Source organism: Gobio gobio, assembly GCF_949357685.1.
Source record: "Gobio gobio genome assembly, chromosome: 24".
NCBI lineage: Eukaryota > Metazoa > Chordata > Actinopteri > Cypriniformes > Gobionidae > Gobio > Gobio gobio.
The window spans coordinates 40,486,084-40,588,583 of NC_137120.1; the positions used below are offsets into that span (position 1 = coordinate 40,486,084).

Genomic DNA, 102,500 nt, shown 5'->3' on the forward strand with positions numbered 1-102,500 from the left:
CACACACACACACACAAACAAACAAACACACGCACGCGCACACACACACACACACAACCCCTAAACCTACACATCTCACACACACACACACACACACACACACCACACACACACACACACACACACACACACACACACACTACCCCTAAACCTACACATCTCTCACACACACACACACACACACACACACACACACAAACACATGCACGCGCACACACACTCACACACACACTACCCCTAAACCTACACATCTCACACACACACACACACACACACACACACACACACACACACACACACTACCCCTAAACCTACACATCTCTCACACACACACACACACACACACACACACAAACACACACACACAGACACACACACACACACACACACACACACACACACACACACACACACAGCCCCTGCCCCTAAACCTACCCCTCACACACACACACACACACACACACACACACACACACACACACACCAGCCACCATATCATTATATAAATACATATAAGAGTTAAAGCTGGGCACAAACCTTTAATGTTTTATTTTTACCTCTGATTAAGATCAGTAATCAATACATTTAATATAAATGGTAATTTATATATTTTTTATATAAACATATTTTCATTAATATACATTAATCCATATAGATATTATTTAATATATATTAAATAATTATATCAATGTTACACTTTTACACAAAAGAATAATCATGGTTATTTTTACATTCACAGCTTTTAAACATTGTATTTATAAAAAATAGACAATATAATGTTAAATGTGTTATAAATGCCTTAAATAATATAAATCTTAATTATAAAATACAATTTTTGTTTTATATAAAAACTGTGCCTTTTTAAAAGCTGTATAAGAGCTAAAATGTTTTTTCTATTTTACATTTTATGTTTACATTTTTATACATACCATATAATATTAAAATGCATCAAATGACTCAAATTATACATCTTCTTAATTGTAATATCTAATATATATTTATTATATCTATTATACTCATTATTTTTTATACTTTTAATAAAAACAGAATAATCTATAAATCAAAATAACCTATTTTTCATTATTGTAATGCATTCATTTTTTATATAAAAATGTTAAATGCCCTTTTTAAAAGCTGTGAATATAAAAATAACCATGATTATTATTTTTTGTAAAAGTGTAAACTTTATATAATTATTTAATATATATTAAATAGTATCTATATGAATTCATATATATTAATTGTATTATAAATGCCTTAAATAATATATATATACATATCTTAATTATAAAATAGTTTTTTGTTTTATATAAAAATTGCCTTTTTAAAAGCTGTAAATGAGCTAAAAGTTTTTTTTCTATTTTACCATTATTTAATTTTTAAACATACCATATAATATTAAAATGCATTTCAAATGACTCAAATTATTAATTTTCTTAATTAAAATATAATATATATTTATTATATTCATTACTTTTGACTAAAAACAGAATAATCTATTATCAAAATAACCTATTTTTTATTATTTTATCTATTTTAGTGCATTCATATTTAATGCCCTTTTTAAAATGCATTTGGAAAAAATATGATATTGTATTTTCATTTTTAAAATTTTATATAAAAAATTAATGCATTAAAATTAGGGCTGTCAAAAAATTAATCACGATTAATCGCATCCAAAATAAAAGTTTGTGTTTACATAATATATGTGTGTGTACTCTGTATAATTATTATTTATATATAAATACACACACATTCATGTATATATTTAAGAAAAAAATATGATTTTTATATATAAAACATTTATATTTATATATATTATAGATTATATAAATGTATATACATGCAAATATTTCTTAAATATATACATGCTTGTGTGTGTATTTATATATAAATAATAATTAACAGAGTACACACACATATATTATGTAAACACAAACTTTTATTTTGGATGCGATTAATCGCGATTAATCTTTTGACAGCCCTAATTAAAATAGATACATTTCGATTATAGATTATTCTGTTTTATTAAAAAGTAATTAATATAATACATATAATAAATATATATTATATTTTTTATAAAGAAAATTAATAATTTGAGATGCATTTTAATATTATATGGTATGATAAAAATTTTAAATGTAAAATAGAAAAATATTTTAGCTCTTATACAGCTTTTAAAAAAGGCACATTTTTACATAAAAACAACATTTGTATTTTATAATTAATATATGTATTATTTAAGACATGTATAACACATTTAACATTATATTGTGTTTAGAATAACTATTATTTAGAAAAATATGATATATTGTATATTTAAATTTATATCACATAAAAAAATACAATGCATTCAAATAATCTAAATAAAGTGTAATAAATCTAATGCACATTTAATAGAGAATTATGATGAAGAATATAATTTGAGTAATGCATGTGTCTCTCTCAGCCGTCAGTGTTAAAGGTGTTGTTGGCGGCTGAGCTTCCGGCTTTCACACACACACACAGTGTTGAAGAGGCACTCCAGCTTCTGACCCACCAACCAATCAACTGACCAGAACTGAGCCAATCAGCACCTCAATACCTCAAGCCTCTGGTGATTGGTCGCGTGAAATACTCAGCACACACCGTTGACCAATCAGCACTCAGGAAGAAAACTGTTGGGGAACAAAGTTACATCATGTGATGACCAAATGATGTTTTTGCACTTAAAATAGTGGTTTGAGAGACTTGATGTATTATGTATTATGACTTCAAATGTATAATATTGTGTGATTTTATGAATTCTCAACACTAGAAAGAATCACATCTTCAGTTCTTTTGGATAAAAAGCACAACAAATCAGGCGAGGCTCCAAAAACACGCCATTTTCCCTGATATTCTCTATCTAACGTCTTGCTCTGCAGTTCTTAGCACTTGCTGCATATTAATACGAATGTTTACTATGGGATGTACAGTAAGTTTAAATTGAATTTCTTGATGAAACTGAATCTCATTGGGACTCTTTTCTACTGACTCAGATGAAACATTAACACTGCACACACACACACACACATTAAACTGACATGATCTACTACGGCTGTGCTTGAAATATGTTCATTAATTATTTAAAAAATATATTTTATGTTCAAATTTTTATACATACAATATTCAAATATATTTTGATTTAAAGATCTATATTCAATAACTGTAGTATATATATATATATATATAATTTTACATATTTATAAACGTATATCAAATGTATAAAATATATGTATACAAAAGGTAAATATTATATGTAAAAATAAAAATGTTATACATGTATGATATATGTTGCATGTTGTACACACTTACATTTTAGGTTTAAGTTATAGTTTTATATATTAAACTATAACTTAAAATGTGTGTAAATGTGTGCATATATATCTCTCAACCTCACATACTGATGTATGTGTGTGTGTGTGTGTGTGTATATATATATAAATTATATAGACATAATTTTTACAGTTTGTATATGTACATAAATATATTTTATTATGTTTATAAAATTACAATTATATATATATATGACTATTTTAATTGTATTAAAAATATGTATGTGTAAAAGTAGGCTATACATACTACTATATTTTTTTATGTTTATATATATATATTGTACATGTATATAAAAATATTTTTTACACAAATATGTTTATGAATAATGTAAAATTAAATATGTATTATTAAATAATATTTTTATTACGAATAATAATTTATAATAAAAATAATAATGGTATAAAGCCATTATGTATACAAAATGTAAATATTATATGTAAAAATTATATATAACGTTACATTATTCATAAACCTATATAAAATGTATAAAACATTTATGTAAAAAAATATTTTTTATATACACATACAAAATTTATACATAATATATTAGGGCTGTCAAAAGATTAATCGCGATTAATCGCATCCAAAATAAAAGTTTGTGTTTACATAATATATGTGTGTGTGCTGTGTATAATTATTATTTATATATAAATACACACACAAGCATGTTTATATTTAAGAAAAATGTATTATATTTATATACAAAATATTTATATATAATATAAATGTATATACAGTATATACATGCAAATATTTCTTAAATATATACATGAATGTGTGTGTATTTATATATACATAATAATTATACAGAGTACACACACATATATTATGTAAACACAAACTTTTATTTTGGATGCGATTAATCGCGATTAATCTTTTGACAGCCCTGATATATATATATAAAATATATCAGAGTGGTGATCCTGTTCCTGGTGATCGATGTTCCTCCAAAGCTCCAGGTGAGTTGGATCTGAACCGGATCAGATTATTAAAGGGATAGTTCACCGAAAAATGAAAATGCTGTCATGAAATCCTCACCTTCGCCGCTGGACTGTATTTACTACGTCAACAGCGTCTAAGACTGACACAGACCAGAAGAGATTGTTGAATAAAGTAATTTTATTGCACAAAAAAAGTATTCTCGTCACTTCATTAAATTAAGATTGAACCACTGGAGTCACATGGACTATTTTAACGATGTCTTTACTCCCTTTCTGGACGTTCAAAGTGTTAATTAAATAGCTGTTAATGACATAGTTTGCATTTTTGGGTGAACTAACCCTTTAAGCATAGACTGTAGGATCACCCTCTTTCAAATGGAGGTCCATGCTACTGTTCAAACAGCAGAGGGCGATATTTTACTTCTATAGTTTACAGTAGATATTACAGGCCCAGTAAACAGGGAATGGTGCAGTTCTTCGGCTCAGGCTGGTTTGTGTTGTGCTGAAGCGGTGTAGTTATTGACATTACCAGCCAGAAGAGTGTATAAATCAGTTCATTCAAATAAACATATGCGTTTGGAGCGAGTGATTTCCATGTAAAGATGCGTTGACGCCATAGACTGTAATAAAATATGGGCGTAGTGTCCGTGACGTCACTCATAGGATCTGAAGAGCAGTTTTGAAGCGTAAAGTCGGGCCGTCGCCATCTTGTCGAGTCACTCCCGGATAACAGAAAATGGGCAAAGAGGCGGGACGTGGGCGGAGCTGAGGTGACAACTAACAGACAGCAGACAAACGGCAATCCACCTGTCACTCAAAGTGGCCACGCCCTTAATTATGCAGAACTTTAAGGCTTTATATAATGTAAACAAATTAGTTATAAATAAATCCCCCCCCTCACAGTCGTCATGAAGGGCAACATTAGCCGTATAGACCAAAATAGTTTATGCGGCTGGAGGTCCTGTGGCGCGATAGACGCGTTAAGCGCAGTACGATTAATGCGATTTTAACGCCTCATTCGTGCGTCCAGTTTGTGCGAAAGAGGCGAATCGAGTGTCTTGCGCGAGTGATTCATTTGGTGCTTTTTGTGCATTCACGCGTTTGAAGCGAATTTGCGTCTGACGCACGAGTTGAAAAATCTGAACTTTGCGTCTGTTCACGCCGCGTAAACCAATTATGAGCCTGCTCGTGATAAACGGAGTCACTCATTCAACATGGAGGATCGACTGATATAGGCAGTCATTCGGAGCTCGTCCAATACATTCTTTTCACATTTCCGCACATTTCTCAGGAGCGGAAGTCGTCATAGTTGGGTTAACTTTTATAGTTGTGAATGAGAGAATACATTAAAAAAAAATGTGTGTGTGCCCATTTGCTCAATTAGCAAAAGAAAAACTCCACAACAGTGATTTCACAACTTTCAAAAAGAGGGGGAAATAGATTGAGATTGATAACGGCAGTGAAAAGAGAGAAATATGCAAATTTTTACCGTCACTCCCATAGACGCTGTATTAGAAACACCCTCACAGCAGCGGTAACTTTTTAGTTTTAGTTTAATTTGACGCAAAAGTGATATAATACAAAGTATAAGTGTTATAAATGTACATACATTTAGTAAAAAATTAAAATACAAAAAACGTTGCAGGATTTACGAGATTGATGACCGTTAAAACCGTTATTCGCTTTGGACGCGCGAGTGGATTCAAAATGTTCAAACGTCATCCACCGCGGTATTATTTCAGTGCCTGGTATCGGTGTTTAATCAAACATGTGGTGTCGGTATGACAGGAATCACTCCCTAATTGTGACAATGAACATTTCTGACACTTTTAACGACCAAATACGTTCACAAACCATCGCATTCTGTACTTTGACAGTCTTTCCTTTAACGATTGGTTCTCTTCTCCGCCATTAAAACTGCCTCACCGCGTTACACACCTGTTGAAAAGTTAATAAACCGAGAACCAACACGGTTATTACAGTCTTACCTGAGTCTTACCTTGAGCAAACACATCTTCAGGTCAGGGAGTCCGCTCAACTGTCTTATAAACTTAATATTTATCATATTCAGTGGCGTCAAACAGCCTCTGCGACTGCGGGTTTGCTGTAATCACGAGGGCCGTGTTTGTTTCTCTGTAAAGGCTCATTAGGGTGTTAATAGTGGGGTCACGTCTTCACACGCGGACGCGAGCACGACGTGACCGCGGCTTTGCTCTGCTCGTCCCCGTGAGGTGAATCTCACTCTGGCTTCTCGAAAGGTTGCAAATTTGGAGGGTCAAATATATCAGGTCTGTGTGCTGAATCTGAAGCCGACCTGTGAACCTATTTCACACCAGGCTGAAGGATCACATGAGAGGAGCTGGAATTAATCATCTTATGTAGGGAATTATAGACGATTCTGAGCTAAAATGAGACACTTTTCCTAATTATAATCGGGGCCCATAATAATCAGAATATTAATGTTTTAATTTATTATAATATTGTAAGTGAATAGACTTGTTTTGGTTGTACACTGTAAAAAATATTGTTGGTTTAACCTAAAAAAGTAAGTAGGTTGCCTTAAAATTTTGAGTTCATTGAAATTAAATATTTGAGTTAATACAATGAAGGAAATTGGTTTAAACTTCAATGAATAGAATCTCAAAATATTATTGTATCTGAACCACATAAATAAAAAAAGCACAATTTGGCATGTTTCATAAAACACACAATTACGCAATATGCTTACAAAATCTATATGAATAATATTTTAATAAGTGTGACGTCGATTCTCAAATGTTAATTGTATTAACTCAAAATTTTAAGGCAACCAGGTTACTTACGTTTTTAATATTGTTTTACAGTGAGGAAATGTACAATATTCACTTTATAAATATTATAATTAAAACATTAAAAGTGTCAGAAATGTTCATTATCACAATTAGGGAGTGATTCACAATTTTCACTTTTTTTTTCTTTTGTCAAATCAATTTTGATAATGTGGTTCAGATAACATAATATATTGAGTTTCTATGTATTAACTAACTTTTTTAATTTCAGGGAAATTTTTAAGTTGAACCGACAATATTTTCTTTTTACAGTAATGCATTTTTCTTTTGTAAAATATACACATTTTTTAAACAAAATAAAAAAGCTCTATTAGTTTCAATACTTATATTTATAAGCCATTGTGTGTATTTTATTGTATTTTATTTATATATTAAGATTTACATGAGCGCTTTGTGTTTTCAATAAACCTAATGTCATAATGAAAAAATAAGGTTAATTAATTATATTCATTAGACAAAAATCAATTTAATATTTTATTTTAGATTTTATATGGTTACGAACAATATTCAAGCAATATTCATTTTGTAAAATAAATCATCCCCCAGCATATATTTACTTAAATTGTTTTTTTGTTGTTTTTTTGTGATATAATAAATATTTACAGATGATCATCAGGAAAACTAATATAGAAAAGCTTTATAGTTTTCTTATGTGAAGTTAAGCAAGGACAAACTGAAGAAAATATGGAAAAAAAATATTTAATTAAATAAATGCAAATGAAATGACATTTTATTTTATTGACTTATTATTATATTATAAGACTCTTTTTTTGTTTTCAAAGCCTACAGACAGACATAATTATTTTTTTAATTAAATTAATATTAGTAATAATTTTAACTGTATATAATTAGTACTATATATATATATATATATATATATATATATATATATATATATATATATATATATATATATATATATATATATATATATATATATATATATATATATATATATATATATAATGCTTAAAATGACACTCGCTATAACAATATTACTAAATACAAAATGTCCCTGATTAAATGATTAAAGGCTAATTTTATGTAAAACCAATAAACGACATTAAATAAAATGAAAATATTGTTTTCCATCAGTGTTTCAGTGACGCAAAGGCACCTGCCTCACCTTTAGCGCAACTGTCGTCACTGTCATGTGACGTCCAGCAGAGGGCGTCGCGTCTCAAGGGCGGGGATTCAACTTCCCCCTCTCTCCCTCTGATTGGCCTGTCGGAGTGGGGCGGGACCTTCGCGGGGTACCTCGTCCTCTGATTGGCCAGGCGGGTCTAGAGTGACTGGAGCGCAGCGGCGGCGGAGAATCACAGCAGCACAAACCCACTGCGCTCATGGCATCAAGGAGAATGGAGACCAAACCAGTCATAACCTGCCTCAAAACGCTCCTCATCGTCTATTCTTTCGTCTTCTGGGTGAGTGACCCTCATTCTTTCGCGTTTTGGAGCGTTTAATGCTCCTGCCGCGTGCTATGGGGCATTTTGAGTTGATTTATTACCATAATAAGACGTTTGTTGCATTATTGCGCCACTGGAAAACAAGTGCATCTCCATCATGGCAGGGCTGGACTCCTCCGAGGCCGAATATGATCTATATGATGCAAGAAAAATCTTATATTTTGATGCCAGTGATGAAAAATAATATATAATCATCTGTTTTTGAGACCAAAAAATGAGATGTGCATGATGATGGTGGACATTATTAATTATGAATGTTCAAATCTTGCAGAACATTATTCCAAAAAATGGACATGTACACAACATTATGCATTATTAATTGGCTAAGTTCAAATATGAGCATATCCTGGACATCATTAATTATAATATGTCCAAATATGGACATAGCAGAATATGATTGATCATGAATTGAATGTCCAAATATGAATTATGAATTATGTGAACAGCTTCTGGGTGTGTATCAGGTTTGTTGGTCAACTTCGTCTCTCTGTCATTAGAGGATGAAGCTAACCTCAGCATCCTCATCCTCATCCTCAGTGATGGACATGATGGTTTCTGTCTGTGAGTGGTTAACCGTGACACCGCCCCGCTATCGGTGTGTGTGTGTGTGTGTGTGTGTGTCATGACTGATCCAACCAACATTCAGTTTGATTCCAGTGTTATCATAACTTTATTAACAAACATTATTCCATAAAAGAGCATAGTTGTCTCGCATATTCCGCTTAATGTGGCCCAATTTGAAGCGACCGACCAAAGTTAGTTTATTTTTTTGTGCCAGGGCTGAAATACATTATTAAAAGTACAATAATAGACCAGATTTCACAGATTTAATATGGAAAATCCTGTGAAATGAGAACCGACTAGAAACTTTGATTCTTGTATACGTATTTGAATGTACATTAAAGCTGCACTATGTAAGTTTTCCGTCCGCTAGAGGTCGCCTGTTCAAAACAACTTTTCTTTTTTTTTTGTACATAATGTTTGCTAATAACTAATGCAAGATTTTTTAAAATGTTTTATAATAGTTTTGTGGGCGAGGAAAGGCAGTAGCCCGAAGAAATTATTCGTTAAGAAAGAGATAAATGTTCTTTTATCATTCATTATTTTTTTTTTAAATTGAGAAATTGGCCAAATAATTGAGCAGATGCTCTATTTGATGCAATTCACTAGTAAATGATGAATTGCGCAAAATCAACAACCAACTGGACCTTATATGTCAATATAAAAGTCATGTGATACAAGAAAAGAACCAAAATATGCAAGAAATGCAAATGTTTAGGGATTGCGTTCACATCAGATTTGCGCGAATAAATCGCGTGTAGTTGGACGCTTGAACATTTTGCGTTTACTCGCTTCATTGACACAACAGATGTGAAGTTGTGTCATGGGAGGGGCTTCTGCCAGCGGCTGAAATGTTTATGTGTATATATGGCCAGTGCTTGAAATGGAAAAAATAAAGGGGCGGTACTCACCAGAGGGGGCGGGGCTTAGTTGGGGGCGTGCTTATGGGGGGATTGTTTAGTCAATAATTCAAGAAGGTCCAACTAACATATAGTTCTTGTAATTGTTTAACTATAGCATTTGTTACAATAAAAGTTTATTGTACACCATTGACGGCTCCTCATTACCATGCAGGCCATTGTTCACTTTTGTCTTTCTTTTTTCTAATCAAATAGCTACACCGTTAGAAACTATAGCTACAACATGCCACAGGTTACACTGATTATCTATTATAAATTCTACAACTACTCAAAATTTACCACAATAAATACAATAGAATAGGAATGTTAACCGATGACCGTTTGACCGATGGTTGACCGTATCAACGTTAACCGATCAAAGTTGTCGGTTGTCGGTAAAAAAAAAGAAAAGTGATCTCTAAATTAGGCTATTATAGACAGTGGACTAAACGTTACTACAGTTAGCCATCTCCTTCCAAAATCTTTTTGTGTGAAGTGAACAAATCCCTCACACTCAATTTTGATAACTTCATAACTTTAAAAAAAATAACTTCATGAATCGGCGAGAATAGTTTTTGTGCGCAAAAAAACCCTAAATAACGACTTATATAGTGATGGCGATTTCAAAACACGGCCTCATGAAGCTTCGAAGTGTAATGAATCAGTGAGTCAAATCATGATTCGGATCGCGTGTCAAACTGCTGAAATTTGACGATCCAAACCGCTGAATCGACTCACTGATTCATAACGCTCTGAACCGCTGAATCGACTCACTGATTCATAACGCTTCGAAGCTTCATAATGCCGTGTTTTGAAATCGTCATCACTATATAAGTCGTTATTTAGGGTTTTTTTGCGCACAAAAACTATTCTCGCCGATTCATAAAGTTATTGTAGAGCCGCTGTAGTGAGATGGACTTTGTAACGACGTCTTTAGTGCCTTTTAAGGGTCTTGAGAGTGTAAAGTTGAGCCAATGGAGCCATCAGATTTACACTAAAATATCTTCATTTGTGTCTGAAGATGAACGGAGGTCTGACGGGTGTCCAACGACATGAGTAATTAATGTAATTAATGACAGAATTTTCATTTTTGGGTGAACTAACCCTTTAAGACACGAAACCATCGGTTTCTGCGAGAAACCCAACAGTATTTATGTTATTTTTTTACCTCTTATCAGACGAATGTCATCTAGTTTTCCCAGCGACATAACTTCCGGCGAATAAGGTCAAAATACCGGCGCGATCAAAGATATATATACGTAGATGCCTCATTCGACCGATCTGCGCAGGCACTAATGAGGAATCTATGTATATATCTATGATCGCGCCGGTATTTTGACCTTATTCGCCGGAAGTGATGGCGCAGCTGATGCAGAGCCATAGAAAAAACTGAAATACATTTTTAAATATGGATATTTTTCTTACACAAACGCGTTGATTCGCTTCAGAAGGCCTTTATTAACACCCCGGAGCCGTGTGGAGCAGTTATATGATGGACAGATGCATTTTTTATGGACTTCAAAAACAGAGCAACTGCTATTATAAAGCTTGGATTAGCCTGAACATTTTTAATATAACTTCGTCTGAAAGAAGAATGTCATACACACCTCTAGGATGACTTGAGGGAGAGTAAATCATGGGCTAATTTTCATTTTTGGGTGAACTAACCCTTTAATGCTTCATTCACATCTGGTGTGAACGCACCATAAGGGTTGAACACAAAAGAAGATATTTTGAAGAATGTGTCACCAGACGGTTGCCATTGACTGCCATAGTAGGAAAAAAAGTACAATGGCTACACTGCAAAAAATGCTTTTCTTACTTAGTATTTTTGTCTTGTTTTCAGTCCAAATATCTAAAACATCTTACATTAAGAAACATTTACTAGACAAGCAAAAGTTTTTGTCTTGTTTTGGGGAAAAATAACTTAACAAAACTCTTAACAAAATTAAGAGTTTTTGCTTAAAAAAAGCAAAATAATCTGCCAATGGGGTAAGCAAAATAATCTTGTTTTCTGTTTGAATTAAGATTATTTTGCTTACCCCATTGGCAGATTTTTTTGCTTATTTTAAGCAAAAACTCCCTTAATTTTGAGTTATTTTCCCCCAAAACAAGACAAAAACTTTTGCTTGTCTAGTAAATGCTTCTTAATGTAAGATTTTTTAGATATTTAGACTGAAAACAAGAAAAGCATTTTTTGCAGTGTACCGTCTGGTGACACATTCTTCAAAATATCTTCTTTTGGACATAGGGCCTAGTTGTAAAATCCTTTTTTCCGGGTCTTCGAATAACTCTTTTTAAAGCGGACTCTCATACACTCAGACGATAATGATGCATGATGGGAAATTCCAGTGAATGAACGCTTTAAATGGGCATATTACGCTGAAGCTGTTTCTTCAGATCTCATGTAGGTCAGCCCTGAGTGTGTGTTAGTAGGTAACCGTCTCCATCACATTTTCAGTAATGCCGTGTGGTACATTCGCCACTCTCTGTCCGCCTGTAATCCCGCTCGGCACACTGATCCAGTGCCTGACCCAAATCCAGGACATTTGGACCGTAAACGCAGTGTAATTCCACTGTAGAGCTCAGGGTGGGCGGCACATTTAATCAGGAATCAGCTAATAGGGGTGAATTCACATAACAATCTAGCACTTTGTCTTATTTACTCAATCCAGTTTATCTCTGTGGTAAACTGAAATGTTTTTAAAGCTGCACTGTGTAACTTTTTTAGTTTATTCTTAGCTAAAAACACTTTGTTCTTTCAAAAATATATGTGCTCATTAATGTATATTTACTTCTTTCAAGTAATAAAGTATTCTTGTAAGTTTATAATATGCCATTGTAAACACATACGGGTGAGGGTTCGAATGCGGGTCGCTATGTTGATCCTCCATCTTGAAAGTACATTAGCCAAAGAGGGACATACCCGTAAATTCAAGCTTCGCCTTTGGCGTTTTAACACTCGATGGCACCGTGACGAATGTGGACGAGGTCGAAGTGGAAGCCATGTTAATCTTGGACTAAATCAGCCACCGTAGGAGTTAAAACGAAATCGGAATTGAGAGAAACTAATATTCACTGGATGGTCATATACAAGTTCACCACTAGATGGGGGAAAATATCACACAGTGTAGCTTTAAGTAATTAGCTATGCACTTAAAATTGTAATATCGCATAAAAGATGTGCGAATAAAGCACCGTTTTGTATTTCAAGAGAACAAAATCCACACTTCCTGAGAAGATCGGCACAAAATATCTGTAATATAAATGAAACTGTGGCTCTTTTTTTTCTTACGTTATACATGACTATACATGACCAAACGCAATAAACGTCACGTTATCTTGCGTTCGGATGCCTGGTGTTTGGGAACGCTATAATGCGAGACGCTTCTGGGAGCGTTATACCAAACCATTTCGATGACAGACTTTGGCTCAGGCATTTCAGAGCGAACAAACCTACATTTGAGATGCTGTGCGATGTGATTGGCCCACTGATTAGTCCAGTTATCCAATCACAGTCACAGGACTCAGGAGATTTAGTTATTCGGTGTGTTTCCATCACGGTTTATGTACACGAATTCATATCGGATAAAAAAATGATCCGCCTCCCTCAATTGAGCACATACGTTATAAGCTGCATTTTTATAATTTATAATTTGCGCAATTTCCATTTTTTTAAATGCGATATCCCCAAATTTGCATGAAAATAGGTGGATGTAAGCAAAGCTACTGTCATTTTTAAATTTATATAACTGCACAATTTGTTTTTTGGTTTAAAAAAGACTTACATTTCCTAGTAATTATTGCAGCCGTAATATGGAATATATGTGTAATAAATCCAAATGCGTGCATTCAAGCACAACTAGGCTTTTAATGGAGCCAAAAATGTTATTTTTAAAGAGCACCTATTATGGCATTTAAAATGTTCCAAATATTGTTTTAGAAGTCCCCAACAACAGTTTTGCATGCATGCAATGACAAAAAAGACTTTAGTTTTCTTATAATATGCATTTATTTTGACCTGTTTTGACAGCGATTCTCAAATGATTCCTTTAGTGATTCACTTTTCAAAACCCCGCCTTTACGTGACGCTAATCTGCGGTGATTGGTCCGATGACCCAGTCAGTTGTGATTGGTTTAGTCTGTGCAGATATTTTCGGAAACGGAACGCCCATCAAAGTCTTATAGTGACAGTAATTTGTTAATATGTGTCAGGAGTTATGAATATGAAAACCGCGTCTGTACCGTTTGATTGTAATATGAGCCTCAGCTGATCTCATTCATAAAAAAACTCCTCTATTCTCCTCACGAAGACTCGCGACAAATCAACATCCCTCAGGGCTTTTAGTTCAAAAGTGTGCAGATGAGGAGACATTTTGATAGATTCTCATATGTCTGTGTCAAATTTCTAAACAGAGGAGTATTTTTTATTCAATACTTCCTCAAAATGCGCAGATGTAGCCTAATCATGAGCGATTGAGTCTCTTATGTGTTGTTTTCAGCTCATCCTGGCAGCCGGAGGGCGCTCTGTGCACATGTAGTCTATGTACAGACAGACGAAGAAGAACCATGTGCCATAATAGAAGTCCATAATAAAAGCTTCCTGAGATCGCGAAACATACATTTGACGACTAATAAACACACAATCGCGACGATGTATGGTTTGTCTTCAAGCCACTTAGTCTTCAAATGCTCATCCTTGGGCAGATGAGAAAAGTTTGCTTTTGAGTCGCACTTCAGAACACAGCGTCTCGTGGCCATGATGTTTTCTAGTTTTCACTGGCGTCTTGGAGCGCAATAAGTGGGAGTATCGTATTCAAATAACTTGACAAGTTGACGTCATCTAGTCAGAGAAAAAGCTTCGGTCATCTAACGATTCTTAAAAATGACTCAGAGTCGACTCTTACTTTTGAAAGAAAATAACTATATATACGGTGTACTGTCATATTTCAAACTATGCAGGATGTTTTTGTTCACTTAGATCTATGTTACACTAGGGCTGTCAAAATTGCTCAAAAATGACGTTCGAATATTCCCTCTAAAAAAGCACGAATATTCGAACTATTCGAACATCTGGTTGCGCATTTTATCAGTGACGCGCATTACGTCAATAACAGGACAAATGAATACAAAGACACATAACTACTTATATAGGTAGTCTATTTAAGTTTAAACATATTTGACAACGTATTACCTACACAAAAACAAGTAAATCAACTAATGGCTAAAGACCGCAGACCTCACTCTCTCTCGCCCTCGCGCTCTCTGCGCATAACGGATTAAATGAACACACACACATTTTGAGACTGATCAAAAGTTTTGTGCAAGCAATTTAAGGTCGCGACTCTTGTCCCAAATATAGCAGGCTTCATTCAGTGATTGAAACCAATATTAATATAAGTTGTACAGCATATTATTGAACGCTCCGAGCGAGCTGTGCTGTGGTGAACATGGAACTTTTCCTTGACATGAAACGGTAAATAATCAAACCAGTGGAAGCCGTGCATTATCCTTCATTCATGCAATATCTCTTCAGTCAGTACCTCGTTTCCATTGCTTGACAGAACTCCAGCCTCATCCACCACACTGATCGCTCTCATGTCCTTACAAATGAGCTAAATTAATTTCTCCGTTATGGCCTCGCGTGTTGCAGACAGAGAGCTTGTGGCGGGCGATGCAAAGTAAAGGCTGGTCAAGTTTGCACATACAAATTAGTTGCTTATATGTACAAAACGAGCCTACAAAAGCATAAAAAAGCTCGTTTAATAAAGAAAAGTTCACGAAACTAAGTGAAAACTCCCTAAAGTGTTTAGTGAAATTAGGAAACATTTAGATATCATAAATTGAGTTGTATAAGTTAACGTTACATTTCTACATACATTTTGTTCTCATGTCACAAGTAATATCAAGGTTTATTTTGATCTGTTTTACATGATTCTTCTGTAGTGTGGTTCTCGGTGAAGTGTACTAAAATAAATATCGTCACCTGTGTACATTAGCCCACTTCTTCTCAACGCTTTTCCTGATAGTTTATAGAACAATTACTCCGAGTCGCCCTCTGTCGTTTCAAAGAAAAGCACAACGGCGAGCGCGTCAAGTATAAACGCCTCGTCCGTTTGGGGAGGAGCGCGCGCAGTCAGTGGAGGCTTCAGGCACAGGCTTCAGGCGCGCTAGCACACACTCGCAAAGCAGACAGCCACGCCTCTACTACCGCGGGCGTTTTTTCCCCCACATTTTTTTATTTATTCGAATATTAATTTTCACCTTCGAAATTCGTTTTTTAAAAACTATTCGAATATATATTCGAATTTAGAATATTCGTTGACAGCCCTATGTTACACACTACATGAAAGGTACATTTCAAAATTCCATGATAGGTGCTCTTTAATATGATTTGTGTTCAAAATTATTATTTATTTGACATACTTTTATCCAAAGCAACTTGTAGTTCATTTAATATGTACATTTTATAAGCATTTGTTTTCATTCTTTCAAATAATATAAAAGGAACACGCCACTATTTTTGTAAATAGGCTCATTTTCCGACTCCTCTAGAGTTGAACAGTTGAGTTTGACCGTTTTCGAATCCGTTCAGCCGATCTCCGGATCTACACTGTTAGCATAGCTTAGCATAGATCATTGAATCTGATTAGACCGTTAGCATCTCGCTCAAAAATGACCAAAGAGTTTGGATATTTTTCCTATTTAAAACTCGAGTCTTCTGTAGTTCCATCGTGTACTAAGACAGACGGAAAATGAAAATAATATCGTAATATCATTGCAGGGGCGGCTCACAGCTCTTGATTATTACGCAGGAATGAGAATATAGTTCCTGCCATATCGGCCTAGAAAATCACAACTTCTCATTTTCCGTCGGTCTTAGTACACGATGGAACTACAGAAGAGTCGAGTTTTAATCAGGAAAAATATCAACACTCTTTGGTCATTTTTGAGCGAGATGCTAACGGTCTAATCCGATTCAATGATCTATGCTAAGCTATGCTAACAGTGCAGACCCGGAGATCGGCTGAAGGATTAGAAAACGGTAAAACTCAACTGTTTAACTCTAGGGTAGTCGGAAAATGAATAAAATAGTGGTTTTCCTTTAAAGTGGAGGAGTAGTTATGGACATTGTGCTATTTATAAGGACACAGTAAGTGGTTTCTGTGCTATCAGACTCCCCCTGAAACTGCCTCGTGACACGGCATCCTCAATAAACCCGTCTCCGGCGTGATGACTCCGATTGTTCGAATATTGCAATTTAATAATTGTTAAATCGATATGTCATCCTCAATAAACCCGTCTCCGGCGTGATGACTCCGATTGTTCGAATATTGCAATTTAATAATTGTTAAATCGATATGTCATCCTCAATAAACCCGTCTCCGGCGTGATGACTCCGATTGTTCGAATATTGCAATTTAATAATTGTTAAATCGATATGTCATCCTCAATAAACCCGTCTCCGGCGTGATGACTCCGATTGTTCGAATATTGCAATTTAATAATTGTTAAATCGATATGTCATCCTCAATAAACCCGTCTCCGGCGTAATGACTCCGATTGTTCGAATATTACAATTTAATAATTGTTAAATCGATATGTCATCCTCAATAAACCCGTCTCCGGCGTAATGACTCCGATTGTTCGAATATTACAATTTAATAATTGTTAAATCGATATTTGGTTTCCTTGCCGCTGTTGCCTCTGGCTTGGCTTGCTCAGTCGGGGATAGGGCTGCAACGACGCGTCGATGACGTCGACTACGAAAATACGTCGACGTGCGTGAAATGCGTCGACCCGTCGGCGGCTCATTATTTACGTTCTAGAATGGAACAGAAGATCTAGAATAATGGCAGCTTCTGCTCCCGGGCATAGTGAAAATTATAATTTATCATATAAAGCCAGAACGCGACATTCAAAAGTGTGGGAGTAATTTAAACAGAAGCCGAATAAAACTGTGCTTTGTTCGCTCTGTAACGCCGGTTCTTCTCCGACCCTAGTACGTCTTGTGCTTTTATTTATTATGGGCTGCATATATCTCCTGTTAATGCGACCCGGTTCCGCTCTGTCCCAAACACATATGCATAATAACATGCTGTATATAGGTAGTTTGCATGATTAAAGTAACATTAAAGTTAAGATGTGCCTCTAGCTTTAATCATTTAAATGTGTCTTTGAAGTTTGGGCAAAAACTTCTGGCAGCTTTAGTCGTTGTTTATGCACATGTATCTTCAAAATAGACGACTAGTTATACAGTAACACTATGCTGAAAGCTCCTGTATGTGAACCTTCAGATAAATACAAGTGCATTTTCGTTTACTATTGACACAAATCAATAAGTAAATCATACTCAACTACTATAGTAAACAACTTTTCCTAATTAGGCCTACTCTGTATACATTTTATGATGAATAGTATCATTATATATTATGTTTAAAAAGCTTCTTGTGTTCATATATTTCATTATAAAATGGCATACTATGTACACTACCCTTCCTGAAATACAATTAATATTGTCATCATTCATTGATTTCATGTTAAAATAATATACAAATTCACTACCCTCTTTGAAATACAATAATCAGTAAAAAAGAATAATAAGATTAATCTGGAAAATAATCGTTAGATTAGTCGACAGACAAAATAATCGTTAGTTGCAGCTCTAGTCGGGGACACTACATTTTTCTAAATTTTTCAACTAAATATCCAAATAAATCTGATTATTAAACTAAATTAACCATATAAACTTAATTACTGATCTAAAGCCCACACTGTCACTGTATGATAATTGAAATGAACTGATGACATCCCCGTTTTCTCCAGAACGGCTGAAATAAAATTATGTTGCATTGTTTTCCTGTTTAACACTGTAAAGCTGCTTTGAAACAATCTGCATTGTTAAAAGCGCTATATAAATAAAGTTGACTTGACTATTAAAGGTCCCATGGCATGAAATGTTCATTTTATGAGGTATTTCAACATTAATATGAGTTCCCCTAGCCTGAATATTGTCCCCAAGTGGATAGAAATGTTGATCGGTGTAAACCCGAGTTGTGGCTGTCTCTCTCTGCCTTTGAGAAAATGACAGGCCAGACGAGCCAATCCTGAAGTCTCCTGTTATGACATCAGAACAGGAACGGTTTCCTCCCTTTCCTCCACCCAGAGAATCTGGCACGCCCATGCAAACGCTCGAGAGATCATGGCTTGTGAACGAGTGAACGCTGGCAGTTTCTCAGTGTTTGGATGTACAAATGAAAACAGAAGTCTTTCTTCAGTTCCTTCTGATCTGTGATCAGTGATTTCTTATGTGTAGCTAATTATTTATTATTCGTGCACACACTGCGGCTTCTCTCTCTCCTGACAGAACGGTGTTTTCTATCTTGTGAGTCAGTGTTTTTGTACGTCCTCGTCGCGTCTATCTGTTCTTAAATGTGTATACAGTCATGAGTTTCTGCTCAACATCAGCAGACTCACATCTCTTTAGATATAAACCTCACACACGCCAAAGCTCGGCCTTCAGCATCCCCGACCCCCAGTACTGCATCTGGCCCACAGCGGAGGAGCCAAACGCGGCGTGAGATTAAGCAGAAGGAGGGTAAGCGTGAGCGTATCCGGCTAGGCTAGCCAGCTTTCCCCACAATAAACTGGATTACATTCGATTACTGCTGTTGTGTCTTTGTTTGCGCTGTGTACTCAACGCGCGTCACTGACGCTTTTATTTTATTTTAAAAATAATGCTATTATCAACACTTACTCGTAACTCGTTCATCTCGACAGCTGTAATGGTACATTGCATGTGTTACAAAGTTGGTAATAATGATGAAGACGGACTCGGCGTGACTGGGACTCGTGTTTATTCAGAACTCTCAGATACAAACACAATAAACTCGCGCTGACTGACAGCGCTCTCATAACTCAGTAGTTACTATAAATAACTTTGTTAGCAATCGCTGAGCTCAGTCTCTGATACATTAGTGATGTCCGGTTCGCGAACGATCTTTCTTTTGAACCAGTTCTTTTTAGTGAACCGAATCAGTTCACCAAATCAGACTGAATCGTTCTAAACGGTTCACGTCTCCAGTCAGCGCTGATTCATAATTTACTAAAGTTACTAACTTTCTGACATGAGTGACAGTCCCTCCGACTAGAAATAAACTAATAACCTGAAGTATATGCTGTAACTACAACAGTTCAGACATGCTGAGAACTGATGAGAAGTGAACTCAGGTCCATCCGTCTCTCTGGCAGCAGCTCGTAGACCTCGTTAAACCACGCCCCCTCCGCTCATTTCAAATGCAAAGATGTCAGCCAATCACAACAGTGGGCGTTTTTTACTGAAGTCTCACAGCAGACACGCCTCTTGAAACAGGGCATTCAGCCACAGGGCAAACAGCAGTATAGAAAAAATGCCTTTTATTTCTAAATTATGACATTTTATGATGTAAAAGTCATACTAACAATATAAGTACACCTCAGGAAACATTATAAAATAATAGAAAAATGCCATGCCATGGGACCTTTAACATCACCAAATTGTGAACTTTTTTATTAACAGCTATGCACACAAAATGAGCTTTGAAACTCACGGTGTGTTGAAAGAGCAAGTGAACGGAGGCGTATCTGAAGCGAGATGTGACGATAGAGGCAGAAATTAGATCGAGGGCAAATGCAAATGGAGTCCGTGTCATTTCTCCGCTCTTCCTGTCAGCTGTTCTGGGCCTGTTGGGGTCATTCTGTTCATCTGAACGCAGACAGACGGAGCTCTGTGTGTCCACACACACATTCACACTCTCTGTTCTCCCAGAGGCAGATGGGAACAGGCCTATAGGGCTGGGAAAGACAGATGACACAGCGCCTGTTGCTTTGAGCCAAACAACTAGTGCGTTTCACACGTTTCACATGTTAACATGCCGCTATTCGTGGAGATAATCTTACACCTTGAGCTAACCAGACGTGACGCAACACACCTCCAGTGACAAGTCATTTTTATGTCCTCGCTGAAAGCAAAAATGCTAGTGACACAGCTAATCATAACATGTTTGAGTACTAGCTTCCGACTTGTAAAAAACAATGTCAAACTCCTAATTACAAGTTGGTAAAAAAACATTTGTTGTTTCAACTTAAAAAAGTAAGTGTTCGTGCTGTCTTAAACTGTTAAGTTTAGTCAACTCAAATATCCAAGTTCTTGACATTTCAAGTTGACTAAACTTAACATTTTAAGGCAGCACTGCAAACCCAAATAAGTTGGCAAAACTTAAAAAAAATGAGGTAATCAGTTAAACAGATTAAGTTAGCAGAACTTGCAGATTTTTATTTTTTACATTTTAATTAAAATATTTGAGTAAGCTAATTCATACATTTAAGAAATATCATGTAATATGATTTACAAATATCATGTAATCTCAATTTATCCCAGCCCAGTTTCCGTTAAATTAAAGTTTGTCTAAATTAAACGAAACAAGTTCATAAACTGTTAAGTTTAGTCAACTCAAATATCCAAGTTATCCATTTCAAGTTGACTAAACTTAACTTTTAAGGCAGCACTGCAAACTCGAATAAGTTGGCAAAACTTTAAAAAAATTGAGTTAAACAGTTTAAGTTAGCAGAACTTGCCAATTTTTATTTTGTACTTTTATATTTGAATAAGCTAATTCATACATTTAACTTAGAAATATCATGTAATCTCAATTTAAATATTTTTAGTAGGGGAAACTTGGCTTTAACTAGCTAATTCAATAAATGCCACCTTGCTAATTGGTAACACAAACAAGTTAGCATATAGCATCAAATTTACAATTTTACAAAATTACAATCCATTTTGAGTGTCATGGCAAAGCATGCTGGGAAATATAAATCCCAGCCCAGTTTCCGTTAAATTTAAGTTTGTCTAAATTAAACGAAACCAGTTCTTAAACTGTTAAGTTTAGTCAACTCAAATATCCAAGTTGACTAAACTTAAAATTTTAAGGCAGCACTGCAAACCCGAATAAGTTGGCAAAACTCACAAAAATTGAGGGGATCAGTTAAACAGTTTAAGTTAGCAGAACTTGCAGATTTTAATTTTGTACTTAGACATTTTAATTAAAATATTTGAGTAAGCTAGTTCATACATTTAACTTAAAAATATCATGTAATCTCAATTTAGGGGAAACTTGGCTAGCTTGAACTAGCTAATTCAATAAATGCCACCTTGCTATTTGGTAACACAAACAAATTAGCATATAGCATCAAATTTACAATAGTTTATAACTAATTTTGGACATAATTTGACAAGATAACATGGAGGTTGTTGTTTTTTTGACGCTTTGCTCAAAAAGAAATAGTTTTTGTCCCTTGAACTGTTTCTAATCTTTGGTGTGAACCTCAGATGTCGGGACGTTCCCCATGAGAGAAATCTGCATCTCTAGAGCTGAAATTAGCATCAGGATTGCAGTACATCCGTTCGCTTCATATTTCAATGCAGTCGACATTATTAAAGCTTTGGTTGTAAGTCAACACCTAATGCCACCTCGTGTGCGTTCGCCTGGGAAAGACCGCGATGGGTCGATTTGATTGATTGAGCATGTAATGATCCGTAGATTTCATCAACTCAGGATGACAGTATGACTTTGCAGTGTGTGTGTGTGTGTGTAACTGATACACACCTAGAATGGCATGTGTCTATGTGTGATCCCAGAAGTCTCTGTGTCTTAAAATAGCTTTGCTAGAACATCACAGCGAGCGACGGGAATCCTGTTCATACTAAACTGTCTCCCGGGACCAGCGAAGGCAACAGGGACATTATTAGAATGGATGAAAATGAGTGGAATAGACGGACAAGTCATTTAAACACCGAAGAATCAAAGAAACAGCTCGGCTTGTTGTCAAAATCTAGATTTGATCTTCTGTTGTTGCATAATAGTCATCACTGGAGGATAAGAATATTTGCAATATTCACAATATGCTTGGAGATAAAATAATATAGCCTGACGTCGTCATACTCAATTCTAGTCAGAATATGAGTCTGATCTGCTCTGTTGGGCTGTGATTATGGGGTGTGTTTCAAAGACCTCAATTGGATTGACCTACAACCAATCAGAGCAACGGAGCGACGCATAACATTAGTTGTCAAATGTCAACAGAACTCAACTGACCTGTGTTGACAAGTCCGCGGGTTGAAGTGACCCCAATTATGTGATATACAGACCCAGGAATGGCAATTTTACTTTTATATTTGAATAAGCTAATTCATACATTTAACTTAGAAATATCATGTAATCTCAATTTAAATAATTTTAGTAGTGGAAACTTGGCTAGCTTTAACTAGCTAATTCAATAAATGCCACCTTGCTAATTGGTAACACAAACAAGTTAGCATATAGCATCAAATTTACAATTTTACAAACTTACAATCCATTTTGAGTGTCATGGCAAAGCATGCTGGGAAATATAAATCCCAGCCCAGTTTCCGTTAAATTTAAGTTTGTCTAAATTAAACGAAACAAGTTCATAAACTGTTAAGTTTAGTCAACTCAAATATCCAAGTTGACTAAACTTAAAATTTTAAGGCAGCACTGCAAACCCGAATAAGTTGGCAAAACTCCAAGAAATTGAGATAATCAGTTAAACAGTTTAAGTTAGCAGAACTTGCAGATTTTAATTTTGTATTTAGACATTTTAATTAAGATATTTGAGTAAGCTAATTCATACATTTAACTTAGAAATATCATGTAATGTCAATTTAAATATTTTTAGTAGTGACCCCAATTATGTGATATACAGACCCAGAAATGGCAATTTTAGCAGGAATCCCTGCCAAAATAACACATATTTTACCCCCCAAATGCCTTTTTTTCCGGGAGAACCCCCCCGGAAAGCTATTGGGCTTGTTTTTGGCTAGTTTTGAGTTGCAATTGGGCAGGTTTTGTTGTAAAAACTTGGCAACCCTAAAGCACGCTGGAATAAGTAACGCTAGAAGAAAAAGATGAGTGTAAACGATGTTTGCCGGTGTTGTAAAAAATGAATGTAAGGATACACAGAGTACTGACCAACACCATCATCATTTCTGATGGGCTCCTGATGTAAGGTGAGTGATCTGACAAGCGTTATTAACGTGGCTATAATTCTGGATGCTTGAACAAATTATGAATAATTATTCATAAGTGTGCAGTGTCATAACTACATCTCTGACGTTTATAACAAACCAAACCATTTGAAAATTGGTAGAAAATTGAGCAAGTTATGGTTATTTAAAAAGTACACGCACCATTACACAATGTTATGAGTGTGACAAGATGGCCGCCAGGTGCGGACGTCGACCTCCATTGGCCAGCAGCGCGGACGAGACATCTAGCCTTTATTATGTATATCTATGATAAATGACTGCCTCATTCCTGAACGAATCAGCCGTTTGAACGAATCAAGTCAATGATTCATTAAGACCTGCTGCCACCTACTGGCAGTTTAGTTTCATGTTTAAACATTCTTTCCAACATTTCTTATTTGTATTCCCAAAAATATTTGAAACAATCTCATAACATCATTTAATGCAATTGTATTTTTTTCGGTGTAAATTATTTAATGTGATTGTTAACAGCCCTATGCTGTCTTAAGAATATAAAAGGAAAGCTGAAGCATATTCTATATTTAATAAAATTAGGGGGAAAATGCCCTTTATAAAATGTAAAAATATCACAAATTATGCAGATTTGAATACTTCAAAGCTGATTGAACACTGGTGAGAATATTGCTTCAGAATAATGATATTTAACTCTGCAGATCACCGATAGATAACCAGAATTGTAAGTCAGAATGTAAACTGGGCCACAGATGGTAAGCACAATTAACCCAAAACTAACTTAGTTAAAATGCCACAACCCATACTATTTTTATTTTATTATTATTATTATTAGAATACAGACATTAAGAGAATAAATTGTTATGCAAGTACTTTTACTTTTAATACTTAACCCTCTGGGGTACTTCATTTATGGGTCACACTCAGGACCTTCGGGTCAAAAATGACCCCCATAGGAAATGAATGGAAAATTGGCAAAAATATGAAAATACAGAGTTTTTTTGTGCATACAATCTACAAATCAGCCAGGATGTCAGCCTATTTTGGTCAAATAGGTCCAATAGCACCCTTCGATTACCATAATACTTTAGTGCTGACAGGATAATGTCCTTTCTGACAGAATAAACACTTCTAACTAAAGGTGACGATATAGTTGGACCCAAATTTGTTCAAAAAAATTGAAAAAACCACAACAATTACTGTAAATCTTGAATCGGACTAGCCCTGTCCGTTAAATTGCTACGCAAAACAACATTAGGTTCAGTGGTGGAGGAAGTACTGAATCTCAGTACTTAAGTAAAAGTACAAATACCCAGAGAGATATTTACTTTAGTAAAAGTAGAAGTACCATAATGACAACCCTACTTAAGTAAAAAGTAAAAAGTACCTGATTTTAAATGTACTAAATGATTTCTCAACAGTGAAGGGGTGAATCTCTAAAACATCAAGAGTGCAAAACAGACAAAAAAACTCACAAACACACACACACACACACACACACACATGCACACACACTTATACACACAAAAACACACACACACACACACACAAATGAACGCGTGCCACTCCAAAAGCTAATTGTGTTTTTGTGTGTGTGTGAGTTTTTTTGTCTGTTTTGCACTCTTGATGTCCTTTTTTCTGCATTCTGGCTGATTTGTAGATTGTATGCACAAAAAAAGTACACAAATACTTTTCATATTTTTGCCAATTTCCCATTCATTTCCTATGGGGGTCATTTTTGACCCGACTGAGTGTGACTATTTTTTTACGACCACTTAGACTTTTCAAATCCTGTCCCCAATTTTTTTGGGTGTTCATATACCAAGTACCAATAAAGTCACCAAGTTTCGGACCATACGTTTTTTTTAATTTTTTTTTATAAAACGCTTCAGGTCATTTTTGACCCGAAGTACCCCAGAGGGTTAAAGTACATTTTAAATCAGGTACTTTTTACTTAAGTAGGGTTGTCATTATGTCAATATCTCTCTGGGTATTTGTACTTTTACTTAAGTGCTGAGATTCAGTACTTCCTCCACCACTGAACCTAATGTTGTTTTGCGTAGCAATTTAACGGACAGGGCTAGTCCGATCCAAGATTTACAGTAATTGTTGTGGTTTTTTCAATTAGTTTGAACAAATTTGGGTCCAACTATATCGTCACCTTTAGTTAGAAGTGTTTATTCTGTCAGAAAGGACATTATCCTGTCAGCACTAAAGTATTATGGTAATCGAAGGGTGCTATTGGACCTATTTGACCAACAAGTAAAATCGGTGCTTCTGTAATTGGTGCGATTTAGAGATTCTTGGGTCGCCCTTCTCTTGAGTTATTTTGCTCTTAGCTTGCGTTATTAGCATTGGCAGGCTTGTTCATTACAAACAGACAATTAAGAACTCGTCTGGTCCAGTTTTCCCAGTGGCCTTTGGTGTTATTATGGAAATGAAACTGCTGTTGAATACTGCAGTGCTGCTGATTTATTCTGTCCTTTCGTGTGTGGAGGCGTTGGCGCTTAAGCGCAGATTCTCTGTTTGTTTTTCCTTAAGCTTGTTAATATTTCGTCTTGTGTATTCTTCTCAGTGTTATCGCTCCCTCTGGAATGCAGAGGTGGGTGATCAAAACACTTTATTCACATTTATTCAGATAAATCTTCACTGTCAACAAACTTGTGTCAAGTGCTTAAAGTGCTTAAAGCAGAACAGTTTGGTCAGAAGAAAATGTTATGATTTTGACAAACATTGGGATTTCAACTCTGAATTGATAAACATGTAATACCTCATATTGTACCCAAATTATGTCATGTTCTTACCATGTTTTATTGACAGAGCAGACCAATCACAACAGACTGGGCCGTCTAGCCAATCAGAGCAGAGTCCTTTATTAGACCCTTGGAGGAAAGAGATGATTCTGCAATGTATATTGTAAGAAAATTAGTTTTTTTTTGTTGTAGGAGACCTCCAAAACAAAATTAGGAGCCTTGAAAAAGCACAATAAGGGCTCTTTAAATATTAATATTAATTATATTGGTATACATTTCTCATACAGCAGTATTATATTTCTGTTTTCATTTATTCATAAGTCCTGTAAAGTGATACGGCTCACTCAGTTAAATCTTCACAGCTCTGTAGCCCTTCTCTAAATGACTGGGCTGGGATTATCCAGGCTTAAATCCTATTAAAGGACGCTTAAGACACTCTTGACTCTTAGCTGACCAGGTGCTCATCCATGATACCTGCTTGACGGATGAGGACGCACTCGTATCAATGCTAGATATTTCTCTAATATTAACGAAGAAAGTCTCAAACCTGACAAAATAGAACTTAAGTGAGTTAATGAAAGTGTACTGACAAAAGTGTACACTTGTGTACTTAAGTGAGTTAATGAAAGTGTACTGACAAAGGTGTACACTTGTGTACTTAAGTGAGTTAATAAAAGTGCACTGACAAAGGTGTACACTTGTGTACTTAAGTGAGTTAATGAAAGTGTACTGACAAAGGGCACACTTGTGTACTTAAGTGAGTTAATAAAAGTGCACTGACAAAGGTGCACACTTGTGTACTTAAGTGAGTTAATGAAAGTGTACTGACAAAAGTGTACACTTGTGTACTTAAGTGAGTTAATGAAAGTGTACTGACAAAGGGCACACTTGTGTACTTAAGTGAGTTAATAAAAGTGCACTGACAAGAGAGTACACTTGTGTACTTAAGTGAGTTAATGAAAGTACACTGACAAAAGTGTAGACTTGTGTACTTAAGTGAGTTAATGAAAGTGTACTGACAAAGAGTACACTTGTGTACTTAAGTGAGTTAATGAAAGTGTACTGACAAAAGTGTAGACTTGTGTACTTAAGTGAGTTAATGAAAGTGTACTGACAAAGAGTACACTTGTGTACTTAAGTGAGTTAATGAAAGTGTACTGACAAAAGTGTAGACTTGTGTACTTAAGTGAGTTAATGAAAGTGTACTGACAAAAGTGTAGACTTGTGTACTTAAGTGAGTTAATGAAAGTACACTGACAAAAGTGTACACTTGTGTACTTAAGTGAGTTAATGAAAGTGTACTGACAAAAGTGTACACTTGTGTACTTAAGTGAGTTAATGAAAGTGTACTGACAAAGTGTACACTTGTGTACTTAAGTGAGTTAATAAAAGTGCACTGACAAAGTGTACACTTGTGTACTTAAGTGAGTTAATGAAAGTACACTGACAAAAGTGTAGACTTGTGTACTTAAGTGAGTTAATGAAAGTGTACTGACAAAGAGTACACTTGTGTACTTAAGTGAGTTAATGAAAGTGTACTGACAAAAGTGTACACTTGTGTACTTAGCGAGTTAATGAAAGTGCACTGACAAAAGTGTACACTTGTGTACTTAAGTGAGTTAATGAAAGTGCACTGACAAAATAGTAAGTGAGTTAATGAAAGTGTACTGACAAAAGAGTACACTTGTGTACTTAAGTGAGTTAATGAAAGTGTACTGACAAAAGTGTAGACTTGTGTACTTAAGTGAGTTAATGAAAGTGTACTGACAAAGAGTACACTTGTGTACTTAAGTGAGTTAATGAAAGTGTACTGACAAAAGTGTACACTTGTGTACTTAAGTGAGTTAATGAAAGTGTACAGACAAAAGTGTACACTTGTGTACTTAAGTGAGATAATGAAAGTGTACTGACAAAAGTGTACACTTGTGTACTTAAGTGAGATAATGAAAGTGTACTGACAAAAGTGTACACTTGTGCACTTAAGTGAGTTAATGAAAGTGTACTGACAAAAGTGTACACTTGTGTACTTAAGTGAGTTAATGAAAGTGTACTGACAAAAGTGTACACTTGTGTACTTAAGTGAGTTAATGAAAGTGTACTGACAAAAGTGTACACTTGTGTACTTAAGTGAGTTAATAAAAGTGTACTGACAAAAGTGTACACTTGTGTACTTAAGTGAGTTAATGAAAGTGTACTGACAAAAGTGTACACTTGTGTACTTAAGTGAGTTAATGAAAGTGTACTGACAAAAGTGTAGACTTGTGTACTTAAGTGAGTTAATGAAAGTGTACTGACAAAAGTGTACACTTGTGTACTTAAGTGAGTTAATGAAAGTGTACTGACAAAAGTGTACACTTGTGTACTTAAGTGAGTTAATGAAAGTGTACAGACAAAAGTGTACACTTGTGTACTTAAGTGAGATAATGAAAGTGTACTGACAAAAGTGTACACTTGTGTACTTAAGTGAGATAATGAAAGTGTACTGACAAAAGTGTACACTTGTGTACTTAATTGAGTTAATGAAAGTGTACTGACAAAAGTGTACACTTGTGTACTTAAGTGAGATAATGAAAGTGTACTGACAAAAGTGTACACTTGTGTACTTAAGTGAGTTAATGAAAGTGTACTGACAAAAGTGTACACTTGTGTACTTAAGTGAGTTAATGAAAGTGTACTGACAAAAGTGTACACTTGTGTACTTAAGTGAGTTAATGAAAGTGTACTGACAAAGTGTACACTTGTGTACTTAAGTGAGTTAATGAAAGTGTACTGACAAAAGTGTACACTTATGTACTTAAGTGAGTTAATGAAAGTGTACTGACAAAGTGTACACTTGTGTACTTAAGTGAGTTAATGAAAGTGTACTGACAAAAGTGTACACTTGTGTACTTAAGTGAGTTAATGAAAGTGTACTGACAAAAGTGTACACTTGTGTACTTAAGTGAGATAATGAAAGTGTACTGACAAAAGTGTACACTTGTGTACTTAAGTGAGTTAATGAAAGTGTACTGACAAAAGTGTACACTTGTGTACTTAAGTGAGTTAATGAAAGTGTACTGACAAAAGTGTACACTTGTGTACTTAAGTGAGTTAATGAAAGTGTACTGACAAAGTGTACACTTGTACTTAAGTGAGTTAATGAAAGTGTACTGACAAAAGTGTACACTTGTGTACTTAAGTGAGTTAATGAAAGTGTACTGACAAAAGTGTACACTTGTGTACTTAAGTGAGATAATGAAAGTGTACTGACAAAAGTGTACACTTGTGTACTTAAGTGAGTTAATGAAAGTGTACTGACAAAAGTGTACACTTGTGTACTTAAGTGAGTTAATGAAAGTGTACTGACAAAGTGTACACTTGTGTACTTAAGTGAGTTAATGAAAGTGTACTGACAAAAGTGTACACTTATGTACTTAAGTGAGTTAATGAAAGTGTACTGACAAGAGTACTTTAGTGAGTACACTTCCATTAACTCATTTAAGTGAGTTAAGAACCTCCTCTAAATGACTGTGTTGGTATAATCCAGGCTTGAATAATACGAGTGAGGAGCATCAGAGACGTGTTCGTATCAATGTAAATTTTTTCTCTAATATTAACAATGAAGAAAGTCTCAAACCCCAAAGTGCATTCAGCCCATTTCAGACTCCAGTTTGGTAAACATCCAGAACAGAAACACGTTTTTCCGCTGGGATTGGTCTTAAGTGCTAGGAAACACGATCTCTGCCTTTATTATCTGCATCCAACACTCGTTGTGGTTTTGTAAACAGTAAGGAAACAAAAGCTGTGTCTGATTATTGCAGTTATCAGACCCTCTTGAGGACGGCAGAAGAGAGGATTCAGCCTCAAATGGAAATGAAATTGAATTGGGGCCTGATTGGTTCTGAGTGACTTTGTTGGCAAGGGAATTGATTGAGGATTGCAAAGGCCAAATATCCCATTGATGAATCTGTGAGTTATATTCTGTGCGTTCAGATGTTGATTTATAACTGTGGTTAATCTTGCCTAAAGTCATTTAAAATTGTCCGTGTTCTTCGGTAACATCCTGTTTGGCGTCGTGCTGAGGGTGTTTAGTGGTGGATGAGGGATTTTATAGGGTAATCCTCGTCTGGATCTCCATTACTTGAGTAAAGTAAAAGTACTACTGGTCAAATATTGATCCATTACAAGTGAAAGTTGTAAAGATAGATTTTTACTTAAGTAAAAGTACAGAAGTACTTGCTTTTAAAAGTACTTAAGTATCAAAAGTAAAAGTAAACGCATTATTTTATTATTGTTGTATGAATGCACTGTTCCATCATGCTGGTTTTAGCCAGTCATGCTAGCATACCTCATTTAAATACTTGCTTAAAAGTTACAAAGCTCTTATCAAAGTCAAAATCATACTAGAAAAGAAAGGTTTCTACATTGTGTTTATTTGACAGGATTATGTAAAAACATATTTCTGAAAGGACTTCAGTTAACGTTATTAGCCCAACTACGCTTTTGCATGCTAACTAACATCATTGTTAGCTATGCGTTAGCGCTCTATCCACAAGGCTAAGGCAACTTAGCGGGTAAATCTATAAAAATCATTTGACGAAACCATACTTCATACCTGTGTTAATTTTGACAGCAAATTTTGATTTAGTTTTAGTCATAGTCTTTTGACTGTAACATTTTAGGCATCTGAATTGTTTTAGTTTTAATTGACTATAATAAGATTTTAGTAGAATTAGTAGAACTAAAATTCAGTTCTTGTGGTCTGGCGTCTGAGAGGCAGCTTTCTGTGTGCACTCTTTCAGACTTATCCTCGTCTGCTCTTCTGAATTTTAACTTTTAAGTATGATCATGCTGAGTCTGGAACTGCCGCCGTCTATTTTGCCATCAATTGATTCGTGTTCAAAAAATACTTGGAAATTATTGAGCTTCATGTGATCCGACAAGAGTGATTACTGATAGGCTGTCTGCACAAAAAACAAAACAATCATGTTTTAAAGAAGAAAACAAATCATTCACTGACTTTCAAAGCGGCTACGACTTTCTACTTCGAGGGCCTTGATAGAAATGTAATGGAGTAAAAAGTACGATATTTGTCTTTCAAATGTAGTGAAGTAAAAGTCATAAGTTTCCAGAAAAAATACTACTCAAGGAAAGTACAGATACTCAAAAAGTGTACTTAAGTACAGTACTCAAGTAAATGTACTTAGTTACTGGTCTGGAAGTCTGAACGTTATGTTCTGATTATGTGTGTGAAATGTGAATGGATGGGAAATCATAACTGTTAAATGTTGCCAACCAGTAAAAGAAAGCCAACCCAGCAAAGAATATTTAAATTCGTCAAAGAATCCTGGAAAGAAATCACGGTTCCCAAAAGCATTTCTTGAGCTGCAAATCGGCAGTTTCGGGTAATAAATAAAAGCATTATTTAAAAGTGTAGGAATTGAAATGTCTTTGACTAGCATAATTAAAGTCCCAATTCAACACTTTGAAAAGGTTAGCATTCCTAATTAGTTCCTGACTGTGGGATTTAAAGGAATTCCTGTCTTAAGGTCCTGTTATCCTGGAATGACCCCGTGAGCAGTTTTACACAGGCCTGGTAATGAACAAGATGCTATTATTAGCCACTAGCTTGAGTCGTGGTGCTAGATGCTTGTGTTTGCGATTAGCAGCTTTACGCTCACGGGGAAAGGCATGCTAAATGTTTGCTATGTGTGTTAGCAGCACATAGCATCAGGTTTACAGTAAGTAATAAGTAGTAATAATTTCAACTTATTTGTATTAGCTGTTATGTTGACTAACTTTGAGCATGCTAGGAACATCTGAGTTGTTGCCCAGCAGTTAAATGTGAGTGATATTAGCCTGTAAAAAACCATGCTAGTGGGTGTTTTTTAGAACATTATGCTATTGCTAAGTTGTGCTAAACAGTTTTAGTGCATTGCTAGTGGTTGATTATTGACCAAAGCCAAAAAGAAGCCACCCCGCCCCATTATTGTTGTTGTTTCAAGCTTAAATATAACACATTTAGATTTAAGACTGGCAGACACTTGATTGCATGTTATTTGCTATTAAATTAGATGAACTTTAGAGTGCTTTTTAGACATAATTAGGATGTAAGTAGATACATCTTTATATGTAATTTCATAATTACTTAACTATTTTCTTTGAAATATGGTTAATGTGTACTGACAAAAGAGTACTTAAGTGAGTTAATAAAAGTGCACTGACAAAAGAGTACACTTGTGTACTTAAGTGAGTTAATGAAAGTGTACTGACAAAAATGTACACTTGTGTACTTAAGTGAGTTAATGAAAGTGTACACTTGTGTACTTTAGTGTGTTAATGAAAGTGTAATTAAGTGAGTTAATGAAAGTGTACTGTCAAAGTGCACACTTCTGTACTTAAATTAGTTAATGAAAGTGTACACTTGTGTACTTAAGTGTGTTAATGAAAGTGTAATTAAGTGAGTTAATGAAAGTGTACTGACAAAGTGCACACTTGTGTACTTAAATGAGTTAATGAAAGTGTACACTAGTGTACATTAGTGTGTTAATGAAAGTGTACTGACAAAGTGCACACTTGTGTACTTAAGTGAGTTAATGAAAGTGTACTTAAGTGAGTTAATGAAAGTGTACACTTGTGTACTTAAGCGAGTTATTGAAAGTGTAATTAAGTTTGTTAATGAAAGTGTACTGAAAAAGTGCACACTTGTGTACATAAATGAGTTAATGAAAGTGTAGTTAAGCGAGTTAATGAAAGCGTAATTAAGTGTGTTAATGAAAGTGTCAGGATACTGAGAGTGAGGACCCAGATGCAGAATGAGCAGGGGGTGAAATTTATTAACAATATTTGACACAGGACAAGACTGGTGAGACAGGAACAAAGTCCAAACAATAGGGGCAGGACACAATGGGAGAAGTGGCTGGTCAGGGTAGAGACAGCAGGGATGGGATGGCCAATGATGGAGACGAGGCAGCAGCTCGAGGAACCAGGCTTGACAGTAGGTGATGTGACTTGCTGTGAAACCAGACTGGTTGCCAGGCCAGGAGAGTCCAGGGTGACCAGGGTGGAACAGGATGCAGGACGGGAAACACCACAAGACAACACACAAGACTCAAGACGAGACAACAAGAGAAACAAACATGAGCAAAAAGCAAAAACTAAGAATAGGAATAAATGCCAACAAAGTAACTAGAATCCAAAACAGAAAACAGAAGAAAGATTTCTCAAAAGAGAGAAAAGGCAAAATAAATAAAAACTAAAAATAAATAACTGGAACTAGAAACTAAATCTGTAATGTTGCAGGAAACTAGAGAGAGAAAATAAGGATAGGAAAAAAGTAACCAAAAACTATACTAGACGAGATAAACTACTATCACCAGGACAAGGTTAGCTAGACACGAGGCATACAACAAAAGCACACAACGAACCAGCAAGGACAAGAGGGAAATGAGCTCAATATAAAAGGGAAGAGCACATGAGGATCAGGTGAACACAATTAATCAAACAAGGACTAGAGAGGACTAAACAAGGGGGCGTGGTAAAGGGAAACAAGGAGGTGGGACGAGAGGAGCACATGGCCAACACAAACAAAGACAGAACCATGTGGTCAGACACAAGACAAACAAAGAAACATTGAACAGACACAAGACAGACAAGACTGACAGGGCAGGACCCTGACAGTACCCCTCCCCCAATGGACGCCTCCAGGCGTCCACACGAGGCAAAGGAGTCAAAGGGGGTAGCAACTGGGAGGGCAGGAGGGGTGTAAACATCGGCGTCCCATAACAGCCAGGAAACAGAGGGGGTGGAGCAGGGAGGGTAGGAGTCAATCCAGCGGTATGGTTAGGAACTGCCCATGGAGGTGCTGGCTTTGGAGGAACATGACGGCCAGGCAACACCAAAGACGGGATGGGAGGGACGGGAAACTGATTAGTGGCACTTCTAGAGATCGAGGGCCACTTCACTGGTGGGGACCTCCAGCAGGGTTTGGGGTCAGGAACAGATGCAGGGAAAGTCTCTTGATTAGGGGAATGCTTGGGAATGAATTCAGGAGCCATAACGGCACTGGCTGGTAATGACGACTGTTTTGACGACTCCCGGACAAACGTGATGTCAGGAACAGCTTCAAGGGCTTTATCAGATTTAGAAGAAATACACCCTGCTGAAGACTTTAGGGCTGAAGCAGACCTCTTGGCTGAGTCGAGAGTGGCAGAAACAGTCTCAGTGGGCATGACGAGACTGGCAGGAAGTCTTTCATTAGGCGAATCATTGCTGGTGAGCAGCTCAGAGGTGGCCTCCGTGGCTATAACGGGCAGAGAAAGATGCCCTGAAATGGCCTCCGTGACCAGGTCAGAAGCAGACTCAGGAGAAATAACAGGACTGACAGGGTCAGTCTCTGTGGGCATGATTTCACTGGATAATATCCCTGAGACGGTCCTTGTGACTTTAACAGGAAGACATGGATGCTCTGGAGAAGCCTCTGTGGCTGGAACAGGAACGGTTTCAAGGGACATGACATTACAAACAGGAATGGTCTCTGAGAACATTACATGACAGACATCAGTTTCTGAGGGCTCAAATGGGCTTGCTAGCTGTTCTGAGGTAGCCTCCATGGCCAGGTCAGGAACAGTTTCCGTTGAGGTAGCGGTGTTGATTTGAATGCCCAGCTTGGCCATGACAGGACTGGTAAGTGATTCAGGCTGCGCAGTCACAGGTTCCTTCAGCACAGGAATAGCTGGTGAAGTAGGTGGCTTAGAGTTTGGTTCAACCAGACTAAATGCCTCTGAAATCACTGGATACAGATCCAACAGGGTTGGGTCTTCCTGGGCCATTTGATTAGAGACCGCTGAAACCGGACCCTCCTGGACCAGTGGGTTTAGGATCTCCAAAAGGGCATTTGACTGCACAACATGCCCTCTCCTCTGGGGGCAGAACCGCGCATGACTGGCCGCTTCTGGTGTGACTGCAACCGTCTCAATCGACTGTGGGAGGACTTGAGTGAACTCCTGGGCAGGAGCTGACTTGACAGATTCTGGACTTGGCACAGGGGCTGGAGCCGACACTGGACTGGTCACTGGGGCTGGAGCCGACACTGGACTGGTCTCTGGGGCAGGAGCCGACACTGGACTGGTCTCTGGGGCTGGAGCCGACACTGGACTGGTCTCTGGGGCTGGAGCCGACACTGGACTGGTCTCTGGGGCTGGAGCCGACACTGGACTGGTCTCTGGGGCTGGAGCCGACACTGGACTGGTCTCTGGGGCTGGAGCCGACACTGGACTGGTCTCTGGGGCTGGAGCCGACACTGGACTGGTCTCTGGGGCTGGAGCCGACACTGGACTGGTCTCTGGGGCTGGAGCCGACACTGGACTGGTCTCTGGGGCTGGAGCCGACACTGGACTGGTCTCTGGGGCTGGAGCCGACACTGGACTGGTCTCTGGGGCTGGAGCCGACACTGGACTGGTCTCTGGGGCCGGAGCCTCTTGATTCAGACCCTCCTGGACCAACAGGTTAGGGGCCTCTAGAAGGGCATCTGACTTGCCAACATTGGCCTTCCTTCTCCTCCGCTTCTGAGGACTGGCAGGAGCGGACTCTGGACTGGCAGGAGCGGACTCTGGACTGGCAGGAGCGGACTCTGGACTGGCAGGAGCGGACTCTGGACTGGCAGGAGCGGACTCTGGACTGGCAGGAGCGGAGGACTCGACTGGCTCTGGACTGGCTGCAGCGTCAGACTCGACGGTCTCTGGACGGGCAGGAATGGCCGGAACTGACTTGGTGGAACAAGAGACAGATGCAGCAGTCCGAGCCGCCCTCTTCCTTCTCAACCGTCGCTGCTCAGTAGGACTCAGATGATGATCTGGGACTTGACTCGACGAGGGTGGGAGAGCGGGTTGGCCACTGTGATCAGACTCCGGGGGCGTAAGGATCTGCCAGTCTTTGCGGTGGTGCAGGTAATTAGCAAAATTCCAATAGTCCAGTACCGCTAGCTGATCCATCTCCCATTGTGGTAGGGGATCATTCAAGCAGAGATTGAATGCCGCTTTAAGGGTTGAGTCAGGGTACTTCAGGCCCCTTGCCAAGGTCCAGAAAAACTGGGCAAAGGACCGTACCTCCCGGTCCTCCTGGCGAAGCGATAACAATCCCTTCTGGAATGCCAGTCTCTCTTGGGCAGTCGCAGGGGGAGAAACACGGATGCTCATTGCTGGGTCCTGTCCTGGCTGGTTCGTTCTGTCAGGATACTGAGAGTGAGGACCCAGATGCAGAATGAGCAGGGGGTGAAATTTATTAACAATATTTGACACAGGACAAGACTGGTGAGACAGGAACAAAGTCCAAACAATAGGGGCAGGACACAATGGGAGAAGTGGCTGGTCAGGGTAGAGACAGCAGGGATGGGATGGCCAATGATGGAGACGAGGCAGCAGCTCGAGGAACCAGGCTTGACAGTAGGTGATGTGACTTGCTGTGAAACCAGACTGGTTGCCAGGCCAGGAGAGTCCAGGGTGACCAGGGTGGAACAGGATGCAGGACGGGAAACACCACAAGACAACACACAAGACTCAAGACGAGACAACAAGAGAAACAAACATGAGCAAAAAGCAAAAACTAAGAATAGGAATAAATGCCAACAAAGTAACTAGAATCCAAAACAGAAAACAGAAGAAAGATTTCTCAAAAGAGAGAAAAGGCAAAATAAATAAAAACTAAAAATAAATAACTGGAACTAGAAACTAAATCTGTAATGTTGCAGGAAACTAGAGAGAGAAAATAAGGATAGGAAAAAAGTAACCAAAAACTATACTAGACGAGATAAACTACTATCACCAGGACAAGGTTAGCTAGACACGAGGCATACAACAAAAGCACACAACGAACCAGCAAGGACAAGAGGGAAATGAGCTCAATATAAAAGGGAAGAGCACATGAGGATCAGGTGAACACAATTAATCAAACAAGGACTAGAGAGGACTAAACAAGGGGGCGTGGTAAAGGGAAACAAGGAGGTGGGACGAGAGGAGCACATGGCCAACACAAACAAAGACAGAACCATGTGGTCAGACACAAGACAAACAAAGAAACATTGAACAGACACAAGACAGACAAGACTGACAGGGCAGGACCCTGACAGAAAGTGTACTGAAAAAGTGCACACTTGTGTACTTAAATGAGTTAATGAAAGTGCTTCTGTGTGAAAGTGTACTCTTTAAGTACATTTAAGTGACCTTTTATTTAATTCATTTTATCTGCAAGTAGTTATTTAAAAATGTACTTTTAAGATTTGAAGTGCACTTTCAATTCAATTAAACACTCTTTTCACAATGATCTTGTTTTAAGGATTTTGAGATACATTTCTTTTTTTACTCAGACAACCATTATACATTTTAGGAAAATTAATGTTATGGTGTGTGTTTATAGCACAACAAAGTAATGTGAAGTGAAGTGACTAAAATGGACAGGTTCCCCCATTAGCATTAGCGTTAAACAGATGCACTGTGGGACAATTCCAATTCTTTTATTTAGAAAATAGTTATTTATCTCTGTCTGTTTCCACTTAAATTTTTCACTATTTCACCGATTTATCTATCCATACATCCGTCCGTCGTTTCCAGCTAACTGCCAGAGACACAGTCAATTTAGTGTTGGACAGATCGCTCTGATTTAAGCCCGGCCGCCTCTATTTCCCTGTCAGTTGACTCTCTGAATAATGAGATGGACCTTTCAGCCGCGAGACAGGGCCATATAGACGCTGACTCTTTGCCCGTTTCCTGCGGACTTTGATCCAACATTTCTGAGAAACGGAGCGGGAGAGAATGAGGCTGAAAGGCCAGCGCCTCTGACAGCTGTAGACGGCCATTAAACGAGGCGGGTCGTCTAACTGATGCTCTCAGAACAAACAGCACTTATCGACGAGCCGCAGTGGATCATGATGATGTACAGCTCTCTAATGGCCGAGAGAGAGAGAGAGAGAGAGAGAGAGAGAGAGAGAGAGAGAGAGAGAGAGAGAGAGAGAGAGAGAGAGAGAGAGAGAGAGAGAGAGAGAGAGAGAGAGAGAGAGAGAGAGAGAGAGAGCGCGCGCAATGGAGTGGAAGACAAGGGAAAATTACCGGCACAATCTGAGCCGGCACAATTCAAGTATGACAACACCGTAAGGAAGAAGGGAAGAAAAACAAGATAGATTATGATAATATGGCGGGATTTTAATTCATGCGATTTGTTGATCTTTGGGGGTTTAAAATTGAGCACTGCGCTGTTTCATATGCACTGGAAATACAGCAAAAATGAGGGAATTTGACGCATTGTAGGATAAAAGAGATTCACAGAAAAAAGTTAAATGTGCTGTATTTAATTTTTTACTATAGTAAGTACGGCTGCACGATTAATCGAAATCGAACCGCGATCGCGATTTGGCTTGTGTGCGATTATGAAAGCGCAAAGGCTGCGATTTTAATGAAATAAATAAATGCCAGTGTGTCAGTGAAGAGCTGATCTGTACGGAGCCCCGCACATGACATGAAAAAAAGTAAAGCGTGCACACGATTTACTAATTCGTTCCCTCAATTTATAAATCATGAGTATGATTTAGCAAATCGAGGGAACGAATTAGTAAAACCTCGCGCAAGCTTTATAAATCGAGGGAACGAAATAGTAAATCGTGTGCACGATTTATAAATAGAGGGAACGAATTAGTAAAACGTGCGCACGCTTTATAAATCGAGGGAACAAAATAGTAAAACGTGCGCACGATTTATAAAAAGAGGGAACAAATTAGTAAAATGTGCGTACGATTTATAAATCGAGGGAACGAAATAGTAAATCGTGTGCACGATTTATAAATAGAGGGAACGAATTAGTAAAACGTGCGCACGCTTTATAAATCGAGGGAATGAAATAGTAAATCGTGTGCACGATTTATAAACAGAGGGAATAAATTAGTAAAACGTGCGCACGCTTTATATATCGAGGGAATGAAATAGTAAATTGTGTGCACGATTTATAAACAGAGGGAACAAATTAGTAAAACGTGCGCACGCTTTATATATCGAGGGAATGAAATAGTAAATTGTGTGCACGATTTATAAACAGAGGGAACAAATTAGTAAAACGTGCACACGATTTATAAAACGAGGGAACGAAATAGTAAATCGTGTGCACGCTTTATAAATCGAGGGAACGAAATAGTAAATCGTATTTATAAAGAGGGAACGAATTAGTAAAATGTGCGCACGCTTTATAAATAGAGGGAACGGAATAGTAAATCATGGCTACGATTTATAAATAGAGGGAACAAATTAGTAAAACGTGCGCACGCTTTGTAAATCGAGGGAACGAAATAGCAAATCGTATTTATAAATAGAGGGAACGAATTAGTAAAACGTGCGCACGCTTTATAAATCGAGGGAACGAAATAGTAAATCGTATTTATAAAGAGGGAACGAATTAGTAAAACGTGCGCACGCTTTATAAATCGAGGGAACGAAATAGTAAATCGTGTGCACGATTTATAAATAGAGGGAACGAATTAGTAAAACGTGCGCACGCTTTGTAAATCGAGGGAAAGAATTAGTAAAACGTGTGCACGCTTTATAAATCGAGGGAACGAATTAGTAAAACGTGTGCACGCTTTATAAATCGAGGGAACAAAATAGTAAATCGTATTTATAAAGAGGGAACGAATTAGTAAAATGTGCGCACGCTTTATAAATAGAGGGAACGAAATACTAAATCATGGCTACGATTTATAAATAGAGGGAACAAATTAGTAAAACGTGCGCACGCTTTGTAAATCGAGGGAACGAAATAGCAAATCGTATTTATAAATAGAGGGAACGAATTAGTAAAACGTGCGCACGCTTTATATATCGAGGGAATGAAATAGTAAATTGTGTGCACGATTTATAAACAGAGGGAACAAATTAGTAAAACGTGCGCAAGCTTTATAAATCGAGGGAACGAAATAGTAAATCGTGTGCACGCTTTATAAATCGAGGGAACGAAATAGTAAATCGTATTTATAAAGAGGGAACGAATTAGTAAAATGTGCGCACGCTTTATAAATAGAGGGAACGGAATAGTAAATCATGGCTACGATTTATAAATAGAGGGAACAAATTAGTAAAACGTGCGCACGCTTTGTAAATCGAGGGAACGAAATAGCAAATCGTATTTATAAATAGAGGGAACGAATTAGTAAAACGTGCGCACGCTTTATAAATCGAGGGAATGAAATAGTAAATCGTGTGCACGATTTATAAATAGAGGGAACGAATTAGTAAAACGTGCGCACGCTTTGTAAATCGAGGGAACGAATTAGTAAAACGTGTGCACGCTTTATAAATCGAGGGAACGAAATAGTAAATCGTATTTATAAAGAGGGAACGAATTAGTAAAATGTGCGCACGCTTTATAAATAGAGGGAACGAAATACTAAATCATGGCTACGATTTATAAATAGAGGGAACAAATTAGTAAAACGTGCGCACGCTTTGTAAATCGAGGGAACGAAATAGCAAATCGTATTTATAAATAGAGGGAACGAATTAGTAAAACATGCGCACGCTTTATAAATCGAGGGAACGAAATAGTAAATCGTATTTATAAAGAGGGAACGAATTAGTAAAACGTGCGCACGCTTTATAAATCGAGGGAACGAAATAGTAAATCGTATTTATAAAGAGGGAACGAATTAGTAAAACGTGCGCACGCTTTATAAATCGAGGGAACGAAATAGTAAATTGTGTGCACGATTTAGCCTACTAGTTTTTTACTGCATTTCATCTACAGAGGCTCCGTAGATCTGTGATCAGTAAACGTTGCTCCGTCTGAAAGCACTGCGAGTTTGAGCAACACGTGTCAAACGTCTTCACAAACTAGTAATGCGAAGCGTTCATAAACCTGTTGTCCAACCAAATACAACGTTTAATAACAGGTTTTAACTCACTTCATATCGTCAGTCGAGCTGATGTGGCTTCTTATCACAGAATACTTTTTTATTATTATGAAAATACCCGAGAAGGCTTGAAGAACTCAATACACCATATCTTGTCGCAGAAGTATTATCTTCATGTTTAATCAGTCAAAGCGTTTCTATCTTTTTTTATTCAACTAAAGCGCGAGCTTCACATTAGGGGTTTCCTGAAAACGAACGATTATTTGAAAACAGAGCATTTATTGTTTAATATATTTCACAATGACCGATTCCACACACACTATTATGTTTAAAAATCAATTTTTTCATTATTAAATGTGCTTTTTCAAAAAGCCGTTTTTCATAATAATATGCAGCATTTACGAATGACGCCTATTGGACGACACATGCATTTCCAAAGCACGATTGGACCGTTCCTGACTCTTCAACTTCAAACCAATCAGCGCCAAGCACGCCCACTGCCTGTTTATTGGCATTTGTGAAATGTCCTCTATTATTTTTGAAAAAAATATTTGGGAAAATCGTGCTTTGGAAATGCATGATTCGTCAAATAGGCGTCATTCGTAAATGCTGCATATTATTATGAAAAACGACTTTTAATTAATTAAATTAATTAGTTAATTATGAAATGTATTAATTATTTAATTATTTCAGAATAAACTGGTACATATAATTGTTGTTTTATTGAATTCATTATTTATTTAATTATTTCATTTTGAGTAATTTAGTCCTCCATAGGCTATAGCTACTTAATTTAATTCATAAAAACAACCATATTATTATTTTTTCTTTTTAATTTCATTTCTATGAAAAGATTTCCCACAAATTATGTGTTGTGTATTTTCTGGTAATCAAATGAAGACATAAGACATTAATTAAATTTACCTTTTAATTTAATTAAAAAATTTTGTCAAACAAAGTGCTGTACAACTGAGCTTTATACGGTTAAAATTAAAACAATAAAAAAAAATTATTACTTAAAAAATAAAGTTTTGATAATGTATTATTATTAGTGTTAGTTTTATTATTAATTGAGACATATCTAAATTCTGCTGCAAACAATAATTTATTTGTCAAGTTAGCCGGACTTTTATTTTGACGGGTTGCCGTGAAGACCTTTGAGTTTCTGTGTTTATGATGGTAGTTTTTCTCAAATGAAACGGTAAAATGCTCATAAAGTGACTCTCAGTGGCTCTGGAGATGATGTTCATGTCCTCATATGAGAGGCAGAGATGGAAACATGCGACCGTCACGCGTGTGTGTGTGTGTGTGTGTGTGTGTGTGTGTGTGTGTGTGTGTGTGTGTGTGTGTGTGTGTGTGTGTGTGTGTGTGTGTGTGTGTGTGTGTGTGTGTGTGTGTGTGTGAGGTAAACCCATAGACTGTAAACAGCGCATCTACAGCATTCATTCGCACAGAGTCACGCAGTATTTGTATTTAAATAGTCTTTTTACGGTTTAATATTCACACACACTCGTCTCTATCACCAGATGTGTTCTCAGGTACCGAAATATGGTACCGATTGATTTAATGTGAATTGGTACTCGGTAGTACAGACGTAATTCGGTCTGTGCCCTTAAAAGTGCAGAGTTCGGTACCCAACCCTAGTTAAGACACATTATTACTGCATGGACGACAGTCTGTGGATGTTTTTCTCATAGATGGAGGCCGAACAGGAAATGTCCTGTTGTTCTGGGGTCTCTCTGTATTTGTTGTCCGTGGCCCCGGTGTGACCAGATGCTTTTCCCAGAGAGAGAGAGAGAGAGAGAGAGAGAGAGAGAGAGAGAGAGAGAGAGAGAGAGAGAGAGAGAGAGAGAGAGAGAGAGAGAGAGAGAGAGAGAGAGAGAGAGAGAGAGAGAGAGAGAGAGAGAGAGAGAGAGAGAGAGAGAGAGAGAGAGAGAGAGAGAGACAGAGAGACAGAGAGACAGACAGACATCTGGAACTTCATATCAGAAACAGTGCTTTTGAGATGTTGTTTGTATTATTTTTGGACAGTTGATAATAGTGTTTAGTTTTGATTTTGAAATGAGGAAATCTTCAACTATAGATCTAGAGCTGAGTTTAAAACAACAACAACACATGTTAATGCCACAAACAAAAATGCCCTTGTTTTTTTCTGTCTTTATTTTCTAAGTATTTGATTTCCTTGATTTTATTTCTTCATTATCCTCTTGTGATTTAATTTGTATTTATTTATTTATGAGTCCCTTGATTTATTTATTTATTTATTCTTTTGTGATTTTCAGTTTAATTTATTCATTTTTTGATTCCCTTGATTTTATTTTTATTTATTTATGATCTGCTTGTGAATTTATTAATTTATTAACCTCTTGTGATTTATTTATTTTATGTTTTTGTTATTTGTTTATGATTCCCTTGTTTTTATTTATTTATTTATTCTCTTGTGATTTTAATTTGTATTTATTTATTTAAACAAATTATTCCTTTGATTGTATTTTTTATTTATTTATGTATTTACTTTTTAGCCTCTGGTGATTTAATAATTTATTTATTAAATTTGTTATTTATTTATGATTTAATTATTATTATTTTTTATTATCGCTTGTGATTTGGGTGTCAGTGAGGTCAGTGATTTGGGTGTCAGTGATGTCAGTGATTTGGATGTCAGTGATTTGGGTGTCAGTGATGTCAGTGATTTGGGTGTCAGTGATGTCAGTGATTTGGGTGTCAGTGAGGTCAGTGATGTCAGTGATTTGGGTGTCAGTGAGGTCAGTGATTTGGGTGTCAGTGAGGTCAGTGATGTCAGTGATTTGGGTGTCAGTGAGGTCAGTGATGTCAGTGATTTGGGTGTCAGTGAGGTCAGTGATGTCAGTGATTTGGGTGTCAGTGAGGTCAGTGAGGTCAGTGATTTGGGTGTCAGTGATGTCAGTGATTTGGGTGTCAGTGAGGTCAGTGATTTGGAGGTCAGTGATTTGGGTGTCAGTGAGGTCAGTGATGTCAGTGATTTGGGTGTCAGTGATTTGGGTGTCAGTGAGGTCAGTGATTTGGATGTCAGTGATTTGGGTGTCAGTGAGGTCAGTGTTCTGGGTGTCAGTGAGGTCAGTGATGTCAGTGATTTGGGTGTCAGTGAGGTCAGTGATTTGGAGGTCAGTGATCTGGGTGTCAGTGATGTCAGTGATTTGGGTGTCAGTGAGGTCAGTGATGTCAGTGATTTGGGTGTCAGTGAGGTCAGTGATTTGGGTGTCAGTGAGGTCAGTGATGTCAGTGATTTGGGTGTCAGTGAGGTCAGTGATGTCAGTGATTTGGAGGTCAGTGATCTGGGTGTCATTGAGGTCAGTGATGTCAGTGATTTGGGTGTCAGTGAGGTCAGTGATGTCAGTGATTTGGAGGTCAGTGATCTGGGTGTCATTGAGGTCAGTGATGTCAGTGATTTGGGTGTCAGTGAGGTCAGTGATTTGGGTGTCAGTGAGGTCAGTGATTTGGGTGTCAGTGAGGTCAGTGATTTGGGTGTCAGTGAGGTCAGTGATGTCAGTGATTTGGGTGTCAGTGAGGTCAGTGATGTCAGTGATTTTGGTGTCAGTGAGGTCAGTGATTTGGGTGTCAGTGAGGTCAGTTATTTGGGTGTCAGTGAGGTCAGTGATGTCAGTGATTTGGGTGTCAGTGAGGTCAGTGATGTCAGTGATTTGGGTGTCAGTGAGGTCAGTGATTTGGGTGTCAGTGAGGTCAGTGATGTCAGTGATTTGGGTGTCAGTGAGGTCAGTGATGTCAGTGATTTGGGTGTCAGTGATGTCAGTGATTTGGGTGTCAGTGAGGTCAGTGATTTGGATGTCAGTGATTTGGGTGTCAGTGAGGTCAGTGATTTTGAGGTCAGTGATCTGGGTGTCATTGAGGTCAGTGATGTCAGTGATTTGGGTGTCAGTGAGGTCAGTGATTTGGGTGTCAGTGAGGTCAGTGATTTGGGTGTCAGTGAGGTCAGTGATTTGGGTGTCAGTGAGGTCAGTGATGTCAGTGATTTGGGTGTCAGTGAGGTCAGTGATGTCAGTGATTTTGGTGTCAGTGAGGTCAGTGATTTGGGTGTCAGTGAGGTCAGTGATTTGGGTGTCAGTGAGGTCAGTGATGTCAGTGATTTGGGTGTCAGTGAGGTCAGTGATGTCAGTGATTTGGGTGTCAGTGAGGTCAGTGATTTGGGTGTCAGTGAGGTCAGTGATGTCAGTGATTTGGGTGTCAGTGATGTCAGTGATTTGGGTGTCAGTGAGGTCAGTGATTTGGGTGTCAGTGAGGTCAGTGATGTCAGTGATTTGGGTGTCAGTGATTTGGGTGTCAGTGAGGTCAGTGATTTGGATGTCAGTGATTTGGGTGTCAGTGAGGTCAGTGATTTTGAGGTCAGTGTTCTGGGTGTCAGTGAGGTCAGTGATTTGGGTGTCAGTGAGGTCAATGATTTGGGTGTCATTGAGGTCAGTGATGTCAGTGATTTGGGTGTCAGTGAGATCAGTGATGTCAGTGATTTGGAGGTCAGTGATCTGGGTGTCATTGAGGTCAGTGATGTCAGTGATTTGGGTGTCAGTGAGGTCAGTGATTTGGGTGTCAGTGAGGTCAGTGATTTGGGTGTCAGTGAGGTCAGTGATGTCAGTGATTTGGGTGTCAGTGAGGTCAGTGATGTCAGTGATTTGGGTGTCAGTGAGGTCAGTGATGTCAGTGATTTTGGTGTCAGTGAGGTCAGTGATTTGGGTGTCAGTGAGGTCAGTGATGTCAGTGATTTTGGTGTCAGTGAGGTCAGTGATTTGGGTGTCAGTGAGGTCAGTGATGTCAGTGATTTGGGTGTCAGTGAGGTCAGTGATTTGGGTGTCAGTGAGGTCAGTGATGTCAGTGATTTGGGTGTCAGTGAGGTCAGTGATTTGGGTGTCAGTGAGGTCAGTGATGTCAGTGATTTGGGTGTCAGTGAGGTCAGTGATTTGGGTGTCAGTGATGTCAGTGATTTGGGTGTCAGTGATGTCAGTGATTTGGGTGTCAGTGTGGTCAGTGATGTCAGTGATTTGGGTGTCAGTGAGGTCAGTGATTCGGGTGTCAGTGAGGTCAGTGATGTCAGTGATTTGGGTGTCAGTGAGGTCAGTGGGGTCAGTGATTTGGGTGTCAGTGAGGTCAGTGATGTCAGTGATTTGGGTGTCAGTGAGGTCAGTGATTTGGGTGTCAGTGAGGTCAGTGATGTCAGTGATTTGGGTGTCAGTGAGGTCAGTGCGGTCAGTGATTTGGGTGTCAGTGAGGTCAGTGATGTCAGTGATTTGGGTGTCAGTGAGGTCAGTGGGGTCAGTGATTTGGGTGTCAGTGCGGTCAGTGATGTCAGTGATTTGGGTGTCAGTGAGGTCAGTGATTTGGGTGTCAGTGAGGTCAGTGATGTCAGTGATTTGGGTGTCAGTGAGGTCAGTGATTTGGGTGTCAGTGAGGTCAGTGATTTGGGTGTCAGTGAGGTCAGTGGGGTCAGTGATTTGGGTGTCAGTGATGTCAGTGATTTGGGTGTCAGTGAGGTCAGTGGGGTCAGTGATTTGGGTGTCAGTGAGGTCAGTGGGGTCAGTGATTTGGGTGTCAGTGAGGTCAGTGATGTCAGTGATTTGGGTGTCAGTGAGGTCAGTGATGTCAGTGATTTGGGTGTCAGTGAGGTCAGTGATGTCAGTGATTTGGGTGTCAGTGATGTCAGTGATTTGGGTGTCAGTGAGGTCAGTGATGTCAGTGATTTGGGTGTCAGTGAGGTCAGTGATGTCAGTGATTTGGGTGTCAGTGAGGTCAGTGAGGTCAGTGATTTGGGTGTCAGTGAGGTCAGTGATTTGGGTGTCAGTGAGGTCAGTGATGTCAGTGATTTGGGTGTCAGTGAGGTCAGTGATGTCAGTGATTTGGGTGTCAGTGAGGTCAGTGATGTCAGTTATTTGGGTGTCAGTGAGGTCAGTGATTTGGGTGTCAGTGATGTCAGTGATTTGGGTGTCAGTGAGGTCAGTGATTTGGGTGTCATTGAGGTCAGTGATGTCAGTGATTTGGGTGTCAGTGATGTCAGTGATTTGGGTGTCAGTGAGGTCAGTGATTTGGGTGTCAGTGAGGTCAGTGATTTGGGTGTCAGTGATGTCAGTGATTTGGGTGTCAGTGAGGTCAGTGGGGTCAGTGATTTGGGTGTCAGTGGGGTCAGTGATTTGGGTGTCAGTGATGTCAGTGATTTGGGTGTCAGTGGGGTCAGTGATTTGGGTGTCAGTGATGTCAGTGATTTGGGTGTCAGTGATGTCAGTGATTTGGGTGTCAGTGGGGTCAGTGATTTGGGTGTCAGTGGGGTCAGTGATTTGGGTGTCAGTGATGTCAGTGATTTGGGTGTCAGTGATGTCAGTGATTTGGGTGTCAGTGAGGTCAGTGATTTGGGTGTCAGTGATGTCAGTGATTTGGGTGTCAGTGAGGTCAGTGGGGTCAGTGATTTGGGTGTCAGTGGGGTCAGTGATTTGGGTGTCAGTGATGTCAGTGATTTGGGTGTCAGTGAGGTCAGTGATTTGGGTGTCAGTGAGGTCAGTGGGGTCAGTGATTTGGGTGTCAGTGAGGTCAGTGATTTGGGTGTCAGTGATGTCAGTGATTTGGGTGTCAGTGATGTCAGTGATTTGGGTGTCAGTGATGTCAGTGATTTGGGTGTCAGTGATGTCAGTGATTTGGGTGTCAGTGAGGTCAGTGGGGTCAGTGATTTGGGTGTCAGTGGGGTCAGTGATTTGGGTGTCAGTGATGTCAGTGATTTGGGTGTCAGTGGGGTCAGTGATTTGGGTGTCAGTGATGTCAGTGATTTGGGTGTCAGTGATGTCAGTGATTTGGGTGTCAGTGGGGTCAGTGATTTGGGTGTCAGTGGGGTCAGTGATTTGGGTGTCAGTGGGGTCAGTGATTTGGGTGTCAGTGATGTCAGTGATTTGGGTGTCAGTGGGGTCAGTGATTTGGGTGTCAGTGATGTCAGTGATTTGGGTGTCAGTGATGTCAGTGATTTGGGTGTCAGTGAGGTCAGTGATTTGGGTGTCAGTGGGGTCAGTGATTTGGGTGTCAGTGATGTCAGTGATTTGGGTGTCAGTGGGGTCAGTGATTTGGGTGTCAGTGATGTCAGTGATTTGGGTGTCAGTGATGTCAGTGATTTGGGTGTCAGTGAGGTCAGTGATTTGGGTGTCAGTGAGGTCAGTGATTTGGGTGTCAGTGAGGTCAGTGATTTGGGTGTCAGTGGTTTTAATGAATTGCCAGGTTGGGGAAAGTGGTTCTTTGGGCACTAGCTTCACTTTATATGAAACCAGAGATGGGATATCAACCAGGAGATGTTGGATGCAGAGCCTGTAATTGTTCTGGTGCTGTGGCAACACACACACACACACACACACACACACACACACACACACATACTTGTTCCCTTTAAGCAGATTCAAGGCCACAGAACAACAGCGACTTTGATCAGGCATTTGAAATGCAAAGAGCAGGATGGCTTTTCTCCTGCGCTCTCTTGTCCTCTCGCTTCCCCTCCTCATCAAGCGCTCCTCTCTGTTCTCTCGCTCCTCTCCTCTCTGTTCTCTCGCTCCTCTCTTTTCTCTCTCTCCTCTCTGTTCTCTCGCTCCTCTCTGTATCTGTTCTCTCGCTCCTCTCTGTATCTGTTCTCTCTCTCGCTCCTCTCTGTATCTGTTCTCTCGCTCCTCTCTGTATCTGTTCTCTCGCTCCTCTCTGTATCTGTTCTCTCGCTCCTCTCCTCTCTGTTCTCTCGCTCCTCTCTGTATCTGTTCTCTCGCTCCTCTCCTCTCTGTTCTCTCGCTCCTCTCCTCTCTGTTCTCTCGCTCCTCTCTGTATCTGTTCTCTCGCTCCTCTCCTCTCTGTTCTCTCGCTCCTCTCTGTATCTGTTCTCTCGCTCCTCTCCTCTCTGTTCTCTCGCTCCTCTCCTCTCTGTTCTCTCGCTCCTCTCTGTATCTGTTCTCTCGCTCCTCTCTGTATCTGTTCTCTCGCTCCTCTCCTCTCTGTTCTCTCGCTCCTCTCCTCTCTGTTCTCTCGCTCCTCTCTGTATCTGTTCTCTCGCTCCTCTCTGTATCTGTTCTCTCGCTCCTCTCTGTATCTGTTCTCTCGCTCCTCTCTGTATCTGTTCTCTCGCTCCTCTCTGTATCTGTTCTCTCGCTCCTCTCTGTATCTGTTCTCTCGCTCCTCTCTGTATCTGTTCTCTCGCTCCTCTCTGTATCTGTTCTCTCGCTCCTCTCCTCTCTGTTCTCTCGCTCCTCTCCTCTCTGTTCTCTCGCTCCTCTCCTCTCTGTTCTCTCGCTCCTCTCTGTATCTGTTCTCTCGCTCCTCTCCTCTCTGTTCTCTCGCTCCTCTCTGTATCTGTTCTCTCGCTCCTCTCTGTATCTGTTCTCTCGCTCCTCTCTGTATCTGTTCTCTCGCTCCTCTCTGTATCTGTTCTCTCGCTCCTCTCCTCTCTGTTCTCTCGCTCCTCTCTGTATCTGTTCTCTCGCTCCTCTCCTCTCTGTTCTCTCGCTCCTCTCTGTATCTGTTCTCTCGCTCCTCTCTGTATCTGTTCTCTCGCTCCTCTCCTCTCTGTTCTCTCGCTCCTCTCCTCTCTGTTCTCTCGCTCCTCTCTGTATCTGTTCTCTCGCTCCTCTCCTCTCTGTTCTCTCGCTCCTCCGTCTGCGGGGACACTTCCTGTCTCTCTCCGTGTGTCGTGGTCTCAGGACACGGTTTGAGCCGTGTTTGCTCCTCTCCTGCCAGGTTAAACTCAGGCTAGAACCTTTTACTGATGTAAAAATGGACAATTCCTTCCCAGAGTCATCGGCTGATGCTCGGCCATCTTAACCTGCGCAGTTTATTCACCCCAAACTAAACTAAATCTGCTTCTGAAGTTGTGGATTTCATTTAGAAGGAAATTTAAAATGCTTTCGTTTTGGTGTGTTGATTGGTTTTTGTTGTTCATATAAACTTTTATAGGAATAATTAAAAAAATTTAATAATAACATAAAAAAAATCACACTATAAATAAATAAATAAGATATAGTTACAATACAATATAATAATATATTTAGAAAAAATATATTTAAAAAAACATGCAATGAATTTGAATATTGTTATCATATATTGTTAGGTTTTTTGCAAAGTTATATAAATAATGTTGCTTAAATATGCTTTGTTTTTTGTCCATATAAAAATTAATAAAGAATACAATACATTTGAATATAATACTGTCATTGTATATTGTAATATTTTAATATATGTAAATATTTTTTTAACGATTAATCCAAAATATACGTTTGTGTTTATATAATATACGTGTATAATTATTATGTATATATAAATACACACACATATATTTGAAGAAGATTTGCATGTATATACTATATATATAATATATAAATATGAATATATTAAATATTAAAAACACTCTTAAATACGGTATACATGCATGTGCACATATTTATACACACATAATAATTGCACACACATATATTATGTAAACCTTTATTTTGGATGTGATTAATCATTTGACAGCACTAATAAATAAAATAAAATATATATATTACTCAGGGAAATAATAGTATTATTAATTGTGGGGATATTTTTCTGAAATGTATTGATATATTATAATACCATTCGTGTGTTTTAATTATTATTAGTTTGTGTAAATGAGCGAATCCTCACTGGTTTTGCTCCCTGATACGTAATATTTACTGAAATATGCATATGCATATTTGCATGTCACTATGGAACCGTTGCCATGGCAGCCGCCTCCTCTGCTGTCATGGAGTGTTTTTTCCTCAATGATGAGAGCGATAATAGATTTTCTTCTTTTTGTGAGCTCTAGATTGTGTAAGTGACATATCAAAGACACTTCACATTGCGTTAGCAGATAAACGTGTGTGTCAGGGGACAGAAGCGCGCGGCGGAGATCCGCTTTAATATCAGCTCTTCTGGGTGGAATGAAAACTGACTCCAAGCCTCACCAAAGTCATGGCTTTGATTCGCAGGGAATACATGAGCCGATGAAACCTCTCACAGATGAGAGAGAGAGAGAGAGAGAGAGAGAGAGAGAGAGAGAGAGGGATGACAGGAGGACTGATGGAGGATTTGCTCCTCCGTGTAGTTTTCTCGTTTCTGTTCTTTATTTGTCTCTAATGAAGAAAGATGCTCAGGAAAGTCTCAGCCCTTCCTTACATCTGAAATTACTCATATTTTATCCTGGAAAATCAATTGAAAGCTATAAGTCATATAATATATTATATTTATATATATTATAAGTAAAGAAGCCTATTTTTAGGACCATATCTTGTTTATTTTCACGACAATTGAGTACATATCCCTCATTCTCATTACCAAAGATAAAAATGGTGGCATTTATTTATGTATTTATCTGATTTATAATCTGATTTGATTATTAGAAGGATTTTATTTTACATTGTAGTTATTTATTTATTTGTGTGCTATTGTAATGAGAATTATGCACTATTAAAAATATTATATTACAAATATTTGTATATTATATATATATATATATATATATATTATATTTTTATTTTTGCACTATTGTTTTGATTGTAGCTTTTATTTATTTGCATTATGATAATTAGAATGAATTATTTTATTTTTCCATTATGGTAATCATGGTATTTTATTTTATTTTTTAAATTTAATTTAATTTATTTATTTATTTATTTATTTATTTATTTATTTATTTATTTATTTATTTATTTATTTATTTTTTATTTAATATTTTATTTTTCCATTATGGTAATGATGGTATTTATTTATTTATTATGATAATCTTTCATTTTTCCATTATGGTAATGATGGTATTTATTTATTTATTATGATAATCTTTTATTTTTCCATTATGGTAATGATGATATTTATTTATTTATTTATTATGATAATCTTTAATTTTTCCATTATGGTAATGATGATATTTATTTATTTATTTATTTATTATGATAATCTTTTATTTTTCCATTATGGTATTTATTTATTAATTATGATCATATTTTATTTTTCCATTATGGTAATGATGGTATTTATTTATTTATTTATTTATTTATTTGTTATGATAATCTTTTATTTTCCATTACGGTAATGATGGTATTTATTTATTAATTAATTATGATAATCTTTTATTTTTCCATTATGGTAATGATGGTATTTATTTATTTATTATGATAATCTTTTATTTTTCCATTATGGTAATGATGGTATTTATTTATTTATTAATTATGATAATTTTTTAATTTTCCATTTTGGTAATGATGGTATTTATTTATTTATTTATTTATTAATTATGATAATATTTTATTTTTCTATTATGGTAATGATGGAATTTATTTATTAATTATGATAATCTTTTAATTTTCCATTATGGTAATGATGGAATTTATTTATTAATTATGATAATCTTTTAATTTTCCACTATAGTAATGATGGTATTTATTTATTAATTATGATAATCTTTTATTTTTCCATTATGGTAATGATGGTATTTATTTATTTACATTATGTTAATTAAGTAATTTGTTCGTTTGTTTGTGTTATGGTAATGAGAGTGATGCTATAAAAATGTATATTATATCATATTTAAAACCCTGTGGGAATAATAAGAATTACACACAAGTCCGAATTTATTATGCAGTATATCATTTATTTTTTCTTTAGATTTTAGAGGTGAAATATGACCCAGCAATGTTTTCCCAAAATTCCCTCATCCACAGCTTTAATATATAAGACGGTAGAGCTGAGGAATAAAGGGATTTCAAAGTTCTTCGCACTTTACATTTTCCTTCCTGAAAGTTAAGCCCCCCCCCACATCTCTCTCTCTCTCTCTCTCTCTCTCTCTCTCTCTCTCTCTCTCCTCTCTCTCTCTCTCTCTCTCTCTCTCTCTCTCTCTCTCATATCCCTGATGAGTCACACCATCTGTTTACTTTCTCCTTCTCTCTCTCTCCGTCTCTCTGTGTCTCAGTGTGAGATGGAGACGGGACATTGTGTCCTCTGAGCGATGGTGGACATGGCCTGAATGACAAAATGGTGGACCATCGAGTTTAGGATGTATAAACTCTTCCTGTACCTCTCTCTATGCAGCTCTCTCAAACCTAGAAAGCGTTTAAGGCGTCATAGGCATGCTAATCACCGAAGGAAATGTTCTAATTGAATGAAACATGTATTATTTTAGTCAATATATGTGGTCTTAGCATGGTATATGCCCCCCAAAAATAGTATTTATCATGGTAGAATAACTAGAAAAGACCTCAAGATAATTCAGAAGTTTAGTCAATACTTGTATGTGCTGTATATTTGTTGCTAATTATTGCATCATCAACTTACAAAAAAGTACTTTAGACGACGTATTACCATCAAAAAATATTGTGGATCAGATTTTAATACCATGGTACTTTGATATATATTGATATATCTTACAAAACATGATACCATATCCAAAAAACTTTTAAAAAATATAATTTTTAACCTATTTAGTGTGCCGTATTGTTTATCGTGTCATTAGCAGCATGCTAATGACTAAAGGTAGGCTACTGTGACAGTATTTGGCATATTTAACAACATTTGAGTGTATATTTTGCTATACTTTTTGTGTTTTTCCTATTAGCTTATGCTAATGACAAATGGTGATGGTATTTAACAACATTTGAGTGAATTAGTACAAAAAGTTTAGCAAAATATACGCTCAAATGTTGTTAAATAGGCTAAATACTGTCACAGTTTGTCATTAGCATAAGCTAACAGTGAAAATATTGAATTAGTACAAAAGGTATAGCAAAATATACACTCAAATGTTGTCAAATAGGCTAAATACCCCCAAAAAGTATAGCAAAATATAAGTTTTCACTGTTAGCTTATGCTGACGACAAACTGTGACAGTATTTAGCCTATATAACAACATTTGAGTCTATATTTTGTTATGTACGTTTTGTACTAAATTAATGTTTTCACTATTAGCTTATGCTAATGACAAACGGTGACAGTAACAACATTTGAGTGAATTAGTACAAAAAGTATAGGAAAATATACACTCAAATGTTGTTAAATAGGCTAAATACGTCACAGTTTGTCATTAGCGTTAGCTAACAGTGAAAATATTGAATTGGTACAAAAATTATAGCAAAATATACACTCAAATGTTGTTAAATAGGCTAAATACCCCCAAAATGTACAGCAAAATATAAGTTTTAACTGTTAGCTTATGCTGACGACAAACTGTGATGGTATTTAGCCTATATAACAACATTTGAGTCTATATTTTGTTATGTACGTTTTGTACTAAATCAATGTTTTCACTGTTAGCTTATGCTAATGACAAACTGTGACGGTATTTAACAACATTTGAGTAAATTAGTACAAAAAGTATAGCAAAATATACACTCAAATGTTGTTAAATAGGCTAAATACCGTCACAGTTTGTCATTAGCACTTAGCTAACAGTGAAAACATTGAATAAGTACAAAAAGTATAGCAAAATATACACTCAAATATAAGTAGCATTATATATAACAGAATTAGCAAAATATATAAGTTTTCACTGTTAGCTTATGCTGATGACAAACTGTGACGGTATTTAGCCTATATAACAACATTTGAGTGTATATTTTGTTATGTACGTTTTGTACTAAATCAATGTTTTCACTGTTAGCTTATGCTAATGACAAACTGTGACAGTAACAACATTTGAGTGAATTAGTGAAAACATTGAATAAGTACAAAAAGTATAGCAAAATATACACTCAAATGTTGTTAAATAGGCTAAATACCCCAAAAATGTACAGCAAAATATAAGTTTTCACTGTTAGCTTATGCTGACGACAAACTGTGACGGTATTTAGCCTATATAACAACATTTGAGTGTATATTTTGTTATGTACGTTTTGTACTAAATCAATGTTTTCACTGTTAGCTTATGCTAATGACAAACTGTGACAGTAACAACATTTGAGTGAATTAGTGAAAACATTGAATAAGTACAAAAAGTATAGCAAAATATACACTCAAATGTTGTTAAATAGGCTAAATACCCCAAAAATGTACAGCAAAATATAAGTTTTCACTGTTAGCTTATGCTGACGACAAACTGTGACGGTATTTAGCCTATATAACAACATTTGAGTGTATATTTTACTATACTTTTTGTACTAATTCAATGTTTTCACTATTAGCTTATGCTAAGTACCGTGGCAGTATTTAACATTCATAATATTTGTGTATGTTTATGTATATTTTGCTATTTATATTTTGTGTCAATTCGAGTATCGTGTTGCGCTGTTAGCTTAGCAACATGCTAACCCCAAACTTCTATTTGGAACTGATATCTCTATTTATATGAGGCTGCCCATGGTGGAACACTAATTACTCACTCATAAGGTTATAAGCAGCTAGCTAGGTTTTGTGTTTTGCTTGTGCCGCTACAGCTCTTCACACCATCATTAGCGCGTCCGTGAGAGCTATGACTCTTTCAGAGGTGGCGAGCTGACGGCATCTTAGCACTGCTGTTCTGAGGAGGATGTTGGGTTCACATATTCATGGCCGTTTCTGTGGGTAGCATTGTGTGTGCGCTTGCTAACACCACGCTCGGATGCGTGGATGTTAGTCAGGACATTTTAGACATGATTTCATGCAGAAACGTCTCGTACGTGCTGATCTGTGTTCAGTCCATCATGTGGAATCTGTGATCCGTCCACTAGCCGGCTAATTCAAGAGACTTTCTCCCGCCGGCCTTCCAGACTGCTGATAAAACCTTAATAAACACTGACAACAGCCGCAAATCGATAATTTCCCCTAGTTTCTGAGGTAAAGATGATTAAAATGATATAACCTGATTAGCATATTCAAATATACAAACAACGTGCATTTGAATATGCTAATCATTCTACCAGATTAGCAGATTATGGTACATGGTGTCCAAAACATGGTAATACGAGGCACATTTTGTAAGTGAAAGTCTTGTAACCGTCTAGATCTCTTAAGAGAGGCAAATATTATCTTACTTTTGTTGTTTTGTCATCTCTTTTTGAGCTAAATCTGTTGTTTGTCATCTTTTGTTTGAGTTGTGCAGCAGTGCAAACATGCTTAGATACATGCTAGTCTTTTATTAGGTTTATTAAGGGTATTTTCATAAGAACATTTAAACATTCTCTGTCTCCGTTAGGCCGATATAGCTCATATCACGTGACATCCCGCCACCCCATAATGAGTGGCGCGTTTCACAGAACCTTCTAGTGAGGAATAAATACACTCGCGCCCTCTTCTGGTTAACACACTAAACTCACATTTATATATATATATACACACTTCAACGTCCTAATTCGCCTACCACCTAAAAGTATGTACTCTTTGTGTGACTTTTGAGTGTGTAGCAGAAGAGTAGGCTACTTCAGACTGTTGCTTAGTTACCGTTTAAACTGCCCTGTCAATCACACGTTGATCTGCCATTCGTGTGTCTTTAATGCGGACGGAGACTCTCCTCATGTGTTTAAAGTTTAAATATAATGATGTCTTTAAAAGGTAATGTCTAAACGTATCATTACAAAAGCTCACAATGCTGCTGCAGATGAAATATAATGTGTATAATATTGAATAAATATCTTTTCGTCAGGTTATACTGATAATTGGTCACTCAAAGTCTCAAACCCCTTTATTTACCTCTCTACTTAACCGTCGGACATCCGCCATGTTTGTAGTTTTTTAACACTTTTTATCCGCGTTTGTAGTTCTAATCCGCCGTTACAGTTTGCGCGGATCTGCTCGAATTCTAAACAGAAATAGTAGACCATCCGGGTATCTTTTGATAAACATACTACGATTTAGGACATACTAATTCTATTTTCCAATACTATTTAGGACGGATAGTATATGAATTGGGACGCACACATAAAACTACTCACATCATTTTCATATGTAAACAACACAAAACAAACCTAACATGTTAATGCTACAGCTTTTAGGACATTACAAATATTGATTTAAAGCTAAATTAGTTTAAACAATTTACCATAAAACTAGCACAGCTAATATTCAAAGATATTTTAGTATTTATTAAGTTTAATTATTGGTAATTGTATGTGTTTTGTCATTTTTATTATTTATATTTAGCTTTTTTTACATTTTAGTTCCACAATGTGCTATTTTTGAACAAGTTTAAGGTCTTCTCATATTTAATTAGTACTGTCAAATCGATTAAACGTTTATAAATATATAATGCGTGTTTATTTATTTATGTTTGACAAACTTTTATGTTAGATTTGATTAATTGCGATTAATCGATTTGACACCACTAATATTTATATTTTAGCTTTATTTGAATCATGGAAAATAGTTTTAGCTATGTTAAAGCTACACTGTGTGATATTTTCCCCCATCTAGTGGTGAACTTGTATATGACCATCCAGTGAATATTAGTTTCTCTCAATTCCGATTTCGTTTTAACTCCTACGGTGGCTGATTTAGTCCAAGATTAACATGGCTTCCACTTCGCCCTCGTCCACATTCGTCACGGTGCCATCGAGTGTTAAAACGCCAAAGGCGAAGCTTGAATTTACGGGTATGTCCCTCTTTGGCTAATGTACTTTCAAGATGGAGGGGCAACATGGCGACCCGCATTCGAACCCTCACCCGTATGTGTTTACAATGGCATATTATAAACGTACGAGAATACTTTATTACTTGAAAGAAGTAAATATACATTAATGAGCACATATATTTTTGAAGTGTTTTTAGCTAAGAATAAACAAAAAAAGTTACACAGTGTAGCTTTAATAATAACAATGCTGCTAATAAAAAAAAATATTCAAAGTGGTGTGATTTATAATCAAATATTCAACCATAGAATGTCATTATTGACGAATCAGAATCAATATTTCGAATATTGTGATCAAATTAACATATGTTGTCCACTAGACGGTAGCAAAGCTCACCTTCACGATGTTTTCTCTCTGTCTAGATCACAGGGGCGATCCTGCTGGCGGTGGGATTATGGGGGAAGTTCATCTTGGGTCCGTACATCTCTCTGATCGCTGAAAACTCCACCAATGCTCCCTATGTTCTCATCGGGACTGGAACCACCATCATCGTTTTCGGGCTTTTCGGATGCTTCGCCACGTGCCGCGGGAGTCCATGGATGCTCAAACTGGTGAGAGCTCACTGCTTTTACACTGGACTAGGGATGCACGATATTGGATTTTTGCCGATATTTTTCAACTCATTTTGGCCGATGCCGATATCGATATATGTTTATTTTTTCCCTTTGTTTGGAAACCACCATTTTGAGCAAAAAAAAAATTTTTTTTTTTCATTCTGGTTTCAGATTTCTGAGGTCTCCTTACTAAAAGGATACTTGTTAAAGATAAATAAATATTAAAAAAGTTTTTATAATAAGAGTATATTAAAAGCGCTGAAAATAACAATAATAAAGTCAGTAATTTATCACCCCAGACAGATGCAGTTGTAACCTAAATATTTTATTTTTGGATGTAATGTTTGTTCACATTGAAGTGGGGCTTCATATTTAGCTTCAGATAAAAACATTCACAATTATTTTAAAGCTCCTTGGATTATTTTTCATCATCCATTTCATAAAATTTTATTACAGATTAATAAACTGTATATAAAAGTATTTAATTTACAAGTGTCATGCTTGTGCTTTGACATCATTACTGCTTTATTTATTCAGAAAAATAAGTAACTTCTATTTATTTGTGTATTCTACTTTTCATTTTATTACAGTAACAACAGCGCCTCCACTAAATAGGCTATATATAATATTCTGCGTTGATTCAGAAATCCAAGGGCAGCGTTTAAAAACTGTCAATATAAATCACCATACTATGCAATATATTTGCTTATTTTCACTTGAAGAATGGCCACACGGCTGACGTGAGTCCTTGCACACGTGAGTTATTGCAGGCGCATATCAACACGTTATCATATCGGCAAGGCATATCGGCATAATTTTTTCATATCGGCCGATGCCGATTTTTATGTTTTAAGCGTTTATCGGCCGAATCCGATGTCGTGCCGATAATATCGTGAATCCCTACACTGGACATCAAGTGACGCCCTAATCTCTCTCTCTCTCTCTCTCTCTCTCTCTCTCTCTCTCTCTCTCTCTCTCTCTCTCTCTCTCTCTCTCTCTCTCTCTCTCTCTCTCTCTCTCTCTCTCTCTCTCTCTCTCTCTCTCTCTCTCTCTCTCTCTCTCTCTCTCTCTCTCTCTCTCTCTCTCTCTCTCTCTCTCTCTCTCTCTCTCTCTCTCTCTGTAGTACGCCATGTTCCTGTCTCTGGTTTTCCTGGCTGAGCTGGTCGCTGGCATCTCAGGCTTTGTTTTCCGTCATGAGGTGAGACAGGGATCTCCATCTGTCTCGCACTAGGAGGGCTTGTTCTGGTGACATCTGAAGGTGTGTGTGTGTGTGTGTGTGTGTTCCCTCAGATCAAAGGCACCTTTCTGAGGACGTACAACGAGGCTGTTCAGAACTACAACACCCAGGATGAGAGAAGCATCGCGGTGGACAAAGTCCAGAGGAGTGTACGTTCAAACGCCGCTTAACATCAGTTTATCTAATGTGATGGGTGTTATGCCTGGTTCAGACTACACGATTTTTTTTGTCTGTTACGATAGTCACTGTGTCAGATTACGAGATTTTGACTCCTAAAATCTTGTCGTGTCCTGGACAAGAAACATGTCAGACTACACGTTGCTTCGCGACCAATCATCGCTTGTTGTCTTTAACGATGCGCGTGATGTCATCGAGAAGGCGAAACTAGCGACTGACTTCCGGAAACAAACAAGAGCGTAAACAATGTCTGAAGCGGCGTGTTTTGTACTGGCTGTCTTGTGTTTAGAAAAGCGCAAAAAAAGAAAGAAAACCCGACCATGGACTCGAAGAGGGCAGTATGGTTTGTCAATCCTCCAAGGAGAACTTGAGGTAAAATATCGTTATTTTTATATTAAATATTTTGTTATTAGCCAGTAGTGAAAGCTCTCTCTCTCTCACACACACACACACACACACACACACACACACACACACACACACACAGTAACTCTCTCTCTCTCTCTCACACACACACACCCTCAATCACACAGTAACTCACTCGCTCTCTCACACACACCCTCACTCACGCGCACACAAAACACACTCACTCACTCACTCACTAACAAAATCTCTATCTCTCTCTCACACACAATTTTCTCTATAGCGAAGAAGAATATAATGAATGATTTGCTAGCTTAAAAGTTACAGCTAATTCCAGTAATGTTACTCACCGGGTTGCTGAAGGGCTTCCGCTATCGTACGGCAGCTTTTTTTTTTGTAATCTGTCGTGGTTGTCCCTCGATGAAACATCGTACAGGCAAGAGTACTGTTGCCACATCTCCACGAACCTTTCCTCCATTTCATAACTCCACCTAGCCGCACCATCATCTCTCTTGTGTTTCGCCATGTTTGAAAGCTGTGTACGAAAAGCGTCTGTGCTCCGATTGGTCAGCGTCACCCATGTGACGGAACCCGTCGTGGGGACCGCGAAAAAAAAATCAACATGCTAGTCTTTCTGCTGTGACGTCGTGAACTATCGCAGACGCGGATTCGGTTGTCGTATACTATGACACACTATACTATGATCGTACTATGATACGATCAATTCTTGCGTCCCGACGTCCATTGTCGTTTACGAATCCCTACGACACCATACGTCAAACGGATCGTGCCAAATTCGGGCTAAAATCGTGTAGTCTGAACCAGGCATTAATGGATAACTGGGAGATATGTTTTTAATTATCGGCATTAAAAACTATAAAAAGGAGAGTTTATACAGACAAACTTTGCTGTTTGGAACGGATAAATCCTTGACTGAAGAGACTGAAGGTTATAGTTTGAATAGACTGCTAGCTGAGGTTCTGGGTGGTTGCTAGGGTGTTGCTAAGGTATTCTGTGTAGTTGCTAGGCAGTTGTAAGGATGTTCTGGGTGGTTCCTAGGGGTTGCTAAGTTGTTCTGGGTGGTCACTAAGAATTTCTTGGTGGTGGTTAGGCAGTTCCAGGGGTGTTCTCTGTGCTTGCTGTTCTGGGTGGTTGCTAGGGTGTTGCTAAGGTATTATGGGTAGTTCCTAGGCGTTGCTAAGTTGTTCTGGGTGGTTACAAAGGTATTACTAAGATATTCTTGCTGGTTGTTAGGCAATTGCAGGGGTGTTCTCTGTGCTTGGTGTTCTGGGTGGTTGCTAGGGTGTTGCTAAGGTATTCTGGGTAGTTGCTAGGCAGTTAAAATTATGTTCTGGGTGGTTCCTAGACGTTGCTAAGTTGTTCTGGGTGGTCACAAAGGTATTACCAAGATATTCTTGTCGGTTGTTAGGCAGTTGCAGGGGTGTTCTCTGTGCTTGCTGTTCTGGGTGGTTGCTAGGGCGTTGTTAAGGTATTCTGGGTAGTTGCTAGGCAGTTGGAAGGATGTTCTGGGTGGTTCCTAGGCATTGCTATGTTGTTCTGGGTGGTCACGAAGGTATTACTAAGGGAGTTCTCTGTGCTTGCTGTTCTGGGTGGTTGCTAGGGTGTTGCTAAGGTATTCTAGGGAGTTGTTAGGCAGTTGTAAGGATGTTCTGGGTGGTTCGCAGGCTTTGCTATGTTGTTCTGGGTGGTCACGAAGGTATTACTAAGATATTCTTGTGTTAGGCAGTTGCAAGGGAGTTCTATGTGCTTGCTGTTCTGGGTGGTTGCTAGGGTGTTGCTAAGGTATTCTGGGTAGTTGTTAGGCAGTTGTAAGGATGTTCTGGGTGGTTCCTAGGCATTGCTATGTTGTTCTGGGTGGTCACGAAGGTATTACTAAGATATTCTTGCCGGTTGTTAGGCAGTTGCAGGGGTGTTCTCTGTGCTTGCTGTTCTAGGTGGTTGCTATGGTGTTGCTAAGGTATTCTAGGTAGAATGTAGAGGCAGTTGTAAGGATGTTCTGGGTGGTTCCTAGGCGTTGCTATGTTGTTCTGGGTGGTCACGAAGGTATTACTAAGATATTCTTGCCGGTTGTTAATAAGTTGCAGGGTTGTTCTCTGTGCTTGCTGTTCTGGGTGGTTGCTATGGTGTTGCTAAGGTATTCTAGGTAGTTGCTAGGCAGTTGTAAGGATGTTCTTGGTGGTTCCAAGGCGTTGCTAAGTTGTTCTGGATGGTCACGAAGGTATTGACAAGATATTCTTGGCGGTTCTTAGGCAGTTGCAGGGGTGTTCTCTGTGCTTGCTGTTCTGGGTGGTTGCTATGGTGTTGCTAAGGTATTCTGGGTAGTTGCTAGGCAGTTGTAAGGATGTTCTGGGTGGTTCCTAGGCATTGCTATGTTGTTCTGGGTGGTCACGAAGGTATTACTAAGATATTCTTGCCGGTTGTTAGGAAGTTGCAGGGTTGTTCTCTGTGCTTGCTGTTCTGGGTGGTTGCTAGGGAGTTGCTAAGGTATTCTGGGTAGTTGCTAGGCAGTTGTAAGGATGTTCTGGGTGGTTCCTAGGCGTTGCTATGTTGTTCTGGGTGGTCACGAAGGTATTACTAAGATATTCTTGCCGGTTGTTAGGAAGTTGCAGGGTTGTTCTCTGTGCTTGCTGTTCTGGGTGGTTGCTATGGTGTTGCTAAGGTATTCTGGGTAGTTGCTAGGCAGTTGTAAGGATGTTCTGGGTGGTTCCAAGGCAGTGCTATGTTGTTCTGGGTGGTCACCAAGGTATTACTAAGATATTCTTGCCGGTTGTTAGGAAGTTGCAGGGTTGTTCTCTATCCTTGCTGTTCTGGGTGATTGCTAGGGTGTTGCTATGGTGTATGGGTAGTTGCTAGGCAGTTGTAAGGATGTTCTGGGTGGTTCCTAGGCTTTGCTAAGTTGTTTTGGGTGGTCACAAAGGTATTACTAAGATATTCTTGGCGGTTGTTAGGCAGTTGCAGGGGTGTTCTCTTTGCTTGCTGTTCTGGGTGGTTGCTAGGGTGTTGCTAAGATATTCTGTGTTAGGGCTGTTCAATTAATCGAATTTCGATTTCAATTTTGCCTCCCAACGATCACCAATATAGTACAATCGAGAAAAAACGATTATTTTGGCATGTTCAGTTTTGCAAGAACACTCTTATTTTGTCTTGCGTTCTGTATGAAACGCGCATGCGCTCATCCGCCCCTCCTGAAACCACAAATCTCTCTCAGTTCGTGAGTCTCGTGACTCGTGTGCATATCATCCGCTGGAATTTAAAAACTCGGCGCGAGTAAAGATGGCAGAAGGAGGGCAGTTACAGCAGCGTTTGGTGAGCAAAAAAGGCAAAACCAACTCCGTTGTCTGGGAACAGTTTGGCTTCGAGGAATCAGACGATGAGCAGAAACATGCTACGTGCAAGATTTGCTACATGGTAGTGGCTGCAACGCAAGGGAACATCACGAATTTGTTTAACCACTTGAAAATTAAACACAGAGTGACCTATGACAATCTAATAAAGAAACAAAAACTGACGAGAGCAGGGGTGCCGTGTAAACGTCCTTTTTTCCCCTCATATTTTTCAAATAATTCTCTCTTTGTAAACTTTGTTCAATGCATGCGAGTGCTGCTGTATGTTCGAATATGACCAGTCGTTTTCACGTCATCACCCGGGTTTAGTGCCAGAAGACGCGAATGAGAAGCCGCGCGCGCTGTGAGAAAATGTGTCTCTGTGCGCTCATCCGAGAGCGCGCACACGTCTCACAGCGCGCAAATATTGAGTTATCTTTCAAGTCTTGCTCTTGAACGGACAAACTCACACAAAACATATGTCAACATGTCCATCTTGATGAGTATCCTAGCAGACATAGTCTGTATATGCCTTAAGTGAACTTTATACAGTCGATAAAGACGACGCATATCCGAGCATTAGGTCTTAAAGGGGCAGTAGCCTTTACTGCTGTCTGTTTAATGTCAAACAACAAAAGACAAGGACATCACTCACCGCTCTTGATTGAATAGCTTTTGTAAGTTTAATAGGATTAATCTTTAATTTATGCTCTAAAATATGCAATGTTATTTTACATTTGATACATTTCTGTACCTGAAAACTAATGTTAGACGTACCTGAAAAGCATATCTAGCCGAACCATATTGTTGATCTTATTTATTTGTGGTTATCATTTTTACGTGAATACTTTTATACTTTGATTTGAATATATGTTATATTATTTATTTTAATAGTTCAAAAAGTACAACAAATGTTACAATTTCAATTGAATTGTTGAAAGGTGTATTTTTAATAAATACAACACATTCCCAAAGTCATGTGAAATAATCGTGTTACATAATCGTGATTTAAATATTGACCAAAATAATCGTGATTATGATTTTTTCCATAATCGAGCAGCCCTATTCTGAGTAGTTGTTAGGCAGTTGCAAGGGAGTTCTTTGTGGTTGCTAGTGCATTGCAAGGTGTTCTGGGTAGTTGCTAGGGCAATGCTAATGTATTCTGATGTTGTTGCTAGGATGTTTCGTATGATGTAATCTGGGTTGTTGTTGGCCAGTTGCAATTTGCAAGGGTGTTCTAGTTGGCTGCTAAGGCATTACTTAAATATTCTGGTAGTTGTTCTAAGGTTGTTCCTAGGGCATTGCTAAGGCCGTCTGCTTGGTTGCTAGGGTGTTACTAAGATACTGTAGGTGGCTGTTAGGGGGTAGCTAAGATTTTCTGGGTGGTTGTTAGGCAGATAGATTTCCTGTTACCTGTTTTGACCTCTGGTCTGGATTCTCTCTCACTGTATTTACTGTCTTTAGTTGCGTTGTTGTGGTGTTCTGAACTACACCAGCTGGTTCTCCAGTGTTTATTACCCTGTGAATGGACTTCCTCCGAGCTGCTGCGCTAACGTCTCCGACTGCAACGCCTCAGACCTGCGAAACGCCACCATAGCGCCCACCAAAGTCTATCAGCAGGTAACACACACACACACACACACACACACACACACACACACACACACACACACACACACACACACACACACACACACACACACACACACACACACACACACACACACACACACACACACACACACACTCATACAAACACACAGGCAGACTGTCTTTATATTCATCTATTTATATTGATTCTTTTATTTTCAGGGCTGCTATGAGCTAGTGACGACCTTTATTGAGACTAACATGGGCATTATCGCTGGAGTAACATTTGGAATTGCATTCTCGCAGGTACGATGGAAACTAATTCCATCTTATACTCACTTTTTGTAGAGACAGGAACTTGTCAAATACCTCAAATTAATTGTATAATTTTTATGCATTTAACAATATTCTATACTTTCATATTAAACATATTTTGTTATTTATTTCTACTTTTTAAACATGTTGTACACTTCGTTGTAAACAAATGTTGTCAATTTTTAATTAATTGAAAAAAAAACTTTTTATTAATATGCTGCACTTTTGTTTGATATGGAAGCTTGTCTTCACCACTGAATAACAAATAAAAATATAATTTTAGCGAGTTTACATCTCGCTGACTTTTTTTGTAGAATTGAGATATAAACTTGCAATCGCAAGTTATAAAGTTGCAATTCTGAAAAATAATCTCTGATATAGTCTCAATTTTTAGAAATATACTCTGAGATATAAGGTCGTAATTCCGAGAAATAAAGTCAAAATTCCGACAAAATAAAGTTGCAATTCTGAGAAATAAACTCTGCGATATAAGGTCGTAATCCGAGAAATAAAGTTGCAATTCTGAGAAATAAACTCTGATATAGTCTCAATCTTAAGAAATAAAGTCGCAATTTTGAGAAATAAATTCTGATATAAAGTCGTAATTCCGAGAAATAAAGTTGCAATTCCGACAAAATAAAGTCGCAATTCTGAGAAATAAGCTCTGATATAAAGTCGTAATTCCGAGAAATAAAGTTGCAATTCGAAGAAATAGTCGCAATTCTGAGAAATAAACGCTGATATAATCTCAATTTTCAGCAATAAAGTCGCAATTCTGAAGAATAAAGTCGCAATTTTGAGAAATAAATTATGAGATATAAAGTCAGAAATCCGAGAAATAAAGTCACAATTCTGAGGAATAAAGTCGCAATTTTGAGAAATAAACTCTGAGATATAAAGTCATAATTCCGAGAAATAAAGTTGCAATTCGAAGAAATAAAGTCGCAATTCTGAGAAATAAAGTCTGATATAGTCGCAATTTTGAGAAATAAAGTCGCAATTCTGAGGAGTAAAGTCGCAATTTTGAGAAATAAATTCTGAGATATAAAGTTGGAATTCCAAGAAATAAAGTTGCAATTTGAAGAAATAAAGTCGCAATTCTGAGAGATAAGCTCTGATATAGTCTCAATTTTGAGAAATAAAGTCTAAATTCTGAGAATAAACGTTGATATAGTCTCAATTTTCAGCAATAAAGTCGCAATTCTGAGGAATAAAGTCGCAATTTTGAGAAATAGATTATGAGATATAAAGTCAGAATTCCGAGAAATAAAGTCGCAATTCCGAGAAATAAAGTCGCAATTCTGAGAAATAAACTCTGATATAGTCGCAATTTGAGAAATAAAGTAGCAATTCTGAGGAATAAAGTCGCAATTCTGAGGAATAAAGTCGCAATTCCGAGAAATAAACTCTATACTCTCAATTTTGAGAAATAATGTTGCAATTGTGAGAAAATGCCAATTGTGAGCTTAGTTTATATCTCACAATTCTGAAAGAGTCACAAAAAAATCTGAATTGTGAGATAAAAAGTCGCAGTTACCTTTTTTATTTTTTATTCTAAAACAAGCTTACATAGTTTAGCATTTTTTAAGCCGTAAATGTGAATGATCGCTGTTATGTATATGTAAATGACCTCTTGATTGTTCGAACAGATAGTCCTGCCCCAAACTCCAGCAATTGCTTGATTTTATTCTCTTTTATCACCTTTAATTTCATCTAGACTTAAACAGGAATGTTTTCCCTCTCCTTGAGACGTCATAATCACATCCGAGGCGATCGTTTGCGAGCTAATATTTACTCCAATCTGTTTCCCGTTTCCCGCAGAAGCGAGTTGAACAGCTGCTGTTGTCTCACACAGGTTTAGCGCTACACACGTCCAAATGAGTCACTCGCTAGCGCCGCGTGTGCTCACGTCTAAAAGCTGGAGCGAGAGCCGCGCTGCCATGACAACCCCGCGGTGAACCCCGACCCCGGGCTGTCTGTGTTTTCCCAGCCCTCGTTTAGTAAACACACATAGACACACGCGCGGGAGCTGAGCGTGTGGCGCAGCTGGGGTTTGCTAGCGAACGTGCTGTTTCAAACAGCATATAAAGTCAGAATTCCGAGAAATAAAGTTGCAATTCGAAGAAATAAAGTCGCAATTCTGCGAAATAAATTCTGATATAGTCTCAATCTTGAGTAATAAAGTCGCAATTCTGAGGAATTAAGTCGCAATTTTGAGAAATAAACTCTGATATAGTCTCAATCTTGAGAAATAAAGTCACAATTCTGAGGAATAAAGTTCGCAATTCTGAGAAATAAACTCTGAGATATTAGTTCGTAATTCCGATAAATAAAGTCGCAATTTTGAGAAATAAATTCTAATATAGTCTCAATCTTGAGTAATAAAGTCGCAATTCTGAGGAATAAAGTCGCAATTTTGAGAAATAAAGTCTGAGATATTAAATCGTAATTCCGAGAAATAAACTCTGATATAGTCTCAATCTTGAGGAATAAAGTCGCAATTCTGAGGGATAAACTCTGAGATATAAGGTCGTAATTCCGAGAAATAAAGTTGCAATTCGAAGAAATAAAGTCGCAATTCTGAGAAATAAACTCTGATATATTTTCAATTCTGAAAGAAAGTCACAATTGCGAGAACCCAATATTGGCAGAAAAAAAATCTGAATTGTGAGATAAAAAGTCGCAGTTACCCTTTTTATTTTTTATTCTAAAACAAGCTTACATAGTTTAGCATTTAAGTAATGTAAACGATCGCTGTTATGTATATGTAAATGACCTCTTGATTGGTGGAACAGATAGTCCTGCCCCAAAAACTTGATTTTATTCTCTTTTATCACCTTTAATTTCATCTAGACTTAAACAGGAATGTTTTCCCTCTCCTTGAGACGTCATAATCACATCCGAGGCGATCGTTTGCGAGCTAATATTTACTCCAATCTGTTTCCCGTTTCCCGCAGAAGCGAGTTGAACAGCTGCTGTTGTCTCACACAGGTTTAGCGCTACACACGTCCAAATGAGTCACTCGCTAGCGCCGCGTGTGCTCACGTCTAAAAGCTGGAGCGAGAGCCGCGCTGCCATGACAACCCCGCGGTGAACCCCGACCCCGGGCTGTCTGTGTTTTCCCAGCCCTCGTTTAGTAAACACACATAGACACACGCGCGGGAGCTGAGGGGTTTGCTAGCGAACGTGCTGTTTCAAACACAATCAGGCCCGATGTCACTCACGCTTCCGCCTCGGGACCATTATGCAGATCTCTCTCCATCCGCACTAATGGGTCCAAAGGGGCGCAGAGGAACACCTCGACCCCTCAGGCGCGCGCACAACATGCTAATTGAACTGTAAATGTTATCCGCGAGCACACGGGCGGCCCGAATCGATGACATCTCTAAGAGACGCGGCCCCGCTAATACGTCTAATCTTGCGTAGCGCATGTGGAATTCTTCTGGCTCGGTTAAATGGGAATCAGTAAACATTCATTATGATTATAACTAGAGTTTCTTGAGCGCAGAGAGAGCGAACCGTAAACCCAGCAGAGCAGTAACGACTATCACAATTTAATTTAATTAGCAATTACGTTGGCAGAGGGAGCAAAAAAAAGCTCTGGAAAACAGTTTTACCATGGTAACGTGTGTGTGTGTTTCAGCTGATCGGGATGCTGCTGGCCTGCTGTCTGTCACGATTCATCACTGCCAATCAGTACGAGATGGTGTAGCGACGTGTGCACAGGTGAGTGACACACACACACACACACACACACACACACACGTTTGTTTCTGTGAAATGTGAGGACATTCCATAGGCGTAATGGTTTTTATACCGTACAAACCGTATTTTCTATCCCCTTACACTGACCCTAAACCTACCCATCACACACACACACACACACACACACACACACACACACACACTGCCACCGCCCCTAAACCTACCCATCACACACACACACTCACACACACACACACACACACACACACACACACTGCCACCGCCCCTAAACCTACCCATCACACACACACACACACACACACACACACACACACTCACACACACACACACACACACACACACACTGCCACCGCCCCTAAACCTACCCATCACACACACACACACACACACAGGAGACTGTGCAGTTCACTTTCTGTGAAAACCTCATTCTGTGATTTATAAGCATTTTGAAAAGTGAGGACATGGGGAACGTCCTCATATTTCACCCTCTTTTTTGTCATACCCATGTCATTATACACATTTGTGTCCTGATATTTCACAAAAACATGCCCACACACACACACACACACACAAATACACACACACTCTCTGTTATAAATGGGAGCTACTGACTTCAATCGTAGCACCCTAAACGTCAGATTTGAGACTGACTGCAACTCATAATAATGGTGGTAATAATAATAATTATAATAATAATGCATGTTTTTTTTGTGTTTTTTTAGAATATCCTATATTTGTCATATTAAATGAGTGTTAATTAGTGCTGCTTGTGTGTTAAGGGTAGGCATAATATAAGCTTTAGCTTCAGCCTACACCTTTGGTCAATAAGAATGTAAACATTTTTTTTAATTTTTTTTATGGGTGCTTGTATATACATAATTGTATGTATGCACCTGTATGTCTCATGCTTTCCTGTGTAAAATGATTGCAAATGGAATTTTGCTTGTTGACCAATAAATAAATAATAAAGAATAGCAGTCATAACAGCAGTCGTTTTCCCTCCATGTTTTAAGTTTATGGCACGCCCAACTCAGGAATCAAAATTATCTCTGAGTTTCCCAGTAGGAAATACGACTTGAGAGGACGTTCATGACCAATTTCCAACTAGGAAACTCATATTTACGATAATTTCGATAGCACATGAATGTAAGCATTCATTCTAGGGATGCACCGATATGATTTTTTGGGGCCGATTTTAACAAACAATTATTTACCGATATTTGTCACTTGCCCTCTTATTTGAAATTTTGTTAATTAAAATACCCAAACATTACATTAACTTATAGCCTACTAGCTAGTTTATTGCTGCATTATCAAATAATTTCTAATGAACATACACTGGATCCTTTTAACATCCAGCAGGCCAACATAAATATATTATATATATATATATATATATATATATATATATATATATATATATATATATATATATATATATATATATATATATATATATATATATATATATATATATATATATATATATATATATATATTAGGGCTGTCAAAAGATTAATCGCGATTAATCGCATCCAAACTAAAAGTTTGTGTTTACATAATATATGTGTGTCTACTCTGTTAATTATTATTTATATATAAATACACACACATTCATGTATATATTTAAGAAATATTTGCATGTATATACTGTATATACATTTATATAATCTATAATATATATAAATATAAATTTAAATAAATATAAATAAATATGTTTTATATATAAAAATAATATTTTTTTTCTTAAATATATACATGCTTGTGTGTGTATTTATATATAAATAATAATTAACAGAGTACACACACATATATTATTTAAACAAACTTTTATTTTGGATGCGATTAATCGCGATTAATCTTTTGACAGACCTAATATATATATATACACACACAACAGAAAATATGAAATAAACAGTGCTTTTAAAGTAGTAAGTTTAATGTTAAATAACACAGCATATTCTTCACTGTATAAATTAAATTAATATATTATTATTCGATGAGACATAGCTCTTCTGTACAACATTAATCCTGTCACAATTACTTTGTTACACTGAACTTTTATTTTGCTTTGTTAAACTGAACTTTTATTTTGCTTTGTTAAACTGAACTTTTATTTTGACGGGTTGTCGTGTGCTTCGAGTTCTGTGTGTGTGTTTTGATATGACGATAGATTTTGTCGAATAAAACGGTAAAATGCTCATGAAGTGACTGGAGATGCATTCGTGTCTCATATTGAGGTGGCAGAGGCTGAAAAACACTGCGCGTGTGTGTGTGTGTGTGTGTGTGTGTGTGTGTGTGTGTGTGTGTGTGTGTGTGTGTGTGTGTGTGTGTGTGTGTGTGTGTGTGTGTGTGTGTGTGTGTGTGTGTGTGTGTGTGTGTGTGTGTGTGTGTGTGTGTGTGTGTGTGAGAGAGAAAGAGGTAACGTTAGGCTAGATGAAGCCGCACGTCTCCATTCATTCACAGAGACAGAGAAACATGCAGGATTCATATTTTTTACAGTCTTTTTGTGGCTTAATGTTCAGACACTAGTATATATCGCGACTGATTTAAGTGACCGACCAACGTTTTATTTATTCATCAAAACATTCCGTGTCATTCCGCATTATGCAGTAAATCCCGTTTGTATGACTGGATTCTGTCTGCGTTGTCTGCATCGCGGAAATTAATCCTTATGAAAGTTTAGTCAAGAGTAGTGAGCGATTTATTTTTTAGTTTGTTGGTCTTTTGTTGTTTGATAAACATTAAAACACAGACGCAGCGCCGCAGGAATATGACATATAATCTTGGATTATGCAGCAGATATTTTACACAGCTCAGGGCCTTCACGCAGTTCATTAATAAACCATCGGTTTGTTATATCGGCCTTTCTCATGATATAGCCGATATGCCGATGGTTGTAAATTGATCAAAAATCGGCCGATAAATATCGGCGGCCGATACATCGGTGCATCCCTAATTAATTCCAGTTAAGCTGACAGCTCGATGATCTAATAAGCATTAAAATACAATTATCAGATCAATTATTTGATATTGAATACAATATTTGCAGTACGTGTTTTCTTCGAAGGCGTTTTTTTATATAAATGCACCCCTTCGCTCTTTTTTTGAGCGCCTTTTTCGTATCATATATTTTAGTAATTATCATAAATTGGGTATCATTCGAAAGCTTACGAACTCAAAATTCCTCCTGTGAAAACCGTTTTGAAAACGGTTGTGTTACCATGGAAACGGTACTCTAAATTCTTCTAGCGGGCTCCTCCCCCTAGTGGGCGGAGTCCTGTTTCATATTACAAAATGTATTTGAACTACTTTATAATCAAAATCTTGACAACACACATATCATCGGAAAGGTCTGAGTCTCAAGGGTCCATATTTGGTGACTGTTTTGTGATGGAAGTGACATTTGGATGGAAATTTGCAGGAAAATGCATCAAAAAAACAATCAATCGATTTTGGATGACACCCAGTGGCTATTTTTGGTACAGCGCCTATGGGAACTTCAATTTTTGTGATATCAACTTCAAATTTGGAACACAAATTAGTTAGACACATGCCTTTGATGTTATAGTAATTTTAGAGGAAACATTTTTGTGTAAAATATATATTTTATATTAAATAAAAAATATTTAGTACAGTATTTTTCATTTACAGTAAATTTTAACTTCCATAACTTTTTCATACTTTAATATTTTAAATCGCTTTCACTCAGCAATTAATATTTAATTAAATATGTAATTTAAATAATAATTTAAATTAATATTTTTTATATATATATATATATATATATATATATATATATATACACATACTTTAATTATTATTTATTTGTATGTATATATACTGTATATATTAATTATATGTAAAGTATTTTTGTATTAATTTTGATTTAATTAATTTTATAATTAAAATATTTAAATAACAATCAAAATAATTAATTTTAAAATAATAATTAAATTGTCAATTATATATATTTCATTAAATATATAATATATATAATTGACAGTTTAATTATTATTTTAAAATTAATTATTGATCATATAATAATTTATGAATAATTATTTATGTGTATGTTTGCAAAGTTATCGCAATCTTGCTATGCATTTAACTTACATAATGTGGTGAATTTATTGTGATTTAAAAAAAAAATATTTTTTAATTAATGTTTGTATATTTTTGGTTTTATTTATTATGAAGAAGTGTCTGTAAGGGCCGAACCGAAATAAACAATATTTATTCATTCATTCAATTTCTGAGTGAAATCTCAAGTTCATTTTCGAAAATGAAGATCGTGAATGAAATTTCGTTTTGCTCGTTTTGCTATCTCATATGACTTGGAATAAAGCATAATATTTTTGTAAATGTCACTATTTTGGTGATTTTGGTCTCTATGCTGCTACGAAAAACTGCACGAAGATTCGTCCAGTCTGTGCGCGAAAATCTTTAAACCTCTTTTTCCCCGTTTCCACAGGCGCAGAGGACAGACGACACCTTGGAAAGGGAAAGCAACCCAAAAATGCTAGCACACTCCTTTCTTTCTCATCTGTTTTTTATTCTCTCTCTCTCTCTCTGCTTTTATCTTTCATTCTGCCTTCTTTTTTCTCCCTTCCGTCATTCCTTTCTCGAGCAGTTGTGCCATGACCAAAGCCTCTCCTTTCGAAACGTCAACGTTAGCGAGGAAAAGGAAACGGTTTTAAGACGCACTCCTGTATTTTACTGTGTACAAAAACCTTTGCATGTGGAAACCATCTCACACACACACACACACCAACGACAGCGTTTCTGTAACACCACGTCCTAACCGCTCGCATAACTCAATCGATATCTCAATCTAGCTGTGCATCAAATTAGCTGTGGTTTTGTCACTTTGCACCAAATTTTCTATTTCATACAGAAAAATTACTTAATATGTCGTTGGGACATAAACGCGACTTGAGTGGTTTGTTAGTTATTTATCAAAATGTTTGGTGGAGAAGATTCCATCTTCCATTTTGTCAGTTTCTGTTGGTCAAGCTCCGCCCACAGTGAAATCTCATTGGTCCAGATAGTGATATATGTTCTCTGATTGGCTATTCCATGGCTTTGCACAGTATTTGTACTCATTTACATTGAAAACTTCGCACGCTTGGCTAGGACATGGTGTTACTTGACCCCTAAAAAGTGATTTCACTGCAGTTTGTTAGCTTTTTCAGGAGGAAAAACTATTAAAAAAAGAAGAAAAACACATGTTTCGTTGTTGTTGTTGCTGTTGTAAAATCTTTGGCAAAGGGGTTCATCTCAGAAATGGCTTTTTTCTTGTCTTTTATCATTTGGATTTCATTTAAACTCAACACCGGGTTAAAAATGACTCGACATAATCATGTTCAGTCAAAAATGTCAATTTTGTCTTGTTGTGAAAGCCAAAAACAAGCAATTTTCTGCCACTTACAGAACTTAAATACGTTTAGACTGAAGTTTGAACATTAAAACTAGTTCAGAGTACTTACTAAACACTTAATTCCACAGTTTATGGATTGTAGTTACAGTTTTACACCATATCTACCTTGTGACACTGTATTTGCTTTTATTTTGTGGTGTTTTACTGTAAGAATGTAATCACACAGAGCATCTCCGAGGATGTTCTTGCTTTACAGCTCAGAGAATTATTAGTTATTTTCAAGCGGATGAATATTTGCATGAGGAATATGAACGAATGAGAATTTTGGTGACAAATGATATTTCTAAGGATGCTATAGGCCTATTGATTGAAAAAACAACATTAAATAAGGTTGTCCAAATGCTTTTATTTTGTTATATGAATATATTGCTCACTATATACAATCATACAGTGAAGGGACATGGTGGAAAAAATACAAGATGGGAGTTAAAGGTGCACTATGTAAGATTTTTTCAGTAAAATATCCAAACACCTCTAGGCCAGTGTTATATATTTTGTTCAGTACTTGCAATATCCCAAATTTTTCCAACTATTTGTAAATGGTGAGATGCTATTTTACCCGAGGAACCGTGACATGTGAGGGCGTGGCCTGTCGATGACATCATATCCACCGTGGCACCGGCCACCGTGCCATAATAAAAGTCCCGCTGCTTGCGAGGCGTGTGTTGCGTTCATCTTATTAACCAATCCCGTCCTATCCCGATTCTTTCCCACCGGCTGTGAGCTGAAGACCACGTCCCAAGATGCTGCGCTCAAACGTGACATCATCAAACTACGCCTTTGTTTTGAACAGGCGACCTCAAGCGGACGGAAAACTTACATAGTGCACCTTTAATGCTTTTGGGTCGCCCGGAAAACTTCTTTTCTCGTTTCTCAGAGGAACGCAAAATCATTGAAATGTGTTTTTTCCTCCCATTCCCATATTTTCCCGCCACCATGTCCCTTTAGGGACTCCGTACAACCAGATCACAGACAAATATAAATGTACGTTTTTCAAAACACGGTCACGGTTTAGTGATTGTGCTGGCGGGAGAACAGCTCTTGAAAACAAAACGCTCTATAAAGTGGAATAAACGCAGATTTCCAGAATCATTTAACTCGGTTGTGCGAAACACAAGCATTAGTGACCTTTATTTATCGTTTATTTATTTACATTTGTGGTAGAAATCGCTGCAGTCTTTGGCTTTCTTTAATTTTGAAGTACTGATTCTATATTTACGTGTCAATGTGTATCTCGCTCTTATTTAATTTTGTGTCTGCTGTTTTGTATGGTTTTCTCATCGATTGTTAATTTTATTAGCATTGAAAACTTATAGCTATTATATTATTAATATGTTAACGATCATTTCTGCAGCTGCCCCTTGTGTTGATGGGTCATTAAGTATTAGAGTCCAGAATTCATAGTCTGAAAACACGTGATACGAGCGGAGTAATAATATACTTTGTATAATACAAATAAAACTTTTTAAAATGCACCACCAGCTAGCATGCCAACAAAATGTACGTTGATATTGTAAACAACCGTGATCTCTATGAATAAAATGGTTCTTCGTCGTTACCAACTTCTGTTTTGTCATCATTTGAAAATAATTTGCGTGTTGTTGTTGTTTGAACTGGATGGATGGATTTCCATGGGATCGTGTGGAAGCCTCGCTTGTTTTTATCTTTCCATGAAGTTTGTTTTCTTCCTGACCGCAAGATGGCACCACGATGTTGTTGAAAAACGTAACGGGGACGGAACCGCAACGACAGGACTCGGGAGAACTCCGTGAATGGGGAAAGCCCATGCAAATAATCATGCAAACATGGGGTTTTAATGCAGATTTTGTGTCATATGAGAACTCCGCGGTCATCATATACACTTTTTAGACTTTAATGGGACAGTTCACACAAAAATACAAATTCGGTTATCATTTGCACACCCTCAAGTTGTTCCAAATCTGTATGAATTTCTTCTGTTGAACACAAAAAAGAGATATAGACCGTTTACACCGACTGATGACGCGTTTTAACGGTCATCAATATCGTAAATACTTACACGTTTTTTGTATTTTCATTTTTATAAAAATGTATGTACATTTATAATACTAATACTTTGTATTTGGTTACTTTTGCATCAAATTACAAAAAACAACAAGTTAGCGCTGCTGTGAGGGACTTTCTAATACAGTGTCTATGGGAGTGATTGTAAAATTAACACATTTCTCACTTTTCACTGCCGTTATCAATGTCACTCTATTTTCCCCCTCTTTTTGAAAGTTGTGAAATCACTACTTTGGCGTTTTTCTTTTGCTATTCAAGCAAATGGGCACACAAAAAAATATTGAATGTATTCTCTCATATAGTTAACCCAACTACGACGACTTCCGCTCGGAGAAACCCGGAAATGTGAAAAGGGTCTATTATGAAGAATATTGGTAACCAAACAGTTGAAAGGATTGTGTGTGCAGGTTCCGAATATGGTTGCTTTGACCATGGAAAAAGCACAATTTTAACCATTATATGGCCCATTTCCCCAAAAGTCAAAGAGACTCACTTTAAAATAATGTACATATCAGTATCAGATTTAGTCAATATGATTATTCTTACGGGTAAATATCATATTCATTGCAGAGATGTTCTAAGCCTTCTTTTGTTTGGTTTATAAATTATTTAAAAAAAATTTTTTTACCTCACTGAAAAAGATCAAATCAACTAAAATTGCAAGGAAAACGTGTAGAGAAATTACTTTTTTGATTAATCTCCCTTTGTGTGCCGCGCCAAATGTTAATTTTATTATCTTTAGCCTTTTTGCCTTTGACTTATGTTTTTTAAGTAGCCCCCTCTCTTTTGGTTTGTTTTTGTTAATACTTTGTGTATTTTGACAATATTCAAAGTATATTCTCTTTCCCCTGTGAGAGTTTTGTATGTTGCTGTGTTCAGTAGAAGAATTTCATACAGATTTGAGGGACATTTTTGGGTGAACTATCCCTTTAAGTCCCACTATCGAATGTCAGACAGTGTTAAAAAAAAGAAGAAGATCTGACCATGAAAACCACGTTTTGTTGTCATTTTGAACAGTTGTTTTATCACTTAAAACCCAAACAAACTTCATTGTGTGCCGTGTTTTGCTCAAAGTCCTGCTATGTTTATGTACAATTAATTCCATCTAGATATTATTACTCAAAACAACGACTGGAAAAAGTGCATTGAGTGTACACATACTTTTAGCAGCCAGATCTGCATTTGATTTTTGACTTTCACCCTTTTTCCCTCCCCGTGTCATTAAATATGCACATATTACATAATATTTGCATATTTGCATAATTCCACTGGTCAGTCTCCTCAGGAATAACCTTAGCAATAGAACGTATGGATGTAGTGTATTTTGGTTTCTTTTTGAAAAATATATGGTATTTCTAGATTAAATAGCTTTGATAAAATATCTCGTATGATGAGAAGAGACACGGCCATGATTTCCGCCCCGCGAAAGTTCATGACGTGACTTTTTTTTCTGTTAGGCATATAAAGCCAAAATACCATTTAGCCTACTTTTTTAAATATAAATCCTATAAATCGATGGAATAAAGCTTTCTGGCACTATGAGTAGAGTAAGGTACTTTCATCACTCCGGTAGTTCCCACACACACACACACACACACACACACACACACACACACACACACACACACACACACACACACACACACACACACACACACACACAACTGTCGTGTCTTTGACCGTGAGCTGAAGGCTTGGCCAACTGCCGGATTCCCTTTCTTCCCTCTGATTGGCGGTTGAAAGCTGCCGTCCTCCTGGATGAACCAAGCGACTGGCTTCTAATTGGACTAGAGCGGCTGAGCGGTTGTGGGCTGATGCTTCGTCTCATGAATATTCATAAGCGCCATAGAGCTACATGCGGCCTCACCCTCGGTCGGTTGCTAGACGAGTGTTATCTTTCAGCGACTTTATCGCCGTTTCCTTGGACTTTGCCGGAGCATTTCGAGTTTAAGAGAGGACACATATCAGGAAAGGTAGGAATTTTGAAGCTTACGTTATTTGTTAGCCTCGATAGATTGACGCTCAGTGTCTGCCGGCCGGCTTTTCCTTCAGTAAATCAAGGAGTGGTAGGAAGCGAATAATTCACGTACAGTTTTTTAAACGTAGATCACGTTTAGTTTGACTAAATACTTGAACAGCTTCATCCCAAATCATTGTAAATACTATGGAACGATTAGTAATCTTATTCTTTATAGCTATATCTTGCTTTCTCTACCTGTTTTTTATTTTCACTCATATTATTTTGGATTATGTAATACTATGTGCATCCCTCGCGTAATATTTCATGCATCTGTGTAATTTCAGGTCACATTATCCCCGTTTGATTGACGTGTGGAAGCCACACCCTTGCTTTAAATCCACCTACACTTTCAGAAACTCATTCTATTGAAGCGCACAAGGGATCTGAGCAGCGGATAAACCCTCCATTAGATCTACCCGAAAACCGTCCAGCCCACGCTTTCTTTCCTGAAAGCCTCGTTCTGCATTTGAAGCCCTCCAGGTCAGCAAAGATGATGCAAATCTGCGAATCCTACAACCAAAAAAACTCCCTCTTCAATTCCATGAACCGGTTTATCGGTGCCGTGAACAACATGGACCAGACGGTCATGGTGCCAAGTTTGCTGAGGGACGTCCCATTGGACCAGGAGGAGGAGAAAGAAGTGAGCACCTTCCAGGATGGAGATATGTACGGCTCTTATGTGCTCCTCAAATCGATTAGGAACGATATCGAATGGGGCGTCCTTCAAGCCGACGAGCGGCGCAAGGAAAAGCACGGCGTGACGACGTCCATGGAAATGTCGCGCATCGAACCAAACGATGAGGACTTGGAGAAGCTGTTTCATTTTCATCTAACCGGACTGCACACGGTACTATCAAAGCTCACCCGGAAAGCGAACACGCTAACAAACAGATACAAAAAGGAAATTGGTATAGGCGGCTGTGGGAATTGAAACTATAGAGTTTACGCCATCCATCGCCGGTGGACCGCGAGAAAAAGTTCGCAAGGGTGCAGCAGGAATTGACGCAAAAACGGGCGACCCCCCCCTGGTGGCTTCCGGCATTTTTTTAATTCCCCGGATCGAAAACAAAGACGCCGGTTTACAAGCACCCTTAATTCTAACATCCCTTGATATTGTTTGCACATGGATACTGGCTTGGAAGTTAAACACATTGTATTTAAATAAGCAAACATAAAAAGGTAGTTTTTGGCGGTTGTATTAATGTAGATTTGTAAAAGTTCGAGGCTTGGGGGTGAGAATTTAAAATCACTAATCATGTATAAAACGCACATTTCTATGCTCAAGAGTGTCTGATCGATGATGGAATCGCATGATGGCTCTTTTACGGATGTTGACTGATTCCCGGAGATTACGTCACTGTTACTGTTAAAGGGTTAGTTCACCCAAAAATGAAAATTCTGTCATTAATTCCTCACCCTCATGTCGTTCGACACCCGTCAGACCTCCGTTCATCTTCAGACACAAATGAAGATATTTTAGTGTAAATCTGATGCTCTGAAAGGCCTCCATTGGCTCAACTTTACACTCTCAAGACCCTTAAAAGACACTAAAGACTAAAGTTACAAAGTCCATCTCACTACAGCGGCTCTACAATAACTTTATGAATCGGCAAGATAGTTTTTGTGCGCAAAAAAACCCTAAATAACGACTTACATAGTGATGACGATTTCAAAACACGGCCTCATGAAGCTTCGAAGCGTTATGAATCAGTGAGTCGAATCATGATTCGGATCGCGTGCCAAACTGCTGAAATTTGGCGATTCAAACCGCTGAATCGACTCACTGATTCATAACGCTTCGAAGCTTCATGATGCCGTGTTTTGAAATCGTCATCACTATATAAGTCGTTATTTAGGGGTTTTTTTGCGCACAAAAACTATTCTCGCCGATTCATAAAGTTATTTTAGAACCACTGTAGTGAGATGGACTCTTTTTTAAGTGCCTTTCTGAGCCATCAGATTTCAACTAAAATATCTTCATTTCTGTTCCGAAGATGAACGGAGGTCTGACGGGTGTCGAACGACATGAGGGTAAGTAATTAATGACAGAATTTTCATTTTTGGGTGAACTAACCCTTTAAGAACACTAGTCTAGAAGGGATGCTGTCATGTATTTTTTCTATCACAAATGGTTCGGAAAATAAACATTTTGTAAATGTGTTTGATTTCTGAGTGACTCATTTCCTTCTGGGATGTCCTTGTAAAATATCACTTTACAGTACGCCTGTGAGCTCCGTAAACATCGGTGTGCGCAGCTGCTGCTGAGGGCCACAGAGGGATCAGGCACGTTATATTAAGACCTGGCAACGTCTGAAAGAGCCGCGCACCTGCAGTGCATTTCTTTCCCAATTCGTACTGCTGAGTCACTGCTTGAGTTGCACTTAATGATGGACGTCTCTAATCTGCCCACACTAGTTTAATAACCCAAAATTCACTACCATAAGATAAAAGTCTCTCTGTTGCTGGCTAACGCGTCAAATTTAAATGTGCTTATGCTAAAATCCTGTATTCTAATGCACGGTTTGATTTAAAGGGTACTGTAATCAGGTTTTCCTTAAAGGGTTAGTTCACCCAAAAATTTTAATTCTGTCATTAATTCCTCACCCTCATGTCGTTCGACACCCGTCAGACCTCCGTTCATCTTCAGACACAAATGAAGATATTTTAGTGTAAAGCTGATGCTGAGAAAGGCTTCAGATAGGCCTCCATTGGCATTCAGTACATTTACACTCACAAGACCCATAAAAGGCACTAAAAACGTCGTTACAAAGTCCATCTCACCACAGTGGCTCTACAATAATTTTACGATGCGACGACAATAGTTTTTGTGCGCAAAAAAAAAAATATGACTTTATTGAACCTCTTCTTGTCTTCCGTGTGTGTCTCCACGACGCATGCGCGAGAATATAACGTAGTGCCAGGGTTCGGGAATCCATGAAATGCACACTTTAGCCCGATTTTGAGAACTACGCCGAGACCTAAAGCACGATCAATGTAGAATTCAACAGCTGAGACACGCGCGTCTTCCTCTGCTTGTAAACAAATCTCTTCTGGGTCATGTGTCCGAACGCCGGATCTGCTCATATTCTCACGCATGCGTCGTGGAGACACACACGGAAGACAAGAACAAGTTGGATAAAGGTGTTATTTTGATTTTTTTTTGCGCACAAAAACTATTGTCGCACTGTAAAATGATTGTAGAGCCACTGTGGTGAGATGGACTTTGTAATGACGTTTTTAGTGCCTTTTATGGGTCTTGTGAGTGTGAATGTACTGAATGCCAATGGAGGCCTATCTGAAGCCTTTCAGAGCATCAGATTTACACTAAAATATCTTCATTTGTGTCTGAAGATGAACGGAGGTCTAACGGGTGTCGAACCACATGAGGCTCAGTCATTAATGACAGAATTTTCATTTTTGGGTGAACTAACCCTTTAAACTGTTATGATATACACTGATAAAAATGTAAACACACAAGCACAAGACAAATTTGATACACTAGCTATGTTTCCATCCAAAGTTGCGAATTGTAACTTTTGCGCAAATATCGCATAAAACATTTGCGAAAAAAGCACCGTTTCCATCCAGTGAGTCGCAGAGAACATAATCGTCACTTCCTGATAAACTACCGCTAAAACATCACTAAGAAACATAAGAGAAACATATATAATCATTTGCGTATATAATAAATGATTTGCGTCTCAGAGAAACTCGTGCGTCTCAATAAATGTGTTGTCTTGCTTTCAGAGGCAGATGCTGAATGCAGACTTCTGAACGACCAAAACACATTTCAGGTGCTTTGCAAACTAGATTTTCCCGCTGGTTATTACAGGTATTATCGTAAAAGTCACATGATTTTTTTTATGCGCATTGAGGAATTTATTCGTTAAATGCATTTCCATCGTAGTTTATGCGCATGTTTTCGTATCGGATAGAACATGTATCTGACTTAAGCGAGTGCATGCGTTTTTTTTAGCGCATTCAGCATTTTTTTTTATGTAATATCCCAAAATGCGCATAAAAATAGGTGGATGGAAACATAGCTACTAATAAACTGTCGAACGTAAAGTATAAACCAAATGTAAAACGATACACGCAATGTTAGTTTTTGTCTGGTTTTGACATCAAATGGACTGTATAGGGTGCGTTCACACCGGACGCGAATGATGCAAATAAATTGCGCTATTCGCGCAAAGTTGGACGCTTGAACATTTAGAGTTTACTCGTGTGAAATTTGCTTCACAACAGACGCAAATTCGCGTCATGGGAGGGGCTTCTGCCAGTGGCTCGTCTCGTTGTGAAATGGCTGAAATGGGCTGTGTTTACACGTCTTTTTTGTTAAAATTCTACTGATTGAATTGTTTGCTTTATTTCATGTATAGCTTTTTATACCTTTTACTTATACTTTTGTATTATTGATCAAACATAAACTTGCATTTAACAAAAAGAGACTGGGTTGTGTTTCATGTCATTTAATGTTATCACTGTGATGATCATATGCACACTTGTCTGAACCAGATAATATATGATTAATATAAACCAGATTTTCTCCTCATTGTTGTCACTACTAGAGCAAACTCCGGATTGGTTCCGCGCCGTGTCATTCACGCGATTCGTGCTGCAGAATGTCTATTCGCGTCTTTGCATTGACTTAACATGTAAATCACTCGCGCAAAACGCTTCATACGCATCCGGTGTGAACGCACCATAATCAGGCCCTGTTTACACCTGGTATCAAGATGCATTTTGGTCTGTACGGCTAATGTTGCCCTTCATGACGACTGTGAGGGGGGGAATTTATTTATAACTTATTCGTTTACATTATATAAAGCCTTAAAGTTCTGCATAATTAAGGGCGTGGCCACTTTGAGTGACAGGTGGATTGCCGTTTGTCTGCTGTCTGTTAGTCGTCACCTCAGCTCCGCCCACGTCCCGCCTCTTTGCCTTATCCGGGAGTGACTCGACAAGATGGCGACGGTCAAATTTAAATGTGCTTATGCTAAAATCCTGTATTCTAATACACGGTTTGATTTAAATGGTACTGTAATCAGGTTTTCCTTAAACTGTTATGATATACACTGATAAAAATGTAAACACACAAGCACAAATTTGATACACTAGCTATGTTTCCATCCAAAGTTGCGAATTGTAACTTTTGCGCAAATATCGCTTAAAACATTTGCGAGTAAAGCACCATTTCCATCCAGTGAGTCGGAGAGAACATAATCATCACTTCCTGATAAACTACCGCTAAAACATCACTAAGAAACATAAGAGAAGCCACCGTATATAATCATTTGCGTATATAATAAATGATTTGCGTCTCAGAGAAACTTGTGCGTTTCAATAAACGTGTTGTCTTGCTTTCAGAGACGCAGACAAATCAAATTTGTTCCCCCTCGTGCACTGGTTCGCTAGCTGAACAGCCAATCAGAAAACGATCAAAAGGCCCGACTGACCAACAAGCGCCGATTCAAATGCGTAAGCGACTACTAAGTGGTTGAAAGTGGGCAAGCTCAAAAAGTTTTAGCCCCCATTTATACCTGTATAGTGTCGTGATCGACCGAAACGCATCTTATTACTAAAGGCCACTCGTCTTGTTGGTATGTCCTTAATAAATCAATACATGAACATCCTAGCTCAATGCTATATGAAGTTGTTCTAAATATAGTCAGAGTCCAAAACTAATTTATGGTTGACCCATTTGGCCGAAGTATTAGAGGTAAAATTATATTGATTTTGCATTGCACATTATAAACCCAATGTTCAGCTTAGCATCTTATATGGCTGGTTAAAAAACATTGATGTCTCGATTTGAATCGATTCTCATTTTTATGAACCGATGTCGATTCTTATGCTGCGTTCCAGGCAGGTTTATGAGCCTGTAAGTTACGAGTTCAATCCACGACTTTGTAGCGTTCCAGGCAAAGTCACTCCAAACTGCCTGAGCGCAAGGAATTGTGGTAGCTAGATGTAAAGCATGGCGGACCGTACGGGGCTTATATGATCATTTACAATCATTTCTATCGCCAGAGGTGCTTACTCCTTGCTCATTCGAGAGAAACGGAGGAGAAAAACGGCGCATAAGGCAAGAGAATCTGTACCTTTTATTTTACGTTATTTGTGTATTTGGAAATGTCTTTGGTATTAATCTTGCACTCAATGGTCTGAAAACTAGCTAATGCTAGAAAAGCTATACTGACAATGCAACATTTGCGGATAAATAACGTTAGAGCAATACCTTATTTTACTAAACGATTTGGTTTTGAATGGACTTTAATAAACACCGCATAGGGGCTGCCATTGTTGATTTTTTTTTGTTGTTTTGTTTTTTATTGCAATATATACATAAGACAGGGAACAACCAACAATGTAAGACACTTCTATTAGAATAACACAGAGTTTGACTTCACGCAGGAATAAAAATAAATAAATTAAAAAAATAATAATAAAAAAAAGCACAAGGAGTCGAGACAAAAAGGTAGCCCTAAAAACATTTTTTTTTTTAAATCTACAATAATAAATACTTTGACAAAGAGAAACAAGTTTTCAAACTTCTGATTATGTTTCTTGAAACATTTGAAGCTCTGAAACATTTGAACAAACTCGCATAGAAATATATTAAATGAATGCTTACATTTTTTCCATTTACAAGTATGGATATGATATTTACCCATTAATAAAACAAAATGCCGTTGTTGTTTCGCGGGCTATGTGACGTCAGAGCGCGCAACTGGGAGTACATCGAAAAACACGGGTTGCCTGGAACGCGCCATAAATTCCCAAGAATCGATTAGTCATCCTGTTTTCAGTTGATGAATGAAATTAACTTTGTAGAGCCCTTACCATCCAATAAATCGCAATAGGCCTAATCTTTGTGCTTTGTTACTTTTGATAAGAAACTAATTATCAGATTTCCGTCCATTTTATTACGAAATTTACCGTTTTGGCGCTGTTTAATGTGGTATCACCAGTAGAAAAGCGGCAGCGCGTATCCGTCCTCGAGCTCACGTGAACGAGCTCACGTGAACTGATCGTCTCCTCTGATTTAATACACTTAAAGCGCGAAATAAACATGAATGAACATCTCAAGGTATGTCGAGATACAGTACAACTTATCAAAATCCGTATCATGTCTCATGGAATCGCTCAATCAGTGTTTCAACCGTGGAAAGATGTCAAAACAGCTTGTAAACAATGTCACGTCACATTTACCTCAGAAAACCCAGTGTCCATAAAATCGTTCAGCTAGAAAAAATAACTCTAGAGATGAGCGTTTTGATAAATATACGCACCACATTACATTATTTATCATTTTTAATGACGGCCACCATTTAAATGGAGTTTAAACTTGGAGTATGTAATTGTAAATTATACTACTATAAAAACATCCTTGAATGTTATATTTTTGTATTTAAGTTAATTAGTTAATTTAAACATTCAATATTACAGTAATGTAGTACAAACTGACTCATAGTTTACAGCATTAGTTACATAATTAGAACATGTACTGTATCTGATATCCACAATAATCGATATTGAATCGAATCGTGAAGTTTGTATCAATACCCAGCCCTAGCATCGTTGCACTTCATCTTATCTAAGAGTCAAACAACCTACAATTTGCTCTTTGAACATCATGCATCTTAGTACTGGACTAGTACACAAACTGACCTTTAGTACTGATGGATCCATAATAGTGTCAGACAGTAGATAAAGCTGATTTGAGGTGGGTATCAGATGCTTGTTTGTTCCTACTTTCCATTGTATTTCCTGCCATGTTCATAGTCTAAAACCCTACTGGTTGACATTTTTTTCTCGTCTTCCTTTTCACATCCTAATTAGGGATGCTGGAGGAGAACTATGTGGAAAGAAGGCCATCAGTTGGATTTGCTGATCTAGCGTTTCTCCTACTGTTTGTCTGCCATCTAGCTGATGTAAGACCAGCCTGTGGCGTGACATACTGCAACTTCCAGGCAGTATGATCGAGTTTTGGAGGACCAACGATAGGATATGAGGTATGATGCAACGTGTCCTCTGGGTGCACAAAAGGGTTCTGGTATTACGCACACTATTGTTTTACTTCGCAGAGGCCAAAATGCTTGTGGTGCGAAAACTCCAAGGGCGACATTCGTCAAACCGCTAAAGGGTTAGTTCACCCAAAAATGAAAATTCTGTCATTAATTACTTACCCTCATGTCGTTCGACACCCGTCAGACCTCCGTTCATCTTCAGACACAAATGAAGATATTTTAGTGTAAATCTGATGCTCTGAAAGGCCTCCATTGGCTCAACTTTACACTCTCAAGACCCTTAAAAGACACTAAAGACGTCGTTACAAAGTCCATCTCACTACAGTGGTTCTACAATAACTTTATGAATCGGCGAGAATAGTTTTTGTGCGCAAAAAAACCCTAAATAACGACTTATATAGTGATGACGATTTCAAAACACGGCCTCATGAAGCTTTGAAGCGTTATGAATCAGTGAGTCGATTCATGATTCGGATCGCGTGTCAAACCGGCAAACTGCTGAAATTTGGCGATTCAAACTGCTGAATCGACTCACTGATTCATAACGCTTCAAACCGCTGAATCGACTCACTGATTCATAACGCTCCAAACCGCTGAATCGACTCACTGATTCATAACGCTCCAAACCGCTGAATCCACTCACTGATTCATAACGCTCCAAACCGCTGAATCGACTCCCTGATTCATAACGCTCCAAACCGCTGAATCGACTCCCTGATTCATAACGCTCCAAACTGCTGAATCGACTCACTGATTCATAACGCTCCAAACCGCTGAATCGACTCCCTGATTCATAACGCTCCAAACCGCTGAATCGACTCCCTGATTCATAACGCTCTGAACCGCTGAATCGACTCCCTGATTCATAACGCTCCAAACCGCTGAATCGACTCCCTGATTCATAACGCTCCAAACTGCTGAATCGACTCCCTGATTCATAACGCTCCAAACTGCTGAATCGACTCACTGATTCATAACGCTCCAAACCGCTGAATCGACTCCCTGATTCATAACGCTCCAAACCGCTGAATCGACTCCCTGATTCATAACGCTCCAAACCGCTGAATCGACTCACTGTTTCATAACGCTCCAAACTGCTGAATCGACTCCCTGATTCATAACGCTCCAAACTGCTGAATCGACTCACTGTTTCATAACGCTCCAAACTGCTGAATCGACTCCCTGATTCATAACGCTCCAAACCGCTGAATCGACTCACTGATTCATAACGCTCCAAACTGCTGAATCGACTCACTGTTTCATAACGCTCCAAACTGCTGAATCGACTCCCTGATTCATAACGCTCCAAACTGCTGAATCGACTCACTGATTCATAACGCTCCAAACCGCTGAATCGACCCCCTGATTCATAACGCTCCAAACCGCTTAATCGACTCACTGATTCATAACGCTCCAAACTGCTGAATCGACTCCCTGATTCATAACGCTCCAAACTGCTGAATCGACTCCCTGATTCATAACGCTCCAAACTGCTGAATCGACTCCCTGATTCATAACACTCCAAACCGCTGAATCGACTCCCTGATTCATAACGCTCCAAACTGCTGAATCGACTCCCTGATTCATAACGCTCCAAACCGCTGAATCGACTCCCTGATTCATAACGCTCCAAACTGCTGAATCGACTCACTGATTCATAACGATCCAAACCGCTGAATCGACTCCCTGATTCATAACGCTCCAAACCGCTGAATCGACTCCCTGATTCATAACGCTCCAAACTGCTGAATCGACTCCCTGATTCATAATGCTCCAAACCGCTGAATCGACTCACTGTTTCATAACGCTCCAAACTGCTGAATCGACTCACTGATTCATAACGCTCTGAACCGCTGAATCGACTCACTGATTCATAACGCTTCGAAGCTTCATGATGCCGTGTATTGAAATCGTCATCACAATATAAGTCGTTATTTAGGGTTTTTTTGCGCACAAAAACTATTCTCGCCGATTTATAAAGTTATTGTAGAGCCGCTGTAGTGAGATGGACTTTGTAACGACGTCTTTAGTGTCTTTTAAGGGTCTTGAGAGTGTAAAGTTGAGCCAATGGAGGCCTTTCAGAGCATCAGATTTACACTAAAATATCTTCATTTGTGTCTGAAGATGAACGGAGGTCTGACGGGTGTCCAACCACATGAGGCTCAGTCATTAATGACAGAATTTTAGGGTGAACTAACCCTTTAATTTTACGGCAACTTAAAAAAGTGACTAGGTTTTGAAACACTGCAGATGACTAAAAGTGAGCAGCAAACTATATAATGGAGAGGACGGATGCTGCCATCTTGTTAAGAGGATTGTGTCTTGTCTCCGAGTGCAAGAAAATATCCGTCTTATTACAGCCCCTCACTATTTGACATCTCTCTCTGAGCCATTTCAGTGGCAGCTTGTCAGGTTTGTCCTTAGTGGTCTGGTCATCTGTTACTGTCTGGGACTTCCCAGGACGCAACCCTTCAGAAACGTCAGGGAAGGACGTTCTATTCCTCTAGTGACAATAACAAGACAAGCTGTGCACAAGAGCCCGAAACAAACCACATGGCGGAGGTCAAAAAACAGTGCTGCGAAGCTGAGAAAGATGACAAGATTCCTGCGAAAGCAAAATAAGACGGTTTAGGAAATTGATTTCAAAGGAAACTGGATTTAATATCATGGAGCCGAACACTTAAAACACCCTCAAGAGGCTTTTGTTGAAATGATTTTTGTGTTTTGTGAAAATCATCTGAGCTATTGATTTACGCAGTTGAAGTATTTAGGTTACAGTAGATTACTGTAAATTAGGCGTGACGAATGGAACGGCGATTCAGCCGTAATTAAATGGCTCTGTTATCTTGCCTCGTGATTATTTTTACAACTGCAAGATTTAAGGCTATCATGGAAAGCTCGCGGGATTGTATATGTTAGGAGGTATACATTTATATCATATCTGGTCTGTGCGCTTTATTGGTACCAGATTCCCAGAATGCACCACCAGTCTGACCTTTTGTAAAAAACAATAGGTGTTAATGCATTTACAATGGAAGTCTAATGCTGCGTTCACAAGCCCTTATGGGGCCCTAAGTAGAATTTTATTTGCCACCAATTCGATTGACTATTATCAATTCTTGATCATTCGCACACCCAGTGTCAATGTTAGTAGCTGTGTTGCTTACATCATGTCTGGCTGTCATGTTTTTACCACTATACGTTTTAAAATTGTACCAGTAGCAAACCCACAAGAGTGGTCTGGTGTTAAAACTCAAAGCCTTACAGTAAGTCTTACAGTACTACAGTTCACACTGGGATGTTTCATTTTTTTTTATTTTGTGCTCACTTGTGCTCACATGAATAGAAGGTTCAAAAGAACAGCATTTCTCTGAAATGGAAAGCTTTTTAAAAAATCCTAAAAACATTATACACAACTGTTTTCAACACTGATAATCATAAATTAGGGCTGTCAAAAGATTAATCGCGATTAATCGCATCCAAAATAAAAGTTTGTGTTTACATAATATATATATGTGTGTACTCTGTTAATTATTATTTATATATAAATACACACACATTCATGTATATATTTAAGAAAAAAATATTATTTTTATTTATAAAACATTTATATTTATATATATTATATAAATGTATATAAATGCAAATATTTCTTAAATATATACATGAATGTGTGTGTATTTATATATACATAATAATTAACAGAGTACACACACATATATTATGTAAACACAAACTTTTATTTTGGATGCGATTAATCGCAATTAATCTTTTGACAGCCCTATCATAAATGTTTGTTGAGCATCAAATCATCATATAAGAATGATTTCTGAAGGGTCATGTGACACTGAAGACTGGAGTAATGATGATAAATTCAACTTTGATCACAGGAATAAATTACACTTTACACAACAACAAAAAAAATGGTGCTATATGGCACTAAAAGTGGTTCTTTGTCGTAATCACGGGGAACCACTTTTGGTGCTATATAGCACATATCTTAACATGTTCTGTATATGGTAGCGGTGCTATATAGCACCATATCTTAACATGTTCTGTATATGGTAGCGGTGCTATATAGCACCATATCTTAACATGTTCTGTATATGGTAGCGGTGCTATATTGCACCATATCTTAACATGTTCTGTATATGGTAGCGGTGCTATATAGCACCATATCTTAACATGTTCTGTATATGGTAGCGGTGCTATATAGCACCATATCTTAACATGTTCTGTATATGGTAGCGGTGCTATATAGCACCTCAGTCAAAGAACTGGTGAAGAACCACTGAAGCACCAAGATTGGTGCTATATAGCACTTAAAGAGGTTCCCCTATGATTACGAGCCAAGAACCACTTTTAGTGCTAGCACTTTTTTTTTAGAGTGTACTATATATTCACATAGAAAACAGCTGTTTTACATCATAATAATTCATATTTTTGCTGTATTTTTGATCAGATAAATGCAGCCTTGATGAGCAGAAGAGACTTCTTTTAAAAACAAGAAATGTTGATTTCTTTCTCAGAATTGCGAATTTATATCTTAAAAATCTGACTTTATATCTCGCAGTTCTGACTTTTTCTCACAATTGTAAGTTTATTTCTCACAATTCTGACTTTTTTTGTTGCAATACTGACTTTTTCTCGCAATTGCAAGTTTATTTCTCACAATTCTGACTTTTTTTGTTGCAATACTGACTTTTTCTCGCAATTGCAAGTTTATTTCTCACAATTCTGACTTTTTTTGTTGCAATACTGACTTTTTCTCGCAATTGCAAGTTTATTTCTCGCACTTCTGACTTATTTTCCCAGAATTGTGAGTTTTTGAGAGAAGTCCAATTCTGAGGGAAAAATTACAAGTTTTCCTCAGAATTGCGATTTGATATATTTTATATCTTACAATTCTGACTTTATTTCTCGTAATTCTGACTTTTTTTTTTGTTTGCAATACTGATTTATTTCCTTACAATTCTGACTTCTTTTCTCGCTATTCTGACTTATTTTCCCAGAATTGGGATATACAAGTCCATTTGTGAGTATCCAATTCTGAGGTAAAAAAAACAAGTTTTTCTCAAAATTGCGAGTTTTTATATCACAATTCTGACTTTTTCTCGCAATTGCAAGTTTATTTCTCGCACTTCTGACTTATTTTCCCAGAATTGTGAGATATAAACTCGCAATTGTGAGTTTTTGAGAGAAGTCTGAGTCCAATTCTGAGGGAACAAGTTTTCCTCAGAATTGCGATTTTATATATTTTATATCTTACAATTCTGACTTTATATCTCGCAATTCTGACTTTTTCTCACAGTTGCAAGTTTATTTCTCGTAATTCAGACTTTTTTTTTTTTTACAAATACATTATTTCCAATGCTTTTACGTTCTCTCGCAATTATATAGTTGGATCATTATATTGTATACAATTTGTGGGTATCAGGAAGTTTGAATGCACGCTCACTTTTTACTTTCGCATTAGCGATCACGCATCCTCTGTTTATAGGTACTGATCTCACATTTTACAAGATATTTGTCAATAACAGGATCTGTTGCGCACCAAATCCTCCGCCATTGTCTTGTCAGTCATCTCTCCTTACTATCAATGTAACCATCTACCACAACAAGCCTAACAATGTCCCTTTAGGGGAGAATGCGCATTTTCCATGCCTTTCCAAAATTCGGATTCAAGCTTCGGGCACATGATCCCTAATAGATTGTTTTCCAAAAATAGGTAACACTTTATTTTGATGGTCCCTTTTGAACATTGTGTTAACTATAAGTAACTTTGCAAATACATGTCAACTAACTCTCATTAGAGTATTAGTAAACTGTCTGTTTAATATGGGCTAACCCTTTATTGTGATGGTCCATCAACAGACATTCTACTGACTATAAGTAACTTTGCAAGTACATGTCAACTTATTCTAACCCTAACCCTACCAGTCTACTAATACTCTACTAAGACTCTAATGAGAGTTAGTAAACATTAGGGATGCCACAATTCTCAATATAATATTGAACCGTTCGGTACGGCATTCACGGTTCAATACGCGCTTGTGAATTGCGTTTTTTTCGGTTTCGCATTTAATTAATTATTTTTCTACAAATTCTATAATTTTCCTCCATCCCAATACTGAACAACACGACATACATTCACATCACAGGTTAGTGGTGGAGTTATACTCAAGGAACACTAGAGTTACTCACAATCACCAAAGTTCATTATTTGCATGTGTTTTAAAGCCTTCATTCGCGTGCGCGGTTTTAACATGCGCTTTTCCGAGCGCGCGCACTAAACGCCTGTCAAACACGCGATTACTGGACTAAGTAGTCGTCTTACTGCGCTAATACTGTCAAATACACACAAGGTTAACATAAACACAGTCGGTTATGTCTAAAGTGAAAGTAAAATCGCAATCGCGTCTGTATGCACGCAGGTCTTAAATCTTAAATTGACAGCAGCGCAGTGGTGAACACGCGGCCCTTAAAGGGACAGTTCACCTCTAAAATGATGTCATTATTTACTCACTCTAATATTGTTCCAAACCTGTATTCATTTCTCGATGACAGAATTTTCATTTTTGAGTGAACTATCCATTTAATGTTAATACAACAACAAAAGACAAAGAGAAAATCACTCACTGCTCTTGACTGAAGAACTAATACAGTAGCTTTAATCAGTGTATATTTTATAGTGAAGTCTATGTAGTGTTGTTTTATTTTTACATCCATTCATTCAATTTCATACTTAAATGCTGCTGTACAGCTCTGAGCTGCCAGTGTTAATCTTTATATATATTTATTTTATATTATACAATACACTAGGAATGTGTACAAGGGTTTTTTTTTAAGTAAAGTTTTAAGTTTAAGTAAGGTTATTCAATTCTTTTAATTAAAATAAAGAAAGAGTATTGCAATAAAAAAATAGTCTTTTTTCTCCTTAACCTCTTGCTGTTCCTGTTGCCTAAGAATAGAATAACAAAAAACTGATGTGACAAGCCATCAGAACCGAACCGAACCGAAAACCGTGGTTAAAAACCGAGGTGTGTATTGAACCGTGGACTAACTGTATTGTTGCATCCCTAGTAGACATGTAGGTGCAATGCTAATTATAGTCAACAGAATGTGTTAAAGGGACCATCAAAATAAAGTGAAACCCAAAAATCTTATAGAAAGTAAAAATAAAAGTTCTTTGTGCCTGTTCAATCCATTTTGCTAACTGAAACCTCGCCTCGGATAACATCTCGCATCTCCAGGGAAAAGCAGAATCTGATCCGCTCGGGTCGGGACACTGATCAGGTTCCCCGTCATTGTGGATTTGGTTATTGAAATAAGCGGCTGCCAGATGTCCTCCAGTGCTGATCTGAGCTCAGGTTTTGCTAGATCTGCGCGTAGTCGTTAAATACAGGGAAGCCGACCTCGGATCAGCGCTCAAGGGCATCCTGTGCGCAGCACGCCGTCATTTAGCCGTCAAAGGATTGTGCAGCGTTTCATCTTGAATGGCCCGCCGTGATTACTTCCTTTCCATTAAAATGGCCCCTCTCTGCCTTCCTGCCATTTTTTTTTCCACCTTTTTGAAAATTCGCCCCAAAATTATTAATGATTCCGATATATTTTCCATGCGAGCGCTGATTTGCATGACTCACAGCGGAGAGAGAGAGAGAGAGAGAGAGAGAAAGAAAGCAGGGAGTGGGAAAGTGGGTAATGAGCGAAAGGAAGGAGGAAAAAAGAGGAATGCAAAGACGAGACGGCACGGAGGTGGGCGGCCGCGGAGACCAGGGACTCGTAATTGCCTTCTGCAGCGAGACTGCGAGAGGAGGAGAGAGAGAGCGAACGAGACAACGCTTTGAAATTTCATCTCAGGGCTCAGGGCCATCAAAGTCTGTAGGGTGTTGAGGCCGGCGCGTTCGACAATTCCCTCTGCTTGTTTCTCTCTCTCTCTCTCTCTCTCTCTCTCTCTCTCTCCGTTCTGTCGGTGACAGCGCGAGGCAGTTATTCTCCGGTGTCTTCGTCGTCTGTCAGTGAAGCCGTTGATAAGAGCAGAAAGCCAAACGCTAAGTGAGTTAGACGGCCAGGCAGCCGGCAGCTGATAAACGAGGGTTAAAGGTCAGGAGAAGCCATGTCACGCCCTTAAACCCTGAGCCGACAAGACTGAATGATAAATGCTATGATAGATTTCAATTGAAAACGCATGGGTTTTTATTTCACTCAGAAATTAATATCCTACAAACCAGAGTCCTGCACGGGTCCGATTTTGTAAACCCGTACCCGCAGTGCTTAAACCCGCATCCGACCCGTTTTCCGACAACAGCACTAATTAAAATCCGCACCCGACCCGCTTAAAATAGAACCGACACCCGACCCGCACCCGCAATAAAATCAGTTTAGCATATCACATTATTGACACACTTACAAAAATGTTTATTGCCAGCTTACAGAAGTTATTACACGACCATTAACACAAGGACAACTTCTGCCGGGAGCTTAACGTGGCTTAATGTACTGTTATTAAGAGACCAAACATAATACTAATAACGTATGCTATGTACAAAAAATCAGATGAGCCCAGAATATGAACGCAACACGTATAATTACACGTTAAACGTTTTCCTACCATAGAAAACCATTATAAAAAAACACTTAACGTGGCTTAATGTAGGCCTACTAAGACAGTGTTATTAAGAGACCAAACTCAGGAAATATAACACAAATACTGTTCGATAGAACTGCTTGTGCTTGGTTTGTTACCACAGTTATCTGCGTGCTTCCTCAGCGATGAAGTTCCACATTTGCGTCTATCTTTTCTTCAATTCCTCATGATTCATCTTGACGGCTGCAGTGCAGGCAGAGCGCGCGCGCGGTTGTGATTCTTCTGTGATAGCACGCGCCGCGCGGCCACAGATGAACTGATATGTATTTGAAATTATTTTATCAACTTGGAATACAGGCAAGGCATATGTGAACACATCTACAATATACATGCATATATTGTTTATATATAGGCCTATATTCGTTTGCACGTGACTGTTTAAAACCTGTGTTTAGACCCGTGTTTCTCCCTTGTCCGACCCGACCCGACCCGCATCCGACACAGTAGGATGTTTTTCACCCGTTTCAGCGATATTCGCGGGTCACCCGGTACCCGCACCTGTGCAGGACTCAGCTACAAACCCTTTCAAAGCTCTTCCTTCCATGGGACACAATGAAAGTATGTGGTTTCTCCATTACTGTATACGCTCACCTAAAGGATTATTAGGAACACCTGTTCAATTTCTCATTAATGCAATTATCTAATCAACCAATCATATGGCAGTTGCTTCAATGCATTTAGGGGTGTGGTCCTGGTCAAGACAAAATCTCCTGAACTCCACACTGAATGTCGGAATGGGAAAGAAAGGGGATTTAAGCAGACGGGCCGGTCTGAGTATTTCACAACCTGCTCAGTTACTGGGATTTTCACGCACAACCATTTCTAGGGTTTACAAAGAATGGTGTGAAAAGGGAAAAGCATCCAGTATGCGGCAGTCCTGTGGGAGAAAATGCCTTGTTGATGCTCGAGGTCAGAGGAGAATGGGCCGACTGATTCAAGCTGATAGAAGAGCAACTTTGACTGAAATAACCACTCGTTACAACCGAGGTCTGCAGCAAAGCATTAGTGAAGCCACAACACACACAACCTTGAGGCGGATGGGCTACAACAGCAGAAGACCCCACCGGGTACCACTCGTCTCCACTACAAATAGGAAAAAGAGGCGACAATTTGCACAAGCTCACCAAAATTGGACAGTTGAAGACTGAAGGTCGGATGAGTCTGGATTTCTGTTGAGACATTCAGATGGTTGAGTCAGAATTTGGCGTAAACAGAATGAGAACATGGATCCATCATGCCTTGTTGCCACTGTGCAGGCTGGTGGTGGTGGTGTAATGGTGTGGGGGATGTTTTCTTGGCACACTTTAGGCCCCTTAGTGCCAATTGGACATGGTTTAAATGCCACGGCCTACCTGAGCATTGTTTCTGCCCATGTCCATCCCTTTATGAGCACCATGTCCCCATCCTCTGATGGCTACTTCCAGCAGGATAATGCACCATCACAAAGCGCCAATCATTTCAAACTGGTTTCTTGAACATGACAATGAGTTCACTGGACTAAAATGGCCGCCACAGTCTCCAGATCTCAACCCAATAGAGCATCTTTGGGATGTGGTGGAACGGGAGCTTCGTGCCCTGGATGTGCATCCCACAAATCTCCATCAACTGCAGATGCTCTCCTATCAATATGGCCAACATTTCTAAAGAATGCTTTCAGCAGCTTGTTGAGTCAATGCCACGTAGAATTAAGGCAGTTCTGAAGGCGAAAGGGTCAAACACAGTATTAGTGTGTGTTCCTAATAATCCTTTAGGTGAGTGTACTTTCACTTGCCTAACATGTCGGATTCGAAGGAACTCAAGACCCGTTGCGAGATCCGATAGCGATGTCCTGATTCCTGAACGAATGATTCTTTAGAAGCAATTCCTGTTGGTTCACCAATGGCACTGAATGATTCATTCATGCCGCAGTTCTTGCAGAGAATTTGATTGATTGAAGTTGCTATAATGAGTATTTTGGTTTTGTTTATCATAGAATTTGTATTATGTTACAGCCTACACACTGTTAATGTACCAAATCAGTTGTGTTAGGGTTGCTTAAAGAGAGAGTTCACCCAAAAATGTTTGTTCTGTAACCAGAGCAGTGGAGCTCCACTGACTTCCAAAGATTGGGGAAAAAATAAAGGGTTAGTTCACCCCCCCAAAAAATTATCCCATGATTTACTCTCCCGCTAGGTGTGTGTGACATTCTTCATTCAGATGAACACGAAAATGCATCTATCCATCATATAACTGCTCCACGCGGCTCCGGGGTTAATAAAGGCCTTCTGAAGTGAAGTGGTGCATCTGTGTAAGAAAAATATCCATATTTAAAACTTTATAGACTAAAATAACTAACTTCCGGCGGTCAGCGGTACGCATCGATTTACGGTGAAAGAGTAAACCTTGAAACCTTGATGCATACGTATTGACGATGAATGGATGCACTTTTATGATGGATGGATGCACTTTTATGATTGACAGATGCACTTTTATGATTGACAGATGCACTTTTATGATGGACAGATGCACTTTTATGATTGACAGATGCACTTTTATGATGGACAGATGCACTTTTATGATGGACAGATGCACTTTTATGATGGATGGATACACTTTTATGATGGACAGATGCACTTTTATGATGGACAGATGCACTTTTATGATGGACAGATGCACTTTTATGATGGATGGATACACTTTTATGATGGACAGATGCACTTTTATGATGGATGGATACACTTTTATGATGGACAGATGCACTTTTATGATGGATGGATACACTTTTATGATGGATGGATACACTTTTATGATGGACAGATGCACTTTTATGATGGATGGATACACTTTTATGATGGACAGATGCACTTTTATGATGGATGGATGCACTTTTATGATGGACAGATGCACTTTTATGATGGATGGATGCACTTTTATGATTGACAGATGCACTTTTATGATTGACAGATGCACTTTTATGATGGACAGATGCACTTTTATGATTGACAGATGCACTTTTATGATGGACAGATGCACTTTTATGATGGACAGATGCACTTTTATGATGGATGGATACACTTTTATGATGGACAGATGCACTTTTATGATGGACAGATGCACTTTTATGATGGACAGATGCACTTTTATGATGGATGGATACACTTTTATGATGGACAGATGCACTTTTATGATGGATGGATACACTTTTATGATGGACAGATGCACTTTTATGATGGATGGATACACTTTTATGATGGATGGATACACTTTTATGATGGACAGATGCACTTTTATGATGGATGGATACACTTTTATGATGGACAGATGCACTTTTATGATGGATGGATGCACTTTTATGATGGATGGATACACTTTTATGATGGACAGATGCACTTTTATGATGGACAGATGCACTTTTATGATGGACAGATGCACTTTTATGATGGACAGATGCACTTTTATGATGGATGGATACACTTTTATGATGGACAGATGCACTTTTATGATGGATGGATACACTTTTATGATGGACAGATGCACTTTTATGATGGATAGATGCACTTTTATGATGGATGGATACACTTTTATGATGGACAGATGCACTTTTATGATGGATGGATACACTTTTATGATGGACAGATGCACTTTTATGATGGACAGATGCACTTTTATGATGGACAGATGCACTTTTATGATGGATAGATGCACTTTTATGATGGATAGATGCACTTTTATGATGGATGGATGCACTTTTATGATGGATGGATGCACTTTTATGATGCACTTTTATGATGGATGGACGCACTTTTATGATGGACAGATGCACTTTTATGATGGATGGATGCACTTTTATGATGGATGGATGCACTTTTATGATGGATGGATGCACTTTTATGATGCACTTTTATGATGGATGGATGCACTTTTATGACGGACAGATGTACTTTTATGATGCACTTTTATGATGGATGGATGCACTTTTATGACGGACAGATGTACTTTTATGATGCACTTTTATGATGGACAGATGCACTTTTATGATGGACAGATGCACTTTTATGATGGACAGATGCACTTTTATGACGGACAGATGCACTTTTATGATGGATGGATGTACTTTTATGATGGATGAATGCACTTTTATGATGGATGGATGCTATTTTATGATGGATGAATGCACTTTTATGATGGATGAATGCACTTTTATGATGGATGGATGTACTCTTATGATGGATGGATGTACTCTTATGATGGATAGATGCACTTTTATGATGGACAGATGCACGTTTATGATGGACAGATGCACGTTTATGATGGACAGATGCACGTTTATGATGGACAGATGCACTTTGGTGTTCGTCTGTACGAAGAATGTCACACACACCTAGGATGAGCTGAGGGTGAGTAAATAATGGGCTAATTTTCATTTTAGGGTGAACTATCCCTTTAAGAGCTCATTATATATTCTTGCTTACGACAAAAAGGCCACATCTACCGTTGTATTTCGCGGTGGTTTTCACATGTTTGCGCATTCTTAAATCAACAAGTTTAATCTTTTGATAGTGATTACGTTGAATAATAGCCTAATTTATAATATTTTCATCTGTACTATTTAAGCAGTAGGCCTATTTTAATTGTAAAGGTGAAAGATTTCTGAATGGCCTTGATCCATGTTAACGGGGCATATGTTTAGAGTAACGGGATTGTCACAAATAGCCCTGTTTAGTCAAATATCCTGTGGTTCAGTACGTCATCGATTACTAGAGCGATTACTATCTTTGAATTTAATCTCTCTCTCTCTCTTGAACGCACATCTGTCATCCACCAATCAGCGGTCGCTCGTGTGGTCCTGGATCGTGGGGTTTTGCCCTTCATTTTCTGCGTAATTAAATTTTGATTACCCCTTTAGCTCGGCGAGCGGGGAATACTCCACAGCACACTCTGATTGCCGCCACACGCAGACTCATTACCGTTCTTGCGCGCACAGTGTGTGTGTGTGTGTGTGATCGCCGGATCTCCTTGCTTTAGTTCCCCTGAGTTTTCTTTTTACATTGTTTATGAGGTTGGGTTTCTCTCATCAGCAGCATTAGCGGCTCGGAGCAGAGATGAATGGGATCGTCCTTGCTTGCGGACACACACAAACACACACCCCGCCGCGATCTAATGCTGCATAGCTGACCTTTCCAGACGTCCTTGTTGCGAGGGCGCGCACGCTGAGAGCCCGCAGTCTGCTATATAAACATATAATATTGTGTGTGTGTGCATATTCTTTTAGTTTTCTAGCCTGTTAGTGTGTATGTGCTTGTTTTCATCAACATCGCCATCTTCTCAGCACATACACTCACCTAAAGGATTATTAGGAACACACACTAATACTGTGTTTGACCTTGTCGCCTTCAGAACTGCCTTAATTCTACGTGGCATTGACTCAACAAGCTGCTGAAAGCATTCTTTAGAAATGTTGGCCCATATTGATAGGAGAGCATCTTGCAGTTGATGGAGATTTGTGGGATGCACATCCAGGGCACGAAGCTCCCGTTCCACCACATCCCAAAGATGCTCTATTGGGTTGAGATCTGGAGACTGTGGCGGCCATTTTAGTTCAGTGAACTCATTGTCATGTTCAAGAAACCAATTTTGAAATGATTGGAGCTTTGTGACGGTGCATTATCCTGCTGGAAGTAGCCATCAGAGGATGGGGACATGGTGCTCATAAAGGGATGGACATGGTCAGAAACAATGCTCAGGTAGCCCGTGGCATTTAAACCATGCCCAATTGGCACTAAGGGGCCTAAAGTGTGCCAAGAAAACATCCCCCACACCATTACACCACCACCACCAGCCTGCACAGTGGTAACAAGGCATGATGATCCATGTTCTCATTCTGTTTACGCCAAATTCTGACTCTACCATCTGAATGTCTCAACAGAAATCCAGACTCATCAGACCTTCAGTCTTCAACTGTCCAATTTAGGTGAGCTCGTGCAAATTGTAGCCTCTTTTTCCTATTTGTAGTGGAGATGAGTGGTACCCGGTGGGGTCTTCTGCTGTTGTAGCCCATCCGCCTCAAGGTTGTAACGAGTGGTTATTTTAGTCAAAGTTGCTCTTCTATCAGCTTGAATCAGTCGCCCATTCTCCTCTGACCTCTAGCATCAACAAGGCATTTTCTCCCACAGGACTGCCGCATACTGGATGCTTTTCCCTTTTCACACCATTCTTTGTAAACCCTAGAAATGGTTGTGCTTGAAAATCCCAGTAACTGAGCAGATTGTGAAATACTCAGACCAACAACCATGCCACGCTCAAAATTGCTTAAATCCCCTTTCTTTCCCATTCCGACATTCAGTGTGGAGTTCAGGAGATTGTCTTGACCAGGACCACACCCCTAAAGGCATTGAAGCAACTGCCATGTGATTGGCTGATTAGATAATTGCATTAATGAGAAATTGAACAGGTGTTCCTAATAATCCTTTAGGTGAGTGTAGATTCAGCATTATTACTATGATTTTCAAACATTTACCATGGTAATACCTACTAAACTTAAAAAAATACTGGGTTAAAACAACCCAATTGCTGGGGTTGTCCATTTTCAACCCAACTTTGGTTGTTTTTAACCCAGCATTTTTTAGGGTGTACAGTATTTTTTTTTTTTTTTTATATGACATAAATACTGTGTAAAGTAAATACTATGGTAGTCTGTCAAATGCCATACCAAAAATACCATGTTTCTT

At 38.0% G+C, this 102,500-nt stretch overlaps 3 protein-coding genes across 3 annotated transcripts in view; all 3 read left to right on the plus strand.

The window, feature by feature from the left end:
* Positions 1-3,074, plus strand: part of slc26a11 (solute carrier family 26 member 11) — a 35,406-nt gene extending 32,332 nt beyond the window's left edge. Inside the window, exon 15 of the mRNA XM_079808618.1 lies at positions 2,450-3,074. Coding sequence (XP_079664744.1) covers positions 2,450-2,554 — 105 coding nt within the window. The 3' untranslated portion in view covers positions 2,555-3,074. The remainder of the gene's footprint in view (positions 1-2,449) is intronic.
* Positions 3,075-8,411: 5,337 nt separating this feature from the next.
* On the plus strand, positions 8,412-76,610 carry tspan7 (tetraspanin 7). Its single transcript, XM_079808622.1, has 8 exons — positions 8,412-8,550; positions 58,670-58,858; positions 59,985-60,059; positions 60,152-60,247; positions 65,447-65,602; positions 65,795-65,878; positions 69,531-69,613; positions 74,085-76,610. Exons 1-7 carry the CDS (start codon positions 8,470-8,472, stop codon positions 69,597-69,599), a joined length of 750 nt encoding a protein of 249 aa, XP_079664748.1. The 5' UTR covers positions 8,412-8,469; the 3' UTR covers positions 69,600-69,613; positions 74,085-76,610.
* Positions 76,611-79,469: 2,859 nt separating this feature from the next.
* mid1ip1b (MID1 interacting protein 1b) lies at positions 79,470-80,178 on the plus strand. The gene has a single exon (XM_079808623.1). It carries the CDS (start codon positions 79,604-79,606, stop codon positions 80,042-80,044), a length of 441 nt encoding a protein of 146 aa, XP_079664749.1. The 5' UTR covers positions 79,470-79,603; the 3' UTR covers positions 80,045-80,178.
* The last annotated feature ends 22,322 nt before the right edge of the window (positions 80,179-102,500 follow it).

Excerpts from the sequence above, each read along its gene's own strand:
- tspan7 (XM_079808622.1), top strand. The coding sequence starts at position 8,470 with ATGGCATCAAGGAGAATGGAGACCAAACCAGTCATAACCTGCCTCAAA. Across the intron at positions 60,248-65,446 it reads TGGACAAAGTCCAGAGGAGT|TTGCGTTGTTGTGGTGTTCT; the intron begins GTACGTTCAAAC and ends TACTGTCTTTAG. Across the intron at positions 65,603-65,794 it reads CCACCAAAGTCTATCAGCAG|GGCTGCTATGAGCTAGTGAC; the intron begins GTAACACACACA and ends TTTTATTTTCAG.
- mid1ip1b (XM_079808623.1), top strand. The coding sequence starts at position 79,604 with ATGATGCAAATCTGCGAATCCTACAACCAAAAAAACTCCCTCTTCAAT.